The 129,316-nt window shown below is 42.0% G+C and overlaps 2 protein-coding genes across 11 annotated transcripts in view; one reads left to right on the top strand and one right to left on the bottom strand.

Moving 5' to 3' along the window:
• Window positions 1-12,180: 12,180 nt before the first annotated feature.
• On the bottom strand, window positions 12,181-90,773 carry SGK3 (serum/glucocorticoid regulated kinase family member 3). 10 transcript variants are annotated; one of them, XM_032777040.2, is made up of 19 exons: window positions 90,696-90,773; window positions 89,956-90,116; window positions 58,325-58,425; window positions 52,509-52,717; window positions 48,175-48,258; window positions 45,803-45,875; window positions 45,092-45,167; window positions 37,071-37,158; window positions 31,815-31,864; window positions 29,636-29,693; window positions 28,667-28,750; window positions 28,454-28,585; window positions 19,647-19,759; window positions 19,324-19,360; window positions 19,095-19,181; window positions 17,462-17,557; window positions 16,369-16,524; window positions 14,772-14,861; window positions 12,181-13,521 (listed from the first exon to the last, which is right to left on the bottom strand). In XM_032777040.2, the coding sequence occupies exons 4-19, from the start codon at window positions 52,584-52,586 to the stop codon at window positions 13,351-13,353; spliced, it is 1,473 nt and encodes a 490-aa protein (XP_032632931.1). In that variant the 5' UTR covers window positions 52,587-52,717; window positions 58,325-58,425; window positions 89,956-90,116; window positions 90,696-90,773; the 3' UTR covers window positions 12,181-13,350. The 10 variants fall into 10 exon arrangements, with proteins under 10 accessions (XP_032632931.1, XP_032632929.1, XP_074919165.1 ...); XM_032777038.2 differs by lacking the exon at window positions 90,696-90,773 and adding an exon at window positions 90,328-90,521; XM_075063064.1 differs by lacking the exons at window positions 89,956-90,116; window positions 90,696-90,773 and adding exons at window positions 89,617-89,635; window positions 90,328-90,521.
• Window positions 90,774-118,671: 27,898 nt separating this feature from the next.
• Window positions 118,672-129,316, top strand: part of VCPIP1 (valosin containing protein interacting protein 1) — a 26,199-nt gene continuing 15,554 nt past the window's right edge. Inside the window, exon 1 of the mRNA XM_032777035.2 lies at window positions 118,672-121,571. Coding sequence (XP_032632926.1) covers window positions 118,898-121,571 — 2,674 coding nt within the window. The 5' untranslated portion in view covers window positions 118,672-118,897. The remainder of the gene's footprint in view (window positions 121,572-129,316) is intronic.

The raw sequence follows: 129,316 nt of genomic DNA, 5'->3' as shown, positions 1-129,316 counted from the left end.
CTAGGTAGCCGCTGCGGACCCGGGTTCGCTGGTCCCTCCTGAACTCGCCTCCATACCTACGTACGAGATGAGGGCTGTTGCCGCCTTGCTTGTCAAGCGTCCATCGCAGCAATCCAGGGCCGCTATGTTTCGGTTTTTATCACAACACAACGGCGTATACTATGTGAACAGCAAGGCGGAACGAAATCCCTTTCTTGTCGGAGGCCATGACTAGTGGGACTTTTGGCATAGCCACTCGGTTAGCCTAGTCGCTCGCTTTCTTCCCCGGGGCCTCAGATACCCTGGCGGATCGGCTCAGCCGGTCCTTTTGCTACCACGAGTGGTCCCTTCGCCCCGGACGTCACGTTGCGCTCTTCCGGAGGTGGGGGCATCCCGACGTGGACTCTTTGCTATCCCGCAGGAACGAGGAAGTGCCCGATGTTTTGCTCTTTCCAAGGTCGACGAGCGCGGCTCGGTGGCAGAGCCTTGTCTGATGCCGTGGGTGACGCCCTCTTTTATGCATTCCTGCCATCCCGTTAATATCCAAGGTCCTCGAAGGTGCGCAGGGACAGGGCCGCGCTTGATTCTGATCGCTCCGGCATGGCCCCCAGGCAGCATTGGTTCTCTCTGCTGCGACTGTTCGGTAGCGGACCCTTCCCCTTCCCTTTACCTGGATCTGATCACGCAAAGACCACGGTCGCTTTGCCACCCGGCCGCTCCAGTCGCTGCACCTCTCAGCGGGCTTCTGCGTGGCTGACCTAGGTCCGAGTTGCATTGTCTCCCGTGAGGCCAGGTCCTTCTGGGAAGTAGGAAAGCGCGTTACGAGGGGACATACGTAACAAATGGATGCGTTTTATGTGCTGGTGCGCGGAAGAGGCGCTCACCGACCGAGGTTTCATCCACCATCGTCCTCGAATACGTTGGTCGCTCAGCAGCAAAGGCCTGGCGGTATCTCTCTTGGGTCACTTAAGCGGCTATCTCACCTTCCACCCAGGGGGGACGATGGCCGCTCGTGTCCTCTCACACCAAGGTGACTAGATTCCTTAAAAGGGCTGGAGCGTCTTTACCCCAGGTCGCCACCCCAGCCCCCTCTTGGATCTCAACCTGGTGTTGTCCGTTCATGTCCCCCCGTTTGAGCTGCTGGCTACGTGTTCTCTCCCTACTTGCCTGGAGAACGCATTCCTGGTGGCCCATCACTTCTGCAGGCGCGTGTCAGAGCTGCGCGCCTCTCGGTGGAGCCCCGTAATGGTTCGCACCGGGACAAAGTACAACTGAGGCCGCACCCCGCCTTTCTCCCCAAAGTTGTCTTGGCCCTTTCAGGTCAACCAGTCATATCCTACCCATATTCTTTCCGAAAACGCTCATTCATCTCGTGCAGGGAGCAAGTTGCACTCCTTAATGTGCGTAGGGCGCTGCCTTTATATAGGAGCGGACCAAACCGTTCACGTAAATCCACCCAACTCTTTGTCGCGTAGCTGAGGCGAGTTAAAGGGTTCCAGTTTCCTCAGCAGAGGATCTCCTCGTGGGTGACGTCCGATACGGGCGTTGTTTACGACCTGGCCCGTATCCCTCGGGCCATGTTAAACTGCGCACTCTACTAGAGCCCAGGCATCACGAAGGCGTCCTTGCGCGAGTTCCCGTCCAGGAAATCTGCAGGGCATGACCTGGTCCGCCGGCACACCTTCGCTAACCCATTAGGCCTAGCGCCAGCAGTCCAGGGAAGATGGCGGCCTTGACCTGCTGCCGGTTGCGCACAGTGACCTGCTCACTCCGACCTCACCGCCTAGGTAAAGGCATTGGGAATCACCTACTGGAATGGGATATGAGCAATCACTCGAAGAAGAAAACACGGTTACCACTGTTGTAAACTGTTGGTTCTTCGAGATGTGTTGTGCTCATATCCATTCCACACCCGTCCTCCTTCCCCACTGTCAGAAGTAAGCCGCAAGAAGGAACTGAGAGCGGGCGGCCGGCAGGGTATATATTACCACGCCATGGCGGCGCCAACTCTAAGGGGCGACCTGCCGGCCACTGGAAGTGCTAGGATAAAAGTCTTCCAAGAACGTGCACGTGCGTACACCTACTGGAATGGATATGAAGGCAACAAATCTCAAAGAACAAACAGTTACAAAGTGAGTAAACCGTGTTTTAGTGTCCCTCTTAGCCTAGCAAAAAATATTTACCTGTATCTAGTGTAAAGATTCTATTTTAGTTATAAAGCAACAGTTTTAATGAATTCGACAGGGTGTGGCACCTTTCAGAAGTGGTGTGGCGATTATATTCACTCTAATTTTAAGGTTTCGTGTGCCAGTAAATCATTTTAACATTTTAGAAAGGTCTCTTCTGTAAGTCCTATATTAATATACAAAACTATTTTGTATGTAAAGTAAACAAGGTTGTCAAAATATTTAAGAAGCTTCAATTTAAATAGTAAATTAAAATGCTGATCTTATGCCGCCAGCCGCTCAGCTCGCTGGAAACCTGGGTTCTCTCACGTGCCGCGAAGGCCTGAGCGGGGGCCTGCGGCTGGGACCCCGACCTGGTGGGGGTGGTTCAGGGGTCCAAAGCAGAGGGATGGGAGTGCGGGGGTGTAGGCAAGAAGCGCTGGGTGGGAGTTCAGGGGTCAGGGCGAGAGGGCAGTGGGGTGTGGCGGGTGCAGGGCAAGAAGTCTGGGGTGGTGGGGTGTTCAGGGTCAGGGAAGAGGGCAGAGGGAAGTATGGGTGTGAGAGGTGCAGGGCAGAGGTCTGGGGGTGGTGGGGGCATGCAGGGCAGAAGGGCCTGGGGTGCTCAGCTCATAGGGGTGCTTCCAGCCCCTGCCTAAAGCAGCTCAAGGCCAGGGGCTGGAAGGGATATGAACTGTTCCACCCCCTTCCCAAGGCCCTGTCCTACCTCTTCTCTGCCTTCTCTTCAGAGCTGTGTGCACCTGCCACTCTTTCCCGCCCTCTCGCTAGGGCCATCAGCTGATTGGTGCAAGAAGGAGAGGAGGGGGCAGGAAAGCACCATGCTGGGGAAGAGCTGGGGAGGTGAAGCTGGCTGCCGCAGGACCAAGCTTTGTGCTTCTTCTGCCCCTGCAGGGAAAGCAGTGGGGGGGGGGAGTGAGGGCTGAGGGTCTGGGACCACGGCAGCATGCGCACTCAAAATTGGCTTGTGTGCTTTGTTTGGCACACGTGCCATAGGTTGCTGACCCTTGGGTTATATCAAACAAATGAGAAGTACCTTTAGAAAATAACTGAAGTACAAATGGGAAAAGTTGCTAAAGTTAATGATTTAAATTGAGGCTTTCCACTGGTGATTTAAATCAATCACCATGCTTCAGACAGTTGTTCCGAAGAACAATGCTGACATAGCACTCCTGGAAGATGATCCGCTTCCTTTGATGGTAAAACCCTGTGCCACAATGACACTGAGCAACGTGTGCCCCTCCTGTGGCCTGACTGTCTTGGCTGTTATCGGATATGGTGGCATCCGCAGGGCATGGAATAGGAACGAACATAGGACTGGAAAGGACCTCCTGTGTATAATCATGTTTTATAAATTTACAAGCTCCATCTGAAACTAGTTAGAAGCTGTTTTTGCCCCACTACTCCTATTGGAAGACGCAGAAAGTCACCCCTCTGATGGTAAAAACTTTCTAATTACCATCTAAATTTATTCATGGCCAGTTTAAAGCGCACCATTTGATTTGGTTAGTTGTCTCTTAGCTTAATAGCTCTTATCCCCTCCTGCGCTTATCCCCTGATGTATTAGTAGGGCAACTCCTCAGATCCCTGTCCAGCCAAGGCTACGCCAGCAATTTTCTATCACCTTCTTGTAAACTCATCCATTCTCTGATCACGTTCTAGCTTTCTTCTGCACCTATTCAAGTTTGAATGAAATCTTTCCTGGACGTGGGGTGGCAAGAATTGTACCCGATCCAGATAGATCTTACCGGTGCTATTGTTGAATGGTATTAATAACTCCCTAATCTACTGAAAGTAATTCGCCCCATAACATCACAGGGTCATATTGCCTATTTTCTGGCCCACATCATGTTGGTGGCTCATGATCATCCTGTGATTGATTGATCAGTACACGCCAGGACTTTTTCCTCTTCTTGTTATTTCCAACTGAATTAGAGCCCTCCAGTTTAATAGCAGAAACTGTCCTTATAGTCCCTAAATGCAGACTCGAGAGAAGTTCCTAACTCACGAAAGGAGCAGATAGAGATAGCAATGAATGCTGCTGAATCTTGCTTGTTGGTCTACTATGATAGAAATGACTGATGGTGGTTGGAGCTGTATCACATAAATCCTGGAGTAGAGTGCTGAGGACATACAGTGTCTACAAATCCCCACAGGACACTGCAGCTGCATAGTTTCAGTGGTAATCTAATTCACCTGCAAGGAAGACCATAGATAATGTCAAAGAAGAATTAATTTTCCCTGCATTTAACTCTGGCACCATTCGTTATTTGTTTTTTGGCAGCAGCAACTTCAGAATAGGAAAAAGATAGATGTGCACACAGAGTTTGACACAAAAAGTAGATTTAGAGATGTCTGTCAGTTTGTGCTGTACTTCTGGATGGACAGAGGTTTCCATAAACCATGATTACGGAAAGAGCACAGAGGAGTTGCACTGAATATTTGATTTCCACATGAACAGGTGTTCATCATTAAAGACGGCGAAAGCTTCGATACTGGGATTGGAACCAAATCTTGCAAGTAACCCCTGAGTAGTTTATACTGATTTGACTCCGGTGCTTTATAGTAAAATTGTGGTCAAGTGTGCTATTCAATTACAGTCTACTGAGCTTAATAAAAGTACTCTAAGCTACATTTTGCTTTTGACAGAGTAAATTAGTAACAACAGTAAAATCTTCTTATTTTTTTATAACTATCTTTTTTAAAGCAAAAGTCAGTATTTATCAACAGACATTAAAACGCTAATGTATATCTGCTTTGTGTTTGCAACATGAAGTTTATTCTCCTGTTAAGCAGAAAATCGTCAATTATCTAATCCTCTTCACTTTAATTACAGAAGTGGGAGTGTCCTGGCACCACTGTGATGTTTTGTGGCAACCTTCTTGTTTCTTTTTTGCCAACTTCTCCAAATTCTTTCTGCAAAGAACATGAGATGGGACAGTACCTAAATTCTTACATTAGATGGACAGTGATGCCCTGGCTCCTGAACATGTTCTGGGGTAAGATTTCTGTTGAAAAATCAGAAGACTGAGAAACCCCCCAAAAACTGACAAGTGAAGCCTAAGAGAAAGGAAGAAACAGATGATGAGAGCTGAATGCAAATAATAATGACTGCCAGTTTCCTACTGCACAATATCTTGTAGATAAGTTGTGAATAGGGCCGAGAAGGACACAATTTGACATATATACTGTAAAAAGTTACATTGGGTGAAAGCATTTTTGTAATCCGCACTGAGCCAACCACAGCAGTCTTCTGCTGCAATCTGCCTGATAACGAACTATGGCGAAGTACATAGTTCAGAATTTTTCAGGAAAGAAGAGAGAGAGGACAAACCAAGCTTATTCCTCAGCAAAGCGTGGGACACTGAATTTAGCAGTGTAAGGTTCCCTCATGTTTTTCCGTTTGGGTAAATTAAATCAAACCAGGTAACGCATGATAATGTAGTTTGTGAGATAGTATTGCCTCCAACAGGTTAAATAGGTACATCCCTGAAAAGAATGTTAATTTAAAGTTTCCCTCCAAGGTTATTTTTAAATAAGAAAAAAATTTGGGCTTGAATGCAGTCCATAGGTTGCTGCCTTGTATTCATTGTGAGAAGTGCACAAGTGCCATGCACAACCCAGGTGCGTAGCTCAGTAAAACCACAGACTTTAAAATTTGTTCTGCTCTTAGAAAATGGCTGTCTAAATTGTTTTTAAATAAAAAAATTGGTTTTCAAATATCCTCCACAAGCAATACAGTCCATGGGAAAGAAGCACACTGTACTGAGCCAAGGGGAACCTTGCAAGAAAATTTTTCTGAACTCTTTTTTTCCCCTTCTCTTTATCTCAGCTAAATAAAATACACTTGATCTTGCAGCACTAATACAAAGTTCCAATTTAAGTGATTTGTCTTGCAGTCCGAAGGCCAATATTTAGGATATTGGTTTGGCTTAATTTTAAAAAAAAGCTGTTTTTTTCTCAAATTGATGACCATTTTTGTGTTCAAAGTCAAAGCATTTCTCCACAGTTGCAATCAAACATTGCATCAGTTAGTGCAAAAAAACCAAAAATGTGAAACTGAAGTCCAAATTAAATGAAAAAGCGAGAGAAACTATTTAAAGTAAAATAGATTTTAAACGTAACAGCAAAATGACATAATCAAGTTTAAATTATATTTATTATGTCCTTTTTTCACGCTTTTAGAAAAATGTCATGACCTCAGATAGGGCAACTACTTGAAGTCATTCCTTAGGGTTTGGAGTTCACCACACGGTTATTTTACCACCAACTCCCATTATGTCAGCAAGCTGTTTCAATTTTTTGACTCCGAAGATTTTTCAAAAATTTACAGTATACATGCATACAAATTTAGGCTGAAATGGTAATAATTATAGAATTAGGAAAAAAGGTAAAGAAAATATCTGAAATTTTACCTACTATTTGATGCTATTTTTGTGTAAATTGCAAGATGCGTTAGGTCAATGTACAAACCAGTTTGACTGAGCAATCATAAACTCAGCCCACAAAACGCAATGTTACACTCTAGCCCATTTAATAATTTTAATATGTTCAGTTTAGCTTAGTTTGCCTAAAATAGTGCGGAACCTACGTGTAGCGCCTCTTTAAATGAAGCATAGCTATAGTCTTAAAGTGTATATTTTTTTTCAGGTTTGATTGGCAATCTAGCTTTAATTATTGAAAATCTAAACCTTTCCCAACCATATATGACGTTATGACTTCGTTTTATTAGAAAATTTTAATTGAAACAATTCTAAAATGTGAGCTCCCCATCCCAAGTCCGACGCATCCGTTGTCAGGGACAGCAAGGGCTGGGGCGGATGGAAGGAAGCCCTGCACACACGATGGACTGATCCAGCCACCACTGAGAGAAAGGAAGACCGTCTGGGGATCGTTGATGTGGTACTAAAAGGACGCCTGGCCGGACGAGCTGAGGGATGATGCAGGATTGTAGGGGCCGGAGGCGGCAGTCAGCGTGTGCCGTAACAAATATGCAGGCCGCCATGTGGCCCAACAGCGCAGGCAATGCGAATGGAAGTTAGAGGTGCCTGCAGCTGTGGTGATGGCAGACAAAGCCTGGAACCGTGACAAGGGAGAAACGGCCCTGCTATGGTGCGAGTCTCGAATGGCCGACGATAAACTGGAGTAATAGTATAGGATGAAATATAATAGTGGAAAAAGTGGGCAAGGGTTTTCCATGCACTTAGGATTAATAATAAGATTTTAGATTATACTTTGGGCGACCATCAGTTGGAAGCGCAGAGGAGGAGGAGACGGACTTGGGTATTGGTTGATAGCGGGATGTCTAGAGCCGCCAATGCGATATGCTGTTTAAAAAGCAAGTGAGGTTTAGAGTTGCCTCAGGGCGAGTATTTCCAGCAGGATAAGGAGGTGTTGTTAGTACCGTTGTTATAAGGCGCTGTTGAGGACCCCACCTCCGAATTACTGTGTTGGTTCGGTTCCCATGGTTTAAGAAGGATGAATTTCAACTGGAACAGGTCAGAGACGGGCTACTAGGATGCATCCGAGGGCATGGAAAACCTGCCTTATGAAAGGAGACTCAAAGAGCTTGGCTTGTTTAGCCTGGCCAAAAAAGGCTGCGGGGGGATATGCTTGCTTCTGTATAAATATATATCAGGGGGATTAACGTTATGGAGGAGAGGAAATTTAAGCTTAGCTAACTAATGTACGGCACAAGGCAAATGGGTACAAACTGGATATTGCGGGGGGGGAAGGGTTTAGACTTTGAAATTAGATGAAGCTTCTAACCTTAGGGGAGTGAAGTCTGGAAACAGCCTTCCGCGGAAGTAGTGGGGGCAAAAGACTTATCTGTTTTTAAGACGTAAGCTTGATAAGTATATTGGAGGAGATGATATGATGGGATAGTTTATATTTGGGCAACTGATCCTTGGATTATCAGCAGAAAGTCTGCTCAGTGGTCTGTGAGGAGTGTGGATGGGATGGGATTCTGAGTTACTGCAAAGAATTTCTTTCCTGGGTGCTGGGGCTGGTAGTCTTGCCCACATGTCAGGGCGTTTAGCTGATCGCCTATTTTGGGGTGGGAAGGATTTTTCCTCAGGGCAGATTGGCGGGGCCCTGAGGTTTTTCGCCTCCTCTGCGCGTGGGCATGCGGTCGCTTGCTGGTGGATTCTCTGGAGCTGAGGTCTTAAACCACATTTTGAAGGACTTCAATAACTCAGTCATGGGTTAGGGTTGTATAAAAGTGGATGGTAGGGTTCTGTGGCCTTGCCTTTGTGCAGGAGGTCAGACTAGATGATCATATTGGTCCCTTCTGACTACGAGTCTATGATGTCTATACTTTTGAGTAGGGGATAGTGTGGACTTTCTCCGCGTTGAGCATCAGGCTCAGACTCGAGAAAAGGCATCTGACCATGCGGACATGCGCGAGACTCGGTCCTCTGAAGGTCCTGGATAAAGCCAGTCGTCAGGTAGGGAAAACACGTGCACACGACTGTGATGAAGAAAGCGACACTTAGCCATGCATTTGGGAACACTCTCGGAGCCGTCGAGAGGCCGAATGGGAGGACCGTGGATTGATGTGCGCGGCCGCCAACAACGAAGCGAAGGAAACTGCGATGGGGCGGGAGATGGCATAATGGGAAATATGCGTCCTGCATGTCGAGGCGGCGTGCGTACAGTCTCCGGGATCCAGGACGGATTAATGTCCCCAAGGAAACCAGCGGAACTTCAACTTGGTAGGTAATTGTTGAGCTCGCGTAGGTGAGGGATGTCTGGACCTCCCTTGGCCTTGGGGATCAGAAAGTAACTGGGTAGAAACCCCCTGCCTGTCTCGTTCACTGAACCTCCTCTATGGCCCCTTTGTCGAGAGGCGTTGCCCTCCTGGGAGGAGGGGGGATCTGCTCGTGAGAGGTCCCTGAAGAGGGATGAGGGAGGGGCGGCAGGAGGGGCGGGTACGAAGCAAAACTGCAGGCTGTATCCAAAGCCGAGCATGCGGAGGACCCATCTGTCTGAGGTAGCTGGCACCACGCCGGAGGAAGAATGAAAGATCGTTGGAGAAGGATGGGGATGGATCCTGTGGAGGAACTGGTACAGCGCCCTCGGCGCACCTTCAAAATGAGGGCTTTGGCCCGGAGGGAAGGCTTGGAGGGACCTGCTTGACCCCCTGGTGCCTGATTGTTTGCGCCTGCCGTTCCTATTGCGCCGCCTGGTAAGTCCGGGCGTCGGCGCCGGGTGCTCCTTTTGAGGCTGCTTAGCCGGGGTAGAGGACGTAGACAGCCTCTTCCCTTGAACCGGTGCTGGAGAAGGTCGGTGCCGTGGCATTTTTGCGGCACCGGAGTGATCCGGTGCCGGAGCCGAAGTGGCACTCGGTGCCGAGGACGAAGGGTTAAGCGCTGCTTCCATCAGGAGCATCTTGAGGCCCTGGTCTCGCTCCTTCTTGGTCCTCGATCTGAAGGCCTTGCAAATGCGGCACTTCTCGGAGATATGCGATTCCCCCAGGCACTTCAAGCAGGCGTCGTGGGGATCGCTGGTGGGCATCGGCTTTTTACAGGCCGAGCACGGTTTGAACCCCAGCGAACCAGGCATGAGCCCGGCGCCGGGCGCGGGAGAGGGCTAGCGGCCCGAACCCGCTAACTATATACACTAGAACTATAAACTACAACTATACTATACTAAGTGAACTATAATTAAAACTAAAACTAGAAACAATGAACGAAGAGAAGGTAGGGACGTGGAGGACAGCTATGCCGCGCTCCACAGTTCCAACGACCGACACGGTGGTAAGAAGGAACTGAGGAGCGGGCGGGCCGGTGGGGGTATATATTACCCGCTATGGCGGTGCCACTCTAGGGGGCGACCTGCTGGCCCGCTGGAGTTGCTAGGGTAAAAGTCTTCCGGCGAATGTGCACGCGCAGCGCGTACACCTACTGGAATGGATACAAGCAATCACTCGAAGAATATGTACTAATGCTGCCCAACAGGCGCCAGCCAAAACCCGAATTCGTCCCTGTACACGGTGCCCCCCGCCAATCCAAGGCACTCCCACCCAGGCCCAAGATTGATGCATCTGCAGAGCCACAGCAGCTGTGACCCACCCCCAGGCTGTTCTGTCCCCCAGCATAGAGCTGCCCCATTACTTACCTCCTAGAGCATTTCCTGACCCCCTTAGGCCTCCTCCTCCCCCACCTCCTATGAAAACTAAAGGTGGGGGGGAAGTTTGAAAATATTTTTCAAGCACTCCACTCAGGCCAGCTCCTGCTGAATTTAAGCTCTGCCCACAGAGGTATTCCCACCCTGTCCTTAGGCACCCAGTCCTACACAGTTTCAGGTGACATGCTGGGTAACAACATTGGAGGACTCCATGTTTCTAAGAACTGAACTGGCACCTTATTAAGAAAACTATTTACAGGGATGCTGCCACTGCAGCCTGCATTCCAGCCCTGTGCACACAGACTGACCTGGTGCTTTCTCCAAACTCTTCCCAACTGAACCCGTGTGCCTCCTTCCAACTTTTATGTTGATTTATTATATCTTTTAACAATATTTTTTTTCTGAGCCAACCTCTAACAAAGAGGCAACTGGAACACAGGACAATGCATGGTTGGCTGCAATGTCATTACTACCACCATCACCATCTCTGTCCCTTATTTACACCAAGGGAGATTTTGTTATGAAAACTTTATAAAAAGGGGAGGCAGGCCAGCAGTTGCCTTCTTTAGTAACAGTAACTCCTAGTCTTACTGGTAACACTGTCATTCCAAGTATTTTTCCTGTATACATTTGTCCTTTATCTAGGAAAATGTTAAGCAAGCACGCTACAACAAACAACTGGATCAAATTCCCCCCTACGTATATTCTTACAAAAACAACCAAAACACCATAGTAGAAGATATACTTCCCTTTTCTAGGGCCAGTCTCCAAATTGGTCTCAGGTATTTGAAATTCAGATTTTAAAAATCAATGAAAACTTCTTGCAAGTTAGAAGGCAGCACTTAGGCTTCCGTAAGGAGTGCACAATCATTTGTGTGTTATGAAATAGCGAGCTTTAGCAGAAGACTTTACACTTTATATAGTGCATTACACTTTGAATTCAGTCTATGAATTAGTTTTAAAAGCTGTAATGAAATCCTGGTGTAGGAGGAGTAACTTTCTGTTGTTTGTAGAGAAGAAGTGCAAAAGCAAGAAAAATTGATTTACTATTAGGTTAAGCCATACATGATGGAATCTCAGAAGATTCCTGGTCTGCAGTTACAAATTGTCTCTGAGTCTGAACTGAATTGACATTTCACTGCTTGGAAAAAATCCTTAAACTGGCACATTCTAATTTTTAAATAGGGTATGATATCACTGCTTTACCAAGAAGAGGAAAGTTTAGGATACAAAATAGCCAAAGAGAGAATCTTTACAAAGTCAACACCTCGGGGAAAACATTTTATTGAAAAAAAGAGGAGAATGGAGGCTGAAGTTAGCAGAATTATATCCCTTTCATTCCCTCTCTCCTTTTATTACTACTTCAGTTAGCTAGCAGAGGTACATAAGCAGAGACACCTTGTGTCAATTCTTCAGTGTTTCATCAGTGTTAATCATTCTGCAGGTGACATACAAAGGATTATTGCTTCAAGTGAGAAATTCACTTTGATTTAACCTTCTGAGAATTTTCAACTGACACAGCATTCTAGGCATATTATTATTACTTTTTACTTACAGGTGTCCTATTAGAAATGCTACTGTCTCTGATCTTCACAAGGGATTCTATTCCACTGCAACAAGATCTGTAGATTAATGTTTATCTTTACTGGGGTTGTTTTGTTAGCTATGACACACAAGTTGCATTTTTGTGATCAGAGAAACTTCAACACTTTAAAAAAAAAATAATTTCTTTCAAGAAGTTATTATGGTAATCCAGTTAAAGGAACTGAAATGCATTGTGAAAACTGTGCACCCACACTTACCAAGTGTCAGAGAAACCTGTTATTTATAAGCAAAGTGAATCACAAGTATTATTACTGCTATAAGTCAGTCAGTCACATTAAAACTGGAGCCAACTTTCAGGATGTATTGTGTTTAAAAAAAAACTCACACAAGTTGATCAATGTTAGCATTTTGGTTATATGTGCATATCAAAAGAGACACACTGTGTACAATCTCTCTTCACATTCTTAAAAGTAATCAAAAGGTTGTTTAATAGTTATTTTTCCTAACTATCAAGTGAAGATTTAAGAGCTGATACATTAGAACATAGAAAGACAAGAAACTATGAATTCTGATACAGTTCATTTAGAATATATTAGTATTCCAGATACACACAAAATAATCCTAACTTTTGGCACCATCTCCTGTCTACAGGGTCATAGCAAGACTGCCTTTAAAAGTAGCAATGATTATTGCCCTCCAACTCTTTGGAAAAATAGAATTTTAATGCAAAATATTTTTTAGTGCAGATGAGATTCAGATATTTCTTCATCAGAAAAGAACATTATAGACAATGTATTTAGTAGTGTTACCAAATATTTGGTGCTAGTTTGTGCTACCCTTATTCTCATTGAGTAGTGCTTTATATCTCAAATAATCCAGTAGAAATTGAAAGGAATACTTCAGAAGTAAGGTATTTATGAAGATGAGTAAGGATGGCAATTTGATCCTAAACGAGCAACTTTTCAGTTTGCAGATCCTTAAAGTATCTACTTATTCTTCAATGAGGAATTAAATTTTAGAGTAAGTGCTGTAAAGTAATGAACTTATATTTCAAAAGGTGATATAACGGGAAATATTTATCTTTTTTTAAACAATGATATACAAAAGACAATTGCATAGTTACAATTCAAGCACAAAGTCACTGTAAATAGTTACAAAGGCATTTATAAGTTTGCTGCTGCTGAAAGACAACCAAATCCTGGATCGGTATTAATGTAAACCTGGAGAAAAAAAAAAACAGTGTGTTTGCTTAAAAACAGATTAATGTAAAGGAACAGCTTTTAGAGATCTTCATTTTAAAAATATTTTTATGCAGCAGGTATAACAGTTTAAATCCCACAGAAAGCCATCTGAAATGCCCAATTTCCTCATATACAGCAGAAAATGTTTGTTCATTGGTTTCAACCCTACATATAAAATGAGGCACTAGTTACACATATTCTGGACTACGTTCACACTCATGTTTCAGTCCATCTTCAGACTTGTACTTGTGCAGCATCTGTCGGCTCCTAACCTCCTAGGGAAACAAGTCTTCAGAAGGTGGTGCATAAGAAAATCCAACAAATGCATCATCTGCCTCCAGCACACTGGCATTTACAATGTTATAACCAGAGGAAATGCAAACTGAGTAAGGAACCATTTCTTCTGTAAAAGCTGCATCAAAATTCCTTATATCATCTGGGCCAACCTAAAAATGAGACACACAAATCAGCATTAATCATATTAATATGGCATTTGTATTTTTAAATGGTTTTGTCTGTTAAATATTTTTCATTTTAGTAAAATTCAAAGTTGTCTACGTTATGAAGTTCTCCCTTTCATAAAGAGAGCAGTTAAGTAAATCCCATCACTCTGTCCCTGAAAACAGCTACTGAAGCAGTTTGTTATGGGGTATAATTCAGGCCAAAAGATCAAAGTGTCAGTAAATTTACCAAATCCATATATACTGTGCAGTATTTGCAGAAGGAAAAAGACAAAGAAGTGCTGCTTCTTAAGAGATGGTGAAAAAAAACAAAAAAAGATACAAAAACAAGAAACCAACACGTCCTTTTTCATCTCTTTACCCTCTTTCCTAGTCATGCATTCCTCCTTCCTTTTTTTAAATCACTCCCCATCCTCCCGTCACTCTTCATTTTCCTGTTTTTCTCCCCATTTTCTCTTTCTGCACCTTTTCTTTACACAGGTTTGTACTGTATTAGTATTTTTCTAAGAGAATTTGAGCTCAACTATCTATATGTCAAATGGCAGCTCTCTTGGAATCAGATTGGTGACTGACAAACACTGATTCCAGTAGTGACAATTCTGCCAGTAGTCTGATATCCTATTACACTGAAGCAACAACTGCAGTATGACAATAACTAGACAAAAAATGGTACCTCTTGCACCTCTTAGAGGGGCCTCAAATTTAAAAAACCCCCAACTTAGAGGAGTGCTACTCTCACTACTTAAGCACACATAATGCATCAGCCCTATTGGATAGGAGCTGCCCATCACCCAAACAGTTGGAGATGTAGGGGGAAAAGAAAGATCTCCCCTTCTCAGTAGTCAGGAGAGGAGAATGGGAGAACAGAAAGTGGAGAAAGGTCTCAGAGAGCTGTAAAACAAGTCACAGTGCAGTATTCTGATCCTGTGCAATGACATACAAGTCATGAAAGCACAGCTTTATCACATTCTGATCCAAAACTATGACAAAAGCACAATGCAATGTCAGGATGGCATGCTGCTGACCTCATTCAACAACAAAAATGGCTCTCTAGCTCTTCTAATTTAAGTACCATTGCTCTGAACAGTTCAGAAATGGTCACCAACACTGTTTGAGAGGTACTGGGGTTGCCATTCTCTGCAACATTTAGATAGATGTTCTCTCACCCCATGGATTCTGCCCCACTACATGAAGAAATTCGGGAGATATAATCTAAATATACATATTGCACCTACCACATTAGGATTAAATGGTGGTGGAATCTTCTTCTGAAGAAGGTCAGCCCAGCTGAGAGATTCAAAGAAAGGATGCCTTTGAATTTCAAGCTGCAACAGTGAGCAAAGATAAACTTGGTTATTTCCATGATATACCCTACAGCACTGGAATATAAATATTTCAGAGATCCTTCCAGCATGCTAGAGTAAAATAATTTCTTGGATTTGGTGCAGTAACAAGCAGGGGTGAAAGTAAGGCGGTATGGGCCGGTACAGCACATCAAAAAGTGACCGCTGGTACCGGCCCATACCCCCCACCCCCCGGGTTGCTGCCACCAGGGGTTGGGGCGGGGGGGGAAAGGAGCAACTGCCCTGGGGCTGGCAATTTAAAAGGGCCTGGGGTTCCGGCTGCAGCTGCCACAGCAGCAACCCTAGGCCCTTTAAAATTGCCGCTGGAGCCCCAGGCAGTGCAGGCCAGGCAGCGTGGATAGGCTGGCTGGGGGACACTGACCTCCAGCCCCGCCAGTTCTGCCTGAGGCCCTGCCCCTCCCAGGGGGAATGGGGGGTGTCCCGGAGATGGCCTCTGTACCATTTAGAGTTCAATTTTAACTTTCACTCTGGTGGTAATACAGTTCAAGACCATTCTTTTACAATTTGTATTAGAAGGTATAGCTGGAGTGGCTAAAATTTGATGGGGAAACATTTCTGAAAAGGCTGGCCAATACATTTTATTTTCTGCTTAAAATCGATGTCTTAAGCAAAACCTGATTTCAATAAGGTTTTTCAAGTAGTATTTATGTTCATGTTCCTGCTCCAAGCTAACAAAACTTACTAATATGAGCACTGTTCCAAATGGAACGCCTCCAGGAAATCCGCAGTATGTTTTCTGTTTATCTCTATAGTAAACAGTTATGTCCTCTCAAACATAACTGCCTTTCATTTACTGTGTGCTGCAGCAATTTAACAGAACTTAAGTTTGTGTGTTGATCTAGTCATACATTACAAAACATTAATAAGACTCTAAGCCTAAATACATCAATCGGGGGTAAAACTGCAAGATCATTTGATATCCAGCCTGCATAATTCTGTGACAAACTTCTCTATGCATCTTTACACAAATTTAAGGAACACCGTCAAAATTATTTGATAGAAGTTTGCAAAACGCTAGCCATTATTTGTAAAGCCATTTTGGAAGCCTGAAAAAATAGTTGTTTCCTTGCCTTTTTCCTATTTGACAAATAGCATTTTTCTCACCATTGAAGCTGAATTTACCAAAGTGTAGCTCTTTTTGTTTTGGTAACTTCCTTGTTTGAGTACTAGCATCATCAATTATATCAGCACAGCTCAGGGAATATGATGTTAGGAAATGCGTTTCCTTTGCTGGCAGGTATTGCAGCAGTCAAGCTCAAACCATTGTAAGTTCTACATCATAAATGTGTCTTCCCCTGCCCTTCAGGTTTTTGGTGACAACTAGGGTATTTTGTTTTAAAGTTGATATTTAGCACTCAAAGGACATTCTCTACCTGTTTCTTACAAATAATGAATTGTGGCCTTATATTTGACAATGTCCCTTTAATAAATTAGTGCCCAATTAATTCTCTGCCAGGAAATTACATACAAAGTCTTCTCTTGCTCCAAGTCTCTTTTGTCTGTCTTTTTCCAAGAGTTCTTCCAGAATAGACCAGGCTGTAAGACTGACTCCTGGGCGCACATATAGAGGTTTGTGAAGAATATTTTCATACATCTCAGGAACATCACGGCAGTAAAATGGAGGCTGAACAAAAACAAAATGAAGAATTGAAATGTGGCTTTGAAATGGTACTGTTCAATACAAACTTTTTTCAAATGTGAGAGTAAACTGTTCCATCAGAAATGCCAATGACCAGCAGTGAAAAAAATAGCTTCACCCAGTGGCAGTCTGATTTCAGATAGAAATTTCATTTTTTAACCAGAATTCCCCCCCGGGGCAAAAAAACAAAACAAACCCCAACTCCACACTTCTTCATGAATGGGCCAAGTCCTTTAGCCTCACATAACACATGCAGTGACACCAGGATTGCATTCCTCTGTTAGTGCTTTCCTGCATCTCCTGTTCTTTGCCCAGGTGCTCTCACATTCATTGGTGGCTGTAGAAGTTATCCACATTTAAAAATCTTACTGAATGTGAGCAAAAGAGCGTGAGTGGTTGAACAAACTTTTGCATGTTTTCCCAGGTGAAGTAAGGAAACTAATTTGCATGTGAAGAGGGAATGTAGTTTATGAAACACAAAACAAGCTGTTTTTAAGGAGGTTACAAAAAAAATAAACCCTAGCTGAAGCATGGAAAGATGTGTTTTTTTACTGCTGTATTAAGTAGTAATCTGGGGTAAATTGGAAATGTTAAGGTTAAAAAAACTTTGCTAACATCTTTGGTACCACTTTTGGCTGGTAGTAATTTATAGGGCAGCACCACTGCTGCTTCAATAGACTCTTGCATTTATTCTGGGTTATATCTGCTTGTCTCCACTGGATAAGAATTAATGTCACATCAGTTTGGAGAGCACAAATTTTAGACATCAAAACAAAATTCAAGAGACAAAACTAGATAGTAAGTTAGAAAGTTACAAAACAAGTTATTCACCGGTTAAAGTGTGTTTTAACCGTTTTGAAAAGTTATATATTAACTATATAGTATTCAATTAGAGTTTGAAAGGAAAAAAGAAAATACTTACCAACCCATAAAGCATTTCATAAAGAACCGCACCAAGGCACCACCAGTCTACTGTGTTGTCATAAGGCTGTTTTCTGATCACTTCTGGGGCAAGGTACTAAAAGGAAAAAAAAAAAAAAAAAAAAAGTTAGGCTGGTTATATTAAAATCAAACCTTTATCCAAGCAACTATTTTACAATACATCTTTAGAAAAAAGTTACTGTATAGATTACTAAAGATTTCTCTTGTCCTTTAAGAAACTTGGTAAATCTCTCTGACATCCAGCCGATTGTTTAAATGGACAGCTGTTGTTTCCCAACTCAAGTTATCCTTTATACCCATTGACAATTTGCCAAATTACTGTGCCATCTCTAATCTGACAAGTCTTTCAGGTTTCAGGGAAAGGTCGCTGCACTGTAGCTTCACAGACAACTAAGCAGCAAGCTGAGACCACAGTGTGGGAATCTGCAAAGAAACAGCTTCCCTCTGCCAATGGCATCTCTCTTTCTCAAGTGCAAGTTGTTCATTAACCAATCCTGTTGCCCCCTTGGGCTTGAAAACTGAATGAGGGATTTAAAAAGTGGGAAATAAGTGAAAGCATCTCATTCTGCTTCAAACCAAGCAAATGTCTCTTACTCCTCCCTACTGTTACTGCATAATCACATGATCTATATTTTAAGTTTCAATGAGGCTTCAAACAAATCATCAATTGTGAAATTATCCAGTGATTTTTTATTTTTTTTTTGCCACAAATTAGTCAGGGGACACAGATTTGAAGGACACATTCTGTACCATGGTTTGCCATCCTTTTACATCAATTACTGGATGGCAACAAGATACTAATAGGTTTCTAGGTGTCTCACAAACAAGTTTATTCAGGATTTAGGACTTATATGATTCCCAGAACCATAATAGCTGAGTAGATACATCTGGTACAGAATCTCCAGGCCCACCAGAATATTCTGTACAGATACACTGTTATTTAGAATTTTGAGGCTATGGCTGGATCATTCTTGTTCTCACAGGCCTGACCTGCAATGCTTTTGCTCCTTTAGTCCTTGCCTCTCCTCCCTCTTGAGCAGAGATTGCTGATTCTACTTTATAGTCAGTTACGGGATATCAACAAATATAGGGTCCATACAGAGATCATACTAGACCTACAACACTCAAACTCAGAAAAAGGTTTTTATAAACTGGGGCCTCAGGCCATAGTGTTTCAATCTTCTTGTGTAAGTCTAATATGAATTACACCAGATGTGTTAAAAAAAAAAAAACTTGCTCTTAGTACAAGTTTAAGTTTTTTTTGCAATCCATTTCACAAGCGGTCATAACAAATATTTAACCACAAGTGCTCTATATTTTGGCATTCAAATTTTCCAACAAAGTTCAATAGACACATTGTTTCTCTTCAGGTTTGATTACTATATGCTTTATTTTATGGATTCAGATTACAACTCACATAAATTGCTGCCACAAGAGTTTTCACTGACAGACACTTCACCATTTGTACAATCCTTTTCAATTACAAAACTTCTAATTCATGCAAGATTATCTACCAACACTCCCCATCCACCTACCCAAAAAATGAAACTCTCCCCCCCAGTTTGTTGTGGCAATTTGCTTGTGCTGGCTAAAACTCAAGGAAGTTAGCTTACTTCTGGTGTCCCACAAAAGGTTGCTGTGGTGTCTGAGATAGCAATCCCTTCTTTACAGAGTCCAAAATCTGTTAAGACAACATGTCCCTGTAGAGAAAAAAACAAAAACAAGACAGATCTTACTGAAAATAAAATCAATTTAAGACTGTATCATAATATTTTGCATTTACACAAAAGGTAAGTGTTTATGTAAAGAGACAATTTTGGACATCTGATAGGATATACTTACCAATGAGTCTAAGAGAATGTTTTCTGGTTTCAAATCCCTATTAAAAACAAAGTCTTATATTAATCCTCCTATGAGTGTAATCAAAAAATTGAGAGAGAGAGAGAGAGAGTTTTATACTAATAAGTAGGCACTTATTTTTACACAAAATTTAAAAAAAATTGGGTCAGGCCTCTATTTAAAACAAACAAATAAATAAATAAATGGTAAACTTAAAGTCATAAGTCCACATGTAAATAGGTTGAATAAAACAGCAAATGCAGCTTTTCTTGATTTGCTACATTTATCTTAAAGCAGAACAAAAGTAAGTTTTAGGAAGTGGTTACCTGTATACAATATTTATGGAGTGCAAGTAGCCCAATGCACTGGCTATTTCAGCAGCATAAAATCTGGCTCTCTGTTCAGGAAAGGAGCGCTCTCTTTGTAAATGAAAGAACAGCTGTAAATATGCAAAGTTGCAAATAAGACAAACTGGCATAAAAATACCAAAATTACATGATGTAATACTTTGCAATAACAAGCAGGTCACTTTAAGTTAACTTTTTTATGACAAGCTAGCAGAACTATGAAAAATTAATTTTTTTCCCCTTTACATAACCATTTATATCCTTCCTTTAGCCACATCTTTATTTTCTCACTTGCGTAACCCCAGTGGTACTTAAAGTACAATGAGTTAATAGATAGGAGTACAAGATGTTTCCCAGAAAGTCAAGTCCAGCAAATACAAATTTACTCCTGAGGGCATTCTGCACTAAAAAATTAAAAAAATTCTGCAGACAGCATTTTAAAATTCTGCAAATTTGACAAATAAATGTAGAGGCTCCTGCATGGCATTGGGGAACACATAGGGTGACCAGATGACAAAGACGAAATATCGAGACACGGGGCTGGGGAAAAAAAAAAAGAAAGCAAGCCAGTGGTAGAAACAAACAAAAAACCCCACACTCCGCTCCCCCCCACCCCCCGCTGCCGCCAGAAGCTGGACTGGAGCAGTTAGCACGGTGAGTGCTGGGAGCCACCCCGTCCCTCCAGGCTTGCGCCACCATACAGCTGATCAGCACAAGCCTGGGAGGGAGGAGGAATGCTTGGGGAAGAGGCAGGGCCAGGGCAGGGATTTGGGGAGGGATCTAATGGGGAAAGGACAGGGTGAGGTTAGGGGCAAGAGCCCCTCCAGGCTCTGCCTGTGCCGGATCAGAGGGGAAAATTGCTTGTTTGTCCAGTGTCCCGACCGAACATCGGTCAGGATGTGGGACAAACAAGCAAATATCGGGACAGTCCCAATAAAATCGGGACATCTGGTCACCCTAGGAGCACAGACCACTGGCTGCACAGAAATGGAAGATCACTATGCAGCTCCCTCCTCCCCCTCCCCCAGAACACGGACTCAGCGGTGAGGCTGCACCCAACCCTGACACAGCGTAAGGACCAGGCCAGGTGCCCACAGGCAGGCTCAACAAGCGTGGAGGGGCTTAGCAGGAGGTGGGAGGGGAGTCCTGTTGAAGGTTCTGTGTGGGACAATCTGGGTGTGGGTGGCTCAGTGGGGGATCCAGGTGCGGCGGGGCATCTGGATGCACAGGGGCTTGTTGGGGGTTCTGGGTGCAATGGTAATGGGACTCTGCAGAGGGGTCCAGGTGAAAGTGGTTGGGGCTCAGAGAGGGTTTATGTGGGGGTATAGAGCTTGTCAGGGGGTCTGGGTGTGGGGAGCTCAATGGGGGGGTCCAGATGCTGGGGGAGTGGGGCGGGGATGCAGGTGCAGCTAGTTGGGGCTCGGTAGGGTGGGAATCTGAGTGTGGGTGGTTTGTTGGGGTGGTCCAGGCACTGGGGGAGCAGGGCTTGTCAGGAGGGTTCTAAGTGCAGGGGGAGTGAGCCTCGGCCTGCCAGTCTGGGTATGAGCATGTCTGGATGCACGGGGGAGAAGCTCTCTGTATAGTGATCCCTCCCCCTGCAGCTGAGAAGTGATGGGTGCAGGAAATAACGGTGAGAGGAGTCTGCAGAACTTCCTAAAGCCGGGGAAGATATCTTGGGGTGGGTCTGACAGCCTCAGATGCTGTGCAGGGGAAGAGGAAGTCCTGTCCTCCCCAGCCCAACCTGGACTAGCAGCTGAGCCCGGCACATGGTAGGAGCCACCAACTGAGTCTTTGCCAGTTCCCCCACTTCTCCACAACCGATTTAAGTCTCTGCTGGCTGTCCTAGGCACCCAAAAAAAAACCTTACTGCCGGGGAGGGATGCATGATCACTCATGGCTTCCCTCTGCTTCCCCATCAAAAAGTCATTTTCTGCAGGGAAGCAAAGAAATCTGCGGGGAACAAACTGTGCGTGCACAGTGGCACAGCATTCCCCCAGCAGTACAAATTATTACACTGATGACAAAGACAGGCTGGGGAGTATCTTATAGTCAGATCTCTAGCCTTTTCTATTTCAGAAGATAACAAATAGCATAATACTAACCTGACAACTGTCTATGTGCAGAACACTTCAATACAAGTACTTGCACAACAGTCTAGTGATATTACACTCTATTCTGAGAGCACTTGGAGGAGTTTTATATTATGAGGATACATTCTTCAGTCCTACAAGTTACTTGGCACAGGTGGACCCCCCGGGCTCAGAGGCTTCAGTTGATGTCTAGATGGGTGCAGGAATCTACTGACATGGAGTTACTGGTAGGGTTGGAGGACTACCTTGCCATGCACAGAACTGAAAAGTTTGCTACAGAAAAAGACAGTTACCTTTTCTGTAACTGGTGTTCTTCAAGATGTGTTTCTCATGTCCATTCCATATTAGGTGTATGTGCTCGCCACATGCATTGGTGCCAGGAGTTTTTCCCTCAGCAGTATCCATACGGGACCAGCTCTGGTGCCCTCTGGAGTGGGGCCCACATGGCACGATATAAGGGGCACCACTGGCTCACCCCACCCTCAGTTCCTTCTTGCCAGAAACTCAGAGAGTGGGGAAGGAGGACGGGTTGTGGAATGGACATGAGCAACACATCTTGAAGAATAACAGTTATGGAAACGGTAACTGTCTTTTCTTCTTTGAGTGCTTGCTCACATCCATTCCATATCAGGTGATTCCAAAGCAGTACCCCTGGAGGTGGGTAGGAGTTCACGGATGTGTAGATTGCAATACAGCTCTGCCTAACCAGCATCATCTGTGGCCTGCTGAGTGATGGCATAATGAGCGGTAAACACGTGAACACAGGAGCACGTTGCTGCTCTATAGATGTCCTGGATAGGGATGTGTGCCAGGAAGGTCGCCAAAGATGCCTGTGCTCTCAAGTGGGCTCTGACAACTGGCAGCGGCGGAACCCCCACCAGGCCGTAACAGGTCCTAGGCACAAGGTAATTCAATTAGAAATACTCTGTGAGGACACCAGGTGACCTTTCATCCTATCCACTGTAGCGATGAAGAGTTGAATCAATTTTCGGAAAAGCTTGGCATGGTCTAAATAGAAAGCCAAGGGCCTCCAGATGTCCAGGGCGTGAAGACACCTCTCCTCACTGGTTTTGTGTGTTTGGGGACAAAAGACTTGGAGGAAGTCCTGGTTCATATGTAAGGTGGAGACCACCTTTGGCAGGAAGGCTGGGTGGGGACCCAACTTTACCTTATCTTTGTAGAAGACCGTGTATAGAGATTCTGAGGTCAAGGCTTTAATTTCAGAGATCCATCTTGCCAACATCACTGCCACCGGGAACGTGACTTTCCATGACAGGTGGGAAAGGGAGCAGGAACCTAGTGGCTCAAAGGGCAGGCCGGTGAGCCTAGAGAAGACCAAGATAAGATCCCACTGCAGGACAGGAGTCCATACCTGCGCGAATAGTCTCTTGATCCCTCTCAAGAATCTGACCATCATGCCATGGGAAAACACCATCTGTCCTTGGATCCACAGGAAAAAAGTGGAGATGGCCACTAGATGCACTCTAATGGAAGAGTGTGCCAGGCCCTGGTTCCTTAATGGAGCAGGTAGTCCAGGACAGCCTGTATGAAAGAATATGAGGGAGATACACCATGCTCGGACGCCCAGCGGGAAAAGCTCATCCACTTGGCCAGGTAAGTCAGTCTAGCTGAGGGCTTCCTACTAACTATGTACAACTATTTGATAGAATTTTAGAGTTTGCAGGAACAGAGAAAGAATCAATCAAGCTGAAGCAGCAGACATTCCAGCACCATCACTGGTGGCAAGAAGGAAGTGAGGGTGAGGGGAGCTGACAGCACCCCTTATACCACACCATGGGGGCACCACTCCAGAGGGTACCAGACCCAGTCCCCTACGGACACTGCTGAGGGAAAATCTTCAGGCACCAGTGCATGTGGCATGCACCCACACCTAATATGGAATGGCCATGAGCAAGCATTTGAAGAATATTTTCTTTCTAAAATCATCTTGTGACACACAGCTAGAGAGGGTTAAACATCCTGCAAAATAAATAACCCTCAAAAGACATGTGAGGAGATAATGTTTGTGGTTTTGTGTATTTACATATGTATGAGTAGGGTCCATAACGTAATCAACAGTCCCTATCTATGCTGTATTCTGATAATTCAGAGGTCAAAAATATCCTATCATTTAAACGAATTGTAAACACGGGATCTCTGTATTCATCTCTCTTTGAAATGTACTGAGAATCGTGGAGGAACAAGCAAATGGCCTTATGTTAATTCATACAGCTAAATACTGGTGATGGACCTCCTTCAAAGTCATCCTAATCACCGTTTTTCCCCTGAGGAACTCCCAACTTGTCAAAGATGACATGAAATAGTATAAAAGATCCTTGGGACCTGATTCCGTCATCTCAGACCTGCTTAGGCTTCATCAGGGGAAGTCTGAGTCGCGAGACTGAGGTCCCAGTTACACTGGTACACCCTGAATATGAGATTTGGACATTGAACTATTTCTGAAATAGCTCTTTGCAACTACCAGTCTCACCATCTCTGCTATCAATCTGAACCTCAATGAATTCCAATCATGTCTGTATGTATATTGATCTTTTATCCATACTCTCTCTCTCTCGTTTTTTTTAATAAATTTTAGCTTATTTAATAAGAATTGGCTGTAGTGTGTATTTGGGTAAGATCTGAAACAGTCATTAACCTGGGAGGGAATGTGTCCAATCCTTTGGGATTGGAAGAATCTTTTCTTTTATGATGAAATAAGATTTACAGAAATTTTCATGATATTTGACGTGGGTACCTAGATGGAGGCCTGAGGCTCGATCACTTTAAGGGAATTGTGTTGTTTGGACTTCTGCATAACCAGGGAGGTAATAAAGAAGCTGTTTTATGCTGGCTTGGAGAATCTAAGTATTGGAATATCCACCAGCTTTTTGGGGATTGTCTGCCCCATTCTTTGCAGTTCACCCTAACTGAGTGACCACAGCTGGCTCCCCACTAGGACTACAGTCACACCACTATTGGAAATAAATAAGCAAGCAAGATTCAAAGCATTCCAACTTGACTGCAAGAAGGAAAACGTTTCTATTTTATTTATATCACCGTTGGTGTTAGATTTGCATACTTCTTAATGTGCATAAGTTGTGTACAGAGGTCAGAAAAACAGGGGAATAGGAGGCAAGGGATGTGGTTTAATTAGGCCACAACTTTATTCAGTTGAAATATCTGGGAGTACACAGCAACAAGTTGTACAGTGCAGGTCACCATTCTTTCCTTAATAAATTTCCCAGTATTTCTCAACTAGGTCCCACCTATCCTCCTGCTGGGACCCTGCCGCCCTCCCCTCAGACGAGGGCAAAGGAGGCTAGAAAAGGAAAGGGGTCACTGTATAGGATGTGGGAATCCAAAGCCCCATTTTACTCAGTTCCATTAAGGGATTATTTCCTTTAAATCCTCTTCCAATCCATTTGATCTGATAACTACACCCCCTCCACATTGAGTAGTGGCATTGGACACCTGCCACAAGTTTTACATATTAAGTTATGACATTATAACCTAACCCTCCCCAACCCCTACCCCACCTAGTTGCAGGACCACTGTGGGGAAATGTGCAAAAAATTCACCCTACCTTGGCCAGTCTGGTGGTGAGGGAAAAATTCCTCCCAAGCCCCACATGGAAAAAGGTAACTAGTATAATGTCCACTGCAAGTCAAGAGGAACCCAGTTCTTTTGCCCAGTTCATGGGTGGGCGGGTGCTGCCAGCCCAGTCCTGGTAAAAGAGAGCCTCTCTGGGGATGCATGGGGTATAAAAATCCCTCCCACACTGCTCTAGTCAAGCAGGAAGGGCAGTGCAGTGACCTTCTCCTGCCCTGCTTCCTGCCTTTCCTGTCCATCCCTGTCAGCTTTCCCCCACTCTTCCCACCCGTTATAACAGAGCCCTTTAAGATCTCTAGCCTCTTCTATTTCTTATACAAAAAGGAGCATCCTTTTTCTTCCAGCTAGCCAGACAGACTCACAAATCACCCCCCCCCCCCCACACACACACAAAAGTTCTGCTTGGCACACTGTATGGGAAGGACGCAAACACTAAACAAAAACAGAAGAACACAGGTCATGGAATTTACCACTCTGGACCAGACAGAGATCTACCACTCTGGACCAGAAAGAGATCAAATATCCCACCTCCAACCATGGCCAGCACCAGGTGCTTCAGAGGAAGGCGTAAGAACCCAGGAATAGGCAGATGCAGGATAATCTTCCCCTGACATTGGGTCTCATCCTGATCTCTAACAGTTAGAGACTGGATTAGCCCAAAAGCATAATGTACATCCCATTCATTTTTTGTTCTCATTAATTACAACAACTCTGGATACTGCTATATGTATAAGATGTCCAGCCCTTTTTGGATTTTAGTTTTTGGCCTCAATGACTTCCTACAGCACTGGAGTTCCAGAGTTTACATGTTCTGTGAAACAGTATTTCCTTTTGTCAAATTCCCACCTTTTAATTTAACTAAACGTCCCCTTGTTTGTGTATTGAGACAGGCAGAACACACGTTTCTCATCTACCTACTCTATACCATTCTTTATTTTACATATATTTGTATCATGTCCCCTCTTATTAATTTCCTTTCTACAGGAAACAATCCCAGTCCTTTCAGCCTCTCTTCAAATGAGAGATTTCATGCCTTTGGTCATTCTCATTGTTGTCCTCTCTATTTCTGCAGTGTCCTTTTCACTATTTCAGATGAGGCTGCAGCACTGATCTATATAAAATGTATGTTATATTTCCATTTTATTCGCCATCACATTCTTTTTTAAATGTAACATCTTGTTGTTTGCTTTACTGACTGCAGCTGCACATTGAGCAGAGGTTTTCATTGAGCTGTTTACAGCGATACCCAGGTCCCTTTCCTGAGTTGACAGTCAATTTAGAACTCCAACAGAATCTCAGAGTTATGAACACCAGAGTTGCAAACTGACCGGTCAACCATACACCTCATTTGGAATGGGGAGTACACAAATCAGGCAGCAGCAGAGACACACAAAAAAGCAAACAACATTTAACACAGTACAGTAACTACTAAAACAATAAAGGGAAATTTTAAAAACAATTGACAAGGTAAGGAAACTGTTCCTGTGCTTGTTTCATTTAAAATTGAGATGGCTAAAAATCAGCATTTTTCTTCTGCATAGTAGTTTCAAAGCTGTATTAAGTCAGATCAGTTATAAACTTTTGAAAGATCAATGTTTTGTTCAGCATTATGAACATTTCAGAATTACAAACAACCTCCATTCCTGTTCATAAGTCTGAAGTTCTACTGTATGTAAGGCACATGAGTAGCTTAATTTTTTTCCCTCAAATGGGCATTAGTCAACATGAAATTCAGTTTGCCATCATGCTGCCCATTCACTGAGTTTCTCTGGGTCTCTCTGGTCATGACTAACCTAAATAACTTTGTCTCATCTGCAAATTTTACAACCTCACTCCCCTCCACTTTCCAAATTATTAATATGTTGACCTATACAGGACCCAGAACAGAACCTTGAGGCACTCCACTGCTAGCTCCACTCCTAATCCTCTCCCCTCCTACACCAAGCCAGGTTTTTTTTATCCATAATATTTTGCCTCTGACCCCATGACTACTTATTTTCTTTAGTAGCCTGTTATGTAGAACTCTGTCAAAGGCTTTTTGGTTCTCTTATCTAGTACTTTATTGATATATTCAAAGTATTCTAAGAGATTAGTGAGACATGATTTTTTCTTTGCAGGAACTGCACTGGTCAGATGCTATGCTATCATGATTTTCCAGGTGTTTTGTAATTCTATTTTAAAATAGTAATTTCAACCAAATTTCCAGGTAATGATGTGACGCTTAATGGTCTATAATTCCCTCATATTACTCCTAGAGCTGTTTTAAAATAGATGTAATATTTGCTACCCTCCAATCCTCTGGAGCAGTGGCTGTTTATAAAAGTAAGCAATATTTCTTTATCAGCTCAACCTATTCATACTCGAGCTCCTCCAGAACTCTTGGGTGTACGTTATCTGGGCCTAGTGACTTACTGCTTGTTAAATAACCAATTTACTCCAGCATGTCTTATTAAAATTTACAGATTTCATCCATCTCTTTCACAAGTTCTTCTTCAAATTACATATGGTCTCCTCTGCTTCAATGCTGGTGCTCAGAGTAAACAATGCTGCAGATAACAAGGCTATTTTAGCAAGAACTAACTATGGCATTTGAGGCAATGGTGTACAACCAGAAGCACAGTAACCCTGAAGAAGACAATTCAATTGTTTAAGTCTGCCAAAAAAACACCCTCTTCCTGCTGCTTCTAGAACTTGGCATCTAAGTTCTTGTTTACGTCACAGAAAAGGGAGGAATTGCTTTAAGTGCTGAAGGAAATATCAGTAAACAATGAATTCATATTGAAGGTATGTTTTATTTATAGCCATATCCAGTAAAATAGTGTATAAGGCTGGTGAGAATTTCTGCATTAAAATTGTATATTAATGTTTATATTGAGAGTTTAATAAAAATGAGTTTTATGAGAAAGAAGAAATTCTTCAATAGTTGCAAATAAGTTTTTGAATGCAAGTCTACAGCAACATCTTGAAAACTAACTAGTAGGTAAAAATCAATAGGATTTTAATTTATTTATAGTAATACTAAAATGAACACATTTTAATTTTTGCTGTAAATTAACCTAAGAAGAGACAAAAACAAAAACTACTTACCTCCCCTCCATTAACAAAATCCAGAACAAAGTAAAGCTTTTCTGTTGTTTGGAATGAGTAATGTAATCCAACCAAAAATGGATGTTTCACATTTTTCAACAGTACATTACGTTCAGCCATAATATGTTTTTGCTGCAAGGAAGTGAAAGGTCAATAAGTAAATAGGAACAATTTTGTAATTGAAGGGGAAAAGAAAAATGTATTTCCCCTCACCTCTTTCCTGTTGAGAACAACTTTTTTCTGCAGTACTTTGACAGCATAAAATTTCCCATCCAGTTTTCGTTTTGCAAGAAGAACCTGTGAAATTTAAGATGAGAGAGGAGACATGGTCAGCAAAGTTCTCAGTTTGATATTAAAGAGTATCTGGAGAAACATAAGTAATACAATTACTTCACTGTACAATTTCTAGGCCCTTAAAATAGTTCACAGTTATTACCAGTGTCACCAGCAAAAGGATCCAAGAATATGGATCCAAGACCTTGCACAGTTTCTGCTGAACTGTAATGTCACAATGGAGAGCCCATGCAAGGCCAAATTATGGCATAGGCACTACAGGTCCATGCCTAGAACCCCAGTTCCTGGAGTGGAGGAGGGTGGAATCTTGGCTCTTTTTAAAATATACATTTCTAGTCTTCATGGTTGTGGTGAAATGCTCGGAAATATGACTAAAGAGCCTCAAACACTAGCCCCAAGATGGGCGAACTGCTCCATCTACCTTAACAGGGTGTTGCCACAAAGACCCACTGCTCTGGGGAGCTAGCCAATACCAACCCAAACAGAGAACTGGGTGTGCAGCAGTAGCTGAGTAAGCCCAACACACCCACCCAGCAGATAATGCAGCAGCAGGAGTGCAAGTACTGAGGTGCCTCCCTGCTGCCACCTTTGCCTCTCTGTGGGGAAGAGGGGATCCCTACTGCTCCAATGATAGGGAAAACCTTACTGCTGCTCTTGGTCAGGAGTTGAGGGGGTCCCATGCCACTGCTACTCCAGGTGGAAGGGACAGTGCCATGGTATGAAAGTGGGGCTGTAAGGGTGGGCCCATGGCACACAGGGTGCATTGTGTGCCATGGGCCCAAGTTGCCTTAATCCAGCCCTGAATTTGAGAGTACCACTTCCCAGTGTTCACCAAATCCAGTGCCAGTGTGCAGTTCAGTCAGGATGAGAAATGGTAAGAAAGCTCACCTTGCCAAAGCTGCCTTTCCCAATAACTTTCAAGAAGTCGAAGTCTGTTGGCCTAGCGCTGAAAGTGATTCAGAAAGGAGGAAGGTAGAAAAATATTAACTTCACAATTTTACACAGTGCTCAGAATTATATTTAAACAAGAGCTTGAACTACAAAAGAAGTGCTAATCTGAGCCACTATTTCCCTGCACATCACGTCCCACTTAAGGCCTGTTAGTAGCTGGAGGTTCTCCATACCAGCTCCTCTTTTATGGCCCGCAATCAAACCCTTCCCTCTTGTCACTTCTTATTTTCTGCCAGGGAAATACAATATAAGTGTTAGAATTTAAATAAAAATAAAATTGACAAAACAGACTCAGCTCCACGCTTCTCTGCTCTTTGTTTTCTCCTCCTCCCCATCTCTCTCATGTTCATTCTAGTCCCTTTTTCTCTCTTTTAAGTCTAGATTTTCCCCTCATATCTCCCTCTTTCCTACTGGGGCACCCCCTGCTTGAAAAAGGCCATATAGACTCTTAAAATAGTTTGTTCCTTGTCCTCCCCCCCATTCTCAAGTCTATCTCCCCTTTCTCCCACCCCTCCTGCATTCTGTTCTTTGCATCCCATTTTTGGCAACTCTTCCTCTTTTGTCTTGTTCTATAGTCTACCTCACTGTCCATCTATCTTTCCTTGCTGTTAGATTTAGATTTGTCCTCCTGTTCTCTGGCCTCTGCAATTCTTCCCCTCATTGCCCACCCTACTTTCTTCCTATGACTGCCTTTTTCTCTGGGAGGCACATGTATTCAGATGCATCTGGCATTCAGGTGCCATTCTATCTCTTGGCCATCCAACCTTCCTTCTTCACATGGCTCTTGCCCTCCAATTTGACAATTACCTTACAAGGACCACCATCCACCCTCTGTTTGTTGCCCTTTTATTGATTGCACTACCAAAGAGGATTTGGGGCACTCTTTCCCAGTAGTGCAGTCCAATCAATGAGGAGAGTAGCAAACATGGGGAGCAGATGCCCTAAGCAGGAAATTAGAGGAAAGGCAAAAAGGATGAGGGAGTTAGGAGACACAGCAATGAGAACAGGAACTACACAGAATGGGTCAGAAGGAGAGGAAAGACATACTGATCGCATGAGCCAGTTTTTCATATCAACATAATATAGTTCCTTATACTATACTGCAGAAGTTTGACAATGACACAAGTTTACATTAACACAAGTTGACTTGTTTTGATCTATATAGTGGTTCTACACGTATCTTCAGACCAAAATCTGTTCTTCTTGAGTAATGAAGAAACAGACATTTTGCTCTCTAGGCTAAGAGAGACTGGAAACTGCTGAGTGGGTATTTTCCCCCCCTCAGGAGTCAAGGCACCAATTCTTTTGGGCAATTACGACAAGCCATAGACAGACTCCAAACCAAATTCTTCTAGTGAAGGAAGAATGGGAAAAGTAACAATTGCAAACCAGGACCTAAAAAAATGGAAAGGGAGATAATGGGGCTCCTCAGGCTGTGTGAAGGTCGCTATGGACAAATTCTATCCCCACAACTCTTCCCTCAGTCATATAATAGGGGGATAGAACAAACTGCAATTCTGTACAAGCTTTGGGGTTTGAACTTTGTTGGGGTATATTTTAAAGCTGGTGCCATGGCGTTCCAAGAAGGAGCAGTTATCTTGCCTGGATAACATCGTCATCTGTCCCATTCGTGTTTGAAACTTAGAAGATTACAAAATCTGTTAGATAAGAGAAGGGGGGGGTGGGGCGGAGAAGAATTGGAAGAAAAATCTCTAAGGGGCTCTCTGCCTCTGCAGGATTGGAGCAACCTTGCTAGTAGCGCTCTGAGTTGGAAAGGGAAGGCAGGCCGTTTGCATATTTCAAATATACTCTCTCCCACCCTAAGAACATTTATATATTCCTTCTATTGTTTAAATGGAAACTATTTACAAAGACATCACACTACACATCTCAGATTTGTTTGGGATATACTAGTAGTAAAGAATCTGCTAATTATGCTAAAATCACACAGCATACAACTAATGTGCATGATGATAATATTTACTTAATGCCGAGTTAGAACTTTTGCTTCCTCTCAAGTTGCACAAAGTAGCAAATAAAGGCACGTATCTGGACGACATTTCATATAGTTAGCAATTACAGTCTAACTTTTGGTTTATATTTAACTAAAACCTACTGAGGATTTCCAGATGGTCCCAGGTTGATATTCTGTGAGGTAGAGTTTAGCTGTAGGAAGGGAAAAAAAGAAAAAAAAACAAAAAACAAAAAACAAGCCTCAGTACAGTTTAGATTTGTTTACTCATTAAAAGAAAATCCCATCTCTTATCCTTCAGCTAATACTCACTGCAAAATATTCAATTAGATCAAACCATCTCTACATTTATATTTCTCATTATTTTCTATGTAGTATTTTAAAATATATTTATAAAGCACTCAATCTACGTGCTAAGTTAAAAATATCAGAAGAGTTAACGGGAAGGGTTGTAAAGTATAAAGGTAATACAATCATATTCAAATACAGATGGCAAGGTTATAACAGAATTTTAAGCCTCAGCCCTTTTAAAAAGTAACTTAATGTCCAAAATTTAACCCATTTTGAAATTGTTTTATTCCAGGAATATTCTCTGGATATTTATTTAAATTTGTAAATCCACTACACTCTTGCCAATATATTATCAAAATAAACACTGCTTATGCAGGACCAGTTAAAGACACTGTATTAAAAGGCTGTTGCCAACCTTTGATAATCTGACACACAAAGTTAATTATTCCAATTCCAGTAACTGAAGGGAGGTTGCCAATGCTGGTACACACCCCCACACACAGCATATAAATTGCAGGGAGAGGGGAGAAGCTCTTTCAATTTCCAATCTTTTTCCTCAAATTTGTTTGCTGTCATCTTTATTAAAAAAAAAAAAAAAAGATCAAGAAAAGTTTGGGTACTGACCAGGGGAAAATCCTACTTAGATTGAGACAATTGGGGGGGGGGGGGTGGCGGCTAGGTGGGAGGAGAGAGGAAGCTAACGGAGAGTCACAAAAAAATCAAGACGTACTGTAGGAATGGAAATCCAGAAGAGGATCTGGAATAATACAATCAGTAATGAATTAACAATAACAGAGTTAATTATACATTGTACTGAAAATTTGTATGCAAACTAGCCTTTTTATGAGTTAACATTTTCAAAAGCTGCTACTACTTTAAATTTGTTTTGGAGTTTTTTTTTTTTCCTTCTATTTATTGTCAGGTTCATCTAGTAAGCAGACTAGTTACTGGAGAGCTTTAATTCTACCACAGGCTGGCCAAAGGCTCTCAAACAAATAACTTTAAAATTTGTTTTTGTTGCAAGCATGACCAGTCAGTTGGTCACACCAGCAATTCAGGACTTCAACAACAATGACTTAAACTAAATTATGATGCTTGAAACTTGCTTCAAGAAGCAAGGGAAATGCTACACTGATGTGTACAGCGGAATCATTCTAGGGCTGGAAGGGCCTCGAGACATCATCAGTCAGTCCTTGCCCCATGCAGACCAATACGTCTAGACCAATCCTGATACGACATTTATCTAACTACTCTTAATATCCCAGAAGATGGAGATTCCGACCTCCTAGGTATTTATTCCAGGGGTTAACTACCCTGACAGTTAGGAACTTTTTCCTAATGTCCAGCCTAAACCTCCCTTGCTGCAGTTTAAGCCCATTGCTTCTTGTTCTATCATTAGAGGCTAAGGTGAACAAGTTTTCTCCTTCCTCCTTATGACACCCTTTTAGATACCTGAAAACTGCTACCATGTCCCCTTCTCAGTCTTCTCTTTTCCAAACTAAACAAATCCTATCCTTTCAGCCTTCCACATGATTAAGAAAACTTTCTACAAATATATTAGAAGCAAGAGGAAGACCAAGGATAGGGTAGGACCATTACTAAATGAAGAGGGAAAAACAATAACAGAAAACGTGGAAAATGCAGAAGTGCTAACTGACATTTTTGTTTCAGTTTTCACCAAAAGTTTAGTTGCAATTGGATATCTACCATAATGAGTGCCAGTGAAAATGAGGTAGGATTAGAGTCTAAAATAGGGAAATAACCTGTTAAAAATTACTTTGACAAGTTAGAGGTCTTCAAGTCACCAGGGCCTGATGAAATACATCCTAGAATACTCAAGAAGCTGACTGAGGAGCTGAGTCATTAGCTATTATCCTCAAAAAGTTATGAAAGATGGGTGAGATCCCAGAGGAATGGGAAAGGGTAAATGAAGTGCCAAAGGGGAATAAGGGCAACCCAGGGAATTACAGACCAGTCAGCTTAACTTCAGTACTTGGAAAGATAATGGAGCAAATAATTAAATAATCAATTTGCAAACACCTAGAAGACAGTAAGGTGATAAGTAAGAAATAGTCAGCACTGATTTGTCAAGAACAAACCATGTCAAATCAACCTAATCACTTTTTTTGTCAGGGTAACAAGCCTTGTAGATGAGGGGGGGGAAGAAGTAGATGTGGTATATCAGGGTAGGCAACCTATGGTACGCATGCCAAAAGCAGGATGCGAGCTGATTTTCAGTGCCACTCACACTGTCCAAATCCTGGCCACTGGTCCGGGGGGATTTGCATTTTAAATGAAGCTTCTTAAACATTTTAAAAAAACCTTATTTACTTTACATACAACAAATAGTTTAGTTACATATTACAGACTTATAGAAAGAGGCCTTCTAAAAATGTTAAAATGTATTACTGGCATGCAAAACCTTACACTGAATAAATGAAGACTTGGCACACCAATTCTGAAAGGTTGCTGACCCCTGTGGTATATCTTGCCTTTAGTAAGGCTTTTGACACAGTCTTGCATGACCTTCTCAGAAACAAATTAGGGAAATATAACCTAGATCTAGCTATTATAAGGTGGATGCATAACGGGTCAGAAACCTGTTCCCAGTGTGTAATCATCTGTGAGTTCACAGTCAAGCTCGCAGGGCATATCACGTGGGATCCCACAGGGACAGTTCTGGTCAATATCTTCATCAATGATTTAGATAATGGCATAGAGAGTACACTTAAAGTTTGTGGATGATACCAAGCTGGGAGGGGTTGCAAGTGCTTTGGAGAATAGGATTAAAATTCAAAATCATCTGGACAAACTGGAAAATAGTCTGAAGTAAATAGGATGAAATTCAATAAGGACAAGGGCAAAGCACTCTACTTAGGAAGGAACAATCAGTTGCACGCATACAAAATGGGAAATGACTGCCTAGGAAGGAGAATTGCAGAAAGGGATTTGGGGGTCATAGTGGATCACAAAGTTAAACATGAGTCAACAGTATGGTTCTGTGGCGAAAGAGGCAAATATTATTCCAAAATGTACTAGCAAGGGTGTTTTAAGTAAGACTGGGAGGTAAGTATTTTACCAAGCTTCATCTGGAGTACTGTCTCCAGTTTTGGGCACTACTGTTCAAGAAAGATGTGGACAAATTGGAGAAAGTCCAGAGAAGAGCAACAAAAATGATTAAAGGTCTAGAAAACATGACCTATGAGGGAAGATTGAAAACATTTGGTTTGTTTAGTCTGGAGAAGAGAAGACTGAGAGGGGACATGATAACAGTTTACAAGTACGTAAAAGGCTGTTACAAGGATGGGAGAGAAAAATAATTCTCTTTAACCTCTGTGGATAGAACAAGCAGCAATAAGCTTAAACTGAAGCCAGAGCAGTTTAGATTAGACGTTAGGAAAAGCTTCTTGTTAGGTAAAGCTGGTAAAAAATGCTGGAATTAATTGCCTAGGGAGGTTGTGGAATCTCCATCATTGGAGATTTTTAAGAGCAGTTTAGACAAACACCTGTGTAGATAATACTTAGTCCTGCCATGAGTACAGGGGACTGGACTAGAAGACCTCTCGAGGTCCCTTCTAGTCCTATGATTAAATATATACATATAATGAGAAAATGCTGGAGGACACTTCCCTAAAAGATTAAATGAGTGTTGCAGGAAGTCACATTTTCACTACAGATATATACTGATCAATTTTCCCAATTTTATTTTATTTTTTAAAATGCATAAGATATCTGAACCATGACAGAGCAGAAGAATGTTAACTAGGAATATGATGAACATTTAAGGAGAAAATATAAGATATTCTATTTATGATGAGTGCCCATTACTGTATTTTATGATGGATGGAAAACTAAGTCGAAAACATACATCCATGATTGAGTTTTTAAGTTACATTTGTCATCACAACATTTATTGATCCTAAGATTTCTATTAAAATCTAAGAAATTAAAAAATGGAAGCCCTGATTTCTATTAAAAAATGTAATGAAGTGCCATTGTAAATTTAATTAATTCTTCTACCTCCACAGAGGTGAAAGGTAGAGAGTCTAAAACTATGGAACAGTGTAGAAAGAAAATATTATGCAAGATTTGTAGATTTAGAGGACTCAGTAACTTTAAAAGTGCAGCACTGAAAAACTACATCAGTTAGGACCCAGGAAAGCTTATTAATTAATGCACAATAGTAGATTCAGTGCCCAGAGAAGAGTATTGGAAAAAAATGACTTTTGTGGGTGTTGGAGCAGGCCACAACGGTGTTAAATAACTTTTGTATGCAAAGAATCCTTGATTACTGGGACATGAGACCCACAGAACAGATTAAAATAACTTAATTATTCTGTTATTTCACCCAGCAAGACATTTTTTTTCTACTAATTTTTATAGCAGGACATTGTAACTAGAAGTTCTTAAGACACAGGCTCCTAAACGGACTTTGAGAGACTTAATACAATTCTAGATCCAATATAGTGGCTTTAGTAAGAGACTGAGGTTTGAAACCTCACAGTGTAAAAGGTGAACTGTGAACCAAAGTTAATTTTTCTTTGCACTACCATAAAAAAAATGGCTTCAAATAGTTTTCAAGGTATTATTTTCCTTTTTTAGTTAAGTATTTAAATATCTGATCCTCAGGGCCAGCACAACCCATTAGGTGACCTAAACGGTCGCCTAGGGCACCAACATTTGGAGGGCAGCAACTGCGGCAGCCAGCTCTTCGGCCATCCCGGTCGTCATCGGTATTTCAGGGGCGGGACCTTCCGCCGCCTAGGGCGCCAAAAAAGCTGGCGGCGCTCCTACTGATCCTCTTAGCCTTCTTTTCTGGATGTCTCTGGAGGACCCAAACAGTGACGTCACACGAACTGTAACCTGAGCCACAGCTCTTCCAGCTCCTAACAATCTCAGTTGTCCCCCTTTGTTAACATTTGTCTTTGCAGTTTATATTTTAGGGAAAAACTGAGTAACCTTATTGGAAAGGAACAGGGAGGAACCTGTTGGGAAACAACTTATTTTGTTGAAAGTTACAATACATATGAAATTGCCCTCATGTAGTTACAGTTTGTTCAAAAGTGCAGGATTACTGTTCTTCTACTCCATTCTAGCTGACTTTGTTACCTTCTGATTGCTCCTTTCATCCTCATCTTCAGATGGATCTGACTGATGCTTTGGATTGTCCATCTGAAGAAATGCTCTGACATCCGGGCTAGAAATATAATTAAACCTATTAGGACATGAGTTGAAAATCATTTAGGTTACTAATTACTACAGAAGTGGAATTTTTTCACATTCACCATCATATTATGCATCTGGTAAACAACAAAAACCCTTCCAACAAATTGGTTGACTCCAGCCTCTTGTAGCGTGCACACACACACAGAGGTAGGGACAGACTCAGCTGCAGACACAGATTGAAGTCAGTTGTGTGTGAGAAAATTCTCCCAGCACTCACATGCACACCCTTTTGGGGGAATAAACCCAAAATAATACCGTCTTGCGCTGTATAGAAAGATCTGCACAGTGCAAACTCACCAAAGTTCATCCTTTCCCTCAACATGGAGAGAGATGCATAACTTCTTGCCCCCCCCCACCCGTGAGTTAGAAATTGCACAAACTGGGTTTAATAATAAACAAAACAAAATTTATTAGCTATAAAAGGCAGATTTTAAGTGATTATAAGGGATAGCAAAAAGAACAAAGCAGATTACTGAGCAAACAAAACACATACTAAGCTTAAGATCTTAAAGAGACTGGTTTCAAGAAGTAATTTCTCATACTAAATGTTATTTTAGGTAAGTTGCAGAGTTTCTGTAGCTCAGAGTTCCAGTTATTACTTCTTACAGACTGGAACCCTGTCTCAGTCTGGACTCACCCATGCCTTTAGATTCTTTCAGCAGTCCTTCTTGGGTAGGCAACGGAAAAGAGTCCAGATCAACCCCCTCCCCAGCCTTAAAAAGGATTTATCTAAGGCGGGAAACCTTTGTTTGATCCCCATTCCCCTACAGAGGGAAAGTACCAGCAGTGTCCAAGGTGGTATTTTCCATCAGGTGACAGTATCACATGACTTTGTAGTGTCACAGCTACATCCCAGGACACCTCTCAGGAAAGAGAAAGATTAGTATTTTCCAGTATCATTGTTTCTTCCTAATGGCCCATCAAGGCTGTGATGGCCAGGTGTCTGGTAGGTGTCTCCCAAATATACATACAGTTGTAATTGTTACAGTCCATATCTCTAACTTTAGATACAAAAATAATACATCCATACAAATAGGATAATCACATTCAGTAAATCATAACCTAATGAAATCTTACATGAGCCAACTTGGATAAAGTATATCTTAGTTATGCCATATTCATATCATAACTGTACTTCTATGAAGAATACAGGGTGTAACATCACACAGGGTTCAAAAAAGAACTAGATAACTTCATGGAAGATAGGTCCATCAATGGCTGTTAGCCAGGATAGGCAGGGATGCAAAACCATGCTCTGAAGTGTCCCGAGCCTCTGTTTGCCAGAAGCTGGGAATGGGTGACATGGGATGATCACCTGATGATTCCCCCTGAAGCACCTGGCGCTGGTCACTGTCAGAACAGGAGGAGATACTGGGCTAGGTGGACCAATGATCTGATCCAGTAAGACTCTTCTTTTGTTCTTAGACATACCTGTGCTACCTCTCACCTGAGCTAGTGCACTAAATATAGTAGCATAGCAATAGTGGCACAGGTAGCAGTAGTATGGGGCTAGCTGTGCAGAGCACAAACCCACCTGAATCCTGTGGGTGGGTATGTATTCAGCACAGCTAACCCATGCTGCCACTGCCCATGCTGCCCCCAGCTATGCTATTTTCAGTGTGCTAGCGCAGATGGGAGCTAGCACAAATATGAGCTGGAAACTGAACCCGTAACTTGTAGCGTAGACGTAGAGAGCGAACCACCTACATTACAAGTCCACAATTTACAAGTCCGCAATACAGTGTGTGCGCGCTACAAGAGGCCGGAGAGCCTAATTCAGCAAAACAGGGAGAGGGAATCCAGGCTGGTGGAGCAAGAAGGGCTCAGTGAAACTCCAGTACAACAGGTTGCATCTCAGAGCAGGGGTCCAACCCGTCACACCCTGTTATAATCTTGGCCTTCACAACATCCTCTGGTAAAGAGTTCCACAGGTTGACTCTGTGTTGTATGAAGAAATACTTCCATTCGTTTGTTTTAAACCTGCTCCCCATTAATTTCATTTGGTGGCCCCCTAGTTTACTCCTCATACCACAAGAACAACACTTTCTTATTTACTTTCTCCATGCAAACAGAGAGAAACACTCCTAGCTCACAGTGTAGATGTAGCCTCTATTTAACTGAGCATGTACACCAACATATGCAATATATACAATTTTTCCACTTGCAATGACTTGCCGTATTAAAATATAGATGAACATGAAAAGATTGCAAGAGGTATTTGATGAGACTATTTCAACTATGCTAATCGGAACTAAGCTTTCCATTTCCTCCACCAGTGTTTGTAATTGGTTGTTATCCTCTGAAATACCACAGGAAAACCAATTTCCTTTCTAATACCTTCAGTATCAGTGTGTCATTTTCAGTTTTCTAAAATTAATGAGAACTTATTACCGTATATAGAATGAACTGACATTATTTGTATTCTAAAGCACATCTTGGGTGATAAGTGGTATTATGTAATTTCTCTTCCCCCATGCATATTGGTAGAATCGTGTATTTTAACGGCACTTGTTTTGTGCTGTCAAGTCTCAATGTAAAGAAATCCCTGCGTTCAGTAATAGACTGGGGATGCTATCTTCATAGACTATCAAGGAAGATCCCATGCTCCTCTCAACCTTCTGTATTGAATGCAGACAGTCACATATACACAGCATTCAATGCATTATATCTGCAGCAAGATCCCATCAGCACTTCATTTAGTTCCCTCAGCCCTCTTTTAAAGAGCCTAAATTCTACATCATCTGTTTTAGGGTGCATTTTATGTACCTATGATCTGTTCAGGAGAAATTTGTGCATACATGTGTATGTGGGGCATCATTTCCATTTTTAGAAGTTTCAAATAAGTTACTGCACATATTATCTATTTGATGTGAGCTTGTTTTAATATGAAGTTTTAGAACATTCATTACTGATTTTATGTCACCCAAAGGTGTGCCTGACATTTCATACCAGATATGGAATGACCAAGTCCCCACTTGAAAGAATTTATCAATGTGCCAATACTCCAATTACCTTTACTGTTTTGACAACTGAAAGCCTGCTACAATGCATCGTAAGTAATTAACATTAGCATTAGCTATGTATGAATGCATAGCAAATAGTACATTCTCTTATGCCACAGTGAATCCATGTTATATACTTCTGTACTTCCATGGTATTTCACAATTGCTCCAAAGCACTAGTTTTTGTGTTGGTGACCAGAAGTTTAATGGACCCATGTTATACAGTCATGAGATATTGTAACAACTCCAGAACTGCTACTGCAGTAGCATCTCCCATCCCCAAACAAGATTGGGGCCCATTGTGCTAGCTACTGTACAAAAATACAGTAAGACTTCGACAATACATGAATTCATAGACTGTTACAAAAACACACAAACTACTCCTGCCATATGCTCAGACACCTTGATTAACAAAATAAAAAATAAACACTTGATTTAAAAAGGGGACACTGAATGTATTTAACATACAATACACTAACATAATTTCCCTCTGGATTTTAAAAGAGGGTTAAGGCAAAAATAACTTCAGACTCACTAGCATAAAGGGAGCCATCTTCAGATGGAGAGGTCTCATGCACTAACTTTCTCCAATGGTTGTTTAGACATAATGTATTTAGGCAGAGCACTGATGCAAGACACTGGCCTTCTGCTACCTACACATCAAGCCCAATACCTATGAAAAAATGTTTTGCAGAAAAAAATATTACTTTTACTGCCAATGATGATACCCCCCCAGCTTGAAATAAACTCTATTTGAATACAATGCACAGTGAAAAAGTGGTATGCTAATTTGTGGTGTTTTAGAAAACACAGGCCTGAAGCAGTAAGACTTAGTGGTGTAGAAGATGACGAAAGGCCACAACTAGGTGAAAGCAGGAAAAACCCAAAGACTGGGATCCTGTAATCTAATGGTGTTAAATTTGTTTTTCTCAGTTGATGTTGGAACCATGAGGCCCCAATGATTCAATTTCTTTTCCAGAATGACAATTGTTCATGTCTCTCATTGCAGAAACTGGCAGTTTATTTAATATAGAAGACACTGCAATCATAGCATAACTCCGCTAGGTGTCTTTTATGTTCTAGTTTCCCTTAAGGAGCTACTAGAATTATTTTTAAACTATGCTAAGCTTTTAATGCATTCTATTTTATGCACTTGGTTTTAAGCTGCTTCTTAAAAAAGAGAGTGTTCTGATAGACAATTGCACGTATTATCTTTTCAGTAAAGGCCTACAGCTGAGGGGGAGGACAGCCTGACTTAAAGAGCTGCTCAATGGATTAGAGCTTAACTGTATTAATAAGAGAATTCCTAGCCGCCTATTCTAGATTAGGAATCAGCAAGACAGAAATGTTAGTTCATATTCTCCATCTTTTCTGAAGCTTTTCTGCAAGGTACCTATAGTTTGTGAATGAGAGAAAACTCTCTCTAAAATAAAGCAAACAGTAAAAATTTGGAGTCTAAAGCTAATCCACATAGGAACTACCATACTAGCTCAAACCAATGGTCCATCTAGCTTGGAATCCCATCTTTGGCTAGTACCTGACACTTCACAGGAAGATCCACAATTGACCACTATGGAATTTCTTGCAAGTATCTTTCTAACCTGCTTTACAGTAATTGGTTGGCTCACATGCTGAAGCATGAAGATTTGCTTTTGGTACAAGAATCAAAGGACAAATTGCAGACCCAAGATAAGGACCCACTGAAACAGAAAAAAATTCTCCATATTTCCCAGCAACACCAGTATGGTTTGCCAAAGCAGGCCTGGTAGTACAACTGCCTAGCATTTGTCTTAATGCATTATGTGGTGTAGCAGATAAGAGCTACAGAAAGTTTACTGGAGTGCACACACAGTACTCAACATTTTACTAGATTACCCCCCTCCCCCATACTAATTCATTTCATGTTACTAATCTACTTAGTTTAGTGTACATGTAGCCGGTTAAGGAAATAGTGTCTAGTAAATAAATTTGTTTAATAGACCATTTTTAAAGGACACAGTGGTCATTTTGCCCCCTTTAACAGTTAGCTTCCAATGGGAATGGATTTTACAAGAACTTCACTAAAGGCTTGATTTTTGTCTGTTACTAATATTGACTGGTAGACAAAATAAGGCTGTGGATTTTTATATAAATCAGTATGATTCATTATGGTCAGTCACAAAAAAAAGGCTTAAGTATTTTAAAGACAACAGCAAATAGTGATATAGTGAAATATTTTAAATCTAATATTTTAATAATCCCTGCACTGCAAGAACAAAACAAAACACCTGGAATGAATGCATTTCAATCCCATTCTTTACTGCACTACAAAGACAACAGTTTGATCCTTCTTCCACAGAAGTAGTTGTTTACTTTAATGAGTACAGGAATAAGCCTTTATTCTTTGTTTTGTTCATTAAATACATTTCTAATTAGACAACTAGCTATTGGGGGAGGGGAGGAATAGCAAACCTTAAACCACTATTAGAAACTGAAGATTTTATACTGGTCTTCACTGTACTGGAATGGTTAGTGCTAGACTGAAGTACTTAAAATAGATTAAAATCTAATTTATGTACTGCTAAATCTTCTTGAGCTTTTCAGATCAGATGTAAGGAAAAAAGTCTGTTCCTATGCTCAAAGAAAAGTTTATAATCCTCATGTTAAATCAGTCCAGTGTTTGGCTTTGGAAAAAGGTACATATAAAAAGCTGTTAACTGAAATGTTTCACAGCTGAATGCTTAAAGAACCAGCGTAGGGAAAAAAAAAAATCTGTGGATTACTAAAAATAATTTAAAGAAGTAGTTTTCCTGTTTAATACATTAGAAAGAAAGATTATGTTCCAACAATTAGTTATTTGAGAACTGCTCTTCACTGTTTTGCAGCTGAGGACAGTGGTACGATCCACTACGATCCAACACTTTTTCCCTTTACTGGAAAATTGTTCCATGATGAAGATTTTCTGTTATGTCTAAGTTTTTTCAACTTGTCACTAGGAAGAGCATGCAGAATGCTTTTGATAAAAGGAAGTACATGTTTCAGGTTTATGAGGCCTCAAAGCAGTTCATGAAGGAGAAAAAGAGTATCTGATGCATGCTACAAATTGTGGCAATGTTCCCTGTTTAAGAATGGTTGTTTCCTAGCTAAAAGCAGAACAATTCCACTGGTACTGCAGATTGGCAAATTAAATAGAGTAAGTGAATGAAAGCAGAAATCTAAATATACAACACACTAAGGGTTTGTTTATATTCAGATTTGCATCATTTTAACTAGAGGTATAATTTTACACAGACAATTAAAGCAACGCTGAAGACTGAGGGGACATTTATTTTGGTTTAACTTAAATTGATTAGGAGTAGGTTTAAACTACCTTTGGTTTAAGAGCAGCATTTCAGGTAAGTGTTCTCATGGGATTTGTACTGGTTTAGCTAAATCAGTGTTTAATTAAAGAGTGGGCAAATTTGTATGCAGAAAACGCTTAAGCAAGAAAGCCAAGTGTTTACATGACAATTGCATCATTTTGGATTTATCTTAAAAAACAAAATTGTCATCTTAGAGATAACTTAGTATTATAGTAGCTGTTTGCTGTGCTGCTGTAGTTGTGTTAGTCCCAGGAAATGAGACAAACAACGTGGGTGAAGTACACTGGTACCCTGATATAACGCGACCTGATATAACACGGGTTTGCATACAAGGCGGTAAAGCGCTGACACACTGCTCTGAGCAGCGTGTTAAGAGTGCCTGACCAGGCTGGGGCCGAGGGGTTTGGTAAGGGGCAGAGGGTCTCGGGGGTGGTCAGGGGCTCTCCCCCACCCCCCCAGGTCTGGGGGGCAGGAGCTGTGGGAGGGCACTTTTGGTGGCCCCGCAGTCCCAAAGTAGCCCAGGGGATTAGCGAGGGGTCTGGGAGCAGCCCACTCTGTTTCCCTTGTCCTGACTGTGTTGCTCGGGGGAGGGGGCTTGGAGTAAGGGATCCCCCCTGCACTCACCAGCAGCAGTGTAAGCAGAGCAGCCCGGCCCCAGACTGCTCTACTCTGCCAGCTCCCAGATGCAGTGCTCCGCTTCCCACCACAGGTGAGTATGGGGGCCGTCCTTTCTCCAACCTCCCCACACTCACCAGCAGCAGGAAGCAGAGCAGCCCAGCCCCAACCCGCTCCACTCCGCAAGCTCCCAGCTGTGGCGCTCCGCTTCCTGCTGCAGGTGAGTGCAGGACCTTTCCCCAGCTGCCCCCCAGCAACACAGCTAGGGCCAGGGCAAGGAAAGCAGAGTAGGCTGGGGCCGTGTCACTCTGCTTCCCACCACAGGTGAATGCTAGCGGGGCATCCTTTCCCCAACCTCCCCGCACTCACTAGGGGCAGGAAGTGGAGCGCCACGGCTAGGAGTGGGCTGGGGCTGGGCTGCTCCGCTTCCTGCCACTGCCAGTGAGTGCCTGGTATGGATAGGGGTCGGAACAGTCAGGGTACAGGGAGGTTGGGTGGGGTTTTGGGGGTGATTAGGGATGGGAGTCTCTGGAGGGGGTGGTCAGGGAACAAGGAATGGGGGGAACAAAGAAAGTTTGATATAACGTGGTCTCACCTGTAACACACTGAGGTTTTTTGTCTCCTGAGGACCTCATTATATTGGGGTAGAGATGTAATACCTTTTAATGGACCACTTTCTGTTGGGGAAAAGAGAGCTTTTGAGCTGCACAGAGGTCACCTGAAGAACACCTCTGTGCAGCTCGAAAGCTTGTCTCTTCCCCCAACAGAAGGGGTTCATTAAAAGGTATTACCTCACCCAGCTTGTCTCTATTATAACAACATTTTACATTTACCATAGATAACACATTTTGTACCCAACTAAAGAGTATTTAACGTCAATCAATCATATTTTGGAATGTAGCCTGTGTCATTTAAATAGCCATAACAAAACAGAGAAACTACTTACTGGTTGCATAGCTCTGGCTGTCTAACTAAATTTTGAATGAATTCATTCAGTCCTGCTCTTCTCTGTTTAATAAAATCTAGGAACGAGGGGAAAAGTGTAATTAGAAAGAATCATTTAATGAATTCATGGCAAAACAAGTTTTTAATCTTGCATTTTTATATTACTTTAATGGAAGTTAATCAACAGAAAAAAAATCTGAATATAATTGGGCTTATACATGAGGATTTTGTATAGAAAAAAATATGAAATGGCAAAGAATAGGAGCTCCAGTCTCTATATAACTTTGTTCATTGTATTATATACTTTAAAAAGCAAAGATGTACTCAGCCCAACAGATCTTGCATGTAACAAGACCTCAGAGTGTGCAGTCACAACGGCCTAAATTTTGTACTGGAGAGCACACTGGCCCTGATCCTGCTAGCACTGAAGTCAGCGACAAAATCCAACAGCTACAGAACTACTCTATTAACATGTAACCATTACCAAAGATATTTTAAAATCTTTATTTCTCTCTCCACTTTTGATGTATTTTGTCTTGTAGGAAAGAGCTAACCTAACCTGAAAGTAAACAAATGTTTACTTTGGTTCAGTAGTAAGGAAAGGCCCTACTACAGGACTGCAGTCCTTATTAGATCAATTTAGGCAAGCAAAATAGAGTAAATCCCAAATAAAGAATAAAATAAAAGGAATAACCACCAAGTCATAGTTTACCTGGATCAAAATTGTCTCCAAATATTCTTTTAGCTGGAATCTTCAGGTTCATAGTGGGAAATTGTTTCTTCAGCTAAGAACAAAACACCATATGCATACTTAGATATTTGGACTCCAAGGTAAATCCTATAAATAATTGCTTGATGTAGGCACATTTTACTCTTAATTTGCAGAAAGTTTCAGATTAGTAGCATCACTTTTTCTGTCAATATTGTCTTTTTTGGGATTAGTACACAAGGGAGTGTGGAGACAGAAGGCTGATCTGCATATAAACAAATTGTCTAGGCCCCATTTACCAGTGTGTTACTATTTGTAACCTGATTAAGAAACAAAGTTCAACCTTGTTGTAAGCAGGGCTTTTGGCATCTATTGTTATTAGAAATGTTCTTTATTACACTGCCTCCTATGGCCCAGTTTGCTTTTTCTCTCTCCTTTCCTCCCTCACAAAGTAGCTGTCTTCTGGCTGGGAAGACAGGTACCAACAAACTCAGTGGATAAGTCTCTGATGACAGAAGCCCTTGGAGCCCAGTGCATTTCCAAACACCTACAAGCTTCCAGGGATTGGATGCTGTCACTGCAGCAGACAGACAGACTTAATCAAAGAAGAGACTGGCCTGTGAGAGTGAATCTTTGCCCAAATCCAAATCCAACTACAATGACCTGAAAACAAAACAAAAATTCCATGCACTCAGTGTTGCAGAATAACCTGGTAGAAGAAAAATCCACGTTCACACACAGATTTTTCTTAGTCACTCCTCCTTGTACATGTATAGCCTGAAAGTCAGGATTCAGGTTTACACCACAACAAAGCAATCTCTAGGAGCAAGGAGCCCCTAGGCATGATGGCTGAAATTCAGACACTATGCCCTAGCTATTGAGGAGCAAACTAATCCACCAATAAAGGATGCATAATGGTAACATGCCTGTGAGAGGCTGTGCGTGAACTTATTTGAAAAAAGTGCATCCAGAGAGGATTGCAGGTACAGAATTTATTCATACTATGTAGGAGGCCAAACAATAGAGGGAATAGGAAAGAAAACTAAGGAGTTTATAATATGGTAGAAATCTTAGTAGAGATAAAGACACTAATACCTTCCAATTCACTCTCCTTGATCTCCACAAAGCCTGTGTGTTTAAAAGCCACCATCTAAAAATTGTGAAAAGAGCAGCAGATACATCTCTCTCTGTTTTGGAGACTATTTCTTCTCCTCTGATTTAAGAGCTGGTGGTCCCTTTCTCTAGTTATCCCATAGGCAATTTTCAATATCAACTCCATTTGGCATTTCAAGTTCCTCCCTGACATGCTATTCAGTTTGCAGTCCTTTGGAATGTCTTGCTCCCTCCCTTCTTCTCAGGAGAAATGGGGGCAGATGTTCCTTTTCACCTTGGCTAATTTCTCTAAGAACCTACACTTGCATTAGAAAGGCTGAGGCCGACTACGCTTCACAACAGTAGTGACATTATCTGACAATCCAGATGGGTGGGCTATATTAGCATTCTTCAACCACTGAAGAGGGGATACTTTCTTTCTCCCTTCACCCAATGGGTAGTCTAAGAGGTGTGCCAAGTACGACATGTGATATCACAGGCAGACTTCAGTCACCTAGGTAAAACAAGGTATGTGGACAGAGCAGAGAACAGTGCACGTCACCGAGGGTGCCAAGGAGGGTGATTTCAGCAGCTGACAGGAGATTTGGCTCACAACACATGCATCTCAGGGGCTGTGGGGGGTTAGTTCCTTTGCAAGATCTGAAGGCAGTGTGTTTAGGAGACTACATACTAGGACAGAGTGCAGACAGTAGGGTCTCCAGAAGCGCATGGCCCTGGATAACAACGAAATTGGCACATGCCTAGGACTGGCCCTGCCTGCTCTCCTCTAAGTGTGTACAGTAGTAGCAGCCTCTGCCAGCAACGAACGCGAGAGATCCACTGAATTTCCATGAATCTTCAGCTGAAAAGGCTTATTTTAGCTGGATCAAGTCTTTCACTCCAGGAAATCATGACAACTCCTAACTGACTTCCAAGTATTTTAAGAAACAAGTTTTTCAAAGAAGCACAACTATTTATACACTAGTCTCCTTTATTTCTTTGGAAAATAAATTCTAAAGTGATTACTTTGTTTTTCTTTAAACAAAGACGGATATCAAATACCCACCACACACACTTATTCAGTAATATCCACATACCCAAAAAAGCCTAAAGCCCCACACCTCTAAATCCTATTAAAGTTGAAACTAGTGAAAAATGGTCTCTGACGGTTTAATGTGGAACACGACTACACACCATGAAGAAATGAATTCAAACCACAATACAGCAAACAAGCATTCCTCTGTGCTATTTTAGTGTGACTCTTTATAATGCGTCTTACTCACTGTGTTGTACAGTTTATCAAACTCAGCATATCGCCTGAAGACAAACCACTCATTTCTACCAACGGAGACCAATACTTTGTAAACCTGTGGGAACAGAAAGGAAGAGTAAATGCCAAAAATAAGTTTCAGAAAAGCCACCTGTTTTGTTTTCAGGGGGCTTATATGTGCATGTATGTACACACACACACACACACACTCTTCTCATTAAGCTACTTGTTTATTACATCTTCATATAAGCATCAACACAAGATGAACAAATCTTGTTTTCTATAAGCTGCAAAATGCTCATTTTGTTTTAAACTGGAGCCTTAAACATCAGTAAGACTACTATGTAAACTCCATAAGAATAATACACATTCAGGAGAAGCATCTTGGTACTAGATACTAAAACACTGATACAGGTCCACTTTGTGGGTGAGGGTGGGGAATGAGAAAACCCTCAAGTCTAATGTAATGATGCAGGAATGAAATTGTCCTCATTCTACAGAATGTTAGTCAGGTCTTTATAAGTTAAGAATATATAAGCAAGCTGAATCTATACAATTTGTTTTAAAAGCAAATACTAAAGAAGCAAGCCTTCATAGTACTGTTAGCCCCCTCTCCCCAAAAAAGCACATGGTTATCACTGAAGATCATCCTGACCCAAGCTTTTGTTGAGTAGTATGTCTTGACGAAAATAGGGAGAAAGCTGTACATTCAACATATAAACAATCACTTATCTGTAAGAGCAACTCCTGTGCAGATAGCATCTGTGGAGTTAGACTGCCTAAAAATGTTTAGGATGTATCATTATTGGACAAAGTTGACAATCAAGTCTAGCAAAGAATTTATTTAAAAAGAGTAGCGTTTGCCACTCATGTTTCCAGAAAGGCATAAACTCTAAACCTGTTTACATAACCATCCATTCTGCTTCAACCGTGCTCAAACTGCAACAGCAGAATTAGACACCTCCCAAAGAGGAGAAGAGAGATGATGCACCCACAGTTACTATTTATAGTTAAGTGATTATTCTTCTGAAGTATTATCTATGGATTCACGCTTACACTGCCATGACTAATGAAAGCATATGAGTTACTGTAATGGGCTATAAACACTCCCCTGGAAGTCAGGCCAGGGAGGAGTTAGTTATTTTTCAAAGGAGCCAGGCAAAGCACCTTCTCCAGCCCAGAGAAGTTGGCTAGCCTGCCAGCTGGAAAAGGGAGGATCCCCATCTAGGCTCACCAAGGCACAGAAAAAACAGGAAGGAAAAACTGCAAGACAGTTCTGAGAGAGGAGGAGGACACACCCAGTCTCACTCCTCCCAGATGTGGTGCTGCTGTTGTAGCCTGAAAGATTCTAGAAAGTGGCTGCTTTACCAAAATTCATGACTGCTCTTTGCTCCTGCCAACCACAGGAAGATAATCAAGGTCAGGAGACACAGACCAAGATGTAACCAGGAGATCCAATGAAATTTAAGTGAACGATTATTCCCTCCCTCCCCCAGATTAGGGACAGAGAGAGCAGAGCCAGCAATTTCTGCATTAAACTATGGTGGTGGCATGAACCTGGGAAACAGACAGATTTAACCAAGTCAGCTAGAACTACTCTTTTCCTTTGATTACCTGCAGCTGAAGTGAGCCTGATCAGGCTCAGCCACCTGAGGAACCAAGATGAGACAAGTCTTAATTTACACATCTAAAAAGGGGCCAAAGCAAGGAGGCTGGTGTTTTAAAGGGACAGTATTCTTTTTCCTTTGTTTGCTGGTGCCTGCCACTAGACAGGTCCTATGGCTAAGCACAAAAATAATGACTGGGCAAATGGATTGCCCAGGTCTCTTCCCATAAATCCTAATTTTTATTTTTAATGGAGCACATGCAGATCTCTGTTCTCACTGTAATGTTCAAGTCAGCTTCTGACTTCATCCCTTTTAAAACGAAAAGTCAAACCTCTTAGCAAGAACTATTAATCATAGTAGAAGAAACACACCCTCACCTATAAAGGACCCTGTTTTAGATTACTCCCTGACATCAGACCTGCAATGGAGGCCTCTGGCAGTCACAAGATCAGCCAGTCAAGGGCGGGCTGTTTCTTTTTCTTCTAAAAAGACATCTCCTGCCTTCCCTACTAAGGATACAACTCCTGTATCTTACCACAAAAGCCAAAATACTCAAACTACAACTATGTGGTAGTTTAGCACACTGTTAAGCATTACCAACTGGTACCATCTTTTTACCTGAGGAGGACACCCCCACCATATTCTGCAGACATGCACTTTTGTCCACATTACTGGCAACAACATGGTTCAATTCCTGTGGGGAGATTGGAAATAGAATGGAGTGGCATCCCTAAAGCTTAGGCCTTTGAGACATTATCCTCTCACCTGCTGGATGTTCAGGCAGTTCAAGAAAATTGACATCTAAATGCAAGAATCCTCCACATCTTCCTTATGGTTTTTACAATAATGCTTTCCTCATGTGTGTCTGTCTCTCCTTTTAGTAATCCCCTCCTGCAGGCTCAAGGAGCAATGCCCAGGGGCTCCAGAGAGTCACTGCAATATGGGTTTGCAAGAGGAGAGAAAATAAATGCAGTATAATAGCCATAAAAATGCTCTGGAGGATGCAAGTCTACTATTGAAATTTACTGCACCCATCGCTTCTTGGCTGATAGTGTTATTAAATCCTAAAATAAACATGACAAACCCACAAGCTTTGCTGTGAAAAGTATAATTTGTCAGGCTGCTAATTAATCCCTGATATCAAGTGGAAGAGGCCAAAATTGAGCAATATGCTTCCACAGGGAACATTCACCTGGTTAGACTGTGCCTACTGTCACCCCTTCTCTCTAAAATTTCCTCACTGTTGCTAATATTGGTGCAGCTCCACAAGTAGGAGTGCCTGGGGAGACAGGTCTCCAGGCTACAGCTGATTTTCTGCCTAAAAAGTTCTACATGACCTGGTGCTTAAAACTCTGGCAACTATCATTGTCTTGTGCACTCTAGTGCTGTCACTGGTGAACTTACCCCAGCAAGAAATTTCAGGACAAATGTCTAACCACAGACAAGTCTGTAAATAATTAACATTTAGGCAGTAGAATGTGCTAATTTTGTTGGAGGAAGATCAGACTTTCAAGAGAGCTACTTCTTTCAAACTACAAAATTGTTTGAAATACACTTCCAACACATACCGACCCCCAGGCATTCTCAAACTTTAGCTCTTAAACTGCAAGTTAACCAAACACCGTTTTTCTTTTCCCCATTCCCCCCAAAATAGTTACTTCATGATATACTAGAATATTTACATTGACTACATAAAGTAATACTCTTTCCCTTCTGAAGATAAAGAGAACAACTCTGCTGTAACCTGAAAACAGACATAAACCTTGCACTAATTTTCATCAGTGAAATACTCTTGGATTTACTAATTATCTAGAAAAACAGAACAAGCTAGTCAGCAGCTCTCAGTTTCAGGAGGAAATTGCACAACAGGGTAATGAATCGGATCACATTTTTGAAAGAAAGAATTAGGATGCATTCTTTATACCCTAACAGACATTGAAGCAAAGACAAAACCACCCAAAACCACTGTACTTCCTATATTAAGTAAGATTCTTTGCACCATTAAACAAAACAAATAAGTACTGCCTACCACCAGATTTTAAAAAAAAAAAGCCTGCATGATGTACAAAATATGTCTATCAGGAGACCAAAAGAAAACAAAATTGTGGGGGGTGGGAAAGGGGGGGAGACACAACACACTTCAAGACCATAAGAGTCAGAGAAAGAGAGAGAGTGCGAGAGAATAAGTGATGAGTTTCCTTTTAAAACGTAAAAAAGGACATTAAGAAAACAACTGTAAAGATGTAACATATGGAGTGTGTATACTCAGGAGCTCACCTTTTTCTTTTTTTTCCTTTTTCTTTTTTTTTTTTTTTTTTTTAGCACAACTCACTCCTTGAGATTTTGTTTTTCACAGAAAAGATACAACATTTGGATCTGATATGCTAAGGCAAAAAAAGATTCCCCCCACATTTATACACTAAATGCCAAATATGAAAAACAAAACAAACCACTGCAGTTTTGTTTAAAGGGGTATCAAGAATTTGTAAACCAGAACTATATCTACAAAAAGTGACAAACTCTAGAATAAAAATCCTATTCTGCTTCAAGATTCATTGTGTAGAGCATTTTGTTCATTATGTCCAGTACATATCATTTGCATTTAAGCAAACACTAAACTTCTGTCATCAGTATGTGGAGAGCACAATAATAGTTAAATATTTAAGATGTGTGCTAATGCACAAAACACAACACATAAGAAACTTAAGTAGTCTGTCTAGAGAAATGCTAACATACTTACAGTAAACCTCTTTTTCTTCTCTCTATGTTCATCAGAGCTGGGAATGCTAACACTTGGGCAGCTTTCTTTGAGATCCATTTTTATGTACTCTTTGGGCAAGTCTGTGTCAAGAGATTCCACTCAACGTATAGCAAACAGAAGACAACCTCAGCGATACTGATCCAAAATGTGAAGCTTTTCTTGGGAAAATTTAAATTCCATCATGCAACCTTAAAATGTAATTAAAAGGTAAGATTAATACAGAAAAATTGCTCATTTCCATGGTTAGAATTAGTTTGTGAGCTCCTTCTCTGGGCAGGGATTATAGCTTCCTATGCAGGTATACAGAACATAGTGCAAAAGTGCCTGATCCTGACTGGGGCCTTTGGACAGTGGGGACAACAAACACTGCTCATCTCTGCAACATACACTCAACCCCTGATCCTACAAGATGTTCTGTGCTGGTGGGCTTCTGCCCCCTTACAGAGCCCCGCTGACTTCAAAGGGGGCTCTGCAAGGGTTCAAGGCCCCACTGCAAAAACTATCTTGCAGGATCAGGGCCACAGAATGTAAGGCACAATTTGGGACAACAGACAGATATTTAACATCAGAGTCAAGTTAGTTTTACTCAGCCATAAGAGTTGTATTAAGGGAGAAATAATTTATTCAACATTATTTCTAAATATCTTCAGATATGCAAGTCTGTACCTCAGGGGACTGCATACCTGTCAGAACACAGAGTATGTTAAGGAAAGATCATATGAGGAAAATCTTCCAAATTAAGTTTAAAGGGACAGAGTTAGTTTTAAAAAGTCACTTCTGTCTGAACATTTACCTGCTGTTGTTACAAGTGAAGCATAGGACAACAGTAACTGACAGATTAGGGAGACTTCCCCTAGTTTTGCTTATTTTTGTGCGGTTGACAGCACATTGTCTAGAGAGTTTCATCATTTCCCCTGTACAGACTGTTAGTCAACCTCTCTTCATTCAGACCTTTCAACACAGCAATACGGAAGGGGGACATTTTAAGAGATAAGAAAATGAAAAAATATACCTACCAAAATAGGTCAGGGCCAGGTTACTATTCAACTGGTTTTCTGAAGTTTAGATTTCAAGTTAACGGTGTCCTCTTTCACTCACCATTGCTGTGACAGGGACAATTTTGTTGTTGGGGATTAGTTTCCTGTGTGTGTGTCTAGCACAAAGGAAACTAATCCCCAACAGGGGCCTCTAAATGTTGCCATAATACAAATATGAACTTTTAAGTAACACACAAGAGGACCATAAATTGATGCTCAAATTTAACAAAAGAACTCTTGTTCAGGAATGTATGGATATTTCAGTTTTTTTGTTTTGTTTTTAAATCAAATACAGTTCAACCCTAAGGCACAAACAAAAAAAGGTAACACTAAAATATTAAATATCTAGCTTGTTTCAAATCTAACTCTACAGGGAGAAAGCTTTCAGGAGTGAAAAGCTCAATATTTAACTGCCATTTTCTCAAAATAGGGAAGTTGAATATCAACTGCATATTTCAGGGCAAAAATTTAAAAACAAACAAAAACACCAACTAATTTGATGCAATTCTGCTGTTACAGAGACACCCATGTTTGTGTTGGCAGAAGTGACAAAGTCCTTGGTATCCAATTGAAGAGATTTGGTTTTTTTAATATCCAACTAATAAATCTGAGATGGTTCTGGTTTACTTCTTCCGCTCAAAATCTAATCACCTTGATCTCTTCCAAATCTCCTCTACTTCTCCTCAGATTTGAGGAACTCGATCATTAATTATAATTTACAATTAAATAAAAGAAATATTAATATGGTAAAATTATTAAAAATGCAGAAACATCTATAATCACAGGGGAAATCAAGGTCATTCACTGAACAGCTATATATTCAGCCAAATTTTGTTTTAAAAATTTGACTCCCATTTGCCTTAATGTTTGACTGTCCCATACATACTGGTTACTCGCATCAGAGTAACAGTTTCCAAGTTTAATTCAGATATGTTAATAAGTTACATATTCAAATTACATTATCTTCTACACACCAAATCAGCCAGGAATGTGTACCTTTGATGAGCCACAGTTAAAAAAAAGCTGTGTTATACAGTAAACTGTAACTACTCTTTTATAAAATTATATTTGGGTGCGTAACCTGTAAGTAGTGTGCTCCCTTATTCCCCACAACTAGTTTAAAAAATAAACTAAAAACTTTGCCATTATATATTGTACCGCAGTCCTTCCCCATTACCCCAAACATGTATTATTTGGTACAGAAGGCCCTCTAAAGTCAATTGAAAATATTATACCACTTCTATGATTTACAAAACATTTATGAAGCTATTAGTTAAACAATATGAGAAAAATGCAGTGTGTGTGTACTTACTAATTTTCCTGGCCATCACATCGCACATTAGAACAGCAAACTTTTTCTGTCTTTCCTTTCCTCACTAACACCATCCTCAGAGCACTGTCAACCTCTCACAAATGGACACTGTGTCTAATCCTACAGTGTTCCTGGAATTTTTGGATTCACCCTCATGTCAAGTCCACTTAGGGCATGTAGGGTAAAGATACAGGCCATCCCTCTCGCATTCTTTAGATTTCAGAGCCACAGCAGAACGACAGGACACTAAGAGTTGCAGTACTACTGAAAAAAAGGCATGGATTATAAAAAGTTGTCGTCCAGAGAGCAGTACTGCACAGATTTGATATATAGCTCATTCTCAAATGTAGAAAGTCCAAGAGAAGAGTCACTAAGTTTGATACAGGATGAATTTACTCATTCTTTTCCACCAGATCAAGATGAGCAGCTATTGAAGATTTCAAAGAACAGTAAACAATAAAAATATTTATACTGCAAGTTTATTGAAGCTTTGCATGATGCAGTTTGTAGTTTCCTCAGGGAAACAAATGCACTTACAATAGCGCTGCAAAACATTAAAATTAGGTGGTAAAACTGGAAAGAGCAATTGCAGCTTGCCTATGAAAATCCAGAAGGTGAAAGCCTTCATACAGCTTCTATTCTCCAGTAGCACTCAACTATCATGGTAACTCCTCAACTGTAACATACAGAAGAATTTCATTTCAAAAAAGGTTTTTCCAATTTTTCTTGACTCCTCCACCCCTACAACACTGCAGATTAGCAGGTTTATTTGCTAATTTCAACAGTGCCTAGCACTAGGACAGCTAGGTGATACAATAAGGAACAGAGGTTAGATGTATCACTCATTAAAAAAAGACAAACACAAACACAATCACACCAGGCAAAGCAAGCATTGCAGTGTGCCTTAAAGGCTTTTGTAGACTCTGGCAGACCACCAGAGAGGAGTCAATTTTAAATAGGAGCGGTCAGCTGAGAAAGCTCTACCACTGCTAATAGAGTGCTCCCCTATTAGAAACAAGTGCCTTCCTGCTGGTCTCAACTCCCATGACAAGTAGAGGGAAAGACGAAAGTCTGACAACCAGACCATACACCTTGAATTGCACACAAGCGTACGCAGGAATCCACTGCAGATACGTCTCCACACCTTGCAACTCACAGCAGTTGAGAGACATTCAGCATCAACTGAAGCTCCCACGGGCTGGAAGGGGGAAAGGTGTAGAAGACATCTGCACACAGATGGGCAAAGCTTTTCCAAAGAACTTTTTTCACCGAAAAACACAGATTTGAGTTGACCTAACGTTTTGTGAACTAGTGTTGATTTCAGCAAACTGGTTTGGTTTAAATAAAAAAAGAAAAACAGTTTAGAGGAGATGGTGGTTCCCCCTGATAAAACTTTAGCCCAGTGGTTAAGGGACTGGGAGACCTAGGTTTAAATCCCTTCTGGTGCAGGGCCTTGAAACCAGGTTCTCACTTCGTAGGTGATTGCCCTAACCACCGGGCTATGGCGTATTCCAACGTGGGGGAAATTTCAGAGTTTCTTCTGTTGAAGCTGTTTCACTTTGTATAAAATAACGAAATAGTCATTGGACCAGAGAGTGAGAATATGACTTACAGCCCTCTGTTTAGGCCTTCCCTTTGGGAGGGGGAACATCTAGGTTACAGTCCCTGCTCCAGTGACAATTTAATGCATTTATACATAGAGGAACAGCTTCAAAAGGAGAGACTGAGAACAATCCATGGATTAATGCTTATAGCCTGATGGTCAGAGTACGGATTCAAACCCAGGCCTTCAATATCTCAGGTAAGTGCTCCAGGATAAAGGTTATAAGTGGTGGCAACACCCCACAATTTTCTTTGCTAAAACAAAAGAAGGTTAATGCCCAAAACTGAAATAAAGTTTTGTTTGACCCGAACGAAAATTACCCTGCTTTTTCCCTGCTGAAAATCCCCAAAAAATTTGATTGAACAACCTGAACTTAAAAAAAAATAAAAAAAAAAATTAGGAAATGCCAGTGAAATTAAAATAGTCAGTTATTTGCACAGCTCTCTGTTGTGAGGTTTGCATTAGAAAAGAATGGGGCACAGTCTCCTTGGCAGTTTTAAATGAAAAATCATCAAAAGCAAATACCTGTATCTGTCACACGAGCAGCAACAGATCCATGAATCATTCTGATAAAATGCAAGAATATACACTTGTTAGATAGTGAGACAACTGTTTGTCCACTACCATTGTCTTTTGCCAAAAAGCATGCCTTTCATTCTTTTCTGGGTTGAATTATATAGCCATTTCAATTTTATCCAGATCCCTGTCTCTCGCAGGAACTGTGAATGCCAGAACGGAACATGGAAGTTACAAAAAGCAGACACACAGCTGACTATCCCCATACATATACAACATTGCAGTACAATATATTTGAAAAGCTCAAGTGACCTATTATAAAAACTGGGCAAGATTGATCACTACCAGTATATCCACACAATCTCAATTCCATATTAGGATCTGAATCCTGACCGACAGGAATCCAAGAAATCTTTTCAAGCTACCACTGAAGTTGGCTCATCTCGACCTTCTTGACAAACTTCCTTAAAACTGGAAGATTTGTGAAAGGATAAAACTTCATTAGTTACTAATGTCCAAATATGGTTCCATGAGCAAAGTCCTAACCACTTGTCAACCATGGCTAGCTGCTTGCACTTTTGGAGAGAGGAATTAAAAGCTTCACCAATGCCCCCTTCCCAATGAACCTCCTGCTGACTTTAATCCTTCACCATGGACAACACCTCTCTGAAGAGTAGCTGGGTGATATTCTAAGCACCCCCAAAAAGCCATGTACACAAAAGGTGGGTGAAAGCCAGCCCCCTCCTATTCTAATACTTTTCCATGGTGATTGAAAACTTGGCCGAAACTGTACTACAAAAGGCCTCTCAAGTTTTGTATCTAATAAAAGAGAAACATTTTACTCTAACTATTTTAACAAGTTATCTTACGACAGCACCCAGAGGACCCAGTCAGGATCACAGTCCCATTGTGCAGGATGCTGTACAGACACACTGCAAGAAAAAAGGTCTCTGTCCCTCAAAAGCTAAAACTAGATAAGACAGCTTATGTGTACTTCCCATGCTGGCTGTAGCACTGAAATTAATAACCACACAGCATGCCCAAAGCTCCACTGACAACTATGCTGCTGGTGTTCCCACCCAGTAAAGGAAGGGTACCATCTTCCTTTCAGCACTTTGAGCAACAGGAGGAAGCAGACAGGGCAGTGGAGTGGGCAAGAGGAGTGGGAGGGGAGGTGAAAATAAGAGGACTTTCCCAAATGTATTTGGAAAAGAGAGTCAGCAGGAAAAGAATCTGGCATGTACCTTTTAAGAGGTAATATAAACAAATATATTGTTAATATAAAGAAAGGGCCAGAAGGAGAAAGACATTTGGTGGCTACACTAACCTTTCACCTCTGGAAAACTAGGTCCAAATCCAGGGCTGGGTCACAAGTGAAATCAAGATCTGGCAAGCTCCAGCTGAGATGGATTCTAGTGCAGGAGGGACCTGCAAGAAATAATGCTGGATAAATAGGAGATATTTCAATTATTTGTCATGGTTAAGAGTTAAAAATAGGTTTCACATTCTCTCTTTAAATTAGGCCATAGTATCAGTTTCGGTACATCAAGATAGGATAATCACAGAAAGAAGAGAGCCAGGGACTGTCAGAGGATCATGAGGCTTAAAAAGTATATTAAATTTGTCCATCGCTAGTCTAAACCCTAACAAAGCTACCTAAATTTCAAAAGGGACTTGTTGAATGACTAACTTCAAAATAATTCAGGTTTCAAATAGACCACCCTTTAATACCATGTACATTTTCATTTTATGGACCTTTTTGTAAGTTTTAAAAAGGGTTTTCAACTCTCCTGCTGATGTTTACAAAAATCCGTCTAGCAATGGAGAGTGCAGAGCACTTCCCTACATGCCCAAGCCCAGCCCTCCTCAGCTCTTCAGGAATTCCTGCTGGTTGCCATTTCAGTTCTGCTTACATTAGTGGTAAATACCCTAGGGAATAGCTTGCACTTGGAGCTCCTTCAGGTAAGAGATGATGAAAGCAATGCTAGTTCATAAAACAGGAAGTGCAACATTGGCCTTCTGCAAAATGATAAAATTGAATGAAGACAAACTGCTGTCAAACTGGAAAAAACGAAGAGTGTGAATTGTGTTCCTCCCTCCCCCCCCTTAACCTATAAGAGTGCTACTGTGAAAACAAAACACCCCCCAACCCCACCCCAGGGGAAATCATCACTCTGCAATAATCTGGTCAAGGTGAAATGTAACTCTTTTGTTATTCTCCCTACAGGAAAGGAAGAGGACAGAGGTGAGTGAGAAAGGTTAAAGAAGAATGAAGAGGAACAGGAATAGGGGATAACTGCCTACTTTGCATCCCCTACCTCAGTCTCACTGGGGAGAAAGAATAAGGGAGACATTTTCTACTTATAATCGCACTGAAGAGTATGCCTCCCCTAGGACAACACCACTTATTTTTATCTGTCCTGGGACAACCACTAACTGTTATGTGAAATTTCAACATTTGTATCTCAGGTTGGATCTGTCAGGATTCTTGTTTATTGCAAGACAGAATGCAGAGAACTGCAGGCTCCACCACTGTTGAACGACTGTAGCGTGGATCATTATTAGCAACTGAGCATGCATTCAGCAAGCTCCTAGATCTGACTTAAGAGCAGCCCTCTAGAATTGTTAGTGAAGACTTCTTATTTGCCCACATCTAGTTCTTAATGATTCATCTCAAGCCATATCCAGAGAATCTGGACGAAGGGAAACAACAACTGCAAATGCATTAAATTAGTCTCACTGATGAGCTACGGGCAGTAAAGTCCGTTCGCACTGGTCATATGCCAACACTTATGTTTTCTGGATTGCTTCCTCAACCTTCATATGTAGCAGCTCCAATTAATTTAGTCAACATTTTTCAAAATTTGGGTGCCTAAGGACAAGCTCATAAATATGGATTTAAAGTTTTGGCCACAGTGCCTTGAACTGCTTCTGACAGATCTTACAATAAAGTCTATCCCACTTCCTTTGCTCCAACCACTTGTAGGGAATCCAATTCTGCTTCAGCAGGCAGTCAGGCTTCTGTAAACATAGACCAGAGGGTTGTTATCCCCTTTTTGACTCTATTAACATACATTCGGTCACATTATTCTAGACTATCCTGCCTCTCCAAATTATGAATATGGGTTTGGCGGTCAGATCATCGTAAACTCCAACTCTGGCTGGGTTACTGGCTGTGTGTGTGTGTGTATTTGAACAAGTCACTTTACTTCTTTGTCTCCAGTTCCCATCTGTAAAATCATAGAAATGTAGAGCTGGAAGAGAAGTCAGATCATCTAGTTCAGTGCTGAGGCTGGACCAGGTATACCCTCTGACCACTAAGAATACTGACATATTTAAGGAGGGTGTTGCAATATTTGCAAAGAGCTCTATAAAAGTATACACCAAAATTTCATAACCAACAGGATAAGAGATCTAGAAAATGGAATGTCACCAGAATAAAAAGCTGATGGGATATGAAGCATCAAATCTAAGCATACTCTTCAAATTTAAGTATCCCTAATTCTGCAGAATTCAATGGAACAGTTAATACTGCCAAATTCCAACAGTGACAAGGGGTGAGGTAAGATTTTCGAGAAAGCTTGTCTCTCTATCCAATAGAAGATGGTCCAAAAGATATTACCTCACCCACCTTGTAACACTAATATCCTGGGACCGATACAGCTATAACAAAATTCGAAGACTGTAACATAATTAAGTAGAACAGATTCAAAGGCAAACCAAGAAGAGCATTAAAAAACAAAACAAAACAAAAAAAAAACACCCAACTTACAGCAACACAGTACTGTGAGCCCAATTCACCCATACCCAACCCTTTGGGTAGTCACTTACATCAGTGCAAAGTATTACCAAACTCAGAATGATAGTTTTACACCCACTCTGCACTGATACAAATGTCTATAGGGAAATGGTGAATCAATAGTCTTTCCTCAGAGAATAAGGCCAGAATAGATGGCTTAAAAAAAAATAAAAATCTAAGGATATAGAAAGCATCTATGTTATGCCTACAATACAAGTTGGTGTCAATTTCTAATGTGGCATGGTTGTGATTTAAAATGAAAGGTGCTTATGGAAGCTAGGCATCAAATAGACATCACACATTAAGGCTGCCATCAAGCAGGATATAGCTGAGATAATTTATACAGCTTTAAACAGAGTAACAAAGAAATAAAAATAGCAATCCTTTACTGCTGCATACAAATGAAACTTGGGAAAAAACCTCGAATCTAACCAGTCTTCCATATTGCATTTTTTTAAATTAATACAAAAAAGTCAATTTTGAAAATCACTACAAACACTGCAGACACAAAAAGTTAATATAAAAATAGTGAAAATATTAAGATTGTAATAAGCCTATAAGGAAAGTTCCAGTTAAAGAGTTAATGGCACTGGTTCTTTAATTCCAAAAGGATTTTCAAGAAAATAAATAGTTACAGAGAATTATGCGATCTCCTCTAAATTTGAATATTCTTGTTTTTATTAACTCCTGTTACAAGCTTTTAAGATGTATTTTATTAAATTCTCTCATTTAGAGCAGTAAATAGCAGTCACCTGAAAGATCAGATTAGTGTTCCGGTGAGCACTATTTAAAAAACAAAAACACACACAAAAAAAATAATCTCTGTTTAGGTACTCATGAGACCAGAACAGTTTCATTGGAGCTCTTCTAGTCTATCAGATAAATAGCATTTTCAGTTTAAACATGAAACATATCAAGTCAGCATAACACAACAGCCCCTCTAAATCCAAACTTAGCTATCTCAGTGTATAATCATGTTAAGTGTATCTTCACTGAAAGCTATGAAGCACCTGACTGCATGGAGCTAGTGATTTATCTGTGAAATTCCTAGGAGCGTGGTGGTTGTTGGGAAAAGCACAAAGGTCTTGAAACTGCAGACAGAGGTAAATAGTGTGTTGTAATAAGTTTAGCAAGCGATAACACAAATCTCAAAAATAGAGAAATGAGTGACAAACCACATTCTATGTTGAGTTATGGCATGTTCAGAACCAGAGAACAGAACAGAAGGGTATCTTTTGGATGGTGTAGGGAAGAGAATTGACCAGCTTCCCCTAACATTTGTATGAAAATAAATTTAAAAAAAAACTTGTGTTACTGCAGCAAATCTTCAAATACTAATACCTTACAATTTTGTATTAATGGACATAAATTACATTCCCCCAGGAGACCCAAATTCATATCATGCAATAAAGGGATGCGGGGGAGGATGCAAAGTATTTGTTGTTTTAGAAGGAGCCTTAATGGAAGTTCAAACACATCAACTACAGTACAACTGTTAGTTTTCCCCCATAGTTGTAACTTTTCCAAAAAATGAGCAGTTTACAGCCATAAGCAATTTTGTACAAGACACAAAGAAATCTCCTGAAGATGGAGTTTTATATCATTACACAGGAGGTGACTACTCTTTTTGCCCATCCCAGGGACTCTGACAGACGAGAAGCGTACCTATTCAATGACAGGTCCTATTCCCACCTTCAAACACATTGCAGCAGGGGTTGGGAAATTCATTGCATCTTGTTACAAGGTGAAGAAATGACAATGATCTGCTTACCTTAATAGGAAAAAAGTCTAGATAAGCATAAGTATTTTCTGAATAATGTCTCCTTCACTTTAAGAAGGGAGCTCCTCTTCTACCTCCATCCCCCTTAACCTGGGAGCCCCAAAGCAGCATCTAAACAGAGTACGTGGCTCCAAAACCCTTTCTTGCACCGCACACCCAAAACTGTATCAGAGACACAGACACCTGACAGCTTGCAAGACAAAGAGCTCAGCTTCCTCTCCCTAGGCATGCCCATCTGGAGAGCTCTGTAAGCCAAGTTGTGTACACACACTGGAATTCTTCCAACAACGACTGCAGGGCATGAGAGGAACTGTCCCCTTTCTGACCATCACACAAAACGAAGAGTCCCGAGCTGTCAGTGCTCTTTCAGCCAGAGCAGCTCACACACTCCCTATATCACAGGACACTAGAGGACCAGAACGAGAGCCCAATGAAACGCACCACTCACTCCGACATAGAATCCGGCCCAAGACTCAACAATACTAACCTCAAGGTGCAAAAAGCCTCCATCCAGAGTCAGACCTTTCAAGACCTGGACCAAACCCTAACAAGACAAGACACCGCCCACTGAGAACAGTAGATCAGAAACCACAGCTAAGAGCCTCCGCGGCAGCAGATCCGTCTGTGACCACAGCCACCCAGACAGCTGAGTGGCGCCGAACGCGCACCACCGCACCCGCAAACCAGAGCGTGAAGCCAGCGCAAATCCAGCGCGGGAGGAGCGCCCCGGCCGGCACTACGGACCCCAACACACCTGCGAGACACACGGACTCGGACTGCGAGCCATGCATCGCCAGCCTGTGTGCCCACGCGCCCGCGCAGGGAGCGGAGAGGAAGGCGCTCCTCGGACGGAGTCGGACGCGCATTAGTGGTGTTTTAACGGGAAGATGATCTGGGCACAACTCCTAAACCCCACCGGGCCCGCGCCCGCCAGCCATCAATCCTCCTCCACAGATGCCCGCCGCTGCCCCCACTCCCGGCTGAACCCCATCCTGTGCAGCATCTAGTGGGACATGTGCAAGCTGCCAGCCAGCCTGTCGGGCCACTACAGCGCTGGGCGGGGATGGAGTTGACGCCCTCTCCGCTCCTGGGCGGCGGCATGATGGGCGACCAGGCGCAGTCCCAGCCCCGCTCCGCCAGGCGGGCGAGCGAGCGCGCACGACAGCCTCGGGGCCAGGCCACTGCTTCCCCACGCACCTGGCTTCCCCACGGGGCCCGGCCCTCGGGGAGGCAGCGCGGCACCCAGCAGCCCGCTGCTTTCCCGGCCCACATGCCGCGAACCCGCCAATCCGGGCCAGCGGCGCCAGGTGGCCCCGCCAGGTGGAGGGCGGGGCGGCGCCGGCAGAGCTCAGGGGAAGAGAGGGGACGCCCAGCTGCCTTCTGCAGGGCACAGAGCGCAGGCCTCGCTCGGTTGGGAGCTTGCTGCTCCCTGGTGTGCGGGGTTGACCTAAGCCACCCACAGCCTGCCCCTTGGAGCCCTTCTCGTCTGCTTCCCCAGCAGGCACCCTCTCTGCCAGCGTAGCACATTGCCTCCACCTCGAGCCATGGGCCCCGGGCCTACTCCATCCCTGTGACTCGTTTCCCCTAGGGTAATACTTTCCCTTGTAGTGCCAGCGGTAGCGAAAGGCTCTCCTCGCAGGCATCTTCTCGCTTTTACCTTGCAGCGCACACTGCTCCCTGCGCCAGCCAGGCCAGGAGCAGCGCAGCTCTCTCGCCGCTACGCCGCAAGTTGTTCTAGCTCCAGAGCAGGTGGCATAGGAGCAGCACGAGCAGGGCGCTCCCACAACTTTGTGGAGCAAATGGAGAAGAGCTCTGCTAAGAAGCTGTACTCGTTAGGATAGCTTGGCTGAATAGGAACACTAGTACAGGCCCCTGTTGCATTCACGCACAAAAGCAGGAAACAATAAACGTATGTCCTGTAGCTATGGGGAAATAGATGGGAAAGAGCCTATAGACTAAACGGATACTCATTTTACTCAGTGATAATCCTCATAAAGCAGATGTTAGGCAAAAAAATAATGATTTATAATACCAAAACAACTAGGTAAAAAATAGGGATGGAAAACTACTTTTTCCAGTTTAACCCTTTGCAGGCTTTTGTATATGCACTCACATTTAAACTACACAAGTGTGTGACTTGCCCTCTAGGACAGCAGGCAGCATAATCATCCATCCCATCAATTACTTTAAATGAGAATCTTCAGTAACAGTAGAAATAAAGAATTAATACAGGAAGATCAGAGAGTTTTGTGGAAATCCGGCACCACTTTAGGGCAAGATGTTTCCTGTCCTTCTGGTTCTTTACATCTTTCTTGCCAAACAAGCAGCTGTGTGACTGTAGACAATGTGCTCAAGACACTATTTTTATACCACTCAAATTAAGGGTCAGGTTCCAGTACTCTACTCACACTTAGTCACTTTAGTTCATAAACTGTCCCACTGAACGCAAGGTGTCACTCATAAATAAGGATATTAGAATGCAGAATCTGGGCCAAAAGGTAGGTCTGCTTTAAAATCAGATTCAATGCAGACCTTTACTTTAGCAATGCTATTATTCTGATTGCTAGATCTAGACAGGCAGGTGAACATGAAATTATTAGAGAGCAGGCTAAAACCAGAAAAAAAAAAACTATAACAGGAATAAGAATTCGGAAGGGATTAAGCCATGTATGTAGTCAACGTAAGTGAACGAGGCCTTGTCTCCATGAGAAAGTTCTAGGGAATTGTTACCAATTTAACTACATCCATTATTGACTTAAGCCACAACCTGAAATGAGAGTCTACCTGTGTCTAAATATAGTCTCTAAGCCAATTTAGTTAAGTAGATACAATTGTATTGTCAGAGCTTAAGAGGCAAATACTCTTTCCAACAGTAAATATTAATATGAATGATTGAAGGGACACCAGGGACCCAGACCTAACTGAGCTTTGTGTAGCTCTAATGTCTCTCTCACCAAAAACGTTGATCCAATAAGAGATTTCTCTCACCCACCTTGTCCCTCTAAAGGGATGCTGATGAGGAAACTAACCCTAGATTGTTAAATAAATTAGATGTTACCTTTATAAATTATAAAAAAAAAAAAAAAAAAAAGAGTATACTCTTTACATTAAACCTGGCTTGGATGTGAAAATGATCTAGTCGGTTTCACTTTCTGTTTAGTGTGTGTGACAGAATGATGCAATATCTGAGTTCCAGAAACACTTCAGGGAAATATTTAAATGCCAGTCAAAACCGTTTCCATCAGAACTTATAAAGTCTCAGAAATGTTTCTATTGACCTATTTTGGGTTTGTTTTTTTTAAATCCCTTGTTTTTAACCCAAGACTTGATTTCACCTGATTAGACATGATATTTCTTTAACTGGAGTCAACACAGCCTTATCATTGAGTATATAGCAAATACGTCAATTTGTGAGATCCTGTTTTTGAATCTGCCTGCTGACAGTATTTCACTAAGCTGTCATTCATTGACAGTCATCCAAAAATCATCCAAAACAGACACCGTCTGGCATTGTTGAAATACAAAATGTTAATTAAAACACCGAAGTAAAATGCATGCACACAAAAGCTACAAATCAACTCACTAGATCACAGTTTCCCTGCTTTCTCTGCCCTTTGTTAGAAATAGCATGGTACACAGTCATGTAACAACTTTTTTTCTTCCTCTTCTCAGTGTTTATTTTAAAGTGGATATTACTGTGTATCCTGACACTATTCCTTAGAATCAGTTTGCTTTTCATTTATTCTGAACTGGCAAGGTTTTGTTCCATGTCACTTGTTCATAAAGAATACTTACACAAACTGTGCTATCACTTGTTTCAGAGTAGCAGCTGTGTTAGTCTGTATCTGCAAAAAGAACTGAGTACTTGTGGCACCTTAGAGACTAACAAAATGTATATATTTATTTAACAAATTTGTTAGTCTCTAAGGTGCCACACGTACTCCAGAATTAGAATGACAGCACAAAAATGCCAGAAAGGACTTCTGAATTTAAATCAGTTAAAATAACTTGTTAGACCTTTGAGATTGCCAACTAATTCAGTTGGGTTAGACAGAGTTGTGTGACATAAAATAGTTCAGTAGCACTGCTCTTCTAGCTAGCCAGTAGTTTTTGGAGTTTATTATTACTGGGTAGCAAAAAACAGGGTCATGGGACTGACCTACAGTACAGGGCCCTCATCTCAGGGAAGGCTGGTACTACAACACAATTGGTCTGGGGAAGGGCAGAAGAGAAGACACTGGGTTGAACAGGACTGGAAACTACTTGCTCCCTCAATGCAGGGATAAAAAAATGGGCTCTAACATCTCTTTCAAGATATATAATCAAAAATACATAGTCTACAGAGGACTCTTGTGCCAGCCTGAGTGACCATGGTTGATGGCATAACACCAGGCATTGGAAAGTGAAATTCCCACATCTGGCTTAATCCTGAAAAGCCACAAATCTGCAGGGCAGCCCCACAGGAAGTGCCACACTGAATCAGGGCACATGCACCCCTTTACATGTCAATGGAGAATTTGAGAACAGTGTGCTGGAGTGTGTCCCCAATCCTGACAACATGGCTGAAGAGCATGCAACACCGCTTTTGAACATATATCCAAGTTGACCAATCTGTCAGTATCACAGTGGACCACTGGCATGGAGGAAGATTACTCCTTCCATGGTAACTTGATCTCTTTGTGGCAGATGGGCCTACTGACACCAGTGATGATGATCTTAGGTGAGTTCTTTGACAAAAGCGATCCTGTACCTAGTGCCGTTCAGTGTTAACACATTCCATGCGATGATGCAGAACACGCCTCTAAGGTCTGTTTTGGACTTCCAGAAAGTTGGGGTCACCAAGGCTGAATCTTCCCTAAGTGGAGTGGGTTGTGCCTGTCCTATGAGTGCTCAGCATGCCACTCCTCCTGGAGTTGGTAATAGCAGGGAAATTAGCCCTGATGCTATTGTCATGGTCTATTATGGTGGCTTGCCACTTCATTTTACTCTGCCTCCTTGGAACTAGGAGGGGAGGAGAGATGTAGAGGGGTATTATTTTGGGAGACACCATCCCCTTTACCAGGAGCTCTTCTGCCAGATGCTGTTGGTTCCTGAAGGCATGGATGACCATTATGAAGATCTAGTTGTTCTTCTGCCCAGTGCATTCCACACATGGACAGTTGTGGCTCATCCACCTTCACTACTGTTGGAGAACTTGGCCCTCATCCACTGGGTCCATTGTTGGTCTTCACTTGTTACCTAAGTGGGGGCCCTTTTGGACCGAAGGCTCACATTGGCATGGTGAACCACACTCTGAATTAGCGCAGCTTACAGCACAATTACTCACTACTCATATAGGGCAGGATCAATCTTATTTTAAGTAGACCCTTTCTCATTATGCTGAAACTATGCTTATTTGCTAGACAGTTTAGTGTTGGCATTTTGCATGCATTTAAATTTGTCCAAAGTGAATTACACAGAATATTTAGCTATCTATTGTAGGATGCTGTGTAGCAACACTTCTGGGAATTGTACAGTTAAGTTTAAAAAAAAAATTATGGACATTATTCAACAAGCTCTAAGAGGGAGTACTACAACTTTAGTCTATTCAGGATATTTTATTGTAGATTGTGTAACAGATCAAGACATATGTAAAATTGAACTTGCCTTTTAAATGTGGATTACACATTTCAGCATTCACATTTGTCTTTTGTCCACAGTGACTCCCTCAAAATCTGTGTGTGCTGGATAGATAAGTAGATAGATACTATAATATACACCAACAATGACTGGAGTATATTATCATAGAAGATTAGGGTTGGAAGGGACCTCATCTAGTCCAACCCCTAGCTCAGGGCAAGACCAATCCCCAGATAGATTTTTACCCCAGTTCCCTAAATAGCCCCCTCAAGGACTGAACTCACAACCCTGGGTTTAGCAGGCTAATGCTCAAACCACTGAGCTATCACTCTCCACCCCCCATGAACCTCTACAATATATTAAAAATATTCTTACTCACAATTATGGAATCCCTCCCATTTTCAAGTTTTTGCCTTATTTTACACTTTGCTAATGAAAATCAGTACACAAGACAAAAAAATACTTCCAGGATATATCTCCAACCCCAGCAAGAGTGAGAAGTAATTGTTAAAAGTACACGTGAAGGAGAAAATTTTTATTGACAATGTTCTTAAATATGTCCCACATGGCTGCTGCTATTGGCGGAGCTAAAATCAAAATGAGCAGCAGTGAGGAACTAAAAGGCAGCAATATATTTTTAAAAGTATCATAGAAGCAGAAATTAGGGATGCAGAAGATTTAGGATATAATCCACCCCTATCTCAATGAAGAAATGTTCCCTATATGTTTTCTAATATTTTATGGTATTGACAAAAAACCACCACCACAAGAACAACCAAAAAACCCCCACAGGTGTAAACTGAAATTTTTAGTTTATATGGATGCACACTGCTTTTTGGGCTGAATGACCAAAAGTCTCAAAATCATTATCCCATCTGTTAGTTACTTTCAATGCTTGGCACAATAGTTTTCCTGTTAACCCTCATCTTCAGTGTAAGTATGTTTTATAGATACATCACATATGGAATACAAAGGGCTTCTAAGTTTATCTGAATTTTGCAGATGTACCTATCGTATGTTATAAGTATGTTTCACATTATTAATTTACCCCACCCCTCAAAAAAATCAAGTTGCACCTTAAAAGAACAGACTTTCAAAGATCACTCCAGCCCCTTAAACAGCATATTATCCTATCCTTTCCCACACTGACTCAGTCTCCAACCCCAGCTCTTCCCTTGAAAAACCTAGGAAGATAGGGAAGTCTTGCCTTACCAATCGGGGCCCTGATTAACCAAGATGAAAAGCAAATATCCTGGCCCTCTCGTAATACCTTATTTACCAGCTTCTTTCTGATTAAGCCAGAGACAGTCACCTTTGAGAACCTCCAAATATCACAACTGTTGCAGTATCACACTGGAATGTGAACTATCAAGCAGTGAGAGCTATATTATTTAGGGCTGACATCTTAAAAACTTTACTTGGAAAGCAGCTGGTAGCCATTATAGTTTATTCAGCATTGCGATAGATCATCTTAGTAACACCACTAAACAAACAAGGTTGTGCATCCCATGCTAGCTGCAATTTCTGACTTGTTTGAAGCACATTCCCAGGTAGAGCATAAATGTTGTGTAATCTATCCTCCTGGTGACAAAGGCATGGGTAAGCAAGGTGAAGACTGCATCTGAAGAGAAAGAGCATAACCCTATTCCCAAATCACAGATAAAAAAACCCCACCACTTGGCAACCACTGATACATGGACATCTAAGAACAAGTGGGGAATCCAACAAACCCTCAGATAGTACAGGAATAAACACAAACCCCACAAAGGAATGTCCCAAATAGGTCACCAACATTTCTTCTGAGTGCCTCCTATAAGTCCCCATAGTCGTGTCTGGGTTGGGCTTCAACTGCCTAGGCCAAATCTGTGCCCAGTCTATGCATGAGCCACTCCAAATACTAGTAGGATCAGAAAAGATGGAAAAAACAAAAGCTCTGTGTTTCACATGCTGAAGGTATCCCAAACTATGTACACAGTGAAGCAGTTAGAACTCTGATTATCTAGTCTGAGATTTCTCTCAAGCAATTGCCCAATATTACCCCCTTTGGAACCCCCCCAAAAATAACAGATCAGGGCACTCAGAATAATATTGTTAAGGTGTTAGGACCAGGACGTGGGTATCTGGCCTAGTGCTTGGAGTGGGATTTGGGAGCCAGGGAACAGGCCGGGTCTGGATACCCAGAGGTCAGAAGGCAGATAGAGTCAAGTGTCAAGAGGCAGACAGAAGCAGGTTACCATGAAATCAGAGTCAGGCAGCAGGAATAGGCAGCACAGAAAGTAGAGTCCTAAGCAGGGGAAAACCCAGTTGCACTGACTACTTCCTGTTCCTCTGCTTGGTTTAAATAAAAGCTGCGAATCAATCAGAATTTCCATAGTTTTGCCAGTCAGATCCCAGGACTGGAGTCCTTTGCCAGAGTTGAGCTTCTAGTTCTGGCAACTATTAACAGGTCACTTGATGGTGGGTCAGAAGAGACTAGCTCTGAAGAGCCCCGTGGACCATGGTTCAAGACCCATGGCCTGAGCTCATATAGGGTCTGCAAGTACAGCAATATCATCCTATGGAGTTGCACGTCAGAAGCTACTGATAGGTATAAACTAATCTACATAAAAACCTGTTCTCCATCCATTTTCCACAGGAAAGTACACCACCACCACTAGTGCAGTTTCTGTACCAAACAGATCTATGCTTAAGTTCACTGATATCAAAGAGCCTTGAGGACTTATATCCTCCCTCCCGCACCCCAGCACCTCAGTAAGAACCACATACTGCAATCAAGGGACAGAAGCTCTGTTTTCATCCCTCTAAGAAGTGACTCAGTATAGAACTCAGTGTGAATGAAAATGGTATCACTATACGTAATTTAAAAATTCATCAATACAAGAATGGCTCTGTCACCAGATACAAACATTCAGATTCCATCAGTCACTTGGAATCGTCTCACTGATTGGGACTTCATTGGTGCTCTGACTCGAGCAAACAAACATTTGTTTTCCCTAGCTTCCAAGAGCAGATAATCAGAACAGGTTGTTTGCCCTTACACGAAAAGGGCAAGTGGAGAAAGTAATGGTCAGTCCATGACAGACAATTTTCCCTCCTGTTACCTCCAGTCTCATCTAAGACAATGTCCAAAATGTGACCAGCTATGTAAAAGGTGATAAGTCACCTGTCAGTCCCATGGATGTCATGATGGCCACAAGTCTTGAGCAGGCCCACAGGAGAGGTAGGAATTAAGACCTCCAAAATTAAGCTAGATTGTCCCAATATAACTGCTCAATGATCTTAAGCAGCTACTTTAGAAGTTCAACGAAATGGTCTGTACTCGTTTTTCACATTCCCACACTCACCTATAAAATCAATATGGTAGCAAATCTGTTTTTGGCTGGAGCACTGAGTCAATAATGGGCTAGCAGTTTCATCCAGAACGGTCTATGTCAAACATGGCAAGTCAAGGGTCTTGTTCTAAACCAAATACTAGATGGTAGATACTTTACTAGCTTCTGACCTTGTATTTAACAACGCAAATCAAAGAGCAGAGTCATAATTTGCCAACATCCCAAACTCCTGAGACGAGTTCCTAGATATGGCCTCTGAGTGGCATGTAAAAATGCTGCACTCTTTGCTTATGTCTCCTCTCCAGTCATCCTCCTTCCCTCCCCTCCATTCTCATATCCACCACCAAGGCCAAGGGGCCCAGTCCCCCAAAACCTTTCCCTGAATCACCACTTTCTTCAGTTCAGAGCAGCAATGTTCCACAGTCTTGGCTATCTGAAAAATGTCCATTTAAGTGTCACAAATGGATACCCTAACACAGTGGTTCTCAGACTTTTGTACTGGTGACCCCTTTCACATAACAAGTCTCTGAGTGCGACCCCCCCCTTATATATAAAAACACTTTATTATATATTTAACATCGTTATAAATGCTGGATGCAAAGTGGGGTTTGGGGTGGAGGCTGACAGCTCACAACCCCCCATGTAAGAACCTCACAACCCCTTGAGGGGTCCTGACCCCCAGTGTGAGAACCCGTGCCCTAACAAGAGGGTTCGGGACAGGCTGCCCACCAACCCATCCATGCTTGATCCAAGCCACCTTGCATGACAACCAAGACAAACACCACTCTGACCACTCCAATATACCCTGTATAACCCCATGGCTCACTCTCTCCTTTCGCTCCAGTCTCTTGGAGATCTTTAATCCTCTCCTCCCCAATAATAGGTAAATTTACCCCTTGTCAGCCAATCCCACCCTAATCCATCCTCCAGAGCCCTCACTCACCACCTGAAAACAGAGGTGCTCGCTGAGGTGTCAGTCTCTCTCTTAATAATACCATCTCCACACACCAAACCCTATGTCTCCCCACAGAACTTCCATACTGTGAAAAGAAGAGATCACTATATTCCAAACCATTCTCTTATAAGGCCAAGTGATTGTGCTTCATATTCTACTTCTTTTCATCTGGACTTTTACACAGGCAACTTTTCCCAATAATGGGTACAGGGAATGATCTCTTCAGGAAAAAAAGAGATTATAAAATCTACAACCATCTGTTTATATATCGGTGCATACTGAGAGTCATACTATGCAGAGAGACAGGCTCACTGAAAGCAGTGGGCTGGGCATGGGAAAACCCTTGAAAACTTATTTCTTCCTTGCAAAAGTAAAATGTAAGATTGTGATTACATGCACAAAATATAGCGGATATACCTTATTTGCTTAATATTGGACTAGAGAAAGCTAAGACAGTTTCCTAAAAGGTTACAGTTCTTACAAATGGGATCACAGACAGTTTACTATTTTAGTCAAATTAACATTTGAAAAATAAAGTAGACAGAGAAGAAAACAATTTTCTATCAAAAGCATTAACTAGGTCTTGATTTTCGTACATTAAAAAGTTAAAACAAGAACAATAGCTTATGTGGCTTCCATTTCTCGTCATGTAGTTATTCTAGTTCCTTGATTTTACAATGTTATGCATAACCTTGGTACATTTTTGTACTCTTATTTAGGGAAGCTGTTATAGCTTTTTCATACCTCACATGTTATAACTGAGGAACTTTCCAGCAGTTTGATATGGATATGAGGTTTTGCCACTAATTGCATGTAAGTATGATGTGACTGCAAGATAAAAATATCCCAAATAGTCAACAGTGAGATATTGGTTAGTCATATTTTGCATTTAAACATATGTACCTTAATGTATTTTCTCACTTAAACACCTGATTTATTGCAACAATCAAACATTTTTATAATACTGTTTAAATGTAATTGTCAGTGGGTTTTTTTTAAACACACACACGTTGTTTATAGTGTGTGAGAGAGACAGATCAGCAGTCTACTTTCCATGAATAAAAAAAAGTGTTAAGATTAGGTTCTGATATGACTTGTTAAAACAAGGTGTTTACAGTGGATACTGACATGAGAGAATAGAAGCAGTGTTTCACAAAGCTCATTGCTGGTCAATTGCCAGTCTTTCAGTGCATCCTCTCATTTTCATCATCATTGCAATGATACAGGGGCACTTGGTTATACAGGGGAGTCACATCTTACACGAGGGTTAGGTTCTGAAGTCACTGCGTAAGGCGAAAATTGCGTATAGTCAAATACTCATTGAGTGGAATGGCGGGCGGAATCACCAGCACTACAGGTACAGTATTTAAATTGCTATTTTTCTCTTTTTTTTATTTTGCTGAGCGCGTGTAGTTAAAATCGCGTAAGTTAAATGTGCCTATGATGCAACTCCACTCTATATGGGCATTGGAAACAATGATCCCAGTTCTTCCCTGCCTTGCACCTTACATATTCATTTACACCCAGGTAATCTGAATGTCAAAGTTGTTTAGGGTGACCATACATCCTGTTTTGTCCAGGGTAGTCCCCTGGACAAGCTGTCCCAGCCATCCCAACTTTTTTGACAAAAACTGGGCATTTGTCCCATTTGCTCTTGCCAATTGATCAGCTCGCAAGAGCAAACGAACAAATGCTCGATTTACCAAAAGTGTCAGGTCTAGCCGTGGGCGTCATGGAGTTGGGGAGGGTCAGCCCCAGCTCTGGATGGCATGGAGCTCGGGGGTAGAGGTGTCAGCCCCAGCCATGCTGGCATGGGGCTCGAGGGGTGTGTGTGTGTGTGTGTGTGTGTGTGTGTGTGTCCCAGCCCCAAGGGGGTTGGCGGTTCTGCCGAGTCCTGAGGGCGGGGGAGTTGACGGCGGTGGCTGGAGCAAGCCCTGGCGCTGTCCCGTTTTTGCTTTAGGAATTAGGGTCACCCTAGAATTATTCGTAGCATCTTAATACTTTCTTTGCTCAAGTACTACACAGGGTTCCAGGCAGAGGATAATCAGGCCCAGTACATTTTATAAGTGTTAAAACACCTTTTATAGGCTCTACATAGATGGGCAAGTGTTATATATACACACACATCGCAAAACAAAAATCAGATTTTATTTTAGCTATAAAGAAAAATGTTTGAATAAGCTATACAAAACATTTTGTACAACGCACTGAGCCTGATTCACTACACAGGTACAAGGCAGTGCTAATTTACATCTAGACATAAAAAGCCACTACTGATGCAAGTGAGTTGATATCTCAGTGGAGCTGTGGCCCCCTCATTTATACTAGGTCAGTAAACACACACATACTGTAGTAATTATTACCATGAAATTTGAAGCTGAAAGCCATTATAAACAGAAACGTGTGGATATGCCAATGTATTATCTTGACCTTGGAATATGATCTGCAACTCATTCTCTTAATTGCAAGATTCTCTCTTCTTGGTATTCAGTTTATAAACACGCTTTAACTCAGTATGAAGAAGATCTGAACACAGGTCTCTCAGGTTGAACAAATGTATGAAAGAGCTTGTTCAATTAGACTTTGCTGTTAAAATACTTCAAACTTCTGTTCAGAATGTTATGAACTTTGCTCCTGAGATCTCAGCTGTATTGTCATTTATAAGAACTGCAAATCTGGATTGGATAAACAAACACCTTTTCATATTGCTGTTTTATGTGCATAGGAATGTGTGGTTCTCCCTTCCCTTAAAACAAAAAAACACAGCCACTCACTGTGTATATTTTTGAAGTAAATGAACAGATCTTATTGTGCAAATTTGCATAGATACTGTACCTATCAACAAACTTGTGGTGCATTGGTATCTATAGTACACTCACTACAGAGTGAAAGATCTGGATGTGCTTATCAGTCCAGGTTTCTCCTTCCCTGGGCTACTAAGGTCTTGGAGTGTTGCACCAACGTGCTTAGCCTCTGGAGAGAAGGAATTGTTTCGTGGTCGCCAGCTAAAGCATAGCTCTAGCAAAGAAAGGAACTGTGGAGTCCCAAGTGTATCAAGGATCTTAATATCAAATTTTCTCCATTACAAAAGCTCCACTCCTGCCCCAAGCTATCACATCTGCAAATTCATCCTGGAATCTGAGATAGTCACACTGTGTTCTGGTATCACCAGCACTGAACACATGTGTAATCGTAACTCCATTAGCAATTTAGCTGAACTATCCAAGCCAGAACAGAATCCAGCTCATTTTCCCATAGCTCAGTAGAGTGCATGCACCTAATGAGAGTAAACAGTAATGATAAAAAAAAAAAAAAATCCACCACTAACGCAAGCAACTATATGTCTGATGACATGGGGAGCTGATCTTTTGAGTAGGAAGCCACCATTTTTAGGTTTTATACTGTAAGCACCTTACCAACCATAATTATATAATCTAATGATCAGTGCATATTATCCTCCGTGTCCAGTCCATGCAGGATGTAAGTGTACTACCTCTCGGCATGAGAGCCTGGTTTTTTAACTCAAGTTGTAGAGTCTAATGCATTTAGCTCTTGAAGGTCCTGGGTCGATCACTGGTGCTGGCTGACATGGTGACCATCATAATTACTTTTTAAGGAATTTCAGAGACAGGCTTATAAAGATATCCCCATACAGTCCTCCTAAACCAAAAAAAGAGACAGATATGATACAGAACCTTTGAGAACAGGAGGAGATACATGAAAGAAATGAGGTGATCTGATATGGAGATGACAGGCAGTCCCCAATGTATTAAGAGCATATACTAAGATTAAAATACAGCCTTATCAAAGGTCTTGGTGATCATATAAACAAGAAAATTGACCGTGGTTTTAACATATTGCTATTTTCCTTTTGTTACATAGCTATACTTTTATTTCATAATATAAAAAAAATTAAAATGTTTCCACTGATATTATTGCTCGTACAGTATATATTCCATAGTCTACAAAGTGGTAACTCAATAGATAAAAACCACTATGAATTCAATAGCTAAAATTTTGTTGTTCAATGCTTTATTATGGAATTTTCAGCAAGTGGGACACAAAGAAACACAGTATATGTGGATGTGGGTTAATAGCCCTTGTTTTGACAGATAAGTTTGTGTTTCATAATTGACATGCAATTCCAGGAAGCAAAGTAGTGCTCCCATACTTTTTGTTGTTGTTGGAGGGATAGGAATATACTGCAGGTTGCTCCAGTCAACACCACTTGTCCTCTTTCCAAATATTGTATCATAAAACTTCTCTCTCATCTACTTTTAGTTTTGATGTAAATGCATACAAATAATTTTAAAGAGAGATACTTAAGACGAATGGATTTTTTTTTAGCAAAATCATTCAAGGTTATTATACCTTCCTACAGTCAGTATTCAAGTCAATTTGTCAAATCCCTGGTTCATCTCAAGATCTTGCTGCATGCAAATCTGACAAGCTAGTCAGTTTTCCTTCAATAAGTAGTGAGAACAAGAATTTTTCTATATTTCAGCTAGAATTTTCTTCAACAAATAAATGAAGATTAAAAGCATTTTTTGTATGTGATAGAGAAATCGTTTTTGTGGGTTTTTTTGGTCCCCTCCCCAAACAAAATTTCAGTACTTCATAACTTCAAAGCAATCTTAGTTGGTGTAAAATTGATCACTTAGTTTTCAAAATTTATAATACAAACATTCTCAGAGTTATGAAAATATTTAAACATTTTTTTTCAAAAAGCAAAACAGTATGTCTGATTTACATTAATTTTTGCATATTGTATTTTAGATCTTATGAACTGAAAAACTGAACTAGTCATTGTTTGCATTTTACTAATATATCCTTATTGGATTAATTGGACAATATAGGAGCTCTCCAGTGGCCTGTGGAATGTCCAGAGAAATACAGGTCATTAACCAAAGACTGTGTAACCTACTAGAAAGTGTATCTGCTTCACATTTAAAATGCTGAGGGTTCAAATCCTATTAAAGTAGCACTATTAAAGTGTCTGTTTTTTCCTCCAGCAATGGGTTTAATTACCACCAGATTTCTAAAGCAACTAACTGGCAATCCAAGACATTTCATGCATAAATTTAAAAAAAACCCAAAAAACACTACAAGATCCCTATGAAATACCCATGTCAGAACAAAAAGTTAGTTTTGTTTAATTTCACCAGTAAAAAGACAGAGGCAAGATTCCCCTAGGCCTACATTAGACTACTTTTTCTTAAAATTTCGCACTATTTCATGTCTACACAACATAGTGATTATAATGTAGGATGTCTCTTCGCGCACTAATGTTCCCATCTTTGCTAACTCCCATAGGAAAGTTGGGGTGGGTGTCAAATTGGATGCAGCCAAAGGATTCATAATCCAACAGCTGGAGTTCAGAATTAGGATGGGATGAGCACGACCAAGTTAACCTACAACCATTACAAATTTTCTCTCCTTCTCAGAAGTGTCCTGTCCACCCCCACCCCAACCCCGGTTAGGCCTACACCTAAAATAAAGGTTGACCTAGCTACATCACTCAAGGCTGTGAAAAATTCACCCCAAGAGATGCAGTTAAGTCAACATAAGCTCCAGATAGAAGAATTCTTCCATCAGCCTAGTGTCTGAGAATTAAAAATATCCTCATACTGTATGCTTGTATTATTCTAGATTCCAACAACACTTTCAGTGTCATCACCTTCACTCAGGCTGAACTTACAAGAGGGTTAGTTTGCTTTTGATATTGGAACACAGCAGAGTGTTCTCTTTTGAACAAGAGTAGTGTGAAGTACATAAGTTAATTGTTAAGGTCACCTAAATCACAGAACAGTTTATTCTATTAAGGTGCTTTTGTAAATCTTTTGCCTTTTTATACAGGAACATGTACTGGAGATAGGTCTGAGCCAAAACCCCAGAGCTGAGTACACCTTGGCTTTGGAAAAAATTGGAGGCTGTATCCAAACGTTATAACTCACGTTCCTCTATGGTTGTTAGGGATTACAGCAACTTGTAGTAAGATGTATCACAATTACTGCTGAGAATATGCCTACAGTAATAAGTAGGTGTCTACACATTTTTTTGGATGACCCTCCTATTGGGGCAGATCCACCAGTACTAACAACAGTGGGAGTGAGTGCAAGTGCTGACAAGCTGCCTAAGTTGGCATATCAGGCCTAGCACAGCATTTTGAGGAATGATGTATTATAATTTGCCTGGTGCCAAGAAACATGTCCAGTGCCTCACAAAGATGTGGGCCCTGCTGTGAAGAGCTTATGATCCAAAAATTAGACAAAAAGACAAGTAGTATATTAAAGAGACAGGACGAGGGGAACCCACGGAGAAGCTTTATTTGGACACACACACACACACCTCTGAAAGCTGTAGAAGGCTTTTTTAAATTAAATGTTTATAGCTAGAGTTACGGTTGATGGCAATTTTATTTTCCATTTAGAATGAAGATGGTGGTGGCAGACAAGAAGTAGGCAAGAGAGGACAGAGGTGGTGGCATGGTAGGAAAGTGGTGTGTGGACTAGCAACTAGAACCAACCTCTGAAATGTATTGTGCACTAGACATTGATCGTATTAGTCTACATATTGATATTTCCAGTTAGTTTACACAAAAGGCTGCCATTACTTGGGCCCATTAGATAACGTATAGGTTTATAAAGAAGTCACCTACAACGTTATGGGGAGAAACACAGGTATACTGACAAGCTAGCAGTGTTTCTCCCAGTAACACTGGAATTGACCCAGCCTGCTCTAGGTCCTCCCTCTCTTCCCATGTGAATCTCACTACTGTACTAGGCCTATAACTGATCTGGAAGATCAGTTTAAAGAGGTCCTTAGTATATGCTTCCACAACAAAACCATCATACAACAGCTACATTTGTTTTAAATAAAAGTTGTTTTAAAACATTGTTACATATTTTGGTTAATCTTTCTGACTTTTTAAAGTTCCAGATTAACAGAACTGTATGTGCACAGTAAACAACAACAAAAAGACCCTCACCCTACAAACCTTACCCCTATTCTGACACATGCCAAAAATTCAGATAAGGCAGTTCCTAACTTCAGCTCCACTTATGTAGTGTAGCTTCTGGGGTCTCCTGTCTGGAGGCCTCAAACTATATTACATAATATGAGCTGAAATATCTAAATGGTTATAGCCAAGAACAAAGGGTGCACTTGAATTTAAGGATAGGGATTCTATCTGGCTTTTATAGTTCATATTCAGCCAGTAGTTGTGTGTCTAAAGTTTTACATATAACCTAGCATTCAAATAGTGGTTGCACAGAGAATCAGTTTTAGTTGATTTAGGGGATCTCAAATTCACCCCTTTTTTATCCAGCGTCAGATTTTAGTCAGAAATAAAAGTTATTGTGGGACTTTTAAATTACTAAAGATATAAAATAGATACTCACACACTATGTGAAATAGAACATTCAGAAAACACATCTAAGACATTGCTTACCCCCTCCATACAGCGCCTTAGACACCCCAAAGTAACACTGAATATAAGCTCATACTCTGAATATTGTAGTTATGGTTTTTAGCTGAGAAAGTGTTTACTTGGCTTCTGTGCTTAATCACAAAATTATATGTCCCTAACAGCTTGACACAATTTCCAGCATAGGTTAGTACAATTTCTAGCAATTTTCAGGCTTGTTTTTCATTACCTACATATTGTGAGAAGAGTGGACTTAGAAATTTTTGCATCTGAATTTATAAAGACTTGCTCAAAGTTTGAATCTCTCTCTAGTGAACAGTTCTCTGCAGTACTAAATGTAAGTACAAGTATATCAGTGTTCTCTCATTTAAATGTAGAATAATTCTAGGATTCATGGCAACACCAGCCTAAACTTTGCTCTAAAGAACTCTTTGTTTTCAAATAAATCAATGTCTGGCTTTAGATAATTCTATAAAGAATCCTATTCATCCAGCACACCAGTTAACATGAGAACTACCACCACCCCTACCAACTTCTCTGAACATTTTGATCTACCTTCATTTTTCTTCTGCATATATCTGGTATAAACATTTGTGAGATGTAGGATATCATTATAGCTAGAATACAGTTTGCTTTCTACACATAAAGCTTTTATATAAGGCATTTGCAAATGGATTAGTTAATTAGCCAATGCTATGTTAATTATTCCTATGAGTCTATGTAATTTACCATTTTCTTCATTGTTATTACAAGTATTATTATAGCAAAACACACCTTAAAGAGACACCATCGTGGTCTGATTTTGCAGTCCCTTGTGCATAGAACTCCCATCAGTTTTCAATGGGAACTCTGAACACAGAAGAAATGCAGGAGGAAGGCATTTAGGGCCAAGTCTAGGTTCTGTAAAATCCCATATGTTGAGAAGTGTTTTCATGAATTGTTTTTCTACATTTAAACTTTTAATATTAAATGTTCAAACATTTCTCTGGTGTCCTAAGAACCCAAGTCACATGGTACTATTGAATTAGTCTGGTGAGTTTCACTTTGTGGTTCTAATTCAATTGCTCACATGGGAGTAAAATGCAAAAATCTAACCACCGAAAGTAAATGTTTTAAACATTGATAGTATTTTAGTGACTCTGCACTTTTTTAGTAGTTAGCATTAAGGAAGGGAGTCAAGAGACCCAAGTTTGATTCTAGATTGCCAGTATCTCACCATGCGGCCTTGCGTACGACACAGTGAGGTTAAGTGACTTATTTCTTAAAGCACCTTTACCCTACCTGTCATAAAAATGGAACCATCCAGTTATTTGTTTATTACAGAAAAAAGTCACCTTTAGAGACAAACTCATGTTGTTTCCATTTGAACACCGCATATATAAATATTTATCTCAACTACCTCTCTCTTTCTTTAGCTACCCCTTCGTTTAACTTCAGTTCCTTTCCTGGTTTACTAGTTTGCAACCAAGGTGGCAGAAAAACAAGCCCCTTACATGTTTGAATTACCAGTCTTCAGGCAGTCAGATGCCCTGGTATATTTTTTGTCATTTAGCTTTTTCTTCTAAACCATTCATTTTGTCCTGTAAAGTAGTTTTGGTAGTGATCCAAATTTCTATGCTTTAATCTTACCCTGAGAAAGCAATGTAATTTTAAATCCCATCTGCAAACAGTACAGTAGTTATACAGATTTCTTAAGCAGCTAATGTTAGAGGAAAAAAATCTAAGACAGAACAGACCACGAAATGGAAGCTTCAGAAGCTGTTTATGTAACAGCATTCATTTTTTGGAAGTTCAGTCCCTAATTTACTAAAGAGAGTAAAATAATTAAGAGCTTGATTATGATCCCAGATCCCTACATGTGTAATACCAAGAAGCTAAACAGACTATATCTGAAGCAGTAACAACAGTCTCTGAATACAACTGTAGCTCTGTCTGGATATTGCAGACCAAGAGTGAATTAGGACAGATATATATGTCCAACATGCCTGTGCTTGAAGAGAATGAAAACAAGCCACGAGAGATCAAAAGGATGAGGTCTTGGGCCTAAATACCTGTTATTCGTTAGTATGTTCACCTTTCTGAATCCAGAAGCACATTTCAGTGCAATATTATTACAAAGTCATGGGGTATAAACAGTACTTATGAGGCTCTTTGGTTGTTTATTGCCAAGTTTTTCAGAAGCATTCACTAGTTTTGTTTGCCTACCTGACGCCAGTGCCTAATTTTCAGAGATACTAAGGACCAAAGAATCCACTGACAGCAGATCAGGGTGAAGGGGATGAGGCAGGAGGACACCAGTTGGTCACCCAAAAATAGAGTATGACTCAGTGAATCAGTGGCTCTTCTGTTTCCCTCTGGGCCTTTCAGCTGATCCACCCAGGCTCCAACACCCTCTGGGTTGAGGTGACTCAGCCCTCTGGTTAGAAGTTCCACTCCTACAGGATACCCAAAACCCAAACTAAAAATGAACACAAAGAAACAGACTCTTCCCTCCCTTCAGGGAAGTCTCAATAGGCACTGATCTTCCCTGGTTCACGCCCCAGCCAGTCTTCTCCCACACAAGGCAAGCTCCAGATCTTTTTTCCCTCCCAGCCAAATAGCCCCCGAACTGGGTCTCCCTTGTTAGCTCCTCCCTCAAAGCATGAAGCTTGCTTCAGGTGTCACAGGATAGGGCTGACTGGGCCCCCCAGCATACCATTAGCCTTTCCTGGCTCACAAGAGAACACAAAAATTAGTGAATACTTCTGAAAATTTTTAACTTTATAGGAAGCCATTTACAGATGTAAAATCCGATATGCAAAACCAAAATCCAACAATTGGGTTTCACACTCTTGGTAACTTCATGATTATTCCTATCTACATGAAGCTGTCTCATCTCTGTTACACCCAACATTCTTCAGCTAACAATTTGATAAGATAAATATCGTTATTCAACTGTTTCAGAACAATAGGTGAGAGAGGAAGAACACAACAAAATGGAAATTGATTATACACAGTGGAAGAGAAGATTGCAACACTGTGGCATGCAGTATGCTTCATGGACAGTGAGATGCGTCAATCCTATTTCTTAGCTTGATCAGCCTAGGTGGCCCATCAGAGAACCAGATTCTGAAATCTCTTTCACTTTTCCAAAAGGAATGCAATATTCCAAGAAATTATGCAACTGTTGAAACAGCAAAGTTCTTCAGTACAATCTGGCAAGGCATATAATTCTGTTGGATTGTTTGAAACTGAAAAGGGGAACTCCAAAGTGTGTGTGCGCGGGGGGGTTGGGGCACACAATCAGGGCTGACTTTAGGAAGTGCGGGGCCCAATTCGAACAGTTTCAACGGGGCCCCAGCAGGGAAGACAAAACAAACACATAAAAAAAAACACGTGGGGCTTGTACTCACCGGGCGGTGCTCCGAGTCTTCGGTGGCACTTTGGTGGCGGGTCCTTCACTCGCTCCAGATCTTCGGCTGCACTGAAGGACCTACCGCTGAAGTGCTGCCGAAGACCCAGAACAAGCTAAGGACCCACCGCCAAAGTCCCAGAGTGCCGCCAGGTGAGTAAAAATTAAAAAGGCACCTCTAGCCACCGAAGAGATTCTCACTGGGCGCGGGGCCCTGTTAGGCGTGGGGCCTGATTCGGGGGGATTGGTGGAATTGGCCTAAAGCCGGCCCTGCACACAATTTTATGCTTTAATGCTCCTTTATTCAAATGCACACAAACTCCAATTCCTTTCTCACCTTCCCTGTCACTACTCCAAAAGGAAAAAAAGATTTTTCTGCTTTTTAAAAAACATTTACAATATCAGGACTATCAGGTCCCCTGTTGTTAGAGGATCTTTCCACCATGGAGGACATGAATATTATCAGACTGAAACCTGGGTGGCAGCTTTTCGTGCTCTCCAGGAGTGGTAAGAAGTAGATGATCAGTTAGTCTAAGATGGGGAGAGGTACTATGCAGGTTACAATCTCATGTGACCTCTCCAAAGAAAGATTTTAGGTAAAGTGAGAAGCTGATGGGAGCATATTTAAAATAAATTAAGCTTTAGGATATTATTTAACCCTTCACTACTTCTTTATGATGAAGCAAGAGTTTTTGCCTTGCAGGTCACTTTCACACACCAAGATAAACAGGCATACATAATTTTATTTTAACTGAAAAAATTATTATGCTCTATAACTTTAATATTTAAGGACAGGTAACCTTACACATACACAAAACATTCTGTTTGTTTAGACCACCTGTGCCAGTTCTACTAGTGGTTCTCAAACTTTTTTTTTTTTTTTACTGGTGACCCACTTCATATAGCAAGCCTCTGAGTGTGAACCCCCCTTATAAATTAAAAACACATTTTTACATATTTAACACCATAATAAATGCTGGAGGCAAAGCGGGGTTTGGGCTGGAAGCTGACAGCTCATGATCCCCCATGTAATACCTCATAACCCCCTGAGGGGTCCCAACCCCCAGTTTGAGAACCCCTGTACTAGCATATAAACAAAATTCACAGTGGTCAAGATTTTCAGAGTTATTCATCATTTTGGGTGCTTCAGTTTTTGGATGTTCATCTTGAGACACCTTAAGAGGGCCTAGGTTTTCAGAAGGTGCAGAGCTTCTACCCTCTGAAAAGTCAGATTCCTGTAATGATGTCTCAAGTTGGGCACAAAAAAAAAAAAAAAAAGAGAAATCCCAGAATCATTCACTTTCGAAAATCTTGGCCAGTAACTCATAACTAGAACTCTGCCCTCCCTGAGCCTTAGTTTTTTCTCATTTTACATACAGAGCTCCTGTTGATGTCAGAGTTTCATGGAGAAATCGAGGGCGCAACACACTGCTAGGAAATGTAAACTACAGTACCAGGCCTGCAATTTGATCCATGTGGGTAGACTCATGCACCCACACACTGGCATGTTTAATTGAGCAATTAGTGAACAGAAGCAAAGGACAGTTAGCACCCAAGCTTGCTGCACACTAAAAGTTCTCTAGTGTGCATTGATGTGCTGCAGTTAGCATGTCAATGTACATTAGGGAACTTTTACTGGGTGGTAGCAAGAGCTACATGGACAGTACATGCACAGGACGCTACAGCGCTCTAGATTTACACGCCAGCTTGACATGCATTAACTGCTCATTTAGACAAGACACACTAAAAAGGGCCAACTACACCTCTAGCCCAATATAATGTGACCGAATATAACACAAATTCAGATATAATGCGGTGAAGCAGCGCTCCGCAGGGAGGGAGGGTGAGCGCGAGGGGGTCTGCGCACTCCGGTGGATCAAAGCAAGTTTGATATAACATAGTTTCATCTGTAACACAGTAAGATTTTTTGGCTCCCATTATATCGAGGTAGAGGTGTATGTGAATCTGACTGCAGGATCATGGTCTAGGTCAGTGGTTCTCAAACTTTTGTATTGGTGATCCCTCTCACATTGCAAACCTATGAGTGAGACCCCCCCTTATAAATTAAATACACCTTTTTTTATATGTAATACTATTATAAATTCTGGAAGCAAAGTGGAGGCTGACAGTTCACGACCCCCCCCCCCCGTGTAATAACCTTGCAACCCCCAGTTGGAGAACCCCTGGTCTATGTTAAAAATGAGTAGCAGAAAATAAGGCTAGTAAATAATTTGCAGCAGATTTTGCCAGCAGACAGTCTAACTGATTTACCCAAATACATACAAAGACTCGGATTATCACAGGACCTAAAGCAGTACAATAGTATTTGGGCACCTAACTTCTTTAGGCTCCTTTGAAAACCGCATCTTCAGAGAACAAGGGTTAGGAAGTGAGACTGTTACTATTAAGATAACATTAGTTTCTACCTTTAATTTTTGTACATCATTTACATACCAGAATGACAGATGGTTTAGGAAAAACCTAAGGTATGGAATAGACTTCTTTTGATTACTAATGGGATTCTTCAATATTCTGAAGAAAAAAAATCAGGGCTCAGATTCAGCCAGTATGCATCGGTACATCTCTTTCATGTTGCCCTCTTATTGTCCAGAATCTAAGATTCATTTTTAACAAGTTAATCTCTAGCTGTTCTAGTTGCTGAGACAGCCTCAAAGACAAACTAAGTGTAATAGATGCAGTGATGTCCGCCTTTGTTCGCAAAATTTGAAAAATGGGTGAATGGCTTCATTCATCTCATTAGGGGCTAACTCAGATACAGTGTTGACATTTAAAGGATTAGCTATTCCACTGCTCATCAAAATATGTAAAAAAGGAGTGAGAGAATTTTACTACAAGGATCTGCACAGTCTACTGAGTGACAGTTCATGTTGGTCCCACAAGTTAATGGGCTTGGGGGAGTACCCCACACTTTTCCACACACACTCCAAAATCAAGGAGTCAAACCCAAGCAGTCTTGCAGAGTCCAGTCAAGGTCCATCAAAGAGAACCCAAGTGTGAGAAGCTCAGCAGGGCCCATGAATGTATTTGGACCCCACTGAGGGGGAACTGAAACTTATGTGCATTCTGGGATCCTCTTATTTTGAATAGCTGCCATATCTGGTATGAGCAGTGAGTAAGGCTTGTTTTGTAGGTGGAGCTTGGAATAGTACCACCACTCCCCACATCTGACTCCTAAAAAATATTCATCTCAGAGGCTTAGATTGTTCCCCACCACATCTGCACAGAAAGGAACCCCCTGCATGTGGATTTCCCCTTCTGTGTGGAAGGGAGGCTTAGCCACCGCCGTAGTACTGTCTTGTCTCCACTCCTCCTCAACCTGGTGCAGAAGAGGTCTCCATGAGGGAGAAAAAGGAGATGTAGAGAGTCAGAGGGATGCAAATCCTTCTCCCTCTAACCCTGTGGTTACCTAAAAAAGGTGTAAGTAGAGTCAGGATGAGCTCTACCCTGACATCTGGTGGTGAATTATGGCGAGTGTGGAAAAGAACTTCAGGGGCTGATCTTGTTTCATAGGCACACCCACCCTGCCTAGCATGAGCCCACAGCAGCCCTAAATGCTCACTTTGGCAGCTGCGGGATCCCCAGTTTCTCCGTTATTGGGGCATGAGGAATAAAGTATTGTTACCCTGATTATGTGAATCAAGGACAATGAAACTATTTTATGACAGAAGGTCTCACCATCACCTAAGTAGCACTAGATAGACAAGAGATATGGGTTCCAAAACCCAGTGAATTGAGACAGACTAGGGAAAGGTATATGTACCTGATAGTATGGGCCCTAACAAACCAATTGCACCTTCTTCTCTCTCCACTATTGAATAGCAGAGCTTGTTTTGTTCCATTATGAGTCTAGCTAGAGGCTGCTGAGCTGAACTCACTTTGGGCCAATAGTATACCAGCACTGAGGCTCCCCTACTAGAAGCTGAAATCACTAAAAGAGCTAAAATTACTGAGCTGAGATCAGTGAGTGCTGTGTTAACTACTGGAGGAGCCTAAAGATATAAATGTTTATTAGAGAATATTTAAATAAAGATGATACACAGAGTTTGATGCATCAGTTATTAGTCATCGGGGGTACTAAGTGGCTGGCAGTGCAGTTTGCGGGATAGTTGGAACAGGGAGGGGAGCAAAGTTGAGAAGTTTGCAGGGACAGCTGGAGCGGTTCATGGGACAGCTGGTGGAGTGGAGCAGTTTGTGGGACGGTTGGAGCAGCCCATGGAACAGTGAGCTGAGTGGAACAGTTTGCGTGGAGTGGAGTGATTCATGGGATGGCTGGAGGAGCGGAGAGGTTGGTAGAGTGGAGCTGTTTGTGGTGAAGGCTGCAGCAGAACTCCATGGAAAGGCAGGGCAGTCAGCATCGGACCACATAAGGTGTCCCTTAACACCCCGTGTGCCCCCCCCCCCTTTTCACCCAGGCTGGGGGGGTAGAACTCCATAGATAAACTTTTGATCTCTGAGGCGGCACTGACCAGGGACAGAGACTTTTGGGTTGTTGGACTTAAGACCCTGAGGGGAAAAGGACACTGCCAAAACTTACTTAGAGGTGGGTCTTTTGCTCATATTTGTGGTGTTTCCCCAACATAATGCCGCATTGTTTCCCTCCTTTATTAAAAGGCTTTTGCTACACTCAGACTCTGTGCTTGCGAGCGGGGAAGTATTGCCTTTTAGAGGCACCCGGGGGGTGGTATGTACTTGTCCCAGGTCACTGGGTGGGAGCTCAAGCTGGTTTTGCATTGCATTATTGAAATGGAACCCCTGGATACTGAACCTGCCCTTGTTGTTGCAAACTCAGAGGGGCAGAAGGGTGAGAAAGGTAATACAGTGCCATATTGTTTTAACTTGCTTAGTGTCTTTCAGAGGGAAGGTAATGAAAGCAAGGTAAGGGCCCCCATTCACTCAAAGCTTTGAGGAAAGCTTTACTCAGTCTCTCTCAATTGCCCTGAATTTAGTCACTCCCTACCTCCCAAATGTCTGTTGCTTTCACCGGGCACCAATATATATTCAGGATCATGTAGTGGAATCATAACACTGGGGTTGTCTACAGTTGCGAATCACACCCCAAAAACCTGCCAACCAGCCAACCTAAACATTGGACATATGGGAGAAGATCCAGTGACGTACACAAATAGTAGGTCAAGCAACTTAAAGGGAGCAAGGGACACTGTCAGCTTGGTTGGGGGGAGAGAAGGAAAGTTTACTCTCCCTGAATTGTACCTATCATTATTACAAAAACCACCTAAAATTACACTAACTGAAAGAAGTTAATGAGCAGAAATTTCTCCATTTTTTTTTGCTTGTTTACTCTGTGCATTTGACAGCACTAGGGCCCCAATCTTGTAATCAGATCCTTTTATTATAAAGATATTTTCAGTTTCTCCCTTGCTAATAGACTACACAGAGGAGAAGGAGGAACTGAAATTACCATACACAAACCTTGATCCTGCCATTGAATCCATGTGAGTGCAAGACTGCCTAGATGGATCTGATTACAAGATTGGGGCCAAAGTGCTGTCAAACGCACACAGGAAGCAAAGAGCAAAATAGAGAATTTTTCTGCTCATTAATTTCTTTTGGTTAGTGTAATTTTAGGTGTTTTTTTTTAAAAATAGCAGATACATTTCAGAGACAATAGGCCCTTCCTGCCCCTGTTGCAAGCTGACAGTGTCCCTTGCTCCCATTAAGTTTCATGTCCACCGTCCTACTATTTAGAGATTGTTAAGGGATTTAACAATTCAGGACAAACTGTTTAAAAGAAAACAGATTTTTTTTCCTGTTAGTGAGTTTTGTTAAAGTTGACAATCCTTTTACAATGAGTCTCTTTTTTAAGCACGCTATATGAGTCATTTTAGGGATTGCAATTCAGTTCACTATTCTAAGACACAACGGTTAGATAAAACTGAGCCTGATAAACTTTTAGAAAGATTTCATTCCAACCTAGTACGGGAAGATCCAACAGACCCCACATTACAGATAGCAGACTTTCATCTGGGAACCAAATCTCCTTGCAGTATATTTAAGTCAATGGCAGAACACTCAGTGGCTATAAGAATAGGATCAGGCCCGGAAGAGACTGTCAGGTTTACTAAAAAGTTATTAAAACTGAATGAATTTTAGAAGCATACTTTTATTTTTCAGTGTATAGTTTACTTTTTGCATTCCTCTTTCACTTTTAATCAGCCTTCTCTCATGCAAAGTGCTGTAGCCCTTAGATTGCAAAGACTTGCAGGAGAATGTTACAAAAGTGCATGCACAGACTGCAAAATAATAAACAGAAGTGCAGGTAACAAAACAAAGCCTACCTTTCCTAAAGCTGTGCCCCTTTAAAAGACAAACAGATGAAATTGTTCCAAAGAGACATGACATTGAAGAGTAAGAACGGAAAGGTAGAGCCTTATGCTTACACTCTGGAAGAAAATTATCTTGCCCTGAGATTTTTCTCCTCGTTATTCTCTCCCCTCACCCATCAAGTTATTTCTTTTATAATCAACATGGGCTGACACGCGAGGAACCTGAAAACAAGCTGATCTGACCAGTCACTACAACTCGTCTAAAGAATTCAAAGCCAGAAACAAATGTGCAGCTGAGCACAGGGTACCGCCGCACGCTTTCTAATGCCGGTGATAGACCAGGATACTTACCGCGCGCCTGTACAGGGCGCTTCTACCGGGCAACTTCCTCGCAATATTCCCTTTCGAGGATTAAATAATCCAGGCTGCACTTCTTCCTTCCGCAACTCTGAGCAAGTCCCTAGGCCCCCCCCCGACGCGAGCGTTATATGCACCCGAGCAGCTCGGGCTTCCTGCGGAAGAGGGAGGCAGGGTTTTTTTTAAAGCCTACTTATTTCTAAGCACAAGCGAGCAGGGTGCAAGGCCCGCGTTCCCCCAGGTTAGCGCCGCACCTAGGGAGCCCCAGCAGCCTAAAGTCCCCGCAGTTTCAGTTCTGCGGCCACGTGCGGCTGGATCACAAGTGCCCTGGCTGCCCCAACCCGGCTCCTCCGCGGCCGCACCTACCCCAGAGCCCGGCGCCGGGCTGAGCGAGCCTCCGCCACTTTACACTTTCTCTTCCTTTTTCCCGGAGCCCGCTGCCAAGGTTAAATGCTTCTTCCCTGACGTATCAGCGGAGCTCCTCCCGGGGCCCCCGCCGGCCAGACACGCACGCAGCAGGCCAGGGCTGCCCGCCCCGGGCTCGTGCCGCGGAGCGCTTACATGCCCCAGGGAGCGCTCCCAGGCGGCACCCGCCCACCGCCGCAGGCTGCCAGCCCCGCCCGCGGGATCCGAACTGGTCGCCCCGAGCCGAAGGCGGGCACTTGAGCCACCACTCAGCCCTGCCTCAGCCCACACCTACTGCTAACCCCGGCTCCTGGAGCGGCTTCACCCACCGGCCGCTCACCAGCTTGGCCCAGGCACCCGCTCGCCCACTGCCCGGGAGGGTCATTTGAGGACGCTGAAATAAATGTGAGTTTCATGTGACACGGGGAGCGAGCAAAATAGCGGGGCGCTGCGGCCTCTCGCGGGCCTGGAGGCAACTGCAGGCTGCTGCGCCGCCAGGAGAGCTAGTGAAAGCGGTTCGCAGAACATTGCTCTTCCCCAGTGAGTTATGCCTCCTTGGTAAAGTCAGATGAACACACTTGGGGTCGGTCCTGCTGGTGCCTTACTTAACAGCAGGCTGCTTTGAAAGTGGAAGGACAGCTGGGTGGGGGAATGTCCTTTATTGGGCCAGCTTCTAGTGAGAGAGAGAGAAACTTTCCTCCAGCCATACCGATCTCTCTCTCTCTCACTAGAAGCTGGTCCATTAAAGGACATTCCCTCACCCACCTGGTCTCTCTAATATCCTGGAACCAACACTCTTCCAAGAATACTGCAAACCGCAACTGAAATGAAAAGTCCTTCCTACTTAGAGTATATGCAAGGAGAGCTCCAACCCCATAGCACGTGGGTCAAACCAACAGGTAGGAGTGGATCACATTGACATCTCTTTCTCTATATAAATCTTCGGGCACTGGGTGTTATATATATATATATATACACACAGAGAGAAAATTTGTCACTAAAATATGTGTGTTTGACATGAAACATTTGCAGCTTTGCACAAGTTTGAGGGTGGGAAACAATCCAGCAATAGATGAGAAATAGGCTTTTATTAAAGAAAAGATGAGAGAAGCCACTTGTTTTGTGCCATTTTTAAGCTTATTAAAATTAGTATGTTCTATGTCTTGTTGTACTTCTTTGTTTAAGAACATTAAATTTTTTATGCTCTGAAAACTGCAGCCACTTAATAAATATACTACATTTATGTATCTTCCTACAAAGTTTTAGAACTACCATCCTTTAGCAGGAAAAAAAATCAGGCTATCTGAATTGTACTGGGTAAATGGTCTAGATACTAGTGTAGTAGACAGTCCAAGAAGTGTGAATAAGAAGTTTCTATGGAGAGATTATTTGTAAATTAATACAATTCTGACAAACCTTTATATGGTGGCCGATATGGAGCGATTACACATCAAGGACATAGGCAAAGTCTGAGACCCAATTGCAAATATATTAGAAATTACTATTTGAGTACCATGTATCTTCAACTCCTGATATCTGAACTCCTCCTAGGCTATCTCTTTTCAATATATTTAAAAACAAGTAAAATGTAACTGAATGTGACTCATCAGTTTTGCACTTGCCAGGCTATGCAACCACATGTGGAATGGCTTCCATATGAGGAGAGATTAATAAGACTGGGACTTTTCAGCCTGGAAAAGAGAAAACTAAGAAGCGATATGATTGCGTCTATAAAATCATGACTGGTGTGGAGAAAATAAATAAGGAAGTGTTATTTACTCTTCATAACACAAGAACTAGTGATCATCAAATGAAATTAGTAGGCAGCAGGTTTAAAACAAACAAAAGGAAGTATTTTGTTCACACAATATGCAGTTAGTCTGTGGAACTCTTTGCCAGAGGATGTTGTGAAGGCCAAGACTATAACAGGGTTCAAAAAAGAACTAGATAAGTTCATTGAGGATAGGTCAATCAATGACTATTAGCCAGGATGGGCAGGGGTGGTGTCCCTAGCCTCTGTTTGCCAGAAGCTGGGAATGGGTGACAAGGGATGGATAACTTGATGATTACCTGTTCTGTTCATTCCCTCTGGCATCTGGCATTAGCCACTGTCAGAAGATAGGATCCTAGACTAGATGGACCTTTGGTCTTACGTTACCTCTTATGTTCAGTATCACCCTTTTCTTCCTCCTTTCTATTGTTTATTAAGCTCACTTGTTTAGTTCCTGTCTTCAAGCTGGATTGTAAACTCTTCAGGGCAGGAACTGTTCTGTATGTTTATACTACACCTAGTACAGTGGAGCCCCAGTCTAAACTGGAGCTTCTGGGACACTACCACAATACAGATAAATAATTCAGAATGCTCATAGTGTGTCACTTGTGTCTGTGGACTGCAGCCTCACATCAGGCATTTGGACACCCCAGTGTGATGCATGAACCAGGGGAAGACAGGTGTTTCCCAGCCTAACTCAGCTGTGGTGCCCAATCTAGCAAGCATGCTCAGAGCCTACCTACCAGATCAGGCCTCTAAAGGCAAGTTTACACAAAATAGAGGGAGGAGGGGGAAGGAATGGTTTCAACAGGAGAGACTGAGGGATTCCCCACATCAGACTATACCATAGCACAGTATCAGAGGGGTAGCTGTGTCAGTCTGGATCTGTAAAAGCAGCAAAGAGTCCTGTGGCACCTTGTAGACTAACAGAGCGTATTGGAGCATGAGCTTTCGTAGGTGAATACCCACTTTGTTGGATGCACGTCGTGGAAATTTCCAGGGGCAGGTATATATATGCAAGCAAGAAGCACAGTGGCTAGGGCACTCACTTGAGAGGTGGCACATCCCTATTCAAATCCCTTCTCTTCCTCAGGCACAGGAAGGATTTGAACAGGGGGCTCCGACTGGAGTACCCTAACCACTAGGCTACAAGTTATGAGGGAAGACTACCTCCTCTAAAAAACAGCATATGTGCCTAACCCCAAGAGGGGGTTTACAGCTGAGAATCCCAAGCAGAGTGAGGCACCTCCCTGCAGCCAGGTGTCAAACTCCCTGAGAAGAGCAGGACTTAGCAAACACCCTTGCCATGGCATCTTCCATTAAGGAGCCACCTAGCATTCTGGGTTTGGAAAATCCCATTCTGGAGGTCCCCATTCATTGTATAGGGTGCATAACTCAGGCTTCGTGAATCCCAGTGATTTTCTAGACACCTGAAGTTAAGGGTGATGATGCTCAATGTTGCCAGGCTTAAGTTTCTATATGAATCAATCTAGCCCTAAAAAGAACAGGAGTACTTGTGGTGCCTTAGAGACTAATAAATTTATCTGAGCATAAGCTTTCGTGGGCTACAGCCCACTTCATCAGAAGCATAGAATGGAACATATAGTGAGGAGATGGAGATTATATATATACACATACAGAGAATATGAAAAGGTGGGAGTTGCCCAACCAACTCTAAGAGGCTAATTAACTAAGAGGAACTGTTGTCAGCAGGAGGAAAAATGAGGGAAAAAGTGATAATCAAGATAGCCCATTTAAGACAGTTTGACAAGAAGCTGTGAGGATACTTAACGTGCGGAAATGGAGTCAATGTGTGTAATGGCTCAGCCATTCCCAGTCTCTATTTAAGCCTAAATTGATTGTATCTAGTTTGCATATCAATTCAAGTTCAGCAGTTTCTCGCTGGAGTCTGTTTTTGAAGCTTTTCTGTTGCAAAATTGCCACCTTTAAATCTGTTACTCAATGGCCAGAGAGGTTGAAGTGTTCTCTTACTGGTTTTTGAATGTTATGATTCCTGATATCAGATTTGTGTCCATTTATTCTTTTGCGTAGAGACTGTCTGGTTTGGCCAATGTACATGGCAGAGGGGCATTCCTGGCACATGATGGCATATATCACATTGGTAGATGTGCAGGTGAACGAGCCCCTGATGGTGTGACTGATGTGATTAGGTCCTGTGATGGTGTCACTTAAAAACACTAACCCAGGAACCTATCCTTGCAACAAAGCCTGATGCCAACTCTGTCCACATATTCCTTCAGTGGGAAATCCAAGAAAGATTATGTTTTCCAGGCATTTCTTTATCTTTTGTTCTTTGATAGCCATTTTCTGTGTTCTTTTGGCAGGGGGGTGGCAGAATGATAAATCTGTCTCAAAGCAATGTTGCTGTTCATATTTTCTATTGATCATTTGTACTACAGCACACTCTGCAATTTCCCTCTTTTGTTATCTCAGCATACAACGTCATACACTCTCTCTCTCTCCAAAGTCCCTACCTTGAGGAGCATGCTATCTAATTCAAAGAGCCATACTGAGAACAACAAATCACACACACACACACACAAGCTAAGAAAATACATTGAGGAGGAGATAAACGTTTTGAGACTTCACAAAATAGTTAGGTTTTAAAGGGGTGGGAGAGGCCACTTGGCACACAAGATGTAGGAAGTTGCTCTGAGCAGAGGGCCAGCACAAGAGAAGGCACCAAGACGAGTCTCAGAAAAGTGAAGGGAGCAGTTAGAGATGACTGAGGCCTGGTCTACGCTCAAAAAAATCAGATGAACGATGTAGCTCAATCAAGGGATGAAAGAAGTTGTGTGTCCTGAGTGCTGTAGTCACTCGACCTAACCTCCCCCTGCCTAAGTGGATGCAGCTAGGTTGAAAGAAGAATTATTTTGTTTGCCTAGCTACCATCTCTCTATGAGGTGGATTAACTACATCTATGGGAGAAAAAAACTTTCCATAGATGTAGGAAGCATCTACACTATGGCACTAGTTGATACTTTACTATTTCCTGTAAACAATGCTTAATTTGTGCTAGGGTTGAGGCCAGGCACCTCTAGGCTCAGCAGTTCATAGCCCCAACACCTCTGGGCTTGTTACATCAGTCATGAATGTAAAAAATTTGCTTGAGCTCTGGCACCTCTTTCGTTACAAATTAAGCACTGCCTATAAACTGTCTTATCTTGATGTAAGGATTTCTTTAACAAATTTCTTACAACTGAAAGTCATAGCACTCTTGCGTTGTGTCACCACTGCTCCCATACACTGACCTATCCTGCAGCTCATTTTGGTCTCATTTTTCCTTATCTAGTCTACTGCTAATTTCTAGAATTTTTAACTTGAGCTGTAACTTATATTTGTTGTTGGACTGAACATTTCTCTTCCCAATTGACAGCTTTCTTACAACTCTGTGACAGCCTGTTCTCTTTTCTCATATATATGTTCTATTGTCATGATCCAAAGCAATGCACTACAGTGTTGCGGAGCATTTATTAGAGATGGTTGTAGTACTTTTATATCTCTTCAAAAGCTTCCATTTCTGATGAAGTCTGCATACAGTTAATTAAAATACTAATGACCATGTCCTTGTTTAATCTTTGCTCTAATTATTGACCTTTGGTTCTTAGATGTAGTTATTTTTGTCTAAATATTTCCTTCAAAAGGGCAAGTTATCAATGATCCAAAAGAGCTTATACAGCTTGATCTATTCAAGGGAATCCATCTATGTTTTTTCCATGGAAATGTTAATAGTTACACTATATTTCTCTTTTATAAAATTATATACGTACAGAATTGTGAACTTGTGGGGAAATGTTTGATTTATACTATTAGAATCCTTCTGAAGGGATGGGAGTTTCAGGGATTTGGTCTTTCACCAGTTCTGTACTGAGTCAGCCTGATAATGACTAAAAGTCATTACTGTTTTATGACTCTTTAGTACCCTATGTGAAACAAATCAGTTCTTTCAGTCAGTTTCAAAGGAACATATGTCATACCATGTTTGGCACCCTTCTTGATATTCTTAGAGAGGCCAAGAATTCCTGGGTATAGAGAATAAGGTGCTCTCTTACCCATAGTCATAGTACTTTCAGGTCAGGGCTATAGCACATCACTAAGGCAGTATCTTGCATTGCTACTGCTTCTTCTGTGGATGAATGAAGAATTTCAGACAACAAAGCTCCAGTTTAATTTACCAGCCGTAAATTCACTCCATTTCTTAAATTTACAGAGTATTAGGGATAAAGTTGGCGAACTGAACTGACTCAGCTGCCTGTAAAGAGGTATGTTATTGCCAGAACTTTCCTCCCACTTTAAAGACATATATAGGCAGAAGGAGTAAGACCAAAGGAGTGACAAGACAGATTGAGGAAATAAGAGGACACCAAGAAACTGCTTTTATCCATTTGTCAAGACGTTACAAATCCCTTCTTCATGTGACATGAAATCACCTTGTCAGACTTTATGTGAAAAAAGAACAGACCATGTGAAGGAGATGGACAATCTATAGGCCAAACTATAGATTGGTAGAAGGAATGCCCTGCCTGCAGCCACTGTTCCAGCGTGGGGCTGAAGTAACTGCCACAGCACCTCTGTACCTCTTCTGCAGAGTGTTGGGGCCACTGGATCCATGTTGCAACCCTCTGCACCAGCCTATATGCACTTGCATAGAGACCCCTATATAGCCACTCTGCCCATAGTTCTCCTGTTTAGCCCCAGTACAGGGCTTAAGTAGTATGGAGAACCTCAGCTAGTTCTTTATAGCATGGGTGATTTTCACCCAAGCTAAAAGCCATTTATTTATCAATTGCCAGTACAGTCAGCATTATCTTTTCTTGCCCAGAAAGCACATAAAGAACAAGTTTTCTTGTTATTCTAAAATTCCCTGGTGAGGGGCCAAAGTACATGCAAGGTTTCTAGGTCTACCTCATCTATAATAAGCTCTACAACTTTGATTCCTACAGTAATGTTTTTATAATCTTGAGGCTGAACAAACAAAGCAAATAAAACTGCCTGATTTCATCAGTCTTCCTTTATACTTGCAGACACATCTCATTATTGCTATTTAAATATAAGTAGGTCAATGACTGAACACTTCACCTGCACCGCCAGCAATGTGACTGCATAGGTCAGGCATGTCAAACAATCTGTTGAGAGGGCCAAGTTCCATTTTTATTATGGTCCATATGGATGCATATACATCTAGGGCCTCTTACTACCCTCAAATCACAGCCAAACTCCCACTGATGTCAGTGGACAGGTTACAAAAAGATTGAGGGGGAGGATAAAGCTTTTATGTAGTAACTAAACTTTTAGTTATTTACTCACTACCATATTGTTGCACTAAGAATCACTCAGAAGCAAAATAAGCTCACATTTAGGATCACCATTATTTCTGCTCTGTCTGTCTCTCCTCCCCCCTTTCTCTACTTCTTCCTTTTGTATCTCTGTCCTGGTCTACACTACGCGTTTATACCGATTTTAGCAGCATTAAACCGATTTAACGCTGCACCCGTCCACACAACGAGGCCCTTTATATTGATATAAAGGGCTCTTTAAACCAGTTTCTGTACTCCTCCCCCGACGAGAGGAGTAGCGCTGAAATCGGTATTACCATATCGGATTAGGGTTAGTGTGGCCGCAAATCGACGGTATTGGCCTCCGGCGGTATCCCACAGTGCACCATTGTGACCGCTCTGGAAAGCAATCTGAACTTGGATGCACTGGCCAGGTAGACAGGAAAAGCCCCGCGAACTTTTGAATTTCATTTCCTGTTTGCCCAGCGTGGAGCTCTGATCAGCACGGGTGGCGATGCAGTCCCAAATCCAAAAAGAGCTCCAGCATGGACCGTACGGGAGATACTGGATCTGATCGCTGTATGGGGAGACAAATCTGTTCTATCAGAGCTCCATTACAGAAGACGAAATGCCAAAGCATTTGAAAAAAATCTCCAGGCTATGATACAGAGTCCACAGCACAGTGCTGTGTGACAAGCGTAACGGAAAGCCAAAGAATCAAATGGACGCTCATGGAGGGAGGGAGGGGGACTGAGGACTCCAGCTATCCCACAGTCCCCGCAGTCTCTGAAAAGCATTTGCATTCTTGGCTGAGCTCCCAATGCCTGTAGGGTCAAACACATTGTCCAGGGTGGTTCAGGGTATATCTCGTCAATTTACCCCCCTCCCCCGTGAAAGAAAAGGGAAAAAAATCGTTTCTTGACTTTTTTCAATGTCACCGTATGTCTACTGCATGCTGCTGGTAGACACGGTGCTGTGGGGCACTGAACAGCAGCATCCTCTCCCCTCCCTTCCCCGGTGGCAGACGGTACAGTGCAGTAGGACTGGTAGCCATCCTCATCATCAGCCCGTGAGTGCTCCTGGCTGGCCTCAGGTGAGGTCGGCGGGGGGCGCCTGGGTAAAAATAGGAATGACTCCCAGTTATTCCCGGCAGATGGTACAGAAACGGCTGGTAACCGTCCTCATCATAGCAACTGGGGGCTGAGCTCCATCAGCCCCCCCCCTTTCATGTCTAAAGAAAAGATTCTGTACTGCCTGGACTATCATAGCAGCGGGATGCTGGGCTCCTCTCCCCCACCGTTTAATGTCCTGCCTGGACTTATCATAGCAGCTGGAGGCTGCCTCCCCCTCATTTTATCTCACTAAAAAGTCAGTGTTTCTTATTCCTGCATTCTTTATTACTTCATCACACAAATGGGGGACCCTGCAATGGTAGCCCAGAAGGGTTGGGGGAGGAGGGAAGCAACGGGTGGGGTTGTTGCAGGGGCACCCCTAGAATGGCATGCAGCTCATCATTTCTGCGGGATCTGACACGGAGCGGCTGTGCTCTCTGGTCTCTCTGATACACTGGTTCTCTAGTACACTTGCCCCATATTCTAGGCAGGACTGACTCTATTTTTAGATACAACATAAAGGAGGGAATGACCCGGGGAGTCATTCCCATTTTTGTCTTTGCGCCCCGGCCGACCTCAGCGAAGGTCAGCCAGGAGCACCCATGACAGCAGCAGACGGTACAGAATGACTGATAACCGTCATCTCATCGCCAATTTACAATGGCACAGCAGACGGTACAGAACGACTGGTAACCATCTCTGCTACCTTGCAAAGGCAAATGAATGCTGCTGTGTAGCGCTGCAGTACCGCCTCTGTCAGCGGCATCCAGTACATACGGTGACAGTGACAAAAGGCAAAACGGGCTCCATGGTTGCCATGCTATGGCGTCTGCCAGGGCAATCCAGGGAAAAAGGGTGCGAAATGATTGTCTGCCGTTGCTTTCACGGAGGAAGGAATGAGTGACGACATTTACCCAGAATCACCCGCGACACTTACACCATCATGCATTGGGATCTCAACCCAGAATTCCAATGGGCGGGGGCGACTGCAGGAACTATGGGATAGCTACAGGATAGGTACCCACAGTGCAATGCTCCAGAAATCGACGCTAGCCTCGGTACATGGATGCACACCACCGAATTATTGTGCTTTGTGTGGCTGCGTGCACTCGACTTTATATAATCTGTTTTACAAAACCGGTTAATGTAAAATCGGAATAATCCTGTAGTGTAGACATACCCTCTGACTCCACATTTTTTCCCTCTATCTCCTTCCCTGCAGCAATTCTCATCTGCTTGAAAGCCTCACTCTTCCTCTTCCCATCTAATTAAATTAATAGCAATGAAATAGGTCAGGGGCTGATATTTATGGTGGGAATTTTCAAAGGCATAAAGAGTAGTTAGGTGCCCAGTTCCTTCCTATTTTTTCATCACTACAATTTAACCTTAACAACCCAATACAATTAAGGAGGAAGAGGGAGTTCACACACCTCACATAGCCTGAAACAGTGGCTGCCTGCACACCCAGGAAAACACCTCCACATGAGTTACACTCACTTCACATTTGGATGTGTATTTTCACAACCACGATGGCCAGAGATTTTCATTTACAAAAAGAGACCCAGCTGGACTGGACTTACAGAATGTGAATATGCCATACAGGCCTGAAATACATGAAACAGGCAGAGCTAGCCCAGGTGTGTAACCACACTGGTATAAGTAGAGACAAATGGATTTGAGCAATCTCTGTTGCTACTAAATTACATGCTGTAGCAACCCTATAATGAGGTAGTTAGTGTAGTGGCTATTTGCCCTAGGTAAAAGAAACCTGTAAAAGTTTAGACAAGTTTAGTCAAAAGACTAACGGATAGGATATATGCACATTAGACCTTCTGCTACCAATCTATTGCACACCCCCAACCACTGGAGAATCAAGTGCCTGCTGAAGAAGAGCTCTATATAAGTACAAAATCGTGTCTCTTTCACCAACAGAGGTTAGTCTAATAAAAGATATTACCTCACCCATCTTGTCTCTCTGCTGTCAGTTAGGCACTAAAAGTCATCCTTTATTCTCATTTAGCTTACTTGCTAAATTGTTGTCAGCCAATGTGGCCTCAGGTGATTGCTTCTCTTTAACACCAGCTGTGGCTGCAAAACCTTCTAGTTACATGTGGCAGGATTTTAACTGGTGATAGATGAGCCTCCTATATACATACAGGGTTGCAAAACTATTGATTTGACAACCTTTCTTATCCATAGTTACCTGCAGGATTTAAACTCATTTTTTCTAAAGGACTTCAGATTTGGAGGGACCTTCCCCTTGCTTTTGTTTTGTACCATGTATTAGAAATAGGCCACAGCAACCCCAAAGCTATGCTGATATGACTGGGTAATCTTTATGCAGCGTATATATACTGTTTTCATCCCTAGCCAAACACCTTTGTATGCTCACTGCTCCTTTTCCACATTCTCTTTCTCATATAGAATTTAACAATTATGACATTATTGTTGAACTTTTAAATCCGGAATATCAGAATGGGTTTAAAGTTAGGCAACAGGGCTTAATCACCCCTAACTTTAATTCCTTCCTTGCCAGGTGCTCTATATGTTTCATCCAGTCCCATCACAAGCCCATTCAGTATTTACATTTAAAAACAAAACTGATTTTCCACTCAGATTATGATACCCATACTCAAGACTGACTATTCATAGTCTGAGATACTATTCAGTAAGAATGCTTGTGGACTAAGATACCACTCAGTGCAATCTGGCCCTCAGTGAGTTTAATCTAAATGAAATAATGGAAAACTAGATATATTACTTCTGTGGTAAGATTGTTGCATTATTTAAAACCACATATCTTTAAAAATGTTAAATATTGTCTTAAACACCCACATAAGGTTCAAAGCTTGTTTCCTTAAAAGATTTATAGGGGGTACTGTGACAAGTGTCCCTGTTTCTGCTGGTAGAATCATGGCCATAGCTGGCTACACCCTAATTGGAAGACCCAGGCTTACAAAATAGGGAGAGTATTAAGGACTTCCTCTAAGCTTGTTAGGGACTCAGAAGTCAAGAGAATTTTCCTACCTGCTATGAAGTATAATCTTTGAATGGCCTAGTAAATTACAGGCTCTAAATGAAAGACAAATTGCCTTTTTTTCCCTCTATCTATATGAAGGGAATAAGAGTAGATACGACGGGCAAGGAAAACCTAAATTTACCTGGCACATTGGTGGAAATCTCTGAGAATGCTCAGGAGTTGAATTAGTTTATCAGGGACCCAGAATGAGAGAACATCTCCATTAAGGAGTACGTTTCATCCAGTGCCACAGGAGCTTTCTCTTCCTATCATTGTCAATACAGCTGTGCAGCCGTTTTGGGGAGAGTGGGAGAGGCAAGAAGGACTCAGTCTGATGTCCTGTTAGTTATTATGAAGCAGCAAGGATGAGGTATTAGCTTTCCCCTCAGTAAGGTTTTTCCTATAATAAAACCACAAAAGCGGCCATTAGCTAGAATGAATCGGTGGAAAGAGGTTTTGTTGTAGGAAATGGGACTAAGGCCCTCTAATAGGAGATAAGAAAGCAAGAAAAAAAAACCTCAGATATTGAGCAGGTAGGAGCTGAGGGCTGTGGTATTGGGAACTGAACTAAGTTGGTAAGCTTCCTAGCCAGGAAGTGTAGGGAGGGGTTGTGCAGAAGCCCATGTTGTGTTATGCAGAGGCAGTTGGAACTAGTCATTGAATAAGGTCTGTTTCAAGCACCTTGGACTCAGAGTATTTCCTGAACACTACATGTTACCAGGAATACATTGAAATTAAAGAAAATAACTTGAATGGAGCAGCTAAAAGCTCCACCAGAGCAGAAACTCTCTGGAAATGTAGGAGACAACTGTAGGAGATTTAGTCAATGCTTCATTCTGTGCCTGTTAGCAATTGGTGCCAGTGAAAAAGAAGACAATTAGAAGGTAGCTTTATTTTTGAAAATAGCAAGTTCTAATGCACTGGATGTGTTTGAAAATTTGCAGTTAATTGAGGCAGAGGAGGCCAATATGAAACAATTGTGTTACAAAAATTTGAGAAGTACTGCACTCCAAGTACAAATAAAACATATGAGAGGTGTTTCAGAGGGGTAGCTGTGTTAGTTTGTTTCAGCAAAAACAATGAGGAGTCTTGTGTCACCTTAAAGACTAACAAATTTATTAAAGCATAAGCTTTCGTGAGCTATGACCAACTTCTTCAGATGTATGGAGAGGAGTTTCTACCTCAGGGTACAAAAAGAAAGTGAAACTATTGAAGAGTTTGTAAAAGCAGCAGAGAATCCTGTGGCACCTTATAGACTAACAGACGTTTTGGAGCGTGAGCTTTCGTGGGTGAATACCTACTTCGTCACCCACGAAAGCTCACGCTCCAAAACGTCTGTTAGTCTATAAGGTGCCACAGGATTCTCTGCTGCTTTTACAGATCCAGACTAACACGGCTACCCCTCTGATATTGAAGAGTTTGTGAGTGAGCTAAGTCTGAAAAGCTAATTTTGGAAGGCTGAGTTAGGGTTGCCAACTTGGTAATATTTAAAAAACAGACACTCCACTCCAGCAGGAGTGCCGGAACCTCTCCTGTCCTGCTTCTTTCCCCTGAGGCCCTGCCCTGCCTATTCCCCCCAAAATCCCAGTCCCTGCCCTACCTCTTCCCCACAAGGCCCTGCCCAATCCACTCCTCTTTCCCCTCTCCCTCACTGCACTTCCCCTCCCACCCCGGTCAGGAAGTACTTGCCTGTGGAGTCAGGGCTGGGAGCTGCAGCTGCCTTCACAGGTAGGAGGCAGTTCCGGCTGAGTAAGGGCTGGCATGTGTGATCACCCAACCCAGAGTAACTGGATACTGGGTGTCTGGTCAGTAGATCTGACCAGACACTGTCAGGTCCCCTTTTCAACCAGAATTTCCAGTTGAAAACCAGGCACCTGGCCACCCTAGGCTAAATCCCTATCAAGATATATCTACACACCATTTTGGAGTGAGCAGAAACAAGCCTCCCAGCTCAGGTCAACAGAGTCAGGATAGTGGGGCTCATGCTAGCGCTCTGAAAAAATGTTGTATAGACAACACTTTGAAGTTTGGGCTCTGAACTCCACCCCCTTCCTTAAACTAGACTTAGATTTGGGATTCTAACTTCTGGCACACAGATTTCTTTCACTGACATATCTTCCTTCTCTCTTCCCCTTCAAGCAGCTTCAGTGAAAATGCCTGCTTGAAACTTGCCTTGTTTTGGTCATCAGTGGGTGGGGAAGAGGGACTAAAATCTTTATTTCAGGAAGTGGGTTTACCTCTTCTTCATTTTCAAAAGTACCACTGTGTTTCATTAGCAGTAAACAATGTTGTAGGCAGGCAGAGTTGTATGGAAGAAATCTTTATTCAACATACATAAAGACCATTGTTTGTTCAGTGGAAGTCTGGCCAGCACTTGCATTTGATTGCATTCTATCCTGAGCTCCTACTGTCACACCAAAGAAGGTTCTTTCTGAAACCTGAGCCTCTATCTTTGATCCTGCTCATCATACAACAGACAGCAGTGAGTGCAGCATATAGTCTTAGACAAGGCTGGAAGTTGTGAAGAACATTTATAGTGCAGCCTTAATTATCTGAAGATCATGAGAGACACTGAATAAGTTTGGATAAATCAAGGGAATTTTCACTGCATTGCAATAAATAGATGTTGAGAGACATGATCCTTTTTTTGGGTAAGAATAGCTATTTAAGGTTGCGATATAATCAAATTATCTTATCATTTAGTACATGTGTAGCTAGGCCTCCAAGTTAACATACATTAATTCTAAACCTTAGATAGCTGGCTGATAGCTAGTGGTATATGAATATAAAGTGAAAGTCATTGTCTGTAAGCACAGTAATACACCTCTACCCCATTATAACACCACTTGATATAACACAAATTCAGATATAATGCGGTAAAGCAGTGCTAAGGGGGGAGAGAGGCGGGACTGTGCACTCCAGTGGATCAAATCAAGTTCCATATAACGTGGTTTCACCGATAATGCGGTAAAATTTTTTGGCTCCCAAGGACAGCGTTTTATCGAGGTAGAAGTGTATTAATTATTTTTGAGTTTCCTACAGTGTGCATAGAACCTCACAGACCAAATACTGACACGAGTCCTGCCCCAAAGAGCATAGAAACTAAAACTTACCGTGACACAACAAGGGAGGGACCTAAACAGTTGAGAGAGAAGTGAGGAAAGACAATAGTGAGATATGTATCTTGATGGTTCCTTGTTTCGTTACCTGTGCACCCTTTCATTTGTCATACACTATATAACAGAAGTGAGATTAAAGGAGGGAGTTGAATGTGGTGAAGGGGACAGCATTCCAAGTGTAAGGGAAGGATAGAAAGTAGGCAGGGGAGATATAAGAGAATACACTAGTGCAGCATTTCTCAAATGCAGCTACCAGGGGTTTTTCATGCAGCCATGACAGCCTCCTGGGCAGACGTGTGGGGAGGGAGCAAAGCATTGACCCCTCCCACTCTTTCCCTGTTGCTCCTGGATATGCTGCCCTGCACTGCCTCTGGAGACAGGTGGGGCACAAGCAGGAGCAAGGTGAGTTCTCCACTCACCTTGGAGGGAAGAACAGTGGGGCTCAGGCTTCAGTCCTGGGGTGGTTGGATACCTACCCTTAGGCCTGGCCATGCGGCAGTAGTGGGCTCTGACCTCTGGCCCTGACGGTAGGCTCTCACCCCAACCCTGGCCACACAGTGGCAGTGGGCTCTGACCCTTGGCACCAGCTGTGTGCTCCAACCCCTGGCTCTGGATGCACAGCAGTGGGGCTCACTATCCCCTTCCTCATCATCTCGGGTCCCTGCTGCCTCCCCTGGCCCCGCATCCATCATCCCTACTCCCTCCCTCCCACCCATCCCACATCCAGGGCTTGGTTTGTCCTGGGGCTTGCTGAGAAAAATTATATTAATAAACATGCAAATATTATTTTTCACAGCAGACTTATTAGCAAGCTAGTAGGCTGTGAAAAATTATTCTTGTATGTTTGTTAATATAATTTATCACTTTCCACACCCACCCAGCTAGCTACTAAATTTGCTACAAAAAGTGATATTAACAAACATACAGATATTACTGTTCACAGCATTATTTTTATTCTTGAGTCCGCCAAAAAAAAAAGCTTACAAAAATTAATTACAATTATTTGGATGTGCATATTTATTTATTTTTCCTAAAGTTAATTAAGTATTTTAGGAAAAAGTTTCAGTGTGGCCACCAGCAAGAGTTGGTAGCTGCATTCTGAGACCACCAAAAACTGTGTTGTGAGGACCCCTGCACTAGAGAGGTGTGTACTTTGTTGCTTCTGTAGGCTAAGTGCATTGCGGAGGGGGGGAGCATGGATCAGTGTTCACGTTGCACTCCCCATCACTACCCAGCCTGGGCCGGGGAAGCTAATGATCCAACCAACGGACCAAATTTGGTGATGAATCCTGGCCATGTGCCACCTGAGGCACATTGCGTATATGCTAAGAAGAAGAAGCACACTGCACGCATTGGGGCTCATTTCCCTCCATTCCCCTGCACGAGCTCCCTGTATGCCACTATCCCATCCTATTTCAGGGACTCCTGGCAACCCCCTCCCAGCCCTTATACTAGAGGCTTTGTATGTCCTCCCTATACCTGTCTGCCACATGCCAGGAGCTTTGTGCCCGCCATGCCCCCAGCCTCTCTTTCCTCTCCTACCATGATTTTCCATTCTTCCCCCATCAGTGATTGTGTGTGACCCCTCATTCCTCCTCATACTCCCATTCCCCTCTTCCCCCCAATGCCAGGAACTCTGTATGCCCCCCATTTTCCCTTCTGCCATATGGCAAGGGCTCGGTGTGCCTTCCTACTTCACTGCCTCTTCCATTTTCTTTTCTATTTTGTTTGGGAGGGACAGGGCCAGCTTCAGGGTTTTTGCTGCCCCAAGCAGCAAAAAGAAAAAAAAAGCCATGATCGCAATCTGCAGCTCTACCACTGCCGCTTCAGTCTTCGGCGGCAAGTTGGTGGTGGGTCCTTCGCTGCAAGAGGGATTAAGGGACCCGCCGCTGAATTGCTGCCAAAGACCCGGACGTGCCGCCCCTCACCGTTGGCCGCCCCAAGCAGCTGCTTGCTGGGCTGGTGCCTGGAGCTGTCCCTGGGGAGGGAGTCTCTCAGGGTGTCAGCATTTTAAATTCTATTGAATGATGGGCAGAGTTAAGATGGGGTTGTTGTTATGCTGGAAGGTATTAATGGCTGTCATCCACCAATTCTTTGATATTCAGACCATTACAGAGATGGCTGAAGCTGGTAGCATTGCCCATCAGATGTCCAGGGCTCCATTATCTCCCCTTTTCCCCCTTTATTTTTTTTTTAATTTTCACTATAAGAAGTGGGATTCTACTTATTGTTGTCTGGAACATTACCTGAAATTTTGGAACTGATTGGATGTGGCACTCAAAGTTATCATGTTACAAACAGACAGAAATGTCATTGAGTTGAGTCTCAGTCATTGCTCTGCATGGTCAAAAAAGGGGGTACTGAGGCTGAAATCAAATCAGTGGTAGGACAGAAGGGAACATGAAAGGAGACTAAGTCAAAAACATTAGCAAGAGCTGTGTAGTATGAGCTTTTGAAGGCAAGGACAAGAAATTTTGAATTTGTTTAGCAGTTGAAGAAAGTGATGGGAGTCAAATTTCCCCTCTCCCCCAGCTGGTTGGAATAGGGAAATTATTTCCAGCAGAACTGAACTTGATTTTTCACATAATATCAATGGATCAAACTTTAGTACAGGTTTTGAAAGCCTTAGCTAGAGGACTTGACCTACCAACAATATATCCATGTAAACGATTAGAGAGAACATCAGTGAGGGCTACTGGAAACAGCTTCAGAGCCATGGATGTTTCCCAGTTTTCCCAAGCAGCAGCAATGGTCGCAAGCACATAAACTCTCTCTCTTTTTCTGGTTACACTGTTGAATTTGTTCTTATACAAACTTGTCATTAGTCTGACACATTTGTTGTGACATACATTAGAAAGTCTGTGTCAAGGCTGTTTCTAGAATCTGAAATAATCAGCATCAAGACTTAATTAGCTGGGTTCTGCTGACACCTAGTGCCAGGGCTCAAGTCTAGCAAAATGACATGATAAGGTTTTGCCACTGTAATATTTTATGTCCCAAGTGCTTTGGAGACTAAGTGGAGTAATGGTAACTAATTTAAGAGGTATATATTATCTATAATTTTTATGGAATTAATAGAAATAAAGGTCAAAAACTGTGATGGCTCCTGATGTACTTGCTGTTCTTTCATTAGTAAATTACTCCAGCATAGGAGTTCATTTTACAGAAGAACAGCAACACAAGAAGTGCAGTTAATGTTATGGCTGGAAATAAAAAACCTATGAAAGGAGAATGTTGGAAAAGCTTAACCTTTTCGCACAGAGAGAAGAGAAGGCATGTGCTAGACATAGTAAGTATTAATTGATCATTTTTTATCATCATCTATTTGAATTCTTGACTCACTCCTCCTAACTGGATATTGGTGAAGAGAAAATAACTGAAGGCCAGAATATAAATTAGGAGATATTTAGACAAATTGGAGCGTTATATAGACTTAACTAAATCTTTAACAAATGCTGAGATCACTGATTCTGTGTCCAGTATGAACACACAAATCTACATGAGAATGGGTGTGCCAGTGATTCAAACAATTTTATTTTTAGGTGTTAATCTCACAGTATATTGACAATGCACTGGTCCTTCAATCTGCATGTAAGAGAGCAGTATGGATGCTAGATAACATTTGCTGTGAATATTTACTGAGGTTTTGATATATGATCGATCTACACATTCCAAATCCATAACACATATACTCTGATTTTAAAAAGTAACTGTCAAGATTTATAGCCCTAAAAGGTTATTTACCTTGACATTTGTACCATGCTTAGGGTGACCAGATGTCCTGATTTTATAGGGACAGTCCTGATTTTTGGGCCTTTTTCTTATATAGGCTCCTATTACCCCGCCACCCCCGTCCTGATTTTTCACATTTGCTGTCTGGTCATCCTAACCATGCTGGAAACCCTGAAGAGTTCCTAATATCAATTTTTTTAAGTGCCTTCCACAAGCCTCATGGGACTTTTCAGGATTAAAAACTATGGCCCTAACCTTGCAAAGAGATCTCAAACAGACCCTTATGTCCATTCTAGTAGCTGAAAGCCGGTGCTGTGTCGTGGGTGTAATTCATACAGTCATGTGTAAAAGATCCAAAAATGGGGGGCTCTTAATTCCATGTGCTGTGTTGTAGTGAGCAATGCCCCTGTTTGTATGTGCTCCCCCATTTTGTGCACAGTGGCCCCCCTGTCTGGAGGCACGAACATCTCTTTGTTACCCCATGTAGCTGTACCTCCCACCTTCTCTGATTCACTGTCACGTTACAACCAGCACAGACCCTTTGGGCCGCAGCAGACTATCTGGTTCTCACAGGGCCCAGTGATGACTGAATCTGGTGATGCTTTGAGTAAAGAGAGCTCTCAGCCATGTTGTAGCTGCTACCATCACTTCACCCTGATTCAACGGACATTCTAGGCTTCAGAATGACACAGACACAGTGGCAGTCCTGGAAGATTTGTGTGGATGGTGAAATAGGAGTGTTTGCTGTGATGAAGGGTTGTCTGTATTTTGGGTTGTTGTGTATGCTGGTTGTGTTGTATGTGGGTTGTGTTGATTTGCAACTGGGATGTTGTGCTAGAAGATTTGTGTTGATTTGTAGGGGTGGCAATTGTGCATTTGGGTGGGAAAGTTGGGACAAGTCATTTACCATCTGTGCTGTCGCCCTCATACAACCGATGAAATTATTACATGCAAATTAGCTGCAAAGTAAGGGTGGTGTTTTGTTACCTCTGATATTACAATAGTCTAGGCCCCTTGGCATGACATCAATACATGCCTTAGTGTAGCTGTACACTGAATAGATGTAACTTGTAAAGTCAAAATGGCTGAGAATGGAAAAATTGGACAGTAACAGACTGTGAATCCCAATGATGATTGAACCTGGTGATATTCTGAACAAAAAGTGCTCTCAACCATGCTTATAGCTGTTTCCATTGCTTCACACTGACTCTATAGGCATTTTAAGCTTAGAGTGATACAAAGAATGACATTCCTGGAATCTCATTATATAGATGATTTTTATGGTGTTCAGTTGAAGCCAGTGAAACTCCTTTGCATCAGGGCCTATGAACTAACTTTTGGCCTAATGCATGAATGGCCCCAGAACAGGGGTAAATTAATACTTGCAGTGTTCTCCATCCATAGCCCTTCTCAGCTTTAAATACAGAGCTTATTCCTATTCTGAGCAGGAATAATATGTGGAGACAAGGGGATTGGAGGCTAGGGCTGCATGTGCACCAACATACAGACCGTTGCCTCCACAGCTGAAACCCTCTGAATAGGTTATTTTGGGGAGTCAGATTCGGTGTGTGAAATCACATCTACCCTGCCATTCCCTTCCTGCATGTTATTTTTCTGACATGCACATATATACCATATATTAGGCAATCAAAATTTGGCCCTTTATACATACAGGGATCAGATCTATTGTCATTAAAATGCCACTGCCACTGGTGTGGAATGCAGCAGCCATTATAGTGGCAACGATAGCACACAGTGGTTTTGGAGAGGAACTGAAGAAAGAAATCTTATCCTTTGGTAACTATTGGAAAGGGGGAATTTGACTAAGATATTTGGATTAACACTGCACCTCTTAAGAAAAGTGCTAGGTGATCTTTACTGAATGCAAGTGGTCAGGACTCAGGGCCTTAGTATTAATTCAGTTCCCCATGGCTGTATTAATGCAGGTTTACGGCTGCCTACCGATGTCTTGTGTCCTTCCAGAATGTTGAATTCAGCTACAGTCCAATCCAAGAAAACCAGGAAATTAGGAATTAAGGTATATGCCACCCCTGCGATGCACCATAATAAACGTACTTATTCATCATAATAAGGGCCCAAGCCAACTCCTATAAAAGTTAATGGCATTCTTTCCTAAAACCCTACACAACTAAATTAAAATGTGGAGGTTAATGGCATTACTGCATTGAGAGCACAATTCACAGGAGTGCTCTGAAGAATATTTTACAATTGCTGAAAACAAGTATTATTCAGGAGCTTGAGTACAACTAGGGGAAAAATGATTTTTTTGGTTTTGTCCCATTGTGCTGATTTTTACTTCTTATTAGCCCCTTAGTGCTGCGGGTTGATATAAGATCTGAATATTGACTAGTACTTACTGCTACCATCTTTGGGCTAATAAGTTAATAAAAGAGCTCAAATAAGCTTTATAAATTAGCTTTTTTAATGACAGGAAATGAATGTTTAATTAGTTCAGAATGGGCTAAAATGACATGGGAGCTATATAGGAACTTTTTTTTTTTTGAGACCACTGACAAGTGATTTAAAAATTCAAAGGTAGTCATCTAGGTTCAGTACACAACCTGGGAATGCAATCTAAAACATATATAAATATGATTATGGAGTACTTAATGGTGTTATCTCAGGAAATTAAATCACTGAAGATTGCAATCTTGAATATCTGCAACGAAGAATTTATCAATCCGTTTAAACGTAAGGAGAGCAAAGAAACTGGAATGCTCTGGCCCAAAAACCCATAATGCTTGGGTTATCTTGTTTACTGTCATGTCTAGACTCCCTACGTTTATATGATTTGTTGATAGCAATATAGATAGCACGTCAGGCTTTTAGAATCTCGTGGAAATAACAGTTTTTTTGCAAAAAATAATATTGCTGCTGAACTGTGCTCCTCAAATATTGAAATCTCAGCCTCACACACAGGTAGAAAGTGTATTGCAACAAACATTCAGCCTGACTTGTTGATTATCATGTTGCACGTACTTAGCCTTTCATCCACAGGTCTCAAAATACTTCTACAAATCTTAAAGGTGAACCATTTTCTTACGGGTAAGAACCATGGTGGATGGTGGAATGGAGTGACACATTAATTACAAGAGCCAACATTGCACAGGGCTGGCAACTGCACCACATGGTAGGACACACTATTTCTTTGTAAAGAAACAATGTATATCCCCAGCTATTGGTTGCAGCAGATGGCACTCTCACAGTACAGGGCAACTGTACCTGGATTCTCCTCTATGGTCCAGGTAGGGCACCCATTCTCAGGGCTCCCAGCTCCTCAGCTGTCACCTCTCTTGGGCAGAGACCTGTATCTCTCTCCCTTCCGAGTGGGTTATTTCCAGATTGCATGTTCCCTGCTTACACTGTGAATTCCCCTGCAAAGTCACACTGCCTTGCTTTTCTTTTCTGAGATGGTAAACAGTGTAGTTGCCACAGTTAAATTACCACCTAGCTCTTTCTAAGCAAGCACATTTATTCTTAAGGCAAAAGCATTGCAGAGAAAACATATTAAGAACAAAGAACCTACATGCATGCTAATAAGCTTACCAGCAGTCACCTCCCTTCTCCAACAAGGGCTCTAGTTAGCAGTTAGGCCTTCAAACCCCACAAAAGGGTTTTTCCCATTGTCACAACTTCATCACAGCTTCAGCTTAGAACAAGTCCACTCATGAATCAGTGAGTGAGTCCCTCCATTATCCAGTTTGGAACTTTGGAGAGACTGTGAATAGTTAATTAGCCAGACAATAGGTTTCCCCTCAGGGCAAAGCTTCAAAAGGCTAAATTCTTGCATAACTGGAGCAGGTGCATTCACATACCCCTTAAAGGAAGTTTTTACATACAATCTCACAGTAGTATAACAACATTCGCATTTTTAATACAATGAACTCCTAAAAAACTTAATTCAAGAAGGTTTTGTCCTGGTTATTGTCTTATTTACTACAGACACCATATATGTTAGCCAGTCAGGGGTCCTGGTTATGCTCCTTTTTGACACTCAGACACCATGACAATGAGCACAGAATAAATACCTACACAGCTAGATATGGTAGAGTTCAGGGTGAGGATGTGCTCTCCTAGTGCTCTCTCAAGTTCTAAACTGGAATCTACCCTGCTGCTAGGGCCAATTCACAGAATGCTGCCAAACCTGCAGGCCACAGAAAACCATCACCACAGTAAAGACTGGGTGTAAAACTTTATTCATCCTGCTGCCTGGTGTAGAGTGCCTATTGTTTGTGGACCGTAATAGCTCCATGGTGATAATAAATTGCACCTCCTGGAAAATCAGGACATCTCCCTATCCTTCACAGTTTGCAGGTTTCCTCCCCAGAAAACCTCTATCCATTATTCCACTAAGTCCCTCCAAAATACACAAGTCTTTTTCAAGTACTATTATATTTCCCTGGAGTGAACTATTCCACCAGTGGCCATGACATAATAGTTTGTGAAAGGTGATGAACAGATCCGACTTTGATTCTTAGGCCTGGCAGCCAAGGCATGAAATTACAGGTTTTGTGGTAGTGTAGGCACATTTACTTAAACCATCGCTGCCTGATGCAGCTCAAGAAGCAAAAGGCTCCCATGCAGCACAAGGTAGAATTTATCCTGCTACTGATAATTAACTATTTTTCTAAGCTGTCAAGAAAATAATTTAAAATGTATACAAGAGTGATATTCAAGTATATGGTACATTTGAAAGTAACATTAAATCTCTTAGCTTTGATGTTCCTGCTAATCACTGAGAATGGGGAGGCTATTGCTGTGATCTTTCCTTGGACTTGTCTTTACATTTTCATAAGGATTCTAATAACAAGTGAGATAATTCCTACAGAATTTGCCTCTAAGAAATTGATCAGATTTTGTTACTCCCGGGACCTTTTAATCAGTAGGTAGGTGTCTTTATTACAAAAATTACCACCATCATTAGCACCCTTGTTGTTGCTGACAGAGGAAAGGGGAAAGATTAAATGGGTACAGACTGAACTGTTCTTTCATCTTTATGGGTAGTCACTTCAGGTCTGGGTGCTATCCCAACTGTGAGTGTCATATGGATAAATAAGAACCAGGTCATGCTGGATTTTCTAAGAGACCCAAACAAAGAAAGGGCTTTTGATATGAAAAGCTAAGATTGAACTAACAAAGCACTTTCATTTGGATTCAGCAAATGGACAGGACCTTCTGTCCAAGGGTGGCGTGGCCCCAATCCTTTCAGAAGGGTTGAAGGGATGCTGACCTACCAGGGCCCCATAAAGATGGGTGATTCCTGGTATATGTATTAGTAATTCTGTAGGATCTTTTATCACTTTTTGTATGTCTACTCTGTGATGCTTTTGTACTTAAAATAAATGTATTCTGCTGAGAAAGAGTTGTGTGGGAACTTGTAATGGCTGGAAATACATTGTGCATAGCCTCAAGGAGAAAGCAATGCACAGGCACTGGCCATTAGGCAGACAGGCTTGCTGGAGATATCACAGTATAAGGAAGGGAGCTGGTGCAGCCTTAAAAACCCCTGATCAGAAGGGAATAAGACAAGGATTTCTATTCATAGAAAAAAACAACAAGCAGTCCAGAGAACCAGCTTTTGTGGGTACAAAGTGCATGAAGAAGTGGGCTTTTTACCCATGAAAGCTTATGCCCAAATATATCTGTTAGTCTTTAAGGTGCCACTGGACTCCTTGTTATTTTTGTGGATACAGACTAACACGGCTACTCCTCTGATAGTATTCATAGACAGGTAATGCCAGGAGTCCAGAGCCCTGACTAGGCATTTCTGGAGAGAACCATGGAGGGGGAATAAAGGTACAGTTGTCCTAAAACTGTGACAGGTATCCCCCTTGGTAATCTTCACATTTAAAACCGGAAAAGACAAAGTAATGGAAAATGTACAAAATTCTGCTCTGACTTCCTAAGGCAAATAGGCTAGTTGATTTAATTTCTATGAAATGTAGTTCAGATGTTGATAAAACGTAATGTATGCAGCTGACATTTAAATGATAAAGGCTTAGATGATTAATTCATAAGCAGGGTTTCTCGATGTGTGTTTTATCACAGTCTTTTAAAACCAAAATAGGACCAGAAAAAAAAAACAACCAAAAACCCCAAAACCCTGTAAAGCTGGCTTCAGTCCTGGTTCTTGGAAGTGCTACGCTCTTCCAATTCCCACTGAAGTCAATTAGAACTGTAAGTGCTCATTACCTGTCCGGATCACATCCTAACTTTTAGATGTAAATTATCCCAGATGCAGAGGGAGGTGAAACTCCCATTGTGAAATGATTCCTGATATAACTTCCAACTTCTCAAAGCTCAAATATGGGACAAAGTAATCAGCACAAGAAGGAACCTCAGTTAATAATTAATACTTAACATTTATATAACTTGCTGCATTAATTCTCACAAGAAATTAATCAGATTAATTATTCAATAAATTATTTAATGTTTGCAGAGCACTTTATCCAGAAACTCCTGACTGTCTAACTCAGTCTGTGAATTCAGGAAGTCACTAAAACTCACCATGTAAATTGTAAAATGGGGATAATCGCAGATTAACAACATAGGATCCATTCCTTTAGTATAATATTCTCAGAGACAATGAAATATAAGATATGTTGGCCAGGAAGTACAAGAGCTATTAGTCACAGGACAAAGACCACAAGGAAGACCTAGAAAAAGGTGGTTCAAGACCCTGAAGGGGGACATGAAGAAGGTAGGTATCATGTTGGGAGATGCACTGGACAGGAACATTTGGAGATGAAGAAGAAGAGCCGACAACCCCAACTGATCGGACAAGATGAAGAAGAATTATTTTCTGTAAACTCTAGTCCACAATTTTACCTCATGAGCAGTTCCATAAGTCTACTTATGAGATAGTGGGTGTATGTAATATGGGCACCTGTTAACTAGAAATTAGAATGAGACCATCATTTCACTTTTAGTTGGGCACCAAAAACTGATGACTAGATTAGATTTGTGTCAGCTGCAAGGTGAGAAAGTTTGAATAGGTCTTTGAAAATCACCTAAGCCATTCAGTTCTTTCTACTTTTTGTTTTCAGCTGATATGCAGCAATGTAAATTACGGCCCTAATCTTGCAATAAGACACAGGCAGACCTTTGTGCCCATGTGGAGCCTCAGGGCAGCAGGTGGGAGTATTTTGTTGCAGGATCTGGGCCACGGGCCTGATAAATTGACCACTAACGTCAAATGGGACCCCTTCCATTAATTACAATGGGTACTTGATCAGCCCTATAGTTTGCACTGCAGGATATTAGCTGAAAAGGAAAGTACATAGTAGGAAGGACTGAATTAATTAAATCATGAATTCTCAACCTGGGCATCAGGACCATCTTCCTGTTCATAATGGCTAGGTGGAGGGGGATGGTGACATTTTTTCTGTTGTAACATGGGATTATGGGAATGAAAAGTTAAGAATTACTGGCTTAGACAGTTGGCTATACAACTTCTTTTGAGTCATGGTTTCACATCCAGTCCAGAGCTATAGCAATCAGTATATGGTGCCCTATGAAAAATGAATGAATTTGTTTCAGTCTAGTACTTAGTGAATAGGCGCCTATATGCGTTAAGGCTGCAGAATGAGGCCCATAGACATAGTGTTGCAGGATTTGGCCCTACAATGATACATACACACAGCAGATCTGTGCTGCTTCTCTGGAATTGTTTTAGTTCGCGGAAGAGCTTTGATAACCCTCCCCCATGGAGTAGGACACCATCATACAGAAAACATTCATAAGTTCACTACAATAATCTGCAAAGATACTGCATGGGGTTGCAATATCTGTCATAATATCAAACTCAGTGAGTTAGAAGGTAATGAATCAAGTGGACCAGGGAGGGACTGACACCAGCTACTTCTACTGGGGAGTCTGGGAAGACAGAGAATGGTGGAGGCAATACTGTGGCCAAGTGCAGAGCAAGGGGAGAGGTGGACACTTTTGCTCCCTCATAAGTAGAACTTGGATTGGGCTGTTATGTAGCAGTCAGAGTTGGCAATTTCCTGGGAAAAACTAGTTTAGGCCAGGACACTGGTAAATACTAGCTTAAACCCAGTTTATATGGGGAAAAATAACTGCATCAGTGTCCAGCAAGTATAGAACACATATTTTCAAATTTTGAATAATTTCCATTCACAACTGAGGAATAGGCTGGATCTGTCCACTACATCCAAGTAGGTTTTCTGCTACAGACTGCTGCATGGCCAAATGGACCTGGACTAGTAGTCTGAAACTCTGCATGCTTCTGATTGCTTAATGCTTCAAGCCTACAATGCTGCATTATTGTCATTTTCATAAATCAAATGTTTTTTACTTGTTCATATAATATTGAAAACTGAAATATGAGTCATGACATGGATAACTTCCTTGAGAAAATACCAAACCAAAATGTACAGACATTCCAATATTCAGCATAATTACATATATTAGTATTTTGCCCAAGCCAATTTTACTTTTTATTTGTACAAGCCTAAATTAACCTCTGAATCTATTGTCTTATGTAACCACAGTTTGACTATGTAATTTAAACTAAGTGTAATGTGGTGTGTATTAATAAAACAGTTTTTAAAATAGAAAATGCCTTAAACTAGAACTAGCTAGTTTTTCCCAGGGCTTTATCTGGTAAAAATTACCTCAAGTAAACTAGAACTAGCTAGTTTTTCCCATCATTTTATCTGGTAAAAATTACCTCAGGTAAATACCATGCCATCCCTGGCAGCAGTATCATGTACTAGCACCTCACTGGAACATTATCTTGTTCACCAAAATCTCAGCTTTCATTTTTTGAAAAAAGTATTTAGCTGTTTGTGAAGAAAACTTAAAAAATGTGAAGCAACGGTAACTCTTGCAGAGATGTCCACGTGAATATGCAGAGCCAATAACAATAACTCAGAAAGGTGTGAACTGCCCCTTTCATCTCAGTGATGTTATTTCAGGGATCCAGTGATGATAATTTAAATGCCAATACTATTAACTATATCTCTGCATTCTTACCTGAGAAATGAAAATCACAAATCTACACAATTTACCGTGATATCTCATTTTAGTGCCACAAATAAGTGACAAATGGGAGATGCTGCCTTTTCTTTGTTAATCCCCCACCCTCCAGTGGAGAGGGAGCCAAGCCCAAGGAGCCTAACATGACACTTAAATATGCTTGAAGTGGAGCCAAGCTCCAGGAGCCCAGTGGATCTCACAAAGCATGCACAATTGTATTTTGAATATCCACACAATCTGCTGTGAGCAGTGTCTCATTCTGGTGGCTCATGGGACTGGGGGGTGGGGGAAAGTTTGGAAGAGTATGGCCATCTTTTGCCCCTTTAATATAAGTCCTGACTGTGAGGCCACATTTTATCCTGTTGAAATACTGATTTTAGCTTTTACTAGTATCCAGAAAACTGCCCCAGCTCAAGCCTGCAGTGATTCTCATCTGCCGAACCAGTTCAGCTGCCATCTGTCGCACCATGTCTAGATTGTGGGATGCCCTGTACAGATCCTGAGATGCTGAAAAATTCTTGGCCATTTCTCAGTCTAGCTCCTTGTCCCTCTATCGCAACCTGTTCACCTCCTTGCCTTGTCCCTCACCGAAGCATTGCATGGAGTCCCCACGCTGCCCAGTGGCTTGCTGGGGCATGTAGAAGAACAAATAGTGACGATTCAGTATCCTCGCAAAGTGCAGCTTCTTTTTAATGTCTTCTCTCCTGCTCCACCTGTATGATAATTGCACCAGGCTTTATAACACTGGCCCTGAAGTATCTTCATCTTCTCATTGCCCAACTGGCTGGGGCTCGTCAGAGGCAGGCAAGGAGGGAGCCAGGCGTTCCTGGCTGTCAGCGACAAGGAACTGCTCCGCCAGTCCCCAACGCCTGTGCTGAGCTGGCTAAGACCAGGCTCTGAGGCACACTGGGCGAAGGGCGCGTGTCACCTTAAACGCAGCAGCTACCCCTCCCTAATCAGTGAAAACGGGAAGCAAACAGGATACCGCAAAGCATTCTAGGAATTGTGTCCTCTTCTGCAAGCTTCCTCCCTTGCAGACCCGGTGACCAACACAAAAGACTACATCTCCCAGAAACCATTGGGAGCTGCTCTCGCCTACCTCTCCTCTCTCCCGTAGCCGTCACAACACATTGCATGATGGTACTTGTAGTTCTGGAAGTACCGATTGCCTAGTCCCAACAGCCTGGGCCCACTGGCGGAGAAGACTACAATTCCCGGCTAGCTGAGCAGCGTCGCGCCTGCGCCTTCTGCGTGGAAGGCCGTTGCCTGCAATGCAACGGCCGGGGCAGTGAAGAAGCAGTAAGCGGTGGTGCCGGTGGCTTCCGCGTTCCTTGGCGGGGTTGGTGCGCCGCGGTTGGGGAACGGGGCGGAATCCGTCGGGCACCGGCCGTTACCCGAGGCGAAGGGATGAGCTTGTGAGGGGAGAGAAGCTAGGGGTGGAGACTGCTCACTGCGGAGCAATGTCCCAACCGCCGCCGCCTCCGCCGCCTCCTCAGCAGCAGCCCCCGCCGCCTGTCTCGAAAAAGCGGGACCGGCGCATCTTCTCCGGAACTTGCCCGGACCCCAGCTGCCAGGCGCGCCTGTTCTTCCCGGCCCACGGGCCGCTGAGCAGCGGCAGCATCGAGTGCACGGACTGCGGGCAGCGCCACGAGCAGCGACAGCTGCTGGGGGTGGAGGAGGTGACGGACCCGGACCTGGTGCTGCACAACCTGCTGCGGAACGCACTGCTGGGGGTGAGCGGCGGGAGCCCCCCCAGGAAGAACACGGAGCTGGTCAAAGTTATGGGCCTGTCCAACTACCACTGCAAGCTGCTTTCCCCCATCCTGGCCCGCTATGGCATGGACAAGCAAACGGGCAAGGCCAAGCTTCTCACCGAGATGAACCAGGGGGATGTTTTTGACTGTGCTCTCCTGGGCGACCGTGCCTTCCTCATCGAGCCTGAGCATGTCGACACTATGGGCTATGGCAAGGACCGCTCCGGCAGCCTCCTTTACCTGCATGACACCCTAGAGGACATCAAGAAAGCTAACAACAGCCAGGACTGCCTGATCCCTGTCCACGTGGATGGTGACGGCCACTGCCTGGTCCATGCTGTCTCAAGAGCACTGGTGGGCAGGGAGCTGTTCTGGCATGCGCTCCGGGAGAACCTGAAGAAGCACTTCAAGGAGAACCTGAGCCGCTACAAGGCTCTCTTCCATGACTTCATCGATGCAGTAGAGTGGGAGGACATAATCAATGAGTGTGACCCTTTGTTTGTCCCCCCAGAAGGTGTGCCATTGGGCCTGCGAAACATTCACATCTTTGGTTTGGCCAATGTGCTTCACCGACCCATCATCCTGCTGGATTCCTTGAGTGGAATGCGTAGTTCTGGAGATTACTCAGCAACTTTTCTCCCTGGGCTGGTACCGGTAGAAAAATGCATGGGAAAAGATGGCATGTTGAATAAACCTATCTGTATTGCATGGAGTAGCTCTGGACGTAACCATTATATTCCTTTGGTTGGAATAAAAGGTGCTGCTTTACCAAAACTGCCTATTAAATTACTTCCTAAAGCTTGGGGAGTTCCTCAGGATCTCATCAAAAAGTACATCAAACTGGAGGAGGATGGTTGTGTGATTGGAGGAGATAGAAGTTTGCAAGATAAATACTTACTGAGGCTGGTTGCTGCAATGGAAGAGGTTTTCATGAATAAGCATGGTATTCATCCCAGTTTAGTAGCTGATGTACATCAGTATTTTTACAGAAGAACTGGTGTAATAGGAGTTCAGCCTGAAGATGTTACTGCAGCTGCCAAAAAAGCAGTGGTGGATAACCGCCTTCACAAGTGTCTAATCTGTGGTGCCCTTTCAGAGCTTCATGTTCCTCCAGAGTGGCTGGCTCCAGGAGGGAAACTGTATAATCTGGCCAAAAGTACCCATGGCCAGCTGAGGCCTGACAAAAATTACAGTTTCCCTCTGAACAGTTTGGTGTGCTCTTATAATTCTGTGAAGGATGTCCTGGTACCAGACTACAGTCTGAGTAGTTTGACTGCTTGTAACTGGTGTCATGGTACCTTGGTGCGTCGTGTCAGGGGAGATGGATCTGTTGTGTATCTGGATGGGGACAGAACTAATACTAAATCCACTGGTGGCAAATGTGGCTGTGGATTCAAGCATTATTGGGATGGTAAAGAATATGACAATCTCCCTGAAGCCTTTCCTATTACTTTAGAATGGGGTGGAAGAGTGGTGAGAGAGACTGTATATTGGTTCCAGTATGAAAGTGATACAACCCTTAACAGTAATGTGTATGATGTTGCAATGAAACTTGTTACCAAACATTTTCCTGGTGAATTTGGTAGTGAGATTCTTATTCAGAAAGTTGTCAATACAATATTACATCAAACTGCCAAAAAGAACCCTGATGATTATACTCCTGTAAATATTGATAGTGCTCATGCGCAAAGAGCTGATGATATGCAACAAGGACAAGACTTAGATTCGCAACTTCCAACCAAAATTATTCTTACTGGACAGAAAATGAAAACTTTGCACAAGGAAGAGTTAAATATGAGTAAAACTGAAAGAACTATTCAACAGAACATTTCAGACCAGGCTTCTGTAATGCAGAAACGGAAAACTGAAAAATTAAAACAAGAACAAAAAGGACAACCTAGGACTACTTCCCCTGCTGCTGTTCGTGATGGGCCATCATCTGCTCCTGCTACGCCTACAAAGACCCCTTATTCTCCAACTTCTACAAAAGAAAAGAAGATCCGAATAACAACAAATGATGGGCGACAGTCTATGCTTACACTGAAGTCCACAACCACATTCGTGGAGCTGCAGGAAAGTATAGCCAGAGAATTTAATATTCCTCCATACTTGCAATGTATTCGCTATGGCTTTCCTCCCAAAGAGCTTCTGCCACCCAAGGAAGGAATGGAGAACGAGCCAGTTCCCTTACAGCATGGTGATAAAATAACTATAGAGATCTTCAAAGGTAAGGAAGAAGGTAGTCAGTCTACTTCAGTACCCTCAACTCATGCTGTGAAACATGAAGATGTTGCAGTAACCAGTAAAATATCTTCCAAGGAGTTGCAAGAGCAAGCTGATAAAGAAATGTACTCATTGTGTCTTCTAGCAACATTAATGGGTAAGACTAACTTTAATTTGTCTTGTAAGGTATCTATAGTTCATATATTTTTTTTAACACAATACAGAAAATACCTTCTACTCTGTGTCTTTGTGGAGCCCTCTCTGAGCTCATTCTGTTTTTTTTTTCCCCGCCCCAGACCCTTCTGAAGGTAAAATTTGGTGTATACATAAGTTACTCTTCCCACCCCCACCCAGACTTCAGAGGATTCAAGGATGGATGCAGGCTAAGGGGATGAGAAGAAAATAATTAGACAGCTTTTGTTTAATTGGAAGTTTGGATGCTAGCTAAACTCTTAATTTTGTAGAGAGATAAAGCCTTACAGCTTGCCACACAAAAGGTTACACTGGTCAGTGAAGTCAATGCAACATTGCACCTTGGCTAAATTGGTGCAACTTTATATGTAGACTGAGACATAGTGAGGAACAGTAGTTGGGTATTGTAATTGGCTTAATGTAAGCTGAGGAGAAGCAATAGATACCAAAGAAAGAAGCTGAATATATTTGAGTTCCAAATCAACCAGTAAGTAGGAGAAGCTTCACTTGAAAACTGAAAAATGTGAATTTGAGGTAGTCATAATGCCAGAAGAAGGGACTCTTCACCGCTTCCTTTTTCTTGTCATCTTATTTTCATTTTTCCTACCTTGACTCAGATGACTCAGGGCTTTTTCAGTGCTTCTCTCACTTCCTGATGTCTAAACTTACTCTTCCAGTGGCTGACAAGAGAGACTGTTTCTAGTACTGATAGTTTTTATTTTGTCTTTCTTCTGTTTTTTTCTGTTCTGCCTTTTCTTTCCCATGGTCTCTGATCTGTTTTTGTCCTAGTACTGTACCAGTGTGCTAAGCTGAAATGGCTTTGCATTACTCAGTGTAACAGTTCCTTTCACTTATTTCCAGGAAGTACAACGTTCACTGTAGTACATTAGCTGGACAAACAGACAGACTAGTATTTAGAGGGTTTTGTTGGACTGGGCCTTCTCCTTTGCCTGAGGGAATTGGTTTGGCTAACACAAAGTAAAACGTAATATTTAAAAACAAAATGATTTCTTAATCAGAGAGTGCAGTGACAGAAGCTTACACCTTATTATTTTGATTTCTTATGAGCCTGTCTACACCCAGATCTGTATGACATCATTTTGAACCACCAGCTAAGACATTAACTTGGCATATGTGCTACAGCCTCAAGGGCCCATTTTGGAATAGTCTAGGTTAAAAACTACTTTCCTTTAAGATGGAGCCCTAAAATACCCACTCAGAATGTATAACAAGATCCCCAGAAAATACTCTTGAAAATGCAGTGATAACTGACACTCAAAAAAGCACTCTGGCATTCTACATTTGTTCCAGTGACTTCTATATCAAACTTGCTTTGTTGACAAGTAAATATTGTTAAATTGTGAATGCTGCAAGCTCATTTTGGGATCAGAGACTCAAGTTATTCTTTGACACTCACATCACTAGTTCAAGATTCTACATTTGGAGCTTGGTTAACAGTTTTATTGATGTACAAGCTAGAAAAAGAATCCAGCTCACTCTCTTATGGCTGTATTAGCTTTTCAGGGTTAATAGAATAAATGGTAGCACACACTTGCTTTTTTCTCTTAAAAGCAAACAGCTATGACAGATTACACAGAACAAAGCCATTGAGTAAGAAGCTATTTTTACATAGTCGCTCTTCTGATCAAAACCATACTGTACTTTATTCTAATGACTTCTGGAGGAAATTTGTGCTGACAACTGGCTGCTTGCTACTATATTACAGCTGTTTCGTTCCATTCATTAATTGATCAGGTAGCTAAGACTTCAAACAATTTTATGAAAACAATTTTAATTTTCCACAGGAAAAGAATGTAAAATATTCTTGGGATGCAGGGGACTGGGAGCATTTTAGGTATGATGCTTTCAGCCATCATGCTATATGGGGCTATATAAAAGATAGTTTCTCAGTTGCTGCCTAGCTACAGTGTTACAAAGTCTGAAGAGTCTGTGCACCTCATATTATAGAGTGAGAAAATATAGCATAATATTTGCTTTTGTCAGTAAAATCCTATAGACTTGGATTATACGAGGTAGAGAGAGAAAAGGCCTATCTGAAAATTCTGTTTTACATTTTCATGCTTACAAGGAAAATCCATTTTGGAAAATCTGTTGCTGATCATTCTGGATCCTGGAAAATTTTTCTTCGACACTGGGGAAAACCATATCCAGGCTTCTTAATGGAAGGACCACCAGTTCAGCCTATTTGATTGACTAAGATCTCTCATTCCGGTGCAAGTATTTCTAGATTAACAACTTAATTAAAGATCTTGACAAGCTCTCTCTGGAGCATTTATGCTGTTTTCAACTAACTTCTAAATTGTGATATATATTTACAGAGCTTTAAACTGGATACTTTGCATTATTTTGGTTTTGGACTTTTGCTTTACACTTTATATCTGACCTGTGAAAAATTGACTCTGGCTTTCTTCCCCATTTTTGTCTGGCTCAAAATTTAGAACCACACACAGGAACTACTTTCTGTTCCCAAAGACCTACTCTAAACACAGAGCTGCACCGGTTTAACTAAAGGTGTCTTTTAAAACCAATTTACTTTAACCATTGCAAAACCCTTTGTGGACTCTCACAAGCCAGGTTTAAATCTATTTAGATTGGTTTGGCTTGTGCTGGTAAATTAGCAGCTGTTGGATAAGCTGATATAACCAGGTTTAAACGGCTGTGTGTGTCAATATAGGGGCTTGCACTAGTTTAATTAAACTGATTTTAAAACTGATTTCAGTTAAAACAAGGCAACTTCTTTGTGTAGACAGGCCTAAACTGAAACCTCAGGTAGCTGATATTTGTTTCGTGTCCTCTCCTCCCAGTGCATGAACTGACTGTTGGGGTGTCATTTTTATGTGTGTGTGTGTGTGTGTATGTATGTATGTATGTATGTAGGTTAGGCTGTCTCATTTCTGTTGGGGAAAAAAAGCAGGTGCATATGCTTCCTGTGAATACAACATCGCCATTCTTGCAGCCATATCTGAAGTTGAAGTGCAGAAGTCTGCTCTTAAGGAATCCATAACCACTGTGTAATCGGCATACTCCAACATATTACTAAGAGTATCATCTCTCATATGTGGAGTCCTGAGGCAGTTTCTGAATCCCATTGTATGATCTGCCAGATTAATAGGCTGTTTCATTAAACCCATCATCTGAGCATTGAAAGAACCTAACCCAGCAACACAGGACAAATGTATAAACCCCAAAGGTAACTTACTAATTGAATTCTGCCAAACCTAAATACAATACAGAATGAACAGGGCACAAATGTTAGTCATTCTAAATTGCCGGAGGCATGGTAGCAAAAGTATTTTTCACCACGATTAGTAGCCTTGATCTCTAGGTTAGTTGATACTGATGTTAATTTTTGAAGCTCTGTCTTGCTGTAATTAATCAATAATTGCACAAGTGTAAGATGGACTGTATGTGCTATGCTTCAGTGGCATTGTTCATACTTCTTGCAATTAGACTCTCTTCATACACAATCTAGATATTTAAAAAAAGAAATAAAAAGGTTTGTTAAATTTAACATGAACAGAATTGTTAGGACCACATCTTAATTAAATGGAAACAGACATTTTATTTCCTGGCAGTGTTGTGAACTCAGCAAAAATGCTGTAGTGTGTAACAACTGGGAAGCAAAACTGATGAGAGAGAAAGTGAAACTATTAGGATTTTTTTACTGACAAAGGTTAATATGATATGCTGCATTTATTTTTTGAATAAGGGTGAAAAGTACATTTTAAAATGTTCTCTTTTTTTAAAAAATGTTAATGTTAGTAACACAGTTAAGGGAACACTTAAATGTCATAATATGCCTTTTTATAAAGTGAAGAGCACCTATCTGAATTTAATTTTGCTTTTCTTTATAATGGTGCATTAGATAAAACACTAGCCTGTAGCTTAATGTTTGGGGTTTTTCAAAGGCACCTATGGGAAACAGTCAAATCTTTTCAATGTGATTTGGGTTCCTAACTCCCTTATTTTCCTTTAAAAGTCCTAGCCTAAATGAAAATGGGTATCTATAAAGCAAGAATATTTACTGTATTTTTTAGCTTTTCAAAGGTTTGGGGTGCACTTAGAGAGGTGAGCAACCATTTGTGACAGAGGTGGGCAAACTTTTTGGCCCAAGGGCCACATCTCGGTATGGAAATTCTATGATGGGCCGTGAATGCTCAAGAAATTGGGAGTTGGGGTGTGGTCGGGGGTGAGGGCTCCGGCTGGGGGTACGGGCTCTGGGATGGGGCCAGAAATGAGGAGTTCAGGGTGTAGAAGGGGGCTCTGGACTGGGGCCACAGGCTTTGGGGTGGGGCTGGGGATGAGGGGTTGGGGGGGAAGGAGGGTGCTCTGGGCTGGGACCAGAAGGTAGGAGGGGGTCAGGGGTGCAGGCTACAGCTGGTGTTACCTTCAAGCAGCTCCTGGAAACAGCAGCATGTCTCCCCTACGGCTCCTCCATGCCCCATCTGCAGGCTCTGCCCCTGCAGCTCCCATTGGCCACAGTTCTCGGCAGGGGCAACATACAGAACCATCTGGCTGCCTCTATGCATAGGAGTTGGAGGGAGGACATGCTGCTGCTTCCAGAACCACAGCAGGCACGGAACGGAGCAAGCCCCTGGCTGGAGCGCTGGAGTGGGGCAAGCCCTGGACCCCGCTCTCCAGCCGGCAGGAGCTCGAGGGCCAGATGTGGCCCCTGGGCCATAGTTTGCCCACCTCTGATCTATGAGATGGTTCCATGGTCTTTATGATTAGTAAAAACCAGCCAAAGGGACTTTGGTCCCATTGACAATCTCCATCAGTGCTTTACTTGGAATACTAGGTATTTGCTGGCTTTGAACAGGTATTTAGAATCAAGAAACAGTCTTCTGGCTTTGGAACCTGATCAACTACCAGCCCTTCTCAAACTTCCTCTTACATTTTTTTTAGTAGGGGCAGCTTTTTATAGGTGCAATATAGCAAGACCTTTAGTTAAGGTTGCATAAATATTTTGTATGATAAAGGACATGTATCAGTTGCATATAACTTCCACCTGCCAGGATGAAATTTGCCAGTTCTGGTCTCAGCCAGAGGATGAACTCTGGAAAGTATGTGCCAAAAAACACCGTTCAGGCTTTGACTATAAAGAGTAGGGAAAATACACTTTTTTTTTTTTTAAGGTGAGTTTAAGTGCAATAGAATTTGTTGAAGTGTTAAATTGTTTAATTTCAAACCATCATAAAAGCTGATGGATATGGAAGTATGGCATTAAAGCCATTTTATCTGGTCTATTTTAGTTCATGTACATTCTGCAACTTTATTGATCAAAATTTGGAACATTGCTTGGATTGCTTTGGAACAATCTTGAATTGCTGTCTTTAAAATATCATTATTATGATTAATTTGTATTATCGTAGCACCTAGAAGTCTTAGTCATGGACCAGGACCCCAATGTGCTAGGCATTGTACAAAGAGAACACAAAGACACTTCCTGCCCTAAAGAGCTTAGTGTCATAGTTCATGATCATGGCAAAGCTGTGAGTTGTAAAGATCAGATCGTTTTTCTACTAGCTGCTAACATTTTTGTTTGGATAACTTAAGGGCTTGTGTACACTGGCATTTTACAGCACTACAACTTTCTTGCTCAGGGGTGTGAACCCCTCCCCCCCCCCCCGAGCGTGGCAAGTAAAATGCCATTGTAAACAGTGCACCAGCGCTGAGAGCTATTCCCCCTCCTAGAGGTGTTTGTTTTGTTTTCTTTTTCTCTCCCAGTGCTGTGTTGCAACTAAACAGCATTAAAGTGCTGCCAGTGAAGACGTGCCCTAAGATTTGCCTAGATTTGTGGAGCTTGCATTGCAGGATCTGTGAAATCTTATAATATTATTTCTGCTGAAGGAGTAGTGGCAGCTTCTCTGATTGAAGTGATTGAAAGTATTGTTAAAAAAAAGTAGGGGAGAAAATATTTGAATAGAAGCAATAGTGTGTCATCCTATTTATTGGCTGAGAGAACAGAGGCTTTCTGCTCAACTCAGTGGCATTTCTATCTATTTGTAACATAATTTTTGAACAGTGCATCTGATCAATTCCAGAATTTCAGGGAATGGTGTGGGCATCAGTTGTCAGACCCCAATTGATTTTTGTGAAAATCAGAAAAAGCAAAGGCTGGGTGTGGGTGTGGACACATTGAGCATTAGCTTCAATCCCCTCTGCGAGGGTCTATAGATCAAAGATCTGGTTGATGACAGCCATTAACAACTTCTAGCATAAAAACAACAAGGAGTCTGGTGGCACCTTGAAGACTAACAGATTTATTTGGGCATAAGCTTTCGTGGGTAAAAAATCTTACTACTTCAGAGGCAGGAAGTGAAAATTACAGATGCAGGTATTATATAATGACACATGGAGAGAAGGGAGTTACCTCTAAAGTGGAGAACCAGTGTTGACAGGGCCATTTCGATCATAAAAGCTTATGCCCAAATAAATCTGTTAGTCTTCAAGGTGCCACTGGGCTCCTTGTTTTTTGTGGATACAGAATAACACGGCTACCTCCTGATACTTGACTTCTAGCATAACAATACCTCACCATGTCAACTCTGCCTCCTTTCCCAATAGTTTTAAAATGCTGCCACTCTACATGATTTTCTCTCCCAAAGAGAGAAAAAAGAAAGAAATATGGGAGTGGAGGAGAAAGTGGGACTGGGAGAATGGGACATGCGTGGAGCCCCTGGCTTGGGGGGAGTGACGTAATGGGTGACACACAGAACACCTGCCATGTGGTGAAGGTAGGAGTTCTTGGGTGGATTGGGAGGGAATTGCAGGGAGTCCCTGAAATTAAGGGGGATGGGAGGGTAACACGCATGGAGCTTGTGAACAAGGGGGGGTGGACATGGAGGAATGCAAGAAGCGCCTGGTGTGGTTAATGAGCTCAGCCTAAAGAAGCTATGAAGTGTGCGACTCTCTAGTTTACCTTACTTTATGTTTTAGCTTGTATCCCCTACTGGCTGAGAAAGTACTGAAGGGTACTATTTTATGGCATCTTTCATGCATACTGTTTCCCCAAATAACAGATATAGTTAACTTATTTCGTTGGTGCTATTTATTATTTGACATTGCTTCAGCTGACAAGATTTTATGGAGAGTTAAGACAGAGAAATATGTGGCTGTTTAGGTTGCAAGATCTGCAGAAGAAGGCTCTTGCACTATCTTTTTCCTTTTTAAGTCTCTGAATACTTTTCCATTTCACTTTTTTAGAATGTTCAGTACCAAGTGAAAAAAGTGAATTAGCTCTCTAAACAAATCAATTGTCCAGTTAAAGTTTGTTTCTGGGTCAGAAGATCGGGTTCAAGTTCCACTCCAGAATTTGGGCAGATAATAAATACTGATAGGGAGAACTTTGGAGCAGAGCCTGGAGCGCGGAGCAGTGGAGCTGCAGGTTTTTGCCTGGAGCTGGAGCAGAGCTGGAACACAGCTCCAAAACCCTGCTGGTAGGGCAGTAATAATGTCTATTGACCTAGCTGGTCACAGTACAGTGCTAGTTTAATTGCTTCTCATTCCTGTGAGGCAGGTAAGTGGTTGGCATTTTCTTTATTTTGCAGATGGGAAATAGAAGCAGAGATATTAACTGACTTGCTGGGCTCCCTTCATAAATCATTGGCAGAGCTGAGACAAGAAGCCAGGGTTTCTGGGATTCCAGACCCTTGCATGGTCCATGCTAGACTATGCTGCCTCTCTACA

Source organism: Chelonoidis abingdonii, chromosome 2, assembly GCF_003597395.2.
Source record: "Chelonoidis abingdonii isolate Lonesome George chromosome 2, CheloAbing_2.0, whole genome shotgun sequence".
NCBI classification, from domain to species: domain Eukaryota; kingdom Metazoa; phylum Chordata; order Testudines; family Testudinidae; genus Chelonoidis; species Chelonoidis abingdonii.
The sequence above is the reverse complement of the archived record's forward strand: the minus strand, read 5'-3'. Positions and strand labels throughout refer to the sequence as shown.

What these genes read in the sequence shown, in the direction of transcription:
- SGK3 (XM_032777040.2), bottom strand. Translation starts at nt 52,586, where the DNA reads ATGGATCTCAAAGAAAGCTGCCCAAGTGTTAGCATTCCCAGCTCTGAT. An exon ending in TTGATAAACTGTACAACACA is followed by an intron (nt 45,876 to 48,174) that starts GTGAGTAAGACG and finishes TTTTGTTCTTAG; the next exon opens with CTGAAGAAACAATTTCCCAC. An exon ending in CAGCCAGAGCTATGCAACCA is followed by an intron (nt 37,159 to 45,091) that starts GTAAGTAGTTTC and finishes TTATATTTCTAG; the next exon opens with CCCGGATGTCAGAGCATTTC.